General features: G+C 46.6%; 5 protein-coding genes across 10 annotated transcripts; 1 reads left to right on the top strand and 4 right to left on the bottom strand.

Annotated features, from left to right (window-relative positions):
- Positions 1-63489: 63489 nt before the first annotated feature.
- On the bottom strand, positions 63490-64189 carry Btf3l9 (basic transcription factor 3 like 9). The gene has a single exon (NM_001408962.1). The coding sequence runs from the start codon at positions 64093-64095 to the stop codon at positions 63607-63609; it is 489 nt and encodes a 162-aa protein (NP_001395891.1). The 5' UTR covers positions 64096-64189; the 3' UTR covers positions 63490-63606.
- A 1213-nt stretch (positions 64190-65402) lies between these two features.
- Rpl37al3 (ribosomal protein L37A like 3) lies at positions 65403-65869 on the top strand. The gene has a single exon (XM_008764188.4). It carries the CDS (start codon positions 65499-65501, stop codon positions 65742-65744), a length of 246 nt encoding a protein of 81 aa, XP_008762410.1. The 5' UTR covers positions 65403-65498; the 3' UTR covers positions 65745-65869.
- A 3764-nt stretch (positions 65870-69633) lies between these two features.
- On the bottom strand, positions 69634-73088 carry Hmgn2 (high mobility group nucleosomal binding domain 2). Its single transcript, NM_001025624.2, has 6 exons — positions 72918-73088; positions 72078-72122; positions 71874-71903; positions 71533-71583; positions 71065-71160; positions 69634-70468 (listed from the first exon to the last, which is right to left on the bottom strand). Exons 1-6 carry the CDS (start codon positions 72930-72932, stop codon positions 70433-70435), a joined length of 273 nt encoding a protein of 90 aa, NP_001020795.1. The 5' UTR covers positions 72933-73088; the 3' UTR covers positions 69634-70432.
- A 2777-nt stretch (positions 73089-75865) lies between these two features.
- Dhdds (dehydrodolichyl diphosphate synthase subunit) lies at positions 75866-101975 on the bottom strand. 6 transcript variants are annotated; one of them, XM_063287445.1, is made up of 9 exons: positions 101780-101955; positions 101327-101440; positions 99917-100033; positions 97380-97522; positions 95844-95960; positions 94727-94828; positions 87830-87944; positions 84492-84599; positions 75866-76396 (listed from the first exon to the last, which is right to left on the bottom strand). In XM_063287445.1, the coding sequence occupies exons 2-9, from the start codon at positions 101387-101389 to the stop codon at positions 76157-76159; spliced, it is 1005 nt and encodes a 334-aa protein (XP_063143515.1). In that variant the 5' UTR covers positions 101390-101440; positions 101780-101955; the 3' UTR covers positions 75866-76156. The 6 variants fall into 6 exon arrangements, with proteins under 6 accessions (XP_063143515.1, NP_001011978.1, XP_063143519.1 ...); NM_001011978.1 differs by having other exon boundaries at positions 75866-76393; positions 101780-101856; XM_063287446.1 differs by lacking the exon at positions 75866-76396 and adding an exon at positions 83495-83582 and having other exon boundaries at positions 101780-101953.
- Positions 101976-104617: 2642 nt separating this feature from the next.
- On the bottom strand, positions 104618-121611 carry Lin28a (lin-28 homolog A). Its single transcript, NM_001109269.1, is given in 4 exon segments — positions 104618-107651; positions 109603-109787; positions 120848-121044; positions 121506-121611. Coding segments are annotated over 4 exon segments (630 nt in total). The 5' UTR covers positions 121537-121611; the 3' UTR covers positions 104618-107434.
- Between the last annotated feature and the right edge of the window lie 8063 nt (positions 121612-129674).

The raw sequence follows: 129674 nt of genomic DNA on the forward strand, positions 1-129674 counted from the left end.
TGGAAAGGACATTCTCTCACCTGTTAAGCAGCCTACAGGCTCTGCAGTGTGCGACGCTATCACCATGCCGGGGTGGGCCTCAGTGGTGCATTTGTCTTTGAGTCATTCCTGCCCCTATAAGTAATGCCAATAATATTTATAGTTTACCAAGTTAGACTTTGATGGTATCTGTATTTGGGTCCATTGCAGGATCCCTGTCTGGGATGAAGAGGCAAGTGTGCTCTATTTCCCCAAGAAAAGTTGGGTTTTTTGTTTGTTTGCTTGTTTGAGACAGGATTTCTCTGTGTAGCCCTGGCTGTCCTGGAACTCGCTCTGTTAACCAAGCTGGCCTCAAACTCAGGGATCCACCTGCCTCTGCCTCCTGAGTGCTGGGATTAAAGGTGTGTACCACCACTGCCAGGCCCAGGAAAAGTTTATCACACTACATCATTGGCACCCAAGGAGGGACCTGACAGAACCAAAGATGAGTTGGGAAGAAGTGAATGCATTGCCCTGGCTATGGGTAGCAGGGTGTGTGAGGCCGAGAAGCCTGACAGAAGAGCATTGCAGAGGAAATTTCAGTAGTTTTCTATGGTGTGTGGTAGTGTGCCTTTGTCCTGTGACAGCAGTTGCTTGTCTCACTACCCACAGTGACACATGCAACTAAGGGTGAGCATCAGGATTAGTAGTGGCTGTGGGAGGAATCCCCGGACGGCAGTCTTTTGTCTGTGTGCTATGGGATGCCACACCACCTGCTCAATGAGTCAAGACTCTTGGTAAGCAGTGGCTTCCATTGTATGTAATTAGAAGTGCATCTGAGATGCCCGGTGGTGGCAGTGGTGGCGCAAGCCTTTAATTCCAGCACTCAGGTGGCCGAGCAGGTGCATCTCTGAATTCGAAGCCAGCCTGGTCTACAGAGTGAGTTCCAAGACAGCCTAGGCTATATAGTAAAATTGTGTCTCAAAAAACAAGAGAGAGAGAGAGAGAGAGAGAGAGAGAGGGAGGAGGAGGAGGAAGAGGAGGAGGAGGAGGAAGATGACGACGACAACAAAGAGGAAGAGGAAGAAGAAGAGGAGGAGGAGAAAAGAAAATAGGGCTGGAGAGATGGCTCAGTGGTTAGAGCACTGACTGCTCTTCCAGAGGTCCTGAGTTCAATTCCCAGCAACCACATGGTGGCTCACAACCATCTGTGATGAGATCTGACGCCCTCTTCTGGTGTGTCTGAAGACAGTGACAGTGTACCTATATATAATAAGTAGATGGATCTTTAAAAAAGAGCAGACATCTGAGGCCAAAACAGTGACTAAGCAAAGGATCAGTTGCAACAGAGAAGAGAGATGGGTCAGCATCTTCCATGTTGTCCTCTGGTTTGTCAGGTAAACTACATAAAGGAAGATGAGAGAGGTGGTAAAAGCCATAGACGATGGATGTCCCTGAAGTCCAACTCTTAGTAGAAAAGGGGAAACCTATACCAGGATGCTAATGATATAGTGTGATTCAGCATTCAGCTGCCGGAATTAGGGAAGACTAATTAGTGAAAGAATTAGTAAAATTAGAAGGACTAGTGAAAGCAGCACCCTTCCCTGTCACCAAGAGGCTTGTGAGGCTCTGGGACACGAGAGTCAACGGAATCAGTCAGAGTGAGGTGGAGACAGGAAAACCGAGTAATATAACTTTCCATCCTCTTCAGAGCCAAGGCTGTGTATCCGGAGACAGTATGAGGGAAGTCAGTCCCTGATGGACTGGCTTATCAAAGCCATAGGAACCTTTGACTACGTCCCTGTCTGAGGTCCACACACATAACAGGAACTGAAGGACTATTGAGAAGGGGTGGGTGCTATTGCCAGAAGCAGGATAAGAGGAGCTGTGTTTGAACCCCAGTTCACTGAGCCTGAAAAAACAGTATTCACAGAGGAGTTAAAAAAAATTGGCTGAACCAGCAGGAACCGTGAGGCTGGTATGGCCCCTTAATGTCTTTACTGAGCCCTTTGGTTAGGCAAGATCTTTATAAAGTAGAAAAGACTTTGGCAGATCTCAGAGACTTAAACCAGCATGTAAAGAGAATCTGTACATTCGAGAAAGCAACCTAAGGGGGATCAGAAACAGGCAACAGGCGAGGAAGACGTTTGCCTGAGTTACTCGAGACAAATATGGCAAGATTGTGTCGAGCTGGAGTTGTGGAGAAAAAGATTGGTAGAAAGCCAAATGTGTACTAAAGCTGGAAGGCTGTAAAGTCCAGGAGCAGTTCACAGAAGACACACTTGATACATTACTACAAGTGAAGAAGGTCAAACCTGTCCGGGAGTGATAATAATCCCCAGACTAAGGTTGGCACATTTCCCTCCAAGCAAAAGGTTATGTGAGGGGTGGAGGTGGTTTGCCCAGCCAGGAGCTTCCCCAACAGCCAGTTTTGATGAATGGAGAGGCAAAAGCTACAGTTAATCCCACAGTGGTTGCTCACAGCAATGCTAACACAGGGAGCCGGGTGGTACAGCTGGGAGAGCAGGGCCCTAAGTAGGTCTGAGTAAGTTAAGTGAGGCCCACTGGGTTGGGTTTATCAGGAGGCTCCATGGAAGAGCTCCAGGATATGGAAATGTTAACAGCTTAGATAGAATGACTAAGGATTACAGTCAGGAGCTAATTAAGTTAGCGCCTCCTGAGTGAGCTTTGCACCCAACCTTGATCTGTGGAGGAAGCTGCTGATTGAAATGGATGGAACCGGTCCAAGGATGCTCAAGTCCGGATTTCATCTTAGCTGTGAACCTCTGGGGTCACCTGACTCTGCTGAGAGCAGATGGCGACAGACTCAGAGAGTTTCGCCAACGCTTTCTCTGTAGCCCTGCTTCATGTTAAGGAGCGGTGTCTTGGGATTTTGCCTTGTCTGGCCCATCCTCTGGAAATCGATTCGTTATGTAGATGATATTATGCTAACCTCTGAATGTTTTACAGAATTCGAGAGACATTGGAGATACCACCAGGTACCACGGGGCTTCTATCTGCCTCACAGCCCTTCTGGGGCTGGGTTAATTAACTGAAGGGGGATCTAAAAGGGTACTCAGTGGCCATGGAGTTATTGAATCCAAACCCCAGTGCAGTGATGGGCTGCCTTCATGTGAGTGGCGCATGCTTTTAATCCCAGCACTCGGGAGGCAGAAGCAGGCAGGTCCCTGTGAGTTCAAGGCCAGCCTGGTCTACAGAGTAAGTTCTAGGACAGCTAGGGCTACACAGAGAAAACCAAACCAAACCAAACCAGAAACAAACAAACAAACAAACAACAAAACAACAAAACATTCCATCCTTCAGGGGAGCTCTTAAACAGGAAATTAAAAATCCTAAAGAGTCCCCAGCTCCGAAAAAAAGAACAAAAAAAAAAAAAATCCTAAAGAATAGCAGTAAGAACTCCCAGAAACTGACTAGATTCCCTTGCTTTCCTTGGCAGAGTAAACAATAAGAGCTGAGAGTCCCGGGGTTGGGGATTTAGCTCAGTGGTAGAGCGCTTGCCTAGGAAGCGCAAGGCCCTGGGTTCGGTCCCCAGCTCCGAAAAAAAGAACCAAAAAAAAAAAAAAAAAAAAAAAAAGAGCTGAGAGTCCCTATGAGGAAAAAAATTACAGATACAGATACATCATATACAGATACATCGTATACAGATACAGATACATCATATACAGATACAGATACATCATATACAGATACAGATACATCGTATACAGATACAGATACATCATATACAGATACATCGTATACAGATACAGATACATCATATACAGATACATCATATATAAATACATCGTATACAGATACATCATATACAGACACAGATACATCATATACAGATACAGATACATCATACAGATACAGATACATCATATACAGATACAGATACATCAGATACAGATACAGATACATCAGATACAGATACAGATACATCAGATACAGATACATCAGATACAGATACAGATACATCAGATACAGATACATCAGATACAGATACATCAGATACAGATACAGATACATCAGATACAGATACAGATACATCAGATACAGATACAGATACATCAGATACAGATACATCATATATATATACAGATACATCAGATACAGATACATCAGATACAGATATATATATAAATATATCGTATACAGATACATCATACAGATACAGATACATCATACAGATACAGATACATCATATACAGATACATCATATATAAATACATCGTATACAGATACATCATATACAGACACAGATACATCATATACAGATACAGATACATCATACAGATACAGATACATCATATATAAATACATTGTATACAGATACATCATATACAGACACAGATACATCATATACAGATACAGATATATCATATACATATACATCATATATATATACAGATACATCAGATACACATACAGATACATCAGATACACATATGGATACAGATATGGGGCGTGGGGGGAAGCTACAAAGAAAAGGCTGGCTGCTTGGAAGAAGCAGAAGCCCACAGAGCTGCCTGGGAAAGATTTAGACCATTTGAGTCTCCTGGAAAAGACAATATCCAAACTCAACAGCTGCCTGCAGGCTGTGCAGTATACTCCAGGTTTCCCAAATTTTGTGGACCGCCCCCCATGCTGGGGTGAACCTTGGTAGTGCAGTTGTCTTTAAGTCATTTCTGTAATTACTCCCCACCCATCTTCCTATAAGTAACCCCGATAAAACTCATTAGTTCACCAGGTTGGACTTTGGTAGCCTCTGTACTCTGGTCTGTCCTGGGTTCCCTATCAAGAGTGAGTAGCTGAGGGGTTGGGGATTTAGCTCACTGGTAGAGCGCTTGCTTAGCAAGTGCAAGGCCCTGGGTTTGGTCCCCAGCTCTGAAATAAAGAACAAAAAAAAAAAAAAAGAGTGAGTAGCTGAGTGAATTTTGTTTCCCCAGGAAAAACGTCACCACACAACCTTGCCTATATGTTGGTATGTACGCTATGTCTATGCCGTGTGCCTGTAGAGAAGAGGGCATCATATTCCCTGGAACTGGAGTTACAGATGGTTGTGAACTGCCACATGCAAAAGAACGACGTGCTCTTAACTGCTGAGCCATCTCTCCTGTCCCCCAATGCTTTGAACCTTTTCTTTGTTCAGTTGTTTGTGTTTTTCAAGACAGGGTTTCTCTGCGTGGCCCTGGCTGTCCTGGAACTCCCCCCACCCCCGGAAACCAAGCTGCCCTCAAATTCAGAGATCTGCCTGCCTCTGCCAGGATTAATGGTGTGCATCACCACTGTCCAGCTTCCTTGAACTTTTTTTTTTTGTTTTTTTTTTTTTGTTTTTTTTTTTTTTTCCTGAGCTGGGGACCGAACCCAGGGCCTTGTGCTTCCTAGGCAAGCGCTCTACCGCTGAGCTAAATCCCCAACCCCTTCCTTGAACTTTTAATGAATTCATTTCACCTCCTATGTCTCCTTTCTGTGGTAGAGTTGGAGAGCCATGTGTCACCATGGCAAGAGGGAAGCCCAGAGGACAGATGGGCTCTCTATGGGTCTCTTGGTCAAGTCAGTTTGCCATCTGGTCCTGGAGTAGGAATGGCAATCGTTCAAGAGAGAGTCGTAGCCAGTGGATGACAGTCCCCAACCCCAGCACCCATGTAACCACAGCCCTCAGGCACCTTAAGCTTGGTTCTACTGCTCTCTTAAATGCCACTCATTTCAGAACTTGGAAGGCAGAGGCAAATTCTTGGGAGCTCAAGGCTGGCCTAGTCTACTGTTTTAGTTACTTTTCTTCTTCTTCTTCTTCTTTTTTTTTTTTTTTTTTTTTTTTTTTGGAGCTGGGGACTGAACCCAGGGCCTTGCGCTTCCTAGGCAAGCGCTCTACCACTGAGCTAAATCCCCAACCCCTTAGTTACTTTTCTGTTGTGATACAACACCATAAACAAGGCCACTTAGACAAGAATGAGTTTATTTTGGGATTATGGTTCCAAAGGAGTGAGAGTCCATGACTGTTGGCTTACAGGGCATTCTGCTGGGCTCCTCCCAGGGACCTAGTGATGGCTTATGTCATTGTCTGCTGGTGAGAGCCAGGACTGCTTGCCTCCCGCCAACCCCACTGATTCTCTTTCTTTTTCCTTGTCCACAAGTGTTCCCAGTTGGCCAGTTTTTCTTTGTCCCGCCCTTCGTGGCTCTTCTTCTGTCTGTCTGCCTCTATCCTTTCTCCAGGTCCTCATTTTCCTTCCTTTCTCCAAATAAACCTCATTTATGCCAGGTCTGTTGCATGGCATGATTTCTCAGAGGGCCACCTTGGCATGGGCCCACCAGGTAACCCGCCAGCTACCTCATTATAGTTCATGACAGTCACCACCAAGGGAAGGAGGTGTGACAGCAGGCGGGAGGCACAGGCAACTGGAGTTGCTGAGAGCTTAAGTCTCATAGCAGGAATCAAAGAGCAAAGTTAAATGGATGGCAGTTGTTAGGCTCTCGAAACCCACCCCAAGTGACACACTTCCCTCAGATAGGCCACAGCTCCTATGCCTTCCCAAACAGGACCACCAACTGGGAGCTAAGTTAAATGCCAAAGACTCTTCTCCTTCAAACCGTCATGCCTGCATAATAATTTCTAGGCCGACCAGGGAGATCCTGTCTCAAAAGAAGAAAAACGGGTAAAGGGTAATGTCCAACAGGGCCCAACTATGAAATGACAGTGATAACCGGAACCCCATGTCTAACCCATGTTCTGAAATGTCTCATGACCAGCGCTGTCTATCAGTGACTGTGATGCTATAGGGTTAGAACAGGCTGCTCTGGGAAGCCACTTAAGGTGTTTGTTAAATGACTGACTCATGAGTGAGAGGCCATTACTCTGTACCTTGTCAAAGGTCTAACTCTAGCAGTGAGTGCAGGCTGAGGCCTAGGTGTGGGTCTCTCTGTTGTAGCCTGAGCTGCGGTGGGCTGTGGCACTGAGGAGGTCCTTGTGTGGATGAGGCTTGTCCCCAGGGAGCTGCTCGGTTAGTTTTTCCTGGCCTCTGAGTAGCAGAGGGTCTTGGCACAGGTGTCTGCCGGCAGCAGGTGGAACAGCGGGAGGCGGTTACTGTAGCGACTGCATCTTTACCAAGTTATCAGGATCTGTCAGAACCAGGCTGAGCATTTACGTCATAATCAGCAAAGCAGGGGGCTTATGGTCTACCTTTCTGCCTCCCTCCCTCTCCTCCTCCTCCTTCCCTCCTTCCCTCTCCTCCTTCCTCCCTCCCTCTCTCTTCTCCTCCCTATCTCGCTCCCCTCCTCCTCCCTCCCTCTCCTCCTCTCTCCCGCCCTCTCTCTTCCTCCCTCCTTCCCTGTCTCTCATCCTCCCTCCCTCTCCCCCTCCCTCCCTCCCTCCCTCTCTTCTTCTGTCCTTCCCTCTCTCTCCTCCTTCCTCCTTCCCTCTCTCTTCTCCTCCCTCTCTCGCTCCCCCTCCTCCTCCCTCTCCTTCCTCTCCTCTCTCTCCTCTCTCCCTTCTTTCCTTCCTCCCTCTACCTCCCTCTCTACACCGGAAGTAGAATCCAGGCCCTGAGCTTCCTAGGCAAATGCCCCATCATTAAGCCATATCCTAACCCCTGTGGCAGCCCAAGGGACAACTATGTTGTCCTGACTGGAACTGAAAACGTTGCAAGCAAGATCTCATCAGAAATCTCCAACAAGGCCACAAGACATAAATGACAAGAAAATCGAGGTGCAGAGAGGGATAGGCTTGCCCACAGCCAGACAGCGGGCATTGCAGCTGGACTAGAAACTCACCTGTGTGTCTCTCACCTGAAAACCAACATCTGTAACCTCACAGGCACCCCAGTGTTGGGGAGGGAGGATGAGAGCAGCTGGGGGGGGGGGGTCGTGCTTCTCCTGTAGGTCCAGGCACAGGATGGGGTCATTCCCCACTTGTACCCTCTTCCAGGACACTTCAAACAAAACCCAAGCCTTTGCCTGCCAAGCCCCATGGGATGGACGCTGTACCCTCTGCACCTCCCCAGTGCCATTTGTCTTGGCTCTCTGCCTTCCGGCTGCCATTGTCCTCGTGCCTGGTGAGCTCTCTCCTCATGTTGCCCTGCTGTGCCCTCTGTCTGGGACATTTTTCCTCAGCTCTGGGAGTTCAGACTCTCACTTCATCCCTATCTTGAGTCTCCGCTGTAGTGATGCTGCCTCAGAAAGGTCTTTGTTGAGACTGGCACAGCAACTGTAGCCCAAAGGCTGCATCTGCAATCACACCACATGCTCATCTGTCTGCCCTCCTCAGGAGAAGCAAGCTCTGGGAGGGGATGGTGACATTCCTGGATCATCCTTCACCTTAGCCAGAGACAGGGCTCTAAGTTCTAGTCCACACTGAGACTCTTATCTCAAAAATAAGTAGAACCACAAGCCTGATTTTCCAGGACAGCTAGGGCTGTTACAGAGATAAACCCCATTTGGAAAAACCAACCACATAATAAATAAATAAATAAATAAATAAATAAATAAATAAATAAATAAACCAAATCAAACACAAAAGCTGCAGGGGTCAGGCCCAGCCTCTTGTTTCATGCTATATGCACGAGTACATAGGATAATGTCACAGGTCACAAATCTGATTTATGAGTCCAGCGCTGCCCACTTGAACTCCCAGCCCATTTCTTTTTTCTTTTTTTTTTTTTTTTCGGATCTGGGGACCGAACCCAGGGCCTTGCGCTTGCTAGGCAAGCGCTCTACCTTTGAGCTAAAAATCCCCAACCTCATCCCAGCCCATTTCTTAGCTGCATGAGCCTGAGTATTTAAGATACCGTCTTTCAGTATCCCTGTTACCTAGGAATGCACTGGCTCTGTAGAACAGGCAAGCCTCATCGCAGAGATCCACCTGCCTCTGCTTCCTGAGTGCAGAGAGTACAGGTGTAGGCCACCAAGTCTGATGATGGCTTTTACATTTTAAAATAATTTTAAGGGAAGAAGAATGATGATGCATGACAGTTGTATGAAATTCAGATTTGGCCACCCGTAAATAAAGTTTTATTGGAACACAGCCATGCTCCGTTTGTGGATCCTCTGTGCTTCCTTCTCACTACGTTAAGTAGTTGCAACAGAGACCATATGGCCTGCAAAGTCTGAAATATTTACAAGCGGTCTCTTGGGAAACAGTGTGTGGCGCGCTCTAGGAACTTATGTCCTTACAGAGGAGACAGAGAGTCAGACAAGCAGGTCAGGTCAGTTGAGTGTAGTATTTCCCTACAGGCTGCTTCTCTGGAACCCCAACCCTGAGGGGTGGGGGATGTTCCAGCCTCCAGGCTGCCACCAATAGCCCAGTGTGCTCCCCCAAGTCACTGTGACCAGCCAGTAGGATCCATCCCCGGTCCCCTTCCCTTTTCCGAGGATGTGGATTCAGGAGCAGGTTTGGGGGGACTACAGAAGAACTCATCACCCTTTCTGGGTTTGTGGCTGTTGCTTTTGAGACGGTATCTTACTCTCTAACTCTAACCCAGGCTGGTCTAGAACTCACGATGTAGACCAGGGTGGCTTCAAACCAGCAAGAAGAGTCCTGTTGCCTCAGCTTCTCAAGTGATGGAATTTCAGGGAGGAGCTACCACATCCAGTCTGCCACCTTTGTGGCCCCTTCAGGGCGTGTTATGTGTGCGCCTGATCTCTGGGCACTGTCTTTATTCCCCTGCCTGGCAGGGGCAGCTGTGGGTTATGGATTTGTTTCCAAGGAAAGTAAGACTGACATCAGCTGCTGACTTGTCACCACCGGTGTCAGAACTGGAAAATTAGCTTTTGGAGGTACCTTTGGGATCACCTTAGTCAGAGCTTGGAAACTGGTGGCCTGGGGGAGCATCTGCTGAGGGTGGCGGCTAGCTAGCTATATTCAAGCACCGAGGCATGTAATATCTGTAAGACTTTTAAGACATTGCAATGAAACTGGGTAGGCCTTTTACTGTCTCCATGACAAAACTGCCCTTTCTTTGAGCAGGGCAGAGTGCCTCACGCCTTTGATTCCAGCATTCGGGAGGCAGCTGGCTCTCTGTGAGTTTGAGGCCAACCTGGCCTACAGAGTGAGTTCCAGGACAGCCAGGGTTACACACAGAAATCCTGTCTCAGGGAGCTGTGTGTTTTGCATGAACACAGTCCTGGTTTCAACCCCCAGCACTAGAACATTGTCATTTCTAAGATCATCCATTATTTTTTTTTAAATTAATCTACATTTTTTTTACTTTGGGGGGAGGGGCACAAGTGCACACCACTGTGGTCAGAGGACATGTTGTGGGACTTGGCGCTCCCCTTTCACCATGTGGGTTCCAGGGATCAAACTCAGGTTGTCAGGCTTGGTGGCAAGTGCCTTTAACCACTGAGCCATGTCTCAGGCCCCCAAAGAGATCTTTCTGTTGGCCGAAACAATTCGTGTTATTATGGTGACATTGAAAATAATGGAACATACAGCTGAGCACAATGACGATGCGTGCCTGAACCACTCAGGAGACAAGACTCTGTGGGAGCTCCTTCGTGTTTTAAAGGAGCTGGGGGAGGGGTGCACACCTTTAAAACAGCAGTCTGGAGGCACAGGCGGGCAGGTCTCTGAGTTGGATTGAAAATGGCTCGCCTATTGAGTTTCAGGGCAGCAAGACAGCCAGGGAGAGAGCCAAAAAAACAAAACCAAACCAAACAAAACCCAAACAAACCTATAGGTAGACAGACAGACAGACAGTATTATTTTAAAACAGTGGGCCTTTTATGTCTAGTTTATATGTGCAGTGCAAGGGATCAAACCCGTGGCCTCTGGGACTTTACCAGTTGAGAGTCTTCCTCAGTCCTATACACTGTCTTGATTATTGAGATTTTGGTACCTCCTTGATTATTGTGGTTTTGTGCCCAAGACCCAACTTCATGTCAGTCTCGGCATTTCTCCTACAATGGTCACTGCAAAATCCTAGAATGTTTGCCATAATGGTTGCCATGTTACAGATTTTTTTTTTTTTAAAGATTTATATACACGGTCGCTATCCTCAGACACACCAGAAGAGGGCATCTGATCTCATTACAGACAGCTGTGAGCCACCATGTGGTTGCTGGGATTTGAACTCAGGACCTTTGGAAGAGCAGCCAGTGTTCCAGCCCCAAATTTTTATTCTTTTAAGAGTGTGTGTGTATGGGCTGGAGAGATGGCTCAGTGGTTAAGAGCACTGACTGCGGGTTGGGGATTTAGCTCAGTGGTAGAGCGCTTGCTTAGCAACCACAAGGCCCTGGGTTCGGTCCCCAGCTCTGAAAAAAAGAAAAAAAAAAAAAAAAAAAGCACTGACTGCTCTTCCAGAGTCCTGAGTTCAATTCCCAGCAACCACATGGTGGCTCACAACCTTCTGTAATGGGATCTGATGCCCTCTTCTGGTGTCTGAAGACAGCGACAGTGTACTTATATATAATAAATAGGTAATTTAAAAAAAAAAAGTGTGTGTGTGTGTGTGTCTGCGGTTTTGCACTCATGCCTACAGAGGCCAGAAGAGGTCATCAGATCCCCTGCAGCTGAAGTTAAAGAAGGGTGAGCTGGTTTATGTGGCTGCTGGGACCCAAATCTGATCCTGAGGAAGAGCAGCAAGCTCTTACCCACTAAGCCATTTCTCCAGCCCCTCAGTCCTGAGCTAAGACACAAAGTTTTCTTACTTTAGATCCCGGAGCTATTTTTGGAGGAGGATGCTGGAGAATGAACCTGGGGTCTTCTGTGCACTAGCTAAACACTTCACCACTGAACTATATCCCCAATATTCCCCTCCCCTCCCCTTTCTTCCCATCCCCTCCTCTTCCTTCCTTTTTCCTCTCCGCTTTTCTCGTTAGTTTTTCTTCATTTGTTGTTTTTAGACGGGGAGGGGAGTCTCACTACGTAGACTTGACTAGTCTGAAACGTGCTCTGTAGACCCAGCTGCCCTTGAACTTAAGAGGTCTTCCTGCCTCTGTCCCTTGAGTGCCAGGATTAAAGTTCTGCGCCATAATGCCTGGCCCCAGACCCATTCTCTGTGCTTGCTTTGGCTACAGGTGTTGTTAAATAGCTCAAAACACCAGCTTTTTTTTTTTTTTTTTTTTTGTTCTTTTTTTTCCGGACCGAACCCAGGGCCTTGCGCTTCCTAGGTAAGCGCTCTACCACTGAGCTAAATCCCCAGCCCCAAAACACCAGCTTTTAAAAGAAAGCTTTCTAGCCTCTTTCAGATTCTGGCCACCTGGGTCCTTGTCCTGCCTGGTCCCCTCCCTTAGCTGACTGTCACAGATGCTCCATGCCTCTGTCCCCACTCATGTCCCCTACCGTGCTGCTCTGGTGGGTGTTTGGTGATTTTACAAATGGAAGACTCTTAAATCCCAGAGAGGAAAAGGCGGCAATGCACACAGTGGATTTGTGACAAAGCTGGGCACTGAGCCAAGTTTCCCATGGCCCCTCAGTGACACAGACAATTGCCAGTGCCCTCGAATATGATGGGAGCTCAAAAGGGGACTTTCCCAGTGCAGACCAAGCTCACTCGCTTTTTCCTGAACATATCCAACTGCAGTACCATGGTGGGGACATCCTCCCCCACCTGCCATGCCATCCCTGACACCTCTGCCCTCCAGATGGGCGTGGTACAGGGCTACAGAATCTCACAGTAAGTTCAGGGTGGATCTAACTTCTGCCCCAGCTCTTGACAGGCGACCAGAGGAGTCTACCCCCAGCTCCCCTCCTGCGTGGTCCCCATTCCTTGGAACCAGCAACTGCCTGAGAGCTGCCCCCAAATAAACCTGTCTTTTTACTCTCAATTTCAATTAAATTGGCTTATCCCGTCAGTGGAGAAAACCTATTACCTGTCTCAAAACAAAAACAAACCAACAAAAAGGCCATGTGGAAGGAAGCATTTCCTATCTTGTATAAAGAATTTCAGGAGAATAAAATAGTGAGGACAAGTTCATTTTTAGGGAAGAATTATCTAGGGAGTACGACGCGAATGAGAAAAATCACCATTTGGCAACGCCTAATAACATAATGACTCATCAGTGGTCGTTGAAACCAATAGGTGGGAGGCTGATGGAGACTTTTTTTTTTTTTTTTTTAAGATTTATTTATTTATTCTCTGTATGTGAGTACACTGTGGCTGTCTTCAGACATACCAGAAGAGGGCATCAGATCTCATTACAGATGGTTGTGAGCCACCATGTGGTTGCTGGGATTTGAACTCAGGACCTCTGGAAGAGCAGTCAGTGCTCTTAACCTCTGAGCCATCTCTCCAGCCCCTGATGGAGACTTTTTAAGAGATCAATAGGACCTCTGATTAGTCAGCTAAGACATTACGCACTTCCAGATCTGCTGTAATATCAACTCCACAGTGGTGGGGAGTTGGTCGAGATGGCGCAGTGCTCTTAGCTTGCGGGAGGCCCTGGCTTCCATCCCTCCTACTGAATCAAGTGGGCATGGTGCTGTTCACCCACAATCCCAGCACTCAGCAGGCAGAGGCGGGAGGATCAGGAAAACATTTGGCAAGATGTTAATAATTATTGAAGGTGAGAAAGGTCCCTGTCAAATGCTTGTTTTCTTTAATGATAAGGATGTTGATGGTTTCTCTCCCAGCACTGGGTACAGAGCTAAGGGCCTCACGCACTCTAGATGCATTAGTTACCTCTCATTCCCAGGGCTGAAGACCTAACAAAAAGCACCTTAAGGGCGAGCATCTGTTGACTCATGGCTTGTGAGATACTAAAGGGTACTTCTGGAAGAGCTCTGGCCCGTTAGCTGGTTGCACAGAGTCTGCAGTCAGGAAGTGGTGGAGGGAGGAGGGACTGTAGGGAGATGGGGGTAGAGGTCAGGGGAAGTGGTGTGGGGAGGTGGGGTTTTCGGGGGATGGGTAGGGGACGGGTAGCATAGCAAGTGGCATAGGGGGTGGTGTAGGTGGGGGTGAAGGGATGGCCGATGGGGTGTGGTGGGGAGGGGATGATGCTGGTAGCATTTTAGCTTCTCTTTTCCTTGGTATCACTACATCAGACAGGGTCTTCCTCCTAAGTGAAAGGTCTCTGGAAATGCATGCCTAAACACACCCACAGGTTTGTCTCCTAGGAGATGCTAAAGCCAGTTAAATTGACAGTGAAGACTTCTGTGACAGTGGACATGCACAGAGCCACTGACCTGGAGCCCTAGCCAGGTTTTAGTTTTAGACAGGGTTCTGTTGAGATGCTAAGGGCTGACCCCTGAACTCAGTCTGTACCTAGGCTGGCCTTGAGTTTGCAACCCTCCTGTCTCAACACCTGAGGTTGCTGGGATTACAGGAAAAAAAGGTGTTTTTTTTTTGTTTTTGTTTTTTGTTTTTTTTTTTTTTTTTGGTTCTTTTTTTCGGAGCTGGGGACCGAACCCAGGGCCTTGCGCTTCCTAGGCAAGCGCTCTACCACCAAGCTAAATCCCCAACCCCTTTTGTTTGTTTTTAAGATTTATTTATTATATATAAGTACACTGTCTTCAAACACACCAGAAGAGAGGGTGTCAGATCTCATTACAGATGGTTGTGAGCCACCATGTGGTTGCTGGGATTTGAACTCAGGACCTCTGGAAGAGCAGTCAGTGCTCTTTTTTTTTTTTTTTTTTTTTTTAAGATTTATTCATTTATTAAATACAAGTACACTGTAGCTGTCTTCAGATACGCCAGAAGAGGGCATCGGATCTCTTTACAGATGGTTGTGAGCCACCATGTGGTTGCTGGGAATTGAACTCAGGACCTCTGGAAGAGTAGTCGGGTGCTCTTAACCGCTGAGACATCTCTCCAGCCCGAAAAAAAGGTTTTAAAACCAGAAAGTCGGGCTGGAGAGATGGCTCAGCGGTTAAGAGCACTGACTGTTCTTCCAGAGGTCCTGAGTTCAATTCCCAACAACCATATGGTGGGTCACAACCATCTGTAATGGGATCTGATGCCCTCTTCTGGTATGTCTGAAGACAGCTACCGTGTACTTAAATATAATAAATAAATCTTAAAAAAACAAAAAACAAAAAGAAAAAAAAACCCAAAAAACTAGAAAGTCAAAAGTCAGTAAGAAACTGGAATAAGGGCTGAGAAAGGGCTCCATGGTTAAGAGTACAGGCTGCTCCTACGGGGGGAGGGGCGCGAACTGTCTGTCACTCCAGTTCCAGGAGGATTGCCACCTCTGGGCTCCTCAGGCACCTGCACTTGTGTACACATACCCACACACACATAACAAAAAATGAGAAGGGATTTTAAGAATAAAAAAGGAAATTAGAAGCCAGGCAGTGGAGGTGCACACCTTTGATCCCAGCAGAGGCAGGCGGATCTCTGTGAGTTGGAGGCCAGCCTGGTCTACACAGTGAGTTCTAGGACACTAAGGGCTACACAGAGAGACCCTGTCTTAAAAATAAATAAATAAAATAAAGGAAGGTTACAAAAACAAAAGAAAACAAAACCAACACAGACGGATCAAGAAAGAGAAGTTCTGCATTTCTGCAATTGAAGCAAGAGGGCAGGAAGAGTCCCCCTGACCACAAGGCTGAGAAACCCGCAAAGCAGCAAGCTTCTTTGTGGGTTTCTGTTTTGTGTGTATTTTGGGGCTTGGGGAGGGGTGCGTGCGGACAGATCATTGCTGTGCCGCCATAGACGGCTTTGAACTCCAGATCCTCCTGCTGCCATCTCCCAAGTACAAACATTCACCACGATGCCTGGCTCCAGCACAGTCTTTCCTTTCTTCTTCTAAAAATAACTACATTTATTTATTATTTATGTGTGTTCATAGGTGTGTGTGCAGAATGAGTGTGTGTGTGTGTGTGTGTGTAGGAGAGTGGGTGTGTGTCTGTGTAGGTGAGTGGGTGTGTGTGAGTGGGTGTGTCTGTGTGTGTGCATGTGAGTGTGTGAGTGTGTGTGTGTAGGTGAGTGTGTGAGTGTGTGTGCATGTGTGTGTAGGTGAGTGTGTGTAGGTGAGTGTGTGTGTGTGAGTGTGTGTATAGGTGAGTGGGTATGTGTGCATGTGTGAGTGTGTGTGTAGGTGAGTGTGTGAGTGTGTGTGTAGGTGAGTGGGTGTGTTTACGGGTGTGTACGTGGTGGTTCACAACTGTCGGTAACTCATTTCAGAGTACTCGACACCCTTTTCTCACCTTGCACACCTGGCAAGAGCACAACATACATGCATGTGGCAAACACTCATATACACCAAAATAAAAAAGTAAATCTTTAGAGAACGAGTACACAGTTCACGTGTCTAAATAAGGCAGACTTTTTTCTTCTCCTTGTAACCCATGGAAGCTCAAAAGGCACAGACAGGAGGCAAAAGCCGGAACTGAGTGGGGTGGAGTGTGCAGGGCTGACGTATTAGCCAGGGTATCTCGCAGTAGACAGCAGCTCAGAGTCCGAAGTCTTCCTCCAAGTCCCAAGCTGCCAGCGCAGCTCCAGAATGGCCTGCTTGCTCTTCCTCCTCCATATCGCTGACACCCCCCCGCCCCCCCCCCCGCCCGGCTCTGCCAACCCACTTCTCTGCCAGCGGCTTTCCCTGAGTGGGCCTGGGAGGAATCCCTGCAGAACACAGCAGGCTTGTGCTTCCCTCTGCCCCATCCCTCGGTAATCGGCACAATATGCTCGGAACCAAGGCTGGAGGAGGAGAAACCATGAATATTTACATGTAAATATTTTTGCCAGGTTGCACAGAAATAAAGATTGGAAGGAAGTCAGCAGGAAGCTAACAGGAAGAAATCAACGGACGCATGGGATCAGATAAAGTCGGGCCCAGTTTGGGGCTGTGCCATTCTGTCCTGTGTGACCCTAGCAAGAAACCCTCCCTGGAGAACTTTGTCCAGACCCGGGATCCCCATTGCATGAATTACTTAGCATTAAGCACCCTGTTCAGTAGAGTTTACAGGACAATGTGTTCACAGCAATGTGGCTCACATTTGTATTCTCAGCACTTGGGAGACTGAGGCAGGAGGACTCCTAGAAGCTGAGGGCCAGCTTGGGTTACCTTGCCAGTTCCAGACTTGTTTGGGTCATACAGACTCTGCCTCAACGAACTAAGACAAAACCAACTGTTCCAGTGTGGTGGCAAACACTTTCACCGAAACTAGCACTAGGGAAATAGGAGCTGGAGGATCTTTGTGAGTTTGCTGGGGCCAGCCTGGTCTGAAGAGTGAGTTCCAGGCCAGCCAGGGCTACTTGGTGAGACCCTAGCAACCAAACCAGAACCAAGTAAACAAACAAGAAAATGCAGGCTGGAGGAGAACAGATAACAAAGAAAACTCAATCTTGATGAATTTCTTGGTTCCTATCAATATCCTCTCTAAACCTGTTTTTCTGGAAATATCGACTCTCTAAATAATAATAATAATAATAATAATAATAATAATAATGATATTTATTTTGTATTGACACAAATACAGGACAGTATACATTGAGCAAACCATAGGCATGTGACCTCTTTGTTTATCTATGTACGATCTCTTAAGCATGTAAACACAAAAATACTGCCCTTATGTCAGTAAAAGGATGAGGACTTTTACATGACGGTTCTACATGACGGTTCATGGCTTTAATCCCAACACTCAGAAGGAAGAGGCATGCAAATCTGAATTCAAGGCTAGCCTGGTCTACAAAGTGAGAAATTCTGTCTCAAAACAAAATGTGAAAGTCCTCATATTTTTTCTTCTTTTTTTTTTTTTTTTTTGGTTCTTTTTTTCGGAGCTGGGGACTGAACCCAGGGCCTTGCGCTTCCTAGGTAAGCGCTCTACCACTGAGCTAAATCCCCAGCCCCATCTTTTTTCTTCTTTAGGACATTTTTTTCTCTGAGCGCTATGGAGACCGAGATGACCGAGCTGAACTCAGAGCTCTGCCTGCCTCTGCCTCGCCAAGTACTGAGATTAAAGGCTTGTGCCACTATGCCCAGCTTAAATTGGGTTTTTGTAAGGTTAATTTTAAAAAGATTTATGAATTAGAATTACATTTTAAATTTTTTTAAACTTACTTTCACTGTGCCAGGGCCTCAAATTGAGAGAGAGAGAGAGAGAGAGAGAGAGAGAGAGAGAGAGAGACCAGAGACCGGGCAGGATTTATTGGTATGTTCATGCTGAACCCCCGGAAAACAGAAAGAGAAGGGCATATTACATTTCCCTCCAATCCCTGGAACACTTCAGTTAAGTAAGAAAGCATCCAGTGTCAATTGCTGAGGTTGCCCCCCCGCCCCCCAGTCCTCCCTGTAGAGAAACTGCTGGACCCGGAGCCACACACAGGGCCAGAAAGAACACCTACTCTATCGCTCTAGCTCGTTTGTTTTAGGTTTTTGATGTTTGGTTTGTTCCGGGTTTTTTGTGTGTTTGTTCGTTTGTCTTGTTTTTAAATTCTTTGACACAGGGTCTCACTTTGTAGTTAAAAAGCCTGGAACTTGGGGCTGGGGATTTAGCTCAGTGGTAGAGCGCTTACCCAGGAAGCGCAAGGCCCTGGGTTCGGTCCCCAGCTCCGAAAAAAAGAACCAAAAAAAAAAAAAAAAAAAAAAGCCTGGAACTCACTATGCAGCCAGGGCTGGGCTCCAACTCCCGGTGACTTTCCAGCCCCAGGAATAACAGGTATGAGCCACCATGACTTGGCTCCCTAATCTCGTTGAAACTGAAGCTCATAAGCCTCTCTGCTTGGCTGAGCTCTGAGAAGGGCATATCCTGCTGTGCGTGGTGGGAGGGTGCCGCCAAGTGACAAGCCTGGGCAGTGGCTGGAATGTTAAAGGGTGGATGACACACCAAGAGCCCCGACTAACTAGTCTCAGACTGGGTCCTAGGGCTGCCCAGTTTTGTCCTCCCCGACCCCGCGTTCAGACACGTCGTATGACTGGTGCCTAAATCTGAGATAACCCTAGAGCCAACATTGAGTACCCAAACCCACCAAGCCACGTGGTACCCAGCAAACCAGCCCGGTGGCCGCGAGGCTTCCGCGTGGCTCCTGCTCCCATCACCCCGCGCGCTACCCAGGCTCTAGCCCCGCCTCCGAGAGGCAGTCCCAGCGCGAAGCCCCGCCCACACACGTGCGTGCGCGTGCTCCCTGGGCCTCCTGGGACTGTCGGGCGGCACGTAAGGCCCATCCCTGGGAAGCTCGAGTTTGGTCCCTGTCGGAGTGAGGAGGGTAGTGAGGGTCGGGACAGATCCGAACTTGAGCTGGGCGATCCTGGGAAAGGCTGTCGCGTGTCGTGGACGACGTCAGATCAGACGCTTGGAGGGTTTCCAGTTTCCAGTTTCGGGCCCAGAGGACCCTGCACGGTCATTGGCTCCCACGCACGCGCGGAGCTCAGCTCTGCGTCGCCCCCGTGTGGACAGAGGAAGCAGTGCTTGCTTGGCACTGGAGGACTCCTCAGGGCTGCACACGACCCAGGCACGCGCGGCCACCTAGGCGATCTGCTCTCTAGACACCGCCCACTTCCGTCGATGGACCGGAGCACAGGCTGATGTTGTCATGGCGACGGCTGAACAGATGCAGTGCTTTCCAAGGCTACTGTGAATCTTACTCTGGACAGAGAGAGGACTGGAGTATAGTTACCCAGCCTTCTTGCATCGTTCTCGGTCTGTAATCTAAATGGATGAGGATTGATCTCTCCCCAAAGCAGCAAGGCCTTGAACAACAAACGAGCCTTTCCCAAAAGCCTACTTGCCGAGTGAAGGCAAACATCAATGATAATAGAAGTATTCTTATTCCCATTTCCTGAACATGAGCAATATTTGGACCAGCGAGATAGGCCAGTGAATAAAGCGTTTGCTGTACAAACCTTAGGGCCTGAATTTGATCCCCAGAGGCCATGCAGATGTAGAAGGAGAAAAACAGACTCCACAAAATCGTCTTCTGACCCCCATTTTCACACAGATGCATTTCCCATCCCGATAAAAATAAAGGGAACAGAAAATTAAGTAGGTAAAATTCAATGAGAGCTGATTAAGCCGGGACCACAATCAAGGATCTAAGAGATAAGGAACTTTAGATCCAAAGTCGTACTGGGGATGTAGCTCTGAGGTAGACCGCATACCTTGGAACGGAAAAGTCAAATACAATGGTTGGCTAAAGTTTTTTGTTTGTTTGTTTGATTGTTGTTGTTATTTTGAGACAGATTCCTATTTAGCCCAGGTTGGCCTTGCAGGCAGCGCTGACCTTCAACTCCTGATTCTTCTGTTTCTATCCCTCCACCCAAGTGTTCTGCACGGTGTGTGCCACCTTGCCCAGTTTGATTCAGTGCAAGTGGTCAAGCCCAGGGCTTCATGCACGCTGGATAACACTCTGCCAACTGAGCCGCAGTCCCAGGTTATATCCAGTTCTTTCTTTAAGTAAACAATGACATCATCCTGCTTCCCCCTACCCAGGGCACTTCCTCGAATTTCCACGGGTGGAGTTTTCCAGAACTTCCCCACTTGCAGGATCAGATTGTTCTTAGCAGATACATAGTTCTTTCTATTGGTGGTGGTTTGAATGAAAATGGCACCCATGGCCTTGTTGGCTTTTAATCCCAATGCCTGTGTGCTGAGGGAGTGAATGCTGAAGGATGTATAGATAGTTTAGGAAGAACATTCTAAGCAAGAGAATTGTACACATAAAGGTGCAGGAACCAAGCACGATGGTGTATGTCAGTAATCCCAGCTCCTGCATGGCAGAGTCATGAGGCTCTTGGGATTGTGGCTAGCCTGGGCTACGAAAGGAGTTAAAAGGCAGCTTTAACAACGTGAGATCCTGTCTCAAAAAAAAAAAAAAAGTCCAAATTTGACAACTTTAATACCCAGCATATCATCTCTTTGAGCTTGAGGCCGGCCAGCTTGGTCTACAAAGTGACAGCCAAAGCTACACAGAGAAACTCTGCCTCAAAAACATCAAATAGGAGGCTGGAGAGATGGCTCAGTGGTTAGAGCACCGACTGCTCTTCCAGAGGTCCTGAGTTCAAATCCCACCAACCCCATGGCGGCTCACAACCATCTGTAAAGAGATCCAATGCCCTCTTCTGGTGTATCTGAAGACAGCTACAGTGTACTTATATATAATAAATAAATAAATCTTAAAAAAAAAAGAAAGCACATTGTATTCCTTATTAGGCAGCCTTTACCTAACATTCTATGAGGGACGGACACATTCTATTCTTTTTTTTTTTTCTTTTTTTTCGGAGCTGGGGACCGAACCCAGGGCCTTGCGCTTCCTAGGCAAGCGCTCTACCACTGAGCTAAATCGCCAACCCCGACACATTCTATTCTTGATTCTGACTTTATCACATCTTTCTCTCAAATCAGCTAAAACCATCTCCCAAAAACTTGCCTTCTAAAATTATCAAATCAGGAATTCTATAAAGTCATCTAAACAGCATTAATTCAGGAACGTTCATCTTCATGTTGATCTGCAGGAAGATTGCTCAACAGGGTGGGCTGATGCCCAGGAACCATTAGTCTATGTAACAGTGACAGGGAAAGCACATCAGCAGTGAGACGCAATCCTGGGATGAAGACTCTTAGGACCTTGCCTCTCACGCTTACTCATCATGGACAAACCATGCCATCTCCGGAAAACTTACTCATTTGCCTCCAGCTACTCCTAGAAGGCTCCTGACAGTGTTCTTATTTAAACCACCAGAAATACCAATAAAAAGAAATATGTATCTATTGAGAAGAATCTGATCCTCAAATGGCAATTCCAGGCCATCCTAGCTGTTTGTTTCCCAGGTAAAGAGTTTGCTGCTGCTCACAATTCTTTTTAAGCCCCAGATCTCCTGGCCTCTCTGATTTTAGCCTTCCCTGCTGGCTGCATGTTGATGACTCTCTGATTTCTTTAGATTAAATAATAGTGCCTTGCCACGACCTGTGAGGACCTTGTGACAGGCTTACTGTGTCCTTATCAGATTGGAGAATCCTGAGAGTGACAAAGGCCCTGGTAACATTCAGGATGGAAGAAGTGACGTTTGAGCGGAAACCTGTGGAGCAAACAATAACTGGATGGGGCATGCTTATTCTCTTTTCTTTTTCTTTCTATGCATGTGGTTACACGTGTATATGTTTGCACATGCGTGTGGATTCACATGTGTACATGTTTGTGTTGTAAGACCCCATAGTGGCCTTACCTTAGGAGCGCAACCCACAGAGCACAGATTGACAAAGTGACTGCTGCAATAACACGAGGGTATAAGGTTTTTAATCCATGTATACGTGGGGTTGCTTATCCATGCAGGGAGAGGCAATCCCAAACCCAAAAAGCACACAACTTCTATTCGTTACAGAGGGCAGACTTCAGCAACAGGGTTAGCTGGCCTATTCTCATTGGTGGTACACAGGACAAAGGATCTGGTCAGGTATTGGCTGGCCTGTTCAAGGGGCTGTTCTTGGCTCAATTAGTCACTTTCCTCATCCAGCCCTACACCTGGCCTTGGTGAATCACTGGGAAAGGGCTAAGTTGGCAGGTCCCTTAGAGGGGGGGAGGAACTGGGTGGTCGGGCAGGGTCAGGATGACATCTGAATAAGGCTTAGGTCCGTGAGTCAGGAAGTCACAGTATTCTTTGTATGTATGCACATGTATGTGCAGAAGCCAGAGGCTGATGTAGGTGTCACAGTGCTCTGCACTTACGTCTTTTGTTTTGTCTTGTTTTGTTTGTTTTGTGTTGTTTGTTTTGTTTTGTTTTTGTGACATAGTCTCTGTGTAATCTTGGCCAACCTAGAACTCACTATGTACACCAGCCCGGTATCAATCTCAGTGAGATCTGCCTGCCTCAGCCTCCTGAATGTTGGGATTAAAGACATGCTCCTACACACACACACACATACACACAGACACACATACACTCACGCACACACACACTCACACACAGACATGCACACACAGACACATTCACACACTCACACAGTCACATACATATACTCACACACATACTCACACACAGATATACACACACTCACACACACTCACACATACACACATTCACACACAGACACACATACACCCACACACACACTCACACACAGACATGCACACACAGACACATTCACACACTCACACACACATAGAGAGAGACACACACTCACACACACTCACACATACACACACTCACACACATATTCACACACACACAGACACATACACAGATACACACACAGGCAAACACTCACACACACACACACACACACACACACACACACACACACATCACCTGATCCAGCTCCACCTTGTTTTTGAGACAGGGTCTCTCTCTGAACCCAGAACTCGGCAGTTGAGCTAGAATGGTTGGGCAGGGATCCTCCTGTCTGCATCTCTGCTCAGTGCTGGGATCACAAGCATAAAATGCCACACCTGGCTTTTTAAAAATGGTTTATTCTATTTTAAATTATGAGTGTGTGCATGGGTAGTACACATACGTGCAGGTGTCCAAGGAAGCCAGAGACATCAGGTTCGTGGAGCTGACATTCCAGGTACGTTTGAATTGTGGTTGCTGGAAACTCAACCTGAATCTTTCCCAAAACCAGCATTTGCTCTTAACCACGGAGCCGTCTCTCCAGCACTGTGCCTGCCTTTAATGTGGGTCCTGGGGATTGAACTCAGGTCTCGCTTGCTTGCCCAAGTGCTTTGCAGACAGAGCCATGTACCTGGCAGGCCCCATGCACACAGTTGAAAACATTCACAAGTAGCAGTGTTTTCTATGGAGGCAGAAGGCACTTTGCTGCACTTCCCAGAGCCAGTCCTTCCCACTCTGCTAGCTGGCTGCCTTTTCTGTTTGTCTCCATGGTCTCTAAATAAAGATGCTTATTGCCACTTCTTGGTGTTTTGGTTTTGGGTACCATCCTTTGATTCTCTGCTACAAAAGACAGTTTTAACTCTGCTTATCACCTGCCCACTGCACACACAACCCCCATGTCCCATGCCAAAATATTTTTGATGTCTTCATTATCTGTTCATTACAAATGTAGGGCTGGAGAGATGGCTCAGTGGTTAGAGCACTGATGGCTCTTCCAGAGGTCCTGAGTTCAATTCCCAGCAGCCACATGGCTCACAACCATCTGTGGTGAGATCTGATGCCCTCTTCTGGTGTGTCTGGAGACAGCTACAATGTACTTATATAATAAATAAATAAATCTTTAAAAAAACCCAAAAAACAAATGTTATTATATTTCTTTTTTTGTATGTTTCTCTTTTTAATGATTCACAGTTGTTACTCGCTTATTTATTTATAAATGTGTCTATCTCTGGCTGTGCAGGTTCCCTGGGGTGGGTCTTTCTGGAAACCCAGATGTTTATTAAGGTTCAACACCTGTGGCAGAAGGCAATCGAAGCAAGATTGAGGGAAACTCAAACATCACTGCAGGCCTGGCCAAGCCCTCAGCCCTGCGACATTTTACAGAAGCACCCTGCTTTGCATCACTGCTGGCCCACTCACCCTAAGTGGGTCCTCCCCTGCAAGGCTGACATCAGGGATAAGCAAGTTGTTTAAATCTGAGGCCAACTCCAAAGGTGTTGGGGACAGCTGACGGCCTTTGCTTCCCAAACCTCCTGCATCTGGGCAGCAAGTGCTTCCTTCAGAGGATCTGAAAGGTGCATCTCCATGACTACCACATCCCATATTGTGTCAGTTTCACCTTGAGGACACTGACATGGAGTCCTCTGTTCCTATGCAGTCTGGAGGACCTGTCCTTTCTGTATAATGACAGAGCAGCTATCATTCTAAGTAAGGTTCAGATTACTTAGGTCCTGATTATATATAGCCTGTATATTGTCTACAGACGATCTGAGGAACCTTAAAAACAAAAAACAAAAAACAAGAAACAAGAAACAACCCCCCCCACACACACACACAAATTACAACTGGGTCATGTGGCACAGGCCTTTAATCCCAGCACTCAGGAGGCAGACCAGGCAGAACTTTGAGTTTGAGAGGCTAGCCTGGTCTACAGAGTGAGTTCCAAGACTACAAAGCCTACACAAAAAAACCCTGTCTTGAAAAACAAACAAACAAACAAACAAACAAACAAACAAACAAATGACAAAAGCAACTGGAGACTTGCAGGTTTCAGAAATTAGAAGTATTTACTGGGGGCTGGGGATTTAGCTCAGTGGTAGAGCGCTTACCTAGGAAGCGCAAGGCCCTGGGTTCGGTCCCCAGCTCCGAAAAAAAGAACCAAAAAAAAAAAAAAAAGTATTTACTGTTCTTGAAGACTTGGGTTCCCAGCACCTGTATCAAGTTCCTAACAGTAACTCCAGACTCAGGGGATCCGGTGCGGTCTTCTGGCTTCTTCAGACTCTTCGTCTTATGTCACACACCCTCTCTGAACCCCACATACACATAATTAAAGACAAGACAAATTCTTCTTTTCAAAGTTTTATTATTATTATTATCATTATTATTTAAATATAATCAATTTCTTTATTTCATGTACGTGAGTACAGTCGCTGTCTTCAGACACACCAGAAGAGGGCATCAGATCCCATCACAGACGGTTGTGAGCCACCATGTGGTTGCTGGGGTTTGAACTCAGGACCTCTGGAAGAGTAGTCAGTGCTCTTAACCACTGAGCCATCTCTCCAGGCCTGTTTTATTATGCATATGCATGTGTGTGCTTGTTTGTGTGTCTGCCCTGTGAGTGTGCAGAGTCCTGTGGAGGCCAGAGGAGTTGTACGTAGCAGGCCCGAGCATGGCAGATGCGGCTCTGGGACCCTCTGCCTTGCTAAAAAACAAAACAAAACGAAACAAAACAAAACAAAACAAACCCTTGGGTTACATTCCTTTTAAAACTAACCACAAAGGTCTAGTCCCTTATTTGGCCACTTCCTCCTCCAAAGTCTGACCATCAAAGTTCAGATATCGAGGTATTGAAGTCCAGCTATCAAAATCCCCTATTTGGATACCTCACTTAAAGTGCCCAATAAAAACAACCAACTTAGGGGTTGGGGATTTAGCTCAGTGGTAGAGCGCTTGCCTAGCAAGCGCAAGGCCCTGGGTTCGGTCCCCAGCTCCAAAAAAAAAAAAAAAAGAAAAGAAAAAAAAAAAAACCAAAAAAAAAACCCAACCAACTCCTTATAACCCAGTGTCACCTTTTTCCTTTATAAACTGTCATTTGCCTGGGGGCCATGTCTGGTTCTTTCCTTTCCAGAGGCCGTCCTTAGACCCTCAGGGCACAGATCTCTTCCTCTCCCTTGTTCCCTTCCCCTTCTCCCTTGTCCCCTGTCTCCTGTCTGCATCCCTTATTTCCTGCTGTTTGTCCCTTTGGGTCACTTCTGTCTTGGAGCACTTTGTGCCAATTTTAAGGTCCCTTCAGTGTCCCCTGGAGTTGGAGTTACAGGTGGTCCAGAGCAGATGGGGTTGTAAGTTTAAGGCAAGCCTAGGCTGCGCTGCAAGACCTGAGGAGACATTTAAAAAAAAAATAAGCCGGGGCTGGGGATTTAGCTCAGTGGTAGAGCGCTTACCTAGGAAGCGCAAGACCCTGGGTTCGGTCCCCAGCTCCGAAAAAAAAAGAACCAAAAAAAAAAAAAAAAATAAGCCAATTAGAGGTCCTGGTTCAATTCCTAGCACCACTAATAGGTCACTTCACTGACGCTGACACACTAAAATCAGTGCAAGCCAAATCAAGGGTATAAAGGCAGGGCTCTCAAGATGCAGCTCTTAGGCAGGTTCACGGATCTTATGGTCAATGGAATCCTGAGCCCTGGCTAAGGCAAAGAGGTTTCATAGGTTTTAGGTGCCTCGTGGCGGTGGTGACCTGTAAACTGGGAGCTGGGATTGTGCCTGAATGATAAAAGCCTCAATCCCCGGGCAGGCACTCTTAGGTGGGTTGCTAGAAACATGGAAACAAGGAATGGTGACAGGCCAGCCCAGAGTTTTCTCCTTGTGGCAGGACAGCGGGAAGAAGAGTAGCTGGGCAGGAGTTTCTTAGCTTGTGTAGGGGTGACCAGAGGTTTTAATTCATTCATTCATTCATTCATTCATTCATTCATTCATTCATTGTGTTTTTTTTGTCTGTTTGGTTTTGGTTTTTTTGAGACAAGGTTTCTTTGTGTATTCCTGGCTGTCCTGGAACTTGCTCTGTAGACCAGGCTGGCCTTGAGCTCAGAGATCCCCTGCCTCTGCCTCCTTGGTGCTGGAATTAAAGGCATGGGCCACCACTGCCTAGCCCATCTTGGGCTTGAAAGCTATCTTATAAACAGACTAGGTTTATTCCTGCTTATGAGTGAATCTCTGTTGTCAAGGATTGGGCTATGCCCCAGCTGCATAACCTAAATTATACATGGTTCTCCTGTGTTGCCTGTTCCAGGAAATGGTAACCATCCCTTTTTCCCCAAAGGTTGCTATGAACACCTTACTATCACAACCTTGTCACGACCACCTTGTCACTTTCTTGTCATGACCACCTTGCAACATATTTGCCTGCCAAGTCTCCCTTGGGAAATCTCCTCCTTCTGAGCTATAAAAGCCCTAATCTTACTCATGTCTAAAGCTGCTCTCCTGAACCCTGCCTTAGGGAGACAAAGGGCATGTACAGGAATTAAAAAGCTTGCTTTAAGGGCTAGAGAGATGGCTCAATGGCTGACTGCTCTCCCAGAGGTCCTGAGTTCAACTCCCAGCAACCACATGGTGCCTCACAACCATCTGTAATGGGATCTGATGCCCTCTTCTGGTGTGTCTGAAAAGAGCTACAGTAATTTTTTTAAAGGTAGCATTATTTAATTCGAGCATGGTTTGAGCTGGTGGGCTTTTTCATCCCATCAGTGGGATTTACAGTGTCCTTAGGATGGAACTGTAGTCATTCATTGAACTAAGGGCTATCACTCTTCAACGTGGATGTGTGTGCTCCTAAGTTTGTTTGGAAGGACTGGGATTGAACTCAGGGCCTTGGATATACTAGGCAAGTACACTGCCACTGAGCTACATCTTCCATTAAAATGAGTTTTTCATTTTAAAATTTACTTTAATTAATAATTTATTATTTTTATTACATTTATTACATTATTTATTACTATTTATTACATTATTATTTTTATTTATTTTATAACATTTTCCCTCCGCAGTGGTGGAGCTGTGGGAGTGTGTCGGCTTGTTGTCTATTGCTGATGGTGTTTGACTGTTTCTTTAATAAAAAAACCCTGCCTGTTTTACAAATGCAGCATCCTCTCTTATCTCTGGAGCTGGTAACAGCCTGTTCTGTGCCTGGTCAGGTTTGTTCGGAAATGTTTGCTGACCTCCCCAACCCCCAACCCCGGACAGTGAAGCCATGACTGCCAGTGTCCTGGGAGCTAAGCTAGGATACAAGGTTGGAGTGTTAGCCTTCAGTGAACTTGTTCACGTTATCACCACCAGATTTGGGGGAACCCTCCAACCTTCAGTTATTCCTGGACCCAGTTATTCCATCCCAGAGGATAAGACTCCAGTCTTCTCTTGGGGCCCAGAAATGATCCAAAGACCCAATGAGCCTCAGACTTCTTGTTTTATTTTATAATTTTTTTTTTCCTGTTTTGAGACAGGGTCTCACAATGGCTAGCCTGGAACTCAGTATGCAGACCAGGCTGGCTTTGAAGTCACAGAGATCTGACGGCCTCTGCCTCCAGAGTTCTGAGATCAAAGATGTGTGCCAGCATGCCTAGCCTTTTTGAGGCCAGAGGCTCGGATCTCCTTGGAGACAGGGTTGTAGCCAGTTGTGAGCTACCCAGCGTGGGAGCTGGGGACAGAACGTGGGTCCTCCGCAAACCAGTAGGTGTTCTTAGCCACTAAACCATCTCTCCAGCTGTAACTGGCACAGCTTAAAGAAAGCATTGGAGAAACCAGAATTGTTAAGCACTCAGCCTGCCTTCTCGGAAGGAGGGAAGGAAGGAAGGAAGGAAGGTGGCTGGTCACCTGGAATGCTATACCAAATGTGGCCAAACAGCCTGGTGGTCCCTTGCTGTTTGGTTAGGGGACAGCTCCTGCCTGCATTTCCCCACCAAATCCTGATGATTGTTTAGGCCCTAATCCTGGGGTTTGTCTCTCAGAGAATTGAACTCAACCTTATGGAGGAAGCCCTAAGGGCTTTGCCTCCTCCATCAGTAGAATCCATTCTTCCATTTATAACAGGTCCTTCCTCTCTAGCCTTAGTCCCGAGTACTGTTTTCCAGTCAATAGGATTCATTCTTAGGCTAAGAGGCTCCGGCACTTGGCTCTAGTGGGGTATTTTGTAAGGGAATGTTGACGACGTGGTAATAAAATTAAATCATGGGTCAGACTCTCTGAAAGGTTTGATCCAGTCCGACCAAGTTTCCCTTTTCATCTCTTCAAGGTCCCTTCCTCCTACCTCCCACCTCCCACTCCCCACTCCCCTCAACCCCACCCCCCACAGCTGTGATACCTGCAGGGACAACATCCCCCCTCCCCCAACATTCAGTCCTTTATTTAACTTTTCTTTTCTTTCCTTTTCTTTTCTTTTGTAAAGATTTATTTATTTTATATATGTAAACACGCTGTCATTGTCTTCAGACGCACCAGAAGAGGGCATCGGATCCCATTACAGATGGTTGTGAGCCACCATGTGGTTGCTGGGAATTGAACTCAGGACCTCTGGAAGAGCAGTCGGTGCTCTTAACCACTGAGCCATCTCTCCAGCCCTATTTAACTTTTCTAAAGTTAGCATACAAACCATGTGAGAGGAAACTAGGGCCTGTGGTCACTACTGCAGGGGTGGCCAAGGATGTTTGACAGGGACTAGGTGGGACTAGCCACGAAGTTTAGGGCTGGTGGAGAGACCGAGATAATATGTATTCTTTTCCAGGCAGGAGATAGTAAGGCCCAACAATGGTGCTAAGAAGGCGATTTGTGAAGGAACAAACTGTGTGTGTGTGTGTGTGTGTGTGTGTGTGTGTCTTTTGTCCGAGAATTCAGGGAAGCAGGGAGAAGACTGGTAGTGTGATCCCCTCTCAGAGCTAAAGGCCAGTAGAGTGAAAGAGAAGCCAGGTTGGGTCTGATAGTGTGGCCAGTCCCAGAGCTCAGGCTAAGGCCGTAGACTAGGACTACATGCAACAAAACCTCACACATATGAGGCAAATGCTTCACCTGCTCAGCCATCCCCCAGCCCCGGTGTCCTAGTTAGGGTTTTACTGCTGTGAACAGACGCCATGACCAAGGCAACTCTTATAAGGACAACATTTAATTGGGGCTGGCTTACAGGGTCAGAGGTTCAGTCCATTATCATCAAGGCAGGAACATGGCAGCATCCAGGCAGGCCTGGTGCAGGAGGAGCTGAGAGCTCTACACCTTCATCTGAAGGCTGCTAGCAGAAAACTGGCTTCCAGACAGTTAGGATGCCTGGCCACACCAACAAGGCCACACCTCCTAATAGTGTCACACCCTGGGCCAAGTATATGCAAACCATGACTCCTAGCAATGAATTTATATAATTTCCACATACGCATTAGATTTTATTCTAATTTTCCTCCTTCCTTCTTACCCTCCTGCTTATTTGGAGTCACTGTTACCCTCTGAAGGTGATTCTGAGCCTTTTGGGACATTTTGGATCTGGATTGGATTGGTTCCATTTTCCTAGAATCCAGCAGTTTTGCCTGGTTATAGTTGAGCTGCCTGATAAATATATATATATGATAGTATGATAATACCCAAAAGGTAGCACCTTGTAACAGGAACGTAACACACGGTAGAGGATACAGTGTAATGGTTTATTTTGAGTATCAACTAGATTGGACACAGAAATGGCCAGGAGATCAGCAGGGCACATCTCTGAGTGTGTCTGCGAGGATCTGGCCTAATGAATGGCTAACCCCACTGATGGCTTCATAACACAAGGCTGGTGTTAGGACCAGTGATGGGAAGTGTGAGCTGGGAAAAGTAGTCAATGGGGAGATGTCCTTTGGGGTTATGTCTTTCTGTCTGTCCTTGATTCCCTCCTGATTCTGAGAAAGATCTAGATCAGCAAAGCACACCTCTGGGTGTCTGCGAGACCATCCATTTTCAGAGACAATCAGATTTACTCCATTGAATTCAAAGCTTGGTTAGCTTAGGGGAAGTCCTGCAATGGTGGAAGGTGGAGCCTGGTGCTAGCCCTGTGTCCTTGAGGACTGCAGCTTCATCCTCTCTGCTCTCTGGCTGTTCGAGTCGAGCTGTCCTCCTCATCCTGACAGACTGGACTGTCTGATGCCAGGGAGCTAAAGAAGTTCTTCCTTCCTTGTTTATATCCTGAATTTTACCACAGTCGTGCTCAACGTCTGAATAGTATACCATGTTTACTAAAGAAGAGTGGGGCGGTGGTGGTGCACGCCTTTAATCCCAGAACTCAGGAGGCAGAGGCCAGCCCTGTCTAGAGTTCCAGGACAGTCAGGGCACACAGAAAACCCTATCTCGAAAACAAACAAATAAACAAACAAGAACAGAGAGGAAGGCAAGGGGAGGAAGGGGAGGAGAAGGAGGAGGAGAAGGAGGAGGAGGAGGAAGGGGAGGAGGAAGGGGAGGGAGAGGGGAGGGGGAGAAGGTAGAGGAGGAGGGGGAGGAGAGGAGGAAGAGGAAAGGGAGGGAGGGAGAGGGAAGGGGGAGGAGGAGGAAGAGGAGGGAAAGGAGCCAGTATGACAGCCAATGCCTATAATTCTGGAACTTGAGAAACTAAGGCTGTAGAACTACCGCTAGTATGACCAGCCTGGGCTACCTGATGAATTCTAGGCCATCTTAGGCTAGAGAAACAGGTGAAAAGTATGTTTTGTTTATTTTGATACATGGTCTTACTACGCAGCCTTGGCTGATCTAGAACTCACTTTGTAGAGCAGGCTAACCTTTAACTCAGCAATTTCCCTGCCTCTGCCTCGAAAGTGCCAGGATTACAGGTGTGCACCACCATGCCTAATGCTAAAATTTTTATAATAAGCTGGGCATAGTGGACCGTGCCTTTAATCTCAGCACCAGTTAGGCGGAGGCAGGCAGAGAGATCTTTGTGAATTAAAGGCCAGCCTGATCTACAGAGGGAGTCCCAAGTTAGCCATCTCTATTTATAGGATCCTGTCTCGAAAAATATTTTTAATAAAATATGTTTTTAAACTACAGATGATGTCGTAGTGTATGCCTAAAGTCTCTGCTCCTTGGGAGGCTGAGGCAGGAGAATCATCTGAGGCCCAGAGTGTGAGACCAGCATGGACACTAGAGTGAGATTGCTTCAAGAACTTGATTTGAACTTAATACACGGAAAGTATTATCAATATAAAAACTATTAATATTTTTTATCCTTGTTCTTCTACAAACTCTTCGGAACCCAGAATCTATTTTATGCCTTCAGCGTTTCTCAGCTCTATGATACCTTTAGGTTGGTGTGATGGCTAAGACTGTGTGGCTATGGGGCTGGGGGGGGGCAGGACAGGCATGTGTTCAAAGCCACACACAGTGAGATATACTATTATCGTAAATAATAATAACGGTAATAATAATAATAATAATAATAATAATAATAATAATAATGATAGTCAAGACTTCCTTTTTTTAAAATTTTTATTTATATGAGTACACTGTCGCTGTCCTCAGACACACCAGAAGAGGGCATCAGATCTCATTACAGATGGTTGTGAGCCACCATGTGGTCGCTGGGATTTGAACTCAGGGCCTCTGGAAGAGCAGTTGGTGCTCTTAACCACTGAGCCATCTCTCCAGCCCCCTAGTCAAGACTTCCTTAATGGAACTGCTTCCATTTCAAGGACTCAGCAAGCTAAATGCGGCTGGCGAAATATACACACAATTACACACGCACAAATCTAAACTAAGGGGTGGGCCAGGTCTTGGAGGGGAGAGACTCTTCCCATTTTGTTTGTTGTTTTAGTTTTTCAAGACAGGGTTTCTCTATGTAGCCTTGGCTGTCCTGGAACTCACTCTATAGCCCGGGCTGGCCTTAAACTCACAGAGATCTGCCTGCTTCCTCCGCCTTGAATGCTGGGATTAAAGATGTGCACCACCACCACTTGGCGGCTCTTTGTCCTTAACTCCTTGAGAAGTCAGTGAAGCCTGAGGATGTGACCTGTTTGGATAAAAGAAGGAAGAGAACTCGAAATGGTTCCCTCCACTTTCAGCAGCTCTTGGGAACCAAGGCGTGGCACATCATGTAACAAGCAAGAACCCTCTCACGGAGCAGCAGTCCCAGAAGGGACTGACACAATGATGTCATAACGGGATAAGCCTGTCTGTGATGGGCAATGGCAGGAAATGTGGAGGCCATCATAAAAATGCTATGGTTCTGGGCTGGGGATTTAGCTCAGTGGTAGAGCGCTTACCTAGGAAGCGCAAGGCCCTGGATTCGGTCCCCAGCTCCGAAAAAAACCAAAAAAAAAAAAAAAAAAAAAAATGCTATGGTTCTGATGTTTTCTGTTTTCTTTTTTTTAAAACTCCAGGGTCTAATGTGAATATGCCAACGGATTCCCACACCGTCTGTTTTAGTTGCTTTTCTGTTGCTGTATAAAAACGCCGTGACCAAAAGCAACTTATGGGAGTGTTCAGTTGGCCTTACAATTCCAGGGAGAGTCCTACTGAGCATTGCAACCCGCAGCTAAAGCAGGAAGCTCGTAGACCACTTTACTCCTCAAGCCGGAAGCAGAGAGGGCCAAGAGGAAATGGGGTTACAACCTCTCAAAGGCAGGATGAAGTTCTTCCTCCCGCAAAGACCACTCCTCGAAAAGGTCCCATAATCTCCCGGAGCAGCACCACACACTGGAGACCCAGTGTTCAGTTACCTGAGCCCATGGCGATGTTTCTCCTTTAGACAACCACACCCTCTGTTTTATCCTTTAATAGATTCTCCTGGTAAATTACAGGAACAGCACAGAAGACAGACACGATATACTTGTACGTAGAACAACTCGGGAAATCACAAAGATTAAGGCTGTGCTGGCTAGTTTTAAGTCAACTTGACAGAAGTTCGAGTCATCTGAGACGAGGGAAAGCCAGGAAAATGCCTCCATAAGATTGGGCTCCAGGGGGGTTGGGGTTTTAGCTCAGTGGTAGAGCGCAAGGCCCTGGGTTCGGTCCTCAGCTCAAAAAAAAAAAAAAAAAAAAAAAAAAAAAAAAAAGAAAGAAAGAAAGAAAGAAAAAAAGAATTAAGGCTGGAGAGATGGCTCAGTGGTTAAGAGCACCCGACTAGGGGCTGGGGATTTAGCTCAGTGGTAGAGCGCTTACCTAGGAAGCACAAGGCCCTGGGTTCGGTCCCCAGCTCCGAAAAAAAAAAAAAAAAAAGAGCACCTGACTACTCTTCCAGAGGTCCTGAGTTCAATTCCCAGCAACCACATGGTGGCTCACAACCATCTGTAAAGAGATCCGATGCCTTCTTCTGGTGTATCTGAAGACAGCTACAGTGTACTTATATATAATACATGAATAAATTAAAAAAAAAAAAAAGATCGGGCTCCAGGCCGGAGGAGTGGTTCCTTAATTAGTGATTGATGGGGGAGGGCCCAGCCCATTGTGGGTGGTGCTATCCTTGGCCTGGGTCTTGGATTCTACAAGGAAGCCGGCTGAGCAAGCCATGGGCCAGCAAGCCAGTAAGGAGCACCCCCTCCATGGCCTGTGCTTCAGCTCCTGCATTTGGAATTAATACTGCAGGAGGATCGGGAGTTCAAACTCAGCCTGAGCTATATGAGTCCTTTTCAGAAGAGAAAGAAGTGTATTTATTTTTCAAAATTCCAAAATTTCTAAAAATGTTCACAAATTAATCGATATAAAGTTGAATGTGAGACACTTTTGACCTTTGCTTTTATTTAAATTCACACACCCATCAAGCTCTGATTTCTTCTTCTTTTTTTTTTTAAAGGTTTATTTATTTTATGTAAGCACACTGTAGCTGTCTTCAGACACACCAGAAGAAGGCTCCAGATCCCATCACAGATGGTTGTGAGCCACCATGTGGTTGCTGGGGTTTGAACTCAGGACCTCTGGAGAGCAGTCAGTGCTCTTAACCACTGAGCCATCCGTCCAATCCCAAGAGCTGATTTCTGTTCCCACTTTGCTACTCGTAGTCAGAGATACTTTTTTACCCCATGGAATATAACAGGTACGAAAGACAGGAAAAAAAATTTAAGCATGAAATTTTGGGCTGGGCAGAAGGCTTAGTTGTCAGGATGATCTTTTTGTGCTCTGTGTAAAGGTTGTCTTTGAATTATTCTAAGGTTGATTTCTGTACCTCAGAGAGTTGAGTACTGGCCACACTTCGGCATTATTTTTTTTCCTTTTTCTTCTTTTCTTTTTTCTTTTTTTTCGGAGCTGGGGACCGAACCCAGGGTCTTGCGCTTGCTAGGCAAGTGCTCTACCACTGAGCTAAATCCCCAACCCCTCGGCATTATTTTTAAGGATGGATTATGTCTCAGTATTTTGTAGACATTTTCTCTATCACTTTAGTTCTGATAAAGATCTGATGGCCAATAGCCGAAGCAAGAAAGAAAAGGCAGGACTTCTGGGTAGAGATAGGAATTGTGGGAACAGTCAGTCGGGGGAGGATTCGCCAATGAGACATGTAGAGATAATGAGAGAGAATGGGCCACGTGGTCGGGGATTAGAATTAGGTTGGAGCTAGCTGAGGTGCCTGGCTACAGTGCCTAAGCTTACATAAATAGTAGTACTACATCTCGGTGTCGTTATTTGGGAGCTGGTGGGTCTGAGATAGCCCGGCAATAATTAGTGGCTAAGAACACTTGCCATTCTTCTGTGTGGTGGTTCATAAGTGCCTCAACTCTGGCTCCAGGATCTGACACTCTCTTCTGGCCTCGAAGGTACCCATTCACACACACGTGCGCGTGCACACACACACGTGCGCGTGCACACACACACACGCACACGCATATGCACACACACGCACACACACGCGCACACACAGACGCACGCACACACATGCATTCATACACATGCATGCACGCAAGTTTAAAAAAATGCATATATAATAAAATCAGTTTTGTTTTTTTGATTTTTTTTTTTAACAATGACATGTTTCCTGGCAGGGTAGATTCTTAGGCACTTTCCCGGTGAGTGTGGTGTGCTAGCTGGTGCCTTTTGCTGTAACTGTTACATACTTGGCATGGAAAGCACACCGTTGTTATGTTCAAAGGCCGGTCAAACAGGCCTTACCTGCCTCCTGTAAAGGCACTTTGGATTCACGGATCTGTTTTGACATCCTGAAATATATATATATATAATATATATATTATATATGTGTGTGTGTATATGTGTGTGTGTATGTGTGTATATATATGTGTATGTATGTATACATATATATACATATATGACACCGGAAGGGATTTCCGAGTTCCACAGTCCCAGGCTGCTAACGATGAGGTTTCTTCCCGTCCAATAGAGGGCGCTGTGCTGCGACCTTTTTTTTTTTTTTTGTAGGGAGTATGCCTCTGGGCTGCCCGCATTTTGAAGAGTCGTGGTTAAAGAGGATCTCCTTAGTCCCCAGCTCCAAAAAAAAAAAAAAAGAACCCCCCCCCCAAAAAAAAGAGGATCTCCTTACTCTCCCTCTTCTCCTTTGGCTGAAGCTAGAGGCGGCGTCTGGCAGAGCGGTGGCAGCCACTCACTAAGTCAAACTCACTATCGTTTTGGTGGAATAATCCAGAGAGGGGCTGTTTTGAGTAGATCAAAGAAGAGAGACTGCTCCGCGGCTCAGGAAGTAGTGAAGTCCCTCTCCCTGACGTTTTAGAGACTGAGCTTCTGCAGGCAAGAGGAGACCAGACCTCCTCTGACCTCTCTGTCTTCTATCCTAACAATAGTAAGTAGTCTTTGCCTTCATTGAGTTTGGAGACCTCAGCCAGGCCTCCCGGTAGCTGCCCCTCCAGCCTGTACCTTGTCTTAACAGTCAGGGACTGCTTGTGGGAAAACTAATCAGTAACCAGAAATGGCTCCAGGCAATCCCAGTCTTTGTTGCAGAGATCTGGCATTTACTGATTAGGTGATCAGGATGGAGGAACATCATTTGGCCCACCCCCTGAGAGATGGTGCCCACCAGTCTGGAAACAGCCACCAATCATCTAATCTCTCTTAAATCAGCTCCCAGAAAGGCGGCTTTTGACCAGAGTCCTCTACCTTCCCTTGATTTCCTAAGAAAGCCTCATTCTTTGCCTGACACCTTGTTCTCTCCCTCAGTTGGCCTGCCATGATAAAACGGAAGGATTTGAGTGAATTTAGTAACACTTGGGAGTCAAATTTGAAGATTGGGGGTGGGGGAATCTATTGATCTGGAGGTTTGAGCCAGTTTCAACATTCGTGCTACATCTCTGGAGAAAAAGCAGCCCCAGGAGGTGTCTGAATGACATCCCTGCGTTTATAAATGAGAAGAAAAAAGCTGGAGGCCTTTCCAGCAGAGTGCTAGTGGTAGATGCCTCTAGCAGGAGCATGGGTGGGAGAGGCAAAGGATTTTCGGTCCCAGGAAATGCAGTGGGTAAAAAGGCTGCCTTATAAGCAGGCACTGCGAGTCCAGTCCAGTCCCAGAAACCATGTTCAAAAACGATAAATCTGTGCGTTATAATCTCAGCACTGGAGAAACGGGGTCAGGTAGATTTCCGGGGCTTGGTGGGAGCCAGCCCAGACTACTTGGCAAGTTCCACCCGGAAGAGTGACTTAAAAAAAGAGTCGGGGCTGGGGATTTAGCTCAGTGGTAGAGCGCTTACCTAGGAAGCGCAAGGCCCTGGGTTTGGTCCCCAGCTCCGGAAAAAAAGAACCAAAAAAAAAAAACAAAAAACAAAAAAACAAAAAAAAAAACAAAACAAAAAAAAAGAGTCGGAAGGCGCTGGGAAAGTAAGTAACACCTTAGGATATCTTCTGCCCAACACCGTTACAAAACACATGTGGGCTGTATGTGTGTTCATACTCGGGCACAGAGAACCCAGATGATGTTGGGTGCCTGCTCTTTCAGTGTCAACCTTGTCCCCCCTGAGACCGTCTATCACTGAATTTTTTTTTTTTTGACTCTTTTGGCCAAAAGTCCCAGAGATCCACCTGTCTCCTAGTTTTTACCTGGGTGCCGGGGATTTGAACTCAGTTCCTCATACCTTTTATAGGCTCAGTGACAAAGCACTTGCCCAACCGAGGACTGTGTCAGGTCCCCAGCAATGGAAAAATCCCCCTAACGTTTCCATTTTGAGCAGCCAATAGTTTCAGGTAAGAAAAAAACAGTCCACCCCCAAATCACTGAAAATGCCCTGCTACTGTAGCTGTGAGAAATGTGTGGGGAGGAAACAGGAGAAGAGGAGAGATCATTAACTTTCTGTGTGGTGGCCCCTGCTGTCTCAGTGACAATGGTATGGTTCTGGGCAAATGTTCTAGCCTTTGGATAACTGTGTTATATAAGTCTGGCCAAAAACACAGGGGCCTTTTATTGATTGATTGACTGATCGCTTGACACAGGGTTTCTCTCTGTTGTAGCCCCTGGGTATCCTGGAGCTCACTCTGTAGACCAGGCTGGCCTTGAACTCTCAGAGATCTGCCTCTCTCTGCTTCCTAGGTGCTGGGATTCAAGGCAGGCGTGACAACACCAGGCTCATGGAGTCTTGATCAGAGTCTGAGTTGTGAGTCACCCTTGCATAGGTTTGTTTGTCCTTGGGTATGTCTAAACTCAAGTTAGGGGCTATCCTGGGAACGTGGAGCTTAATGAAGCACAGAGTTGTGGAGCAGGCTGGACGTAATGGCGCACACTTTTAATCTTACCGTTTGGGAGGCAGAGGCAGGCAGATCTCTGAGTTTGAGGCCAGCCTGGTCTACAGAAAGCATTCGAGAATAGCCAGGGCTATGTAGGCAGACCCTGTCTCAAAAAACCATCAATAAATCAAACCAAAAAACCAATTAACTCAGAAGGTAAGGCTTGTGGCAGTGATCACAAGCTTGGCCAAATGCTTTCAAGAAAGTTCCTTGGGCTGGAGAGATGGCTCAGCGGTTAAGAGCACCCGACTGCTCTTTCAGAGGCCATGAGTTCAATTCCCAGCAAACACATGGTGGCTCACAACCATCTGTAAAGAGATCCGATGCCCTCTTCTGGTGTGTCTGAAGACAGCTACAGTGTGCTCATATATAATAAATAAATCTTTAAAAAAAAAAAGAAAGTTCCTTAAGTTTTCTGGCATTAATATTAATTAATATTAATATGCAATATTATATGGCTTTTAAATGAGTTAATGTGGTTGATATGCTTAATACAAAGTATTTGGAATAAGACTAGAGATATTCCAGGCTGGAGAGATGGTTCAGTGGTTAAGAGCACTGAATGCTCTTCTAGAGGTCCTGAGTTCAAATCCCATCAACCACATGGTGGCTCACAACCATCTGTAATGAGACCTAATGCCCTCTTCTGGTGTGTCTGAAGACAGCTACAGTGTACTCATATATAATAAATAAATAAATAAATCTTTAAAATAAAAAAAATAGAGATATTCCATTGGGCATATGATTGGAGTCCCAGCTCCTATGAAGGCAGGAGGATGGGCTGAGCCCAAGAGTTCATGACCAGTCAGGGCAACATAGTGAAAACTTATCTCAAAACAAACATGTTTAAGAAAGGGAGTGGGGGTGGAGCTGGAGAGATGGCTCAGAGGTTAAGATAACCACACATTGGCTCACAACCATCCGTATTCCGATTTGGTGCCCTCTTCTGGCCTGCAGACATACATGCAGGCAGAAAGCTGTGTGATGTATACATAATAATTAAATATGTTTAAAAAAAAGAATTCAGTGGTTAAAAGCACTGACTGCTCTAACAGAGGTCCTGAGTTCAAATCCCAGCAACCACATGGTGGCTCACAACCATCTGCAACAGGGATCTGGTGCCCTCTTCTGGTGTGCCTGAAGATGGCAACAGTGTACTCACATAAATAAATAAATAAATAAATAAATAAATAAATAAATAAATAAATTAAAAAAAAGGGGTTCTGGGGGCTGGGGATTTAGCTCAGTGGTAGAGCACTTACCTAGGAAGCGCAAGGCCCTGGGTTCGGTCCCCAGCTCCGAAAAAAAGAACCAAAAAAAAAAAAAAAAAAAAAAAGGGGTTCTGGTTTGGTGTGTGTGGAGGTTGAGCTCAGAGAGGGTGGCACTCTTAGGAGGTGTGGCCTTTCGGAGTAGGTGTGGCTTTGTGGAAGGAAGTGTGTCACTGTGGGTGGGCTTTGAGGCCAGGGCCATGGTGGCAATGTCTCTTCCCGCTGCCTTCGAATCCAGATGTAAAATTCTCAGCAACTTTTCCAGCACCATGTCTGCGCGAATGACGCCGTGCCTGCCACCACGATTTGGGACTCACCACAAAAGGATAGATAGTGGAGCACTTTTCCCAAATACACATGGACCGGACATTGTGAGTGTAGTTCTTATTGATAATTGTTCTTATTGTATATCGTTGCATTGTATTTATTTATTTTTTTTAAATCTTTTTTTTTTTTTTGGTTCTTTTTTTCCAGAGCTGGGGACCGAACCCAGGGCCTTGCGCTTCCTTTAGCTCTACCCCCAACCCCGCATTGTATTTATGATAGAGGAAAAACACCATCTTTTGGTCTTTTGGACTGAGAGGGGGAAATGTAGTGGGATTTTGGTTTCTTTGAAAACCCAGTTATGTCATGTGGCTACGTTTTTTGCTTTAAATCCAGATGTGGGAGATGGGGCGGCTTCAGTTTGGCCACAGCCGCTAACCGTGATTGTCTTCTGCTCCAGGAGGTCATGATGTTGGCCAGCTGCAGATAGTTTAATTCTGGGGACTCTGGAGAGAGTAGGAATGGGGGAGGTCCTGAGGGCCTGTGGCAGCTGCTTTCCCGCTGCTGCTGTTTCCTCCTGTTGCATTTGCTGGCCTGCTATTGCTGAGGAAGATTGGACTTGCCCTTAGGAACCTGACGTCCCTCATCAGCAGGAAGTAATGGGGTCTATGCCCCATCCCCCTCTAACCTCCTTTATCTCCTACCTGGTGTTGGGAGGTCTTAAGGGTGGAATATGGATTGGAAGGGTGGTAGATATAAGAACCCAATAAAGAAGACAGACAGACGAGAGAGAGAGAGAGAGAGAGAGAGAGAGAGAGAGAGAGAGAGAGAAGAGAGAGAGAGAGAGAGAGAGAGAGAGAGAGAGAGAGAGAGAGAGAGAATGAATGAGATTAGCACCTACAGGGGTTGGGGATTTGGCTCAGTGGTAGACTGCTTGCCTAGGAAGCGCAAGGTCCTCCTGGGTTCGGTCCCCAGCTCCGGAAAGAAAAAAAAAAAAGAAAAAAAAAGAGATTAGCACCTACACTTGGGTTTTTTCAGTTTGTTTTTTGAGGAAGGGTTACATATTGAGATACCGGGAACACCAATCTGTAGACCAGGCTGGCCCTCAAACTCAGAAATCCACCTGCCTCTGCCTCCTGAGTGCTGAGTGCTGGGATTAAAGATGAGCCCAAGAATCCCCCATTACTTCTTCCTCAGCATTGGGACTACAGATGCATATGGCTATCTATGTATAGTGTTTTTAACTCTTTCTGCTTTGATTTGTATTATTTTTTTAAGATTTATTTATTATATATAAGTACACTGTCGCTGTCTTCAGACACACCAGAAGAGGGCATCAGATCTCATTACAGATGGTTGTGAGCCACCATGTGGTTGCTGGGAATTGAACTCAGGACCTCTGGAAGAGTAGTCAGTGCTCTTAACCGCTGAGCCATCTCTCCAGCCCAGTTATCACCTTTAAAATATCTAAACCCTAAAATACTTTCTTAGATCCTTCACAACTTAAACTCTTGTTTTCAATCTTTAATAAAATAAACTGTAAGCCTATAACTTTCTAGTCTTTAACCTCATCAGAGACCTGAGACGCATAAGTGTTACACGAATAAACAGAAAGTGCGAGCAAGCAGCTTCCAAAACTATAGAAGTGACAGGGACTGATGGCTGCCTGGACAGTCACCCAAGGTTCCTCTGCATTGTCGGAGTATCCATCCAGCCTACAGGCCCAGGATATCTGACAGACTTCTCATTCTGTGAAGCAGGCTTTTGAAGCAGTGGCCTAACTTGGCAAAGTTAGGCAATCGGCTGACTTCCCAGTGTCCTGCTTGTCCATGTTTGATAGATGATACCATATTCTGTGTATCTCTGAAGCATTTGTAGACTATGTAACTTAACGGTCTGTAGTGTGTCTGACTAGACGAACATTGCTTGCTTCTAGCTATTTATTTTCTGCTTAACTTTGAAAACGTTTTCAGGAGGCTAAATAAAACTTATTTCTGTAATTAACTAAACCAGGACCTAACATGACTACGAGTTTGATTATAGTTGACTAACTACTTATTTGCATTTCTTAATTATCCTGTAATAGTAGCTTTCAAGGACTAGGATTTTATGTCAAACCTTTAAATGAGCTGCACGTGTACGATACCTTGGACAAGAGTTGAGACATATATACAGTATATTAGAGCAAAGACAACCTTACATTTCAATCAATGTACAGAATCCACACCCTCTGTAAAATATTTGAGACTCGTTCTCTTAGTGTAAACCAAGATCATCAGTGACCCAAATGCCCTTTGGATCAGTAGTTCCTTCTTCCGCCTAGTGACTCTTGTCTGAAATGGCTCATGCTTTCTTCTATGGAGCCTCAAGCTAGAGCCCCAGAGCCACTTTCTGACAGGAAGAGAGATCACTCTGTATATTCTTCTCGGACCTGCACTCACCCTTCCAATGACATCCCTTACCACAGGGTCCGCAAACCCCTGGAAGCCTCAGCCTTCTTTTGGAGAACCCACTGCAACCATAAATGTCTTGTTTGTGCCTCTGGCAAAGAGTACCACGTTCCTCAGAGTTAGTGCGCCAACGGTTTTGAGATCTGGCTTGGGAGGTACCCTATTTCTCACAGTTACCACGCTGGACATTTTGAGCTCTGAGGGTTTTAGCTTCACAATTCCTTTGTAAATGTCTAAATTCACTGCAATGAAAGCACCGAGTATTTTCATACCTGAGATCTCTAGCTACACGGCTTGTCCTATTATATTGGCATGATGTTCCTGAGAGCTGATATCCGTCTTGTCTCTTATCCACTCACCTACTGGCGCTGCTCGTGCCTTTAAGGATCGAATCACTCGTTTTACATTCAGTGTCCGTATTCTCAAACAACAGGGTCTCTATCAATACCTGTCTGGTCTCAGGGTCTGCTGTGGATTTGTTTCCCAGCTGGTGCCAGTCTGCAAGAAATCTGTGAAGGCTTCCTCAGGGTCTTGTAAAATCTTAGTGAATGAGGCTCCTCAACCTTGTCCTAAGCTCTTAAAGCCACCAAGCAACATTATTCTTTAACTGCATCATCAAATCGAATCTGTTCTTGTAGGTCAGAATATCACTGCTCACCAAGCCACAGTTGAGTTTTAATGGCATTCATTCCCCTTGCTCTAGTGTGTTGTTGAATATTTGTGTCTTCCTCCCTCCACCATGTTAACCATTGTACCTGCTGACCAGCCTCTAGTACAGCAGTTAGCAAACCTTTCCAGTCTTGGGGAATAACTATTTTGGGTAGCCCAATTACTTAATATTTGTTTAACATAAGGAGAATGCACTTCATAGGGAGTAATAGCCTCTTTAAAATGCCTCCGATCTATCATTTCTATCGGATGCCACATTATTGCATCACGACCACAGTCAGTACCATTAGAGGCCATGTACTGGGAAAATGAATGGTAACTTTGTAATCCTGGGTGGCTTCTAGTCGGGATTTCTTCCCTCTTTTATTCTGTGGGAAACTACTGCTCTCTTGCTTAGTCACTGGGCCATTTGTAGGTGCTATTTTTTTAAATCTATTTTTTTTAGATTTATTCATTTATTATATGTACACTGTAGCTGTCTTCAGACACACCAGAAGAGGGCATCAGATCCCATTACAGATGGTTGTGAGCCACCATGTGGTTGCTGGGAATTGAACTCAGGACCTCTGGAAGAGTAGTCGGCACTCTTAACCTCTGAGCCATCTCTCCAGCCCTTTTAAATCTATTTTATTGGGTTCTTATATCTACCACCCTTCCAGTCCGTATTCCACCCTGATCCCTTACAACCCCCCAACACTAGGTAAGAGAGAAAGGTTAGAGGGGGAAGGGTTTGTAGACCTCTTTAGACTACTTCCTGCTGATTACGGGCATCGGGTTTCTAGGAGTATGCCTAGTCTTCTTTATCAGAATATGCATCAGTCCTGCAACTGCAGGAACCAGCGGTGGCAGTGGGGAGCAGCAGCTGACACAGGTCCTCTCCCTGCTCTCCCCTTCATCTCCTCTCCAGAGTCCCCAGGATTAAACTGGCAACTGACAAAATCACACCTCACCTAGAGCAAGAGACAATCATAGTTAACATCTGTTTACAAACTGAAGCGGTCCCATATCCCACATCTGGGGTTAAAACAAAAACATAGTCACATAACTGGGTTTTAAAAGAAACCAAAATTCTCACTACATCCAAGGTAGACGGTTCCTGAAGAACAACCTCCGAGGCTGCCCTCTGCCCTCTGCCCTCTGCCCTCTGCCCTCTGCCCTCTGCCCTCTGCCCTCCCAACACCCATTGGCTGGTACACAGACATACATTTCAAGTAGCAGTAGTCTCCCAAGCTAAACCTTTATGCTTGAAGGAGGAGGTGGGATCTCCCCCCCCCCCAACCGGCTCCTGCACTTGTGTCCTTGTGAGAGAGTAGGAGTTAAGACTGATTACCTGATAGCCCAACAAACAGGGAGGGGCCGTGACTAGGTAGTAGAGATGATTCGCCTCCAAGATGGCTGGCTTCTTCTTCACACTGCTGACCTGAGACAAAGGCCTGGAAGCTTAAAAAAACTGGTGGACTTTTTCTCCCATTAGTAGCAACCCCACCCCACCCCTAGTCACACATATACACATACAGACACACACAGACAGCTAGACACACACACATACACACACACCACACACACACACACACACACACACACACACACACACCTGTAGGCTGGTGGTGTGAGCAAGAAGATAGATCTCTTATTATGCTGAGGGTCAGCATACAATGTTTGCACTCTAAGTTCCCCACCGTGGTCCTAAGCCTATTTCCCCAGAGCTGCTCACCTCTGCCACATATCTCAGCTGAAGGTCAGGTCCAGCCTCTCACGGAAGTCTCTGATTTGAGGGTCAGGATCCTGGGGAAGGCTCTTCAGCCACAAGGCAGGTCAAGGTGATGTCTCTCCAGATGTGCAGAGTAGAGCAGTGCCCTTATATACTTATATACTGCCTTAAATACTGCCCAGTGGGCACCATGGGAACTTAGGACTGGGTCTGGTTATCTTGAGTGAGTGATGTCACTGAGTGCTGGTTATCTTGGGGGTAGTAGAGATCCTGACTGTGCTATGTTTTTACATGTCTAAGAGAGATTTTTTACTATTACTATTTTCATTACAACTGGTCTGACTAGTTTAAGGTCAGACCAGGACTCCAGTCAGCACACGTATTAGTCATGGTCCTCTAGAGTAGCAGAACTTATATAATGAATCTCCCTCTCCCTCATTCACACACACACACACACACACACACACACACACACACACACACACACATATGTATATATATATATATATATATATATATTAGTATTTATTACAATGACTTATGTGCTGTGGTCTAGCTCACCCAGCAATGGCTGCCTACGTATGATATGGAAGTTCTAACACAGTAGTTGTTCAGCCCACAAGGCTGGATGTCTCAGCTGGTCTCCAGTATATAGCAGAATCCTGAAGAAGTAGGCTTCAACACCAGCGAAGGAATGGGCTTACTAGTGAGGGAAGGAGGAAACAGGCCAAGAGAGAGCTTCCCGCCTCTATGTCCTTATATAGGTTTACAGCAGAAGGTGTGGCCCAGATGAGAAGTGGCTATTTCAACCTCAAAAGGTCTGGATGGAAGGTATGTTTTCCCACCTCAAAGATCTGAATTAGATTCAAGCGGTAATGGTGGGCACTTTTAATCCCATTGCTTGGGAGGCACAGGCAAGCAGATCTCTGTGAGTTCGAGGCCAGCCTGATCTACAGAGTGAGTTCCAGGACAGTCAAGGCTATGCAGAGAAACCCTGTCTCAAGAAGAAAAAAAAAGTCTGGATTAGAAGTGTGGGCTCGGGGTTGGGGATTTAGCTCAGTGGTAGAGCGCTTGCCTAGGAAGCGCAAGGCCCTGGGTTCGGTCCCCAGCTCCAAAAAAAAGAACCAAAAAAAAAAAAAAAAAAAAAAAGAAGTGTGGGCTCTTCCCACTTCAAATGATCCACTTCAGTTAAAAAAAAAAACCCTCACAGGTATGCCCAGACATTTTTGGGTTTTAGTTAATTCCAGATGTATATAGTCAAGCTGGTGACCAAGAGTAGCCTCACTGTGTGTAACTGCAGGTCTACAGTGAGCTCATGAGCAGGCAAATTTGCTTACACAAGAGTCTTGGACCAGCCTGACTCCATCTTAAGATTAAAAGCCATTTTATTACAAGGTCAAAATAAGTTCACTTCTGTTTTCTGTAAAACTTGAGTTTGGGGACTGGAGAGATGGCTCAGTGGTTAAGAGCACCCCGACTGCTCTTCCAGAGGTCCTGAGCTCAATTCCCAGCAACCACATGGTGGCTCACAACCATCTGTAATGGGATCTGATGCCCTCTTCTGGTGTGTCTGAAGACAGCTACAGTGTACTCATATGCATAAAATAAATAAATAAATCTTAAAAAAAACAAAACAAAACAAAAAACCTCAGGTTTGGCCATGTTTTGATCTAGTTTCTAGAATTTGACTTGTTCCCCATCCTATACCATAACCTCCACCGTGATCATATAAGATATTCTGCTAAATAATTTTTGAAGTGTTCTTCCAAGTTGGTATATAACCTAAACCCCTTGAGAATCCCTTAGTCTCCAAGTTTTGGGGCCCCAATTTCTCCTGTGTTTGATGCTATTTTCATAGACTGCACTTTAGGGAGGTTGCCCTGTCTGACAGAAAAATAAAGCTTGCTTGATTTGGCTAAAAGAATTTGGGTGTGGTCTTTACTCTCCTTCAGTGGGATGAACAACTGGAGGCCTCGTGGAAATCAAGATCCCAGTACTTCTGCAGGACCAGAATGCTGCTTCAGGAGCCCCCTTGAGATAGTCCGAGGCTCTTGGGCTTTAGGTTTGATGGATCGTTGCCCTAGAAAGAACCCTGCAAGCACCTGTCTAAGGAGGCCCACAGCTAAACCATAGAAGGTCCTTCCTTCTGTGGTATCTAGTCCTGCTTCTGGAGGGATCCTGTCTCCGGGACAGAGAAGGACCTGAACCAGGCACAGGAACTCCTGTCCAGTGCACTAACGAGATTTTGCACGGCCCACCTAGGTTTTTGGTGCCAGGTTCTTGGTCCCCTGTATTTCGTTCTCTGTTTTGTCTCCTCCTTTGATGCTGAGAACCAAGCCGGAAATTGGTGAAGTCCAGTCAAATGTATGAATACAGGTGATCCCCGCGTGCTCTGTTTTGACTACGTGAATATGCTGTGTTCTGTTTACCGGGTTTCTCTCTGCTAACGTGGTGGGTCACACGAACGGTTTGTGGTCCGTGTTTACTGGTTTCAGTTTTCGCTGTCTGTCTCCTTAAATCTGCTGCCTCGCGCCCCCGCCCCCCATCCCCACCGCCAACTCCCAACCCTGTCGCCCTCTCCACCGTGGCAGGGGCCTGTCCTGCCTCAGCCTGTTTGCTGAGTCTGTGGCTGGGTGCTGGCTGGGATAAAACGTAGCACAGTGGCAAGGAAGAGGATGGGCCACAGAAAGCACTCAAGGAAACTTGAGGGGAGAGGAGGCGCGTGGAGGAGGATGATCCATGCCCCCAAAAGAGGGTGGAGGAGGGGGACGCAGGGGTCAGATCAGCCAGCAGGCACGGTGGCTGTTTGCCGTGGCCACTTCAATAACAGACCTTGAAAATTCTCTCTCTCAGACTTCTCTACTTTCGGCGCGCTTTCCCAGGTCACTAGAGTCGAATTTTAGCTATCATAATACTGTTTCATGCTGTTCTGGTTTATTGAAAAGCTGGCTCTGGGTTATGGCTCCCCCCTTCCCTAGACTCAAACATGCTTATTTAGAAGTTTTCTGTCTGTCCTATGACAGATAAGCCATCTCAATGTGAGACGGAAAAATGAGCAAGAAGCCAGAACAGAAAATATAGAGACTCTTTGGTTTCTTTTGACTTTCTAAAACTTTTGCTAAAATATTAACATCTCAAGATTTATAAAACTGTTACATGAACTTTCTATACCTCAAGATTTATACATTATTTGGGTATGGTTAAAGATTATAAAGTCTATAACAGGGGCTGGAGAGATGGCTCAGCGGTTAAGAGCACCCGATTACTCTTCCAGAGGTCCTGAGTTCAATTCCCAGCAACCACATGGTGGCTCACAACCATCTGTAAAGAGATCTGATGCCCTCTTCTGGTGTATCTGAAGACAGCTACAGTGTACTTGTATATAATAAATGAATAAATTTAAAAAAAAAATAAAGTCTATAACAAAAGGTTAACTTAAAACCTATAGTAAGGGGCTGGAGAGATGGCTCAGTGGTTAAGAGCACTGACTGCCCTTCCAGAGGTCCTGAGTTCAATTCCCAGCAACCAAATGGTGGCTCACAACCATCTGTAATGGGATCTGATGCCCTCTTCTGGTGTGTCTGAAGACAGCTACAGTGTACTTATATATAATAAATGAATAAATCTTTAAGAGAGAGAGAGAGAGAGAGAGAGAGAGAGAGAGAGAGAGAGAGAAACGGAGAGGGAAATAAGAACTTTACAAATGCTGGCCCAACAGGGAACTCTAGAGCAGAGAGCATTTTAAAGTCCGTCTTGACTTGAAACAAAGAAGCTGACGTTGGTGACTGACTTGCACAAGCCCGTTGCTGGCTCTCCAGGACTACAGGATAGGACAAAAGCTTAGATACGCTGATGCCGAGGTTCTGGCTAGTAGCGAGCTATGCAAGCCAGAAGGACTGGCTCCTACTGCTGGATGTAGGTGGGACTGCTGTGTTTTCTGCTCAATTCCACTGGGTATAGTACACCCACCCAGTCTAAACCCACACTTCAATTTCAACTAAGGGCTGACGTTAAAAAGAAAATTCTGATCAATTGAGAACTGAGTTTGAATCCTAATTTTACAAAAAGCTACTAACTTGTTATAAAACTAAAGCCATGAAAGCTAATAGTCATATTATAAATGGCCAAATTATTTAACATGTTCAGAACTCTCTGGCAGTCCTGCTAAGAATAAATGTAACTTCCTGATAGGAGAAAAAATTTGTTTCACCTCTCATATATGTTTTCAAACTTAACCCTAAAACACATAACTAAAAACAAGTAAAATTCATTTAAAATAAGATATACTTAATAGGTGGTCCTCAAAACTTTCCAGAGTTCTGACGAATAGGACATTTAAAGTCCAGCTCTGCCTAGTCATAGTGGGTCAGGTGAAGTAGAAATTTATGGTTTCGTTGGAAAATCAGTTGTGTCAGATGGTGTTTCACTGGGGCAGATCCATGAAGAAGTGTCTTCCAGAAGGAGACAGGGGTGAAAGGATGTTTCGATAAAGCAAGCACGTGAAAGGGCACGTGATGAAGGATTCTTAGCTAAGAACATGCATGTATCGGTTCGCCTTACATTGTGTTTCTGAGCTCCTAGTGAGGTGACGCCATGGAGAGAAACTCGCTGAAGAACTTCTTGGGAGGTTCCCGAGGCTTCTTGCTGTTTCCTTCGGCTGATACAGACTCACTCTCGTGGGGAGCTTTGCAGTGACACTCACTGGCGAGACGAGACCCACGGGAGGACACGTGATATTTGGAGTGGTATAAATAGGACCCAACGGACAGTGATGGGCTGCCTTGCATTAAGTGGCTTTGCAACGCTTGGTTGGCCTTGATTCTTCTTTGCTGATCTTTGCTCTGCTGAGAGAGATATAGGAGAGAACGTCTCCTGCTGTCCCTGCTGGTCCTGGTTGCTCCAGCTGACTCACTCCAATTCAGCAGAGGCCTGGTAGTTTCTGCCAGCCACCGCTGTGGATTCGAGTTTGCTATCCGGACACGACTGAACTGGTCTGCCGGTATATTTGTGAGGTGTGTGTTTGTGAGTGGATCGAGCTGCTGCTGCTGATTCGTGTGAACTGGACTGCTGATTTCCTGACAACACAGATGGGATTTACTCCCCCCCCAAAAAAAACCCCAAAAAAACCCAATTTCTAAACAGGCCCAGTTCCCCCGTATTCTAATAACCTTTCTTTTCTACTACCTGTGGTAGGTGATGGGCTACGAGGGAGGTTAAAGCATTAAAGTAGCATTTTAAAAGTAGGACTTGAGAAAATCACAACCAACAGTTAGTGTTTCCAAGTTTCCCATCCACAGAAACCATCCAGGTAGCAGTAAGTCTGTCATTCTAATTGATCCGAAGGCCATTATACTTCCTGCTATAGTTTATCCTCCTCAGGTCTCTCATGATGTTGACGGCTAACTGTAGCTTTGTCAAGTCTAGCGGCTGCTGCCTGGTCGATGCATCTCACGTTTAAGAACCAGGCCTTAATTTTCTAGAGCTATTAGGTCACCTCCTGAAAAAAGACAAACCTCATACATGGGTCTGCCTCACTAACAGGCTTTGAACTAAAGGATAAACAGTTTTCAGATGTAACTTCTGCTATTAAAGGAACTTGCTTCACAAAGACCCCTCTCAGTAATCAACCATTTATGTATATCTAATGGGAAATAACTGGATAAAAAAGTTTAAAGTTGGGGTTGGGGATTTAGCTCAGTGGTAGAGCGCTTGCCTAGCGAGCGCAAGGCCCTGGGTTCGGTCCCCAGCTCCGAAAAAAAGAAAAAAGAAAAAAAAAGTTTAAAGTTATACCAATCTAAACTACCTTCAATAGCAGACATCTGAGCAGATAAAGGCCTAAATAAACTGTAAAGGTCTAAGAAAATGACTTCCTCAAGATACATACGAGATAAATACAAGTTATTGTTGTACAAAGACATCGAAGGGTCAGAACTCTAACATTGATCGGTGGAATTCTGAGAAGCTGGGAAAGCACTTTTATGTCACAAGCCCAAGATTTTAAATTTTCCTTGGTTGTCCTCTAAATACAGACTTAAAACATACTTCACGCTATAAAACACCGTCCAATCTATATCCAGCCTCTGACAGGAAAAAAAAAAAAAAAAAAGAATGTTTGTTCGGGCTTTTTAACCCAAAGCTGTAGCCTTTTCTTCACTCAGTGGTATGTATCCTTTCTAGCTGCATTTGTTTTGTTTTGTTTGTTGTTGTTTTGTTTTGTTTTGTAGGCAGAGTTTTTCTGTGTAGCCCTGGCTGACCCGGAATTTGTCCTGTAGATCAGCTGGACTCAAACTCAGAGATCAACCTGCCTCTGCCTCCTGAGTGCTGGGATAAAAGGTGTCCACTATTCAACCCCATAAAAACAACAATGCCAACCAATCAGAACTCCCAGGGACTAAACCACTACTGAAAGATTGTACGTGGACTGACCCATAGCTCCAGCTGCATATGTAGCAGAGGATGGAGGGGGAAGCCCTTGGTCCTGCCAAGGTTGGACCCCCAGTGTAGGGGAATATGGGAGGCATAGTAAGGGGGATGTATGGTGGGGGGAATACCCGTATGGGGGAGGGGGAGGGGACAGGATGGGAGCTTATGGACAGGAAACCAGGAAGGGAAACAACATTTGAAATGTAAGTAAAGAAATATATCTAATAAATTTTTTTAAAAGGTGTCCACCATTATTGCCCAGTGATTCCAGCTGTCTCACACATATCTGTTTGCTGCTTTTTTTTTTTTTTACAATATGGATTTCAATACAGATCTGTAGTGTGAATTTTGGTGTTTTTAAAATCCTGTTACATTGTAGGAATATGTTTTTGTTTTTTTTTAAAGATTTATTTATTTATTATATATGAGTACACTGTAGCTGTCTTCAGACACACCAGAAGAGGGCGTCAGATCTCATTACAGATGGTTTGTGAACCACCATGTGGTTGCTGGGATTTGAACTCAGGACCTCTGGAAGAGCAGTCAGTGCTCTTAACTACTGAGCCATCTCTCCCAGGCGTGGGGTAAGAGGCTGCTTCACAGTGGGTGATTAGGATTTGATTCGTGCACTAGCAGGGGTGTGATCTTTGCCAGCTGCAGATAGTAATTCTGGGGAGACTGAACAGGGTATACATGGGAGAGCCCTGAGAGGGTCTGTGGCAGCTGCTGCTCCCCTGCTACTGCTGGTTCCTGCTCTTGTGGTTTGTCAAGTGGTCATGAGCAAAGAGACAAGAAGAAGAAATTGGATATCCTGACAGCAGAGACTGGACTTGTCCCTAGGAAGTCAATGCCGCTAATCAGAAGGAAGGGTCTAAAGAAATCTATGGCCTCTTTTCCCTCAGACTTCTCTCTCACCCAGTGTTGGGATGTTGGAAGGGACTAGGATGGGGTAAGGGTTGGAAGAGCAGGAGATAATAGCCCAATAAAATAGCTGAGCGAATAAATAAATAGCTGAGCGAATACACCAACACAGGCAATGCTAATATATCTTTAAATTTTTATCTCTTTTGTAAACTAAAAACATTTTTATAAGCCTCAAGGAGTTGAGGAAATCATAAAACCTGGATCCAGCTCTGACGGGTCGCATGGGCTCCAGATAAGTAGAGCATAGGTTTCCCCACCTGCCTATTCCTGAGGATGGGATCGCTCTCTCCCCTGGTTGGGGACACCTCCTTTTCCCCAACTACCAGGACTATGGGCCTGGGAACTTAAAGGGAAATGTAAGATTTTTTATGTTAAGTTCATTAACTTGAACTTCAGTCCCCATTCTATGTTTGTCTGTGCTGCTTTCCACTCAGTTAGCAGGACACCACTGAGAAATCAGCTGCAGGCTACAAACTGTTCCAAATGGCTAGGAGCCCTGATGGCTGAAAGTTGAAAACTGATATAAACCAGTCCAGCTGATGTGATTGCTCCCTGTCTCTTTAGCTGAGTCAGCTAACCAGATGCTTCTCATGAATTCCTCATCCCTCCCCCCCCCCCCCCCAATCCACTCTTGGCCTTTGACAGGCATTCCAGCCTTCCTGGGCTCCAACAACGCCGCCGCCGCCGCCGCCCTAATTTCAGCAGGAAGTAATTACAGAAGAGAGAATATCATCCCTTATCCTCAACCAGAGTATGGAACATTAGATCCAAAGGAAACTCGCCAGCAAAGGAGACAAAAATGACTATATATACTGTATCCTGTCACATCTGCCTCCCTCATTATCAGAAAAGTATCTCTTAAAAACCAAATAGATCGGGCTGGAGAGATGGCTCAGCGGTTAAGAGCACCCGACTGCTCTTCCAGAGGTCCTGAGTTCAATTCCCAGCAACCACATGGTGGCTCACAACCATCTGTAATGGGATCTGATGACCTCTTCTGGTGTATCTGAAGACAGCTACAGTGTACTGATATGTAATAAATAAATAAATCTTAAAAAAAAAAAAAACCAAATAGATCAAGATTTACCAGCAAACCAGAGCTTCCAGGGACTAAGCCACTACCTAAAGACTATACATGGACTGACCCTGGACTCTGACCTCATAGGTAGCGATGAATAGCCTAGTAAGAGCACCAGTGGAAGGGGAAGCCCTGGGTCCTGCCAAGTCTGAACCCCCAGTGAACGTGATTGTTAGGGGGAGGGCGGTAATGGGGGGAGGATGGGGAGGGGAACACCCATAAAGAAGGGGAGGGGGAGGGATTAGGGGGATGTTTGCCTGGAAACCGGGAAAGGGGATAGCATTCGAAATGTAAATAAGAAATACTCAAGTTAATAAAAAAAAAAATCTACCAGCAAGTAAATTCATTAGCAGAATCATTTTACAATGTAATAGGGCACTCAGTCTCTTGTATGCAGAACAAATGGACGCCTTCAAGAGAAATGCATTATTTCTACGCTAGCCAATCAAACAGAGACATTCACCATTATACAATATTTGTCTCTTGCCAAATAAAAAAATACTAAGATACTATTCCCACTCTGGCACTACCAGCCCATACAACAGATAGAAATGACCACTCTCTATCAAGGATTTGAAAGGATACAGAAGGCAAGGGATGGACTGGCCTGACTCCATCTTAAAATTAAAAGCCATCTCGGGGCTGGGGATTTAGCTCAGTGGTAGAGCGCTTGCTTGGCAAGCGCAAGGCCCTGGGTTCGGTCCCCAGCTCCAAGAAAAAGAACCAAAAAAAGCCATTTTTTTCCTTTTCTTTTTTTTCGGAGCTGGGGACCGAACCCAGGGCCTTGCGCTTGCCAGGCAAGCGCTCTACCACTGAGCTAAATCCCCAACCCCCCAAAAAGCCATCTTAATACAAAGTCAGAATAAGTTCATTCTTGTTTTCTGTAATACTTGGGTTGGGCCATGTCCTAACCTAGTTTCGAGGATTTGACATGTTCCACCCTCTATACCGTAACCTCTATCCTGATCATATAAGATTATGGGCGATGTGCAAGTAAAGGAGGAGGGACAGGTGGACTGCAGAGCAAGGTACCATAGGTTTCTGCAACTCCTCGAGGAGTCCTGATCTGCCTACAGGGTGTATGATCTTGGGTGGCTCCTGGGACACCAGCCAGAACACAAAGGACCCGAGGCTAGGGTGGTGGCTGTTTCCCCTGTCTTCATGGAAATCTCCCTGGGTGATTGGACCCTCCCCTACAGGCTCATGGGTAGAATGAACTAAATAAGACATGTTGTACACTGATTTGCCCTTGAATACATAAACACGAAGGGCCCAGGGTAACATTTCTAATCCTATTTTGCTTTCAGATGCCATTTTATGATTAAATTACCCTCAGAACAAACTCAGCTACTGGAAAACCCCCAACTTGTTTTCAGGAACCACGTCACTCTAGCAACAACCATAATTCCCCTAAGCAAACAGCCACTTGACCCCTAGCAACGACCAATCAGTTCTTAAGGGCAAAGTACCGAATGTGTCAAAGTACATCGATTAAACTAGCAACCACTGCTCATACTCCAGTCCACCAAGATGAAATCATCACTAGCCAATGGAGATGTGCCAAGCAAATGTCAACCAATCATGTGACTGCTAAGTGGTAAAGTCCCTCGCCCTGCTTCGACCTTGATAAAAGAGTCAAGGCTTGTACCAGCTCAGTACCGAGCTCGAATAGCAACTCTGTTTTTGCGTACCAGTTGTGTTCCTGGTGGTCTCTGGTGGTCTGTGGGAACCCTGTGATCTGGACATAACAAATGTCCCCTAATTGTCTGAAAAACTGTATGTATGCTTACATACTGAACCATCAAGTTAGATCAAGTTGGGTTCTGGAGCCCAAATCTCTGGAATCTTCATGGGCTCCACCTCCACTTTCCCCCATTTCCTGGTCCCTGTGGCCACATAAGATGTTCTGACAAATAATTTTGAAATGTACCGCCAAGTTCCTACATAAACAAAAACCCTTGAGAACCTCTAGCCTTGCAGTTTTGGAGTGAATATAAAGCCCCACCTTCTCCTGTCTTTGAAGCTTTTTTTCACAAACTGCACATTAGGGAGACATCCATGTCTGGCAGAAAATTAAGCTTCCTTAAAGTCAACTAAAAGCATTTGGGTCATTACTCCTGTTTGGTGGGATTAACCAGTAGACTTTTCTAAAACAGTGCGGTTCATGCCTGCAGTCTCAGCACTGGGGGAGCTGAGACAGGAGGATCGCGCAACAAAGAGCCTGCCTGAGCTGCAGAGTAAAACCCTGCAACGAACGCCTTCTTCAGAACCCTGGAGCTGGGCAGTGCTGATGCGCACCTCTAATTGCAGCACTCAGGAGGCAGAGGCAGGAGGATCTCTCTGAGTTTAAGGCCATCCAGGTTTACAGAGAGCCAGTTCTAGGACAGCCAGGGCTACATAGAGAAATCCTGCCTTTGGGGAAAAAAAAATCTTGGAGACCTTGGAGGTGATGGCGCCCACCACCACCAGGGTTAAGGGCCCAGGTGTGTCTGTCTGTGCCTTTTCTAACTGAAGCACGGGAAGTGGATCCTGGCTGCCACAGGTACCAGGTAGGTTACTGTCCCACCACTGAGCCTCTCACTCTCGCCCTGGGGATTTACTTTTCTCCACGTGTGAAGGCAGAGGGGTGAAGTGGGGCTGATGGCAGCAGATGGAAAGGTCGCCGAGGACCTTAGCAGACCTCCTAGGGCTTGTGCAGGATTTGCAGTGGGTGTGGTGACAACAAGGTTGCATCCAAAATAAGGGTTTGAACACTAAGCCAATGACTGCAAGGACGATTGTTCAGGGATTTCAGGAGAGGGAATATTTACATTTGGGGGCAATGATGGAGAAAGCTTAAGCAGAAGCTACTGTGACTTAATTCTTTTCAAACCTTGCTTTTAATGATGGTTCTTAAACGCTTTAACCCCCCCTTGTAGCCCACTACCCACCATAGATAGTGGAAAAGAAAGGATACGGAGGAAGTGGACCTGTTTAGAAAGGTTCTTTGGAACAACTCCGGTCTGTGTTGGTGGCAACTCGATCCATTCGCAAACACTTCTCAGATACACCAGGAGTCCAGTTTGGTATAGTTGGGTTAGCAACAGCAGTGACACAACCTAGCAGAGACAGCCAGGCGGCCTCAGCCTTGGTAGAGTCAGCAGGAGGGACTTGGAGGGACACCAGGAGAGGGACACCTCCTAAACCTTCTTGGACAGCAAAAGCAGTTGGGGACTAAGTATTCAAACACTTGATAATATTGCATACATTTTAATTTACCACACTATTTTAATGTTAATTTTAATATAAATATTCGTGGTAAATTAATACAGCATGTATTTTTCTTTATCCTAGCTAGCTAGCTCCCACAGAACAAGATTTACTTTTTCCAAGCTTCATCTCAATACTTGGGCATTCAATTGATCTATCTTAGTCCCTTAAACTGATCTGGCTAGCTTCCAACCAGAATTCCCATAATACTTGCATTCAGGCTTCAACTGAGCTCTCATGAACTCTCCTTCCCCTGGCTGGCAGAAGCCCCGCCCTATTCTCTCATTTGCTCAGCCATTGGGTGACCAGTTTTTATTGACAAAGCAGAGACTAAATAGTAAGAATTGTTTATGCACACTTGAGACAGGGGATTCTTGCTATAAGCATTACAGTGCCGTAGAACACTAAGCATCCTTGTGTCTTTACTACTGACCCACACTCCAAGACTGAATAGATTATTTTGCAGGTTAGATTTAAGATTATGTAAATATTTTTACCAATTCATTTGTTTCTTCTGTTGATTTTTTTGAGACAGAGTTTCTCTGTGTAGCTCTGGCTGTCCTAGAACTCAGGGTGTAGATCAGGCTGGCCAAAAACTCAGAGATCTACCTTCCTTGGCTTTCTGAGCACTGGAATTAAAGACATGAGCCACCTTGCCTGGTTTATTTTTGATGTTTTTGAGAGGAACTATCACCAGGTTGCCCAGGCTAGTCCTAAACACATTATATAAGCCCAGACTGGCTAGCCTGCAACTTTCAATCCTATTGTTTCAGACTCCCATGTGTCTGAAGTTATATGTCTGTATTAACAGGCCTAGTGACTTCTTTGTTTTGGGAGATAGGGGTCTCACTATATACCCCAGGATGACCCCAGCCCTCTAGCAATAGGGTTACAGGTAGTATGCCGCATTGTGCACACTCCTTAAAAATGGAGTAAGGCAGAGTAACATAAACGCATGTCCAGAATCTGGTAGCAAATCTTTATCAGTCAGGTTCTCTAGAGTCACAGAACATATGAAATCTCTCTTCCCCCTCTTGTCAGGTTCTTTAGAGTCATAGAACTTAGGAAATTTCTGTCTCTCTCTTATTTACCATCTATCTATCTATCTATCTATCTATCTATCTATCTATCTATCTATTAATATATGGACTTTATTAGGATGTCTTAAAGGTTGCAGTCCAACTAATGCAACAGTGGTTAGCTGGGCATGTCCAAGAATCCAGTGGTTCCTCAGTCCACAAGCCAGAATGTCTCAGTTGGTCTTCTGTATATCGGAATCCTAAAGGGGTAGGCTCCAATGTCTGAAGTGGAAGTTCCTGGTTATGTCAGGTGATACAGCCTCGCATGGTGTTTTGCTGAAGTGGGAAGATGCATGATGTTTGGAGAGAGTATAAACAGGACTCAATGGAGAATATGAATGACCTCAAAGCCCACCTCTACAGTAACACACTTCCTCCCACAAGGCCACACCCATAAGACCACACCTCCTAATAGTGCCAATCCCTAAGAGCCAAGCATTCAAAGACAGGAGTCTATTGGGTCCAAACCTATTCAAACCACTACAACCACCAAGAAAAGCCATCACAAGATCCACAGGGAAGAAGTACTTGTTCAAGGCCTCATAAGAAATACTTGTAATAGTCACAATGGGGTCTTACCCCGACACAATGGGTAATGTGGCATAACGGCAGGGTCAAAGTCACACTATGCCTGAAAATGGTATTTAATGCTGAGAAAAATCATACACAGACAATTAGAATTGAGAACTCTGAGGGTGTGAGTTTAAGCTGAGAGTCTGGTTGAGCGTCTAGCTTGTCTTAACGACTTAGACCTCAGTTCCTGCTCCACTTCTGTGTCAACCTTCTCTCTACCCCACATCTCACATACAGCAATTCCCCTGCCTCACCCTACTGGAATTACTCTCTGTTACTATGTCCAGCTTGTTCCCCAACCCCTGACCTAGAGATAGGTGATTCCAAGCCTGGTGCGGAGTGCACTGTAATCCCAGCCCTTTGAATGCTGAGGCAGGGGCATTGCTGTGAAACTGACGCTAGCCTAAGGATTTAGGATTCCCAAAAGCTAACCCTTCTTCCTAATAGTGGGGAAATGAATGGAAGCACAACATGAAAATTGCGAGCTCATAGGATGTTGTTAAGGCCGTGTTGGACAATGCATAGAAGTTGATCCAGTCTTTCCAGAATGTGGGATCTGTGAATTGAACTCCAGTTAGTCTTGGTGGTAAGCAGCTTTACCTACTGACTATTACTGTCCTCCTCTTCCTAGACAAGGTCTCATTGGCCCAGGTTGGCAAACTCACTATGTAGTAATGGCCTTGAACTCTTTTTTTTTTTTCTTTTTTTCGGAGCTGGGGACCTAACCCAGGGCCTTGTGCTCGCTAGGCAAGCGCTCTACCGCTGAGCTAAATCCCCAACCCCAGCCTTGAACTCTTGATCTACCTACCTCCCTTGCCTGAATGCAGTCATTACAGGGGTGTGCACCATACTTGACTTATGTGGTGCTGGAAACTGAACCCAGGGTTTCCTGCACTTTAAGCAAGTATTCTAGTAACCGAACTACATCTCCAACCTAAAAATGTATTCTCATATAAATGCATGAGAAAATTAAAACATCATCATTATAACCCCATGACTGATTCAGCCATTAAGCCTCAAGCTGCACGATGCCGATAGCCAGGTGTAATAAAAGCATGCAGTAGGAGGTTGTCGTGCCACACAGTCCAAATCCATTCATATTTTAGATCCATCCCTAACTGGAGAGTGTGTTAGAGGACCAAGGGACGCACTCAGTAAAACATACATTGTAGCGGACTGTGGAGACAATTGCCTTTAATCCCAGGACTCAGGAAGCAGAGGCAGGAGGATCTCTCTGAGTTTGCAGCCAGTCTGGTCTACAGAGTTTCAAGACAACCAGGAGGCTACACAGAGAAATTCTGTCTCAAGAAACAAAAAATCTAAACACTGGTGAATAAAAGCTGGACTTGGAACTAATAGGTTAGAGGGACTGATGTGGGGCGGCGGGCTGTGAAAGGTACCCTAATTCCTGGTCGAGACAGGTCGAATCCCCGGGAGACCCTTAAAGGGATGGCAGGTGCATTCCCGGTCTCCTAGGAGATCAGGACCCTCTCATGTAGCTATAACCCCCACAGTCCCCTGTAGACAGATCAGTCACATAGGGCAATGCCCCAGCACCTCTTCCACAGGTGAGGATGTGACCACGGGTCAGGTAGGCTCAGGACAAATCAGTCATAGAAACAGGACCACGCCCCCGAATATGTAGATGAGGTCTTTCCAAGCTCTCAGGTCAAACCAATAGGAAGTACCTGCTGTCAGACACTGACTCATCCAAAAAAACTGTATCTAAGAGTCATGTTCAGGATTAAAAGGGTGCAGGAATGATTCCATCGTCTGAGAGCTTCTGTCATAAGAGCTGTAACACCGTGGCTTGGGGAAGAGATCTGCTCTCCTGAAATCATCACTGCCAGAAGCTCCCTGCACCCCTTGCTGGCTAGTCAGTCTTCTACTGGCTCGGCCCAGCCTGAGCGACAGCGACCGAAGTGGCGGAAAGGAGCAGAACCAGCAGCTGAAGCAGCAGAAACAGTCTCTCCTCCCGGCCTGAGTTCTCTCCCCTGAACCCACGCACTGAGCCGGGCCAGAGATCGCTGTGGAGAGCCCCACCCCCACCCCGGCACCACAGTCCCACAGAGTGAAGTACGCATTTCCCTGAAATAAAAAGATTTTATTTATTTATGGAAATATATATATTCCAAGAGAGGGTTTCTCTTTGTAGCCCCGGCTGTCCTGGAACTTGTTTGTAGCCTAGGCTGGCCTTAAACTCAGAGATCATCCTGCCTGATCATCTTTTTTTCGGAGCTGGGGACTGAACCCAGGGCCTTGCGCTTCCTAGGTAAGCGCTCTACCACTGAGCTAAATCCCCAGCCCCAAGATATTTTTTTTTTAAAGATTTATTCATTTATTATATATAAGTACACTGTAGCTGTCTTCAGACACACCAGAAGAGGGCATCGGATCTCTTTACAGATGGTTGTGAGCCACCATGTGGTTGCTGGGAATTGAACTCATGACCTCTGGAAGAGCAGTCAGTGCCCTTAACCGCTGAGCCATCTCCCCAGCCCCAGCCCCAAGATATTTTTAAATTAAAGATTAATTTAAAAAAAATGTAAGGACTTGGGTACTTAACATCATTGTGAAATTAGTGTTAGTGGTGGCTTTTGGTGCGTTTGAGACTAAATCTCATTCTTTAATCCTGGCTTTCCTAGAACATTGGCCTTTGAACCCACATAGTTCCACCTCCCTCTGCTTCCTGGGCACTGGAATTGCATATTTTTTGATATAATGGCATTGCAACATTTCTTTAAAAACAGAGGTGAAATGGCTTACCAAATTATGCTTTAGGATGAGAGGTGGACAGTGGCATTCATTAAGTAAGGTCACCTTTACTTACCCGGTTCATGGTGGCACACACTTTTGGTCCCAGCACTGGTGAGGCAGAGGCAGAAACATCTCCGAATTCAAGGCCAGCCTGGTCTATACAGTGAGTTCTAGGACTACACAGAAAAACCCTGTTTCAAAAAACCAAAGCAAAATAAAGTCAAAAAAATAAGGCAAGCCTGGAGGTGACCAGACCACTGCTGGCGTCATGGGAAGGACTTTCTTACTTTCTTGTAATCTCTGTAACAAAATCGAGTTTTCCCCTCAAAGTGAGACCCTGTGACTTGTGCATCCACTGGAATGTGCTTCAGTGAGGAAGGAGCACTTTGGGGCTATCAGGGGTTGAAGTGTAGGTTTTTGGTTTTGTGTGTGTGTGTGCAGGTGTGTGTATGTATCTGTGTGTGTCCATGTGTGTGTATGTGTCCGTGTGTGCGTCTGTGGAAATCGAATATAGAGCTCTGTTGAGTGATAGCTGCTGGTATTCTACTGCCCCATGAAGAGAGGGCAGGAAGGTGGTTTGTGAAGTGCCTTTGCCTTGGTTCAGGATTTGGCTTGGCCATGCATTTGCGCACCTGTATGGACTGGTAGTGTGAAACACCAGCCTACGGAAAATGAGGCCACAGATAAAAATATGTCGCCGGATGACAACACAGGGAGAAACACAAGAACTGAGCATCCCAGGAGAATCGTAGTGAGGCATCTCTGACAGCCTTGGAAGAAATCTAGAACAGTATTGTGGAGGGAACGCTTGAACTCACATAAACACTACCACCGACCAAAGGCCTCTACTAAATGTGCTGTAAGGCACAGGTAAACCTTTATGACCCCAAATGAGGCCATTGTTTCTTAGGAAAGGAATTAGCAACCAAAGCGTAAATAGGTTGCATCCTCACCAGAATAAGTTTTTGCTTTTAGGCAGGGCTTTTAGGCAGGGTCTCAACTCTGCGCTCCTGTAGGCATGGAAATCACAGACACACATGTGCCTCTGCCTCCCCGAGTGCTGGGATTGAAGGCACATTTCACTACACCCTGCTAAAACACAAACTTTTTTGTGTAGTGCTGGGCCCGAACCCAGAACTTTATTTTTTTTAGATTGGCTTTTTTATTTATTTACATGTCAAATGTTGTCCCTCAGCTACTACCCCACCCCACATCCCCTCCCCTTTGCCTCTATGAGGGTGCTCCGACACCCACTCACACACCAGCACCTCTCTGCCCTAGCATTCCCCTACACTGGGGCATCAAGCGTCCACAGGACCCAGGGCCTTCCCTCCCACTGATGCCAGATAAGGCCATCCTTTGCTGGAGCCATGGGTTCCTCCATGTATGCTCTTTGGTTGGTGGTTTAGTCCCTGGGAGCTCTGAGGGGTCTGGTTAGCTGATATTGTTCTTCCCATGGGGGTGCAATCCCCTTCAGTTCCTCCATTCCTTCCCCTTAGCTCTTCCATTGGAGTCCCCAGGGTCAGTCAGATGATTCGCTGTGAGTATCTGCATCTGTATTGGTCAGGTGCTGGCAGAGTCTCTCGGGTAACAGCCATGCCACGCTCCTATCAGCAAGTGCTTCTTCGCATCAGCAGTAGTGTTGGGTTTGGTGTCTGCAGATGGGATGGATCCCTAGGTGGGGCGGTCTCTGGATGGCCTTTCCTTTAGTCTCTGCTCCATTTCTTTTTTTTTTTTTTTTTTTTGTCCCTGCATTTCCTTTAGACAGGAACAAATTTTAGAGACGGGTGGGTGGTCCCACCCCTCAACTGGGGGGCTGTGCCTGTCTACTGGAGGTGGTCTCTACAGGTTCTATCTCCCCTTTGTTGGGTATTTTGGCTAATGACATCCCCACTGGGTTCTGGGAGCCTCTTGCTTCACTGGCATCTGGGACTTTCTAGTGGATACCCCAGTTCCCCATCCCTCGATGCTACGTGTTTCTATTCAGTCTCCTCACTCTCTGTACGTCTCTCCTGTTCCTTCTCATACGTGATCCTGCCCCTCCTTCCTCTACTTCCTGTGACTGATTCGTTCCCCCTTTTATGTAGGATTGAAGCATCCACACTTTGCTCTTCCTTCCTTCTGCTGGTTGTATCACGGGTATTCTGAGCTTTTGGCTAACATCCACTTATCAGTGAGTACATACCATGTGTGTCCTTTTGTCTGGGTTACCTCACTCAGGATGATATATTCTTTTTTTTTTTTTTTAACTAGGCAAAGAATTTTATTAACCTTTTCCAAACTTTATTCCCAGGCATCTTCAGCTTAATTTGCTGCAAAGAATGAATTAAGCTTAAGCGAAACTGAAAAGAGCTGCAGTGTCCGGGGCTTGAGCTTAAAAATATTAGAGATCTAGATTTTTTGTTTGTTTGTTTCTTTTTTTCGGAGCTGTGGACCGAACCCAGGGCCTTGCGCTTCCTAGGTAAGCGCTCTACCACTGAGCTAAATCCCCAGCCCCAGAGATCTAGATTTTATCAGATCCATAATAAACAAAAAATTTTTAAAAAGCAGTCATGATATAAAACAGCAGCTCCTTTTGTAACTTCTGCCAAGTGTCACCTTCTTCAGAAGTTGCTTCGATTCAGTTTGCCTCGTTCTTAGAAGCTTCATCAAAATTCTCCACCAGATCTAGAACTTCATCATCATCATCCTCTCCAGCAGCAAGTGGTGCTTTTCCATCCACAGATTGCTTGGGCAGAGCTTCAGCCAGTCTCCTCAGACTGGTCAGACTGTCTGCACCAAGCTGGTTGAGGATGCTGGGAAGCATTTCTGTCAGCTGCTTTGTTTCGGCGTGGCCTGTAATGGTGAAGGTGCTTGCTGCCAAAGACGCCTGAACTTTAGGGTTGTTAAAATGGACCACTGTTCCTTGGTTTGTAAACATGTTCACCTCTTCAATACCAGAGATATTGTTTACCCCTAACTTCTTTAAGGAGAACTGCAGTTTTTTATCGTCTGCTGTGGCTGTTCTGTGAACCACCTTCTTCTTTCTACGAGCAGTTTCTTTCCCACCAATGCGCACTTGTGCCTGCAGTTTGGCGAGTTTTTCCTGGTTCATGATCGTTTCTTTCATCTTGTCGGAGTGGAAATGGGGCCGCTCGGGGGACTAAGGTTCATGCTCAGGGGGTCTCGGGCAGACCAGCTGAGATAAGGCGCACACACGGGGGGACGCAAGATGGCAGCTGGGGATGATATATTCTAGCTCCATCCATTTACCTGTGAATTTCATGAAGTCATTGTTTTTAATAGCTGAGTAGTACTCCATTGTGTAAATGTACCACATTTTCTGAATCCACTCTTCCATTGAGGGACATCTGGGTTGTTTCCAGCTTCTGGCTATTATATTAAGCTGCTATAAACATAGTGGAACGTATGTCCTTGTTATATGTTGGAGCATCTTTGGGTATATGCCCAGTAGTGGTTGGTATCTGGGTCTTTAGGTAGAACTATTTCCAATTTCCTGAGAAACCGCCAGACTTTCATTTTCCAAAGTGAACCCAGAACTTTAAATGTAACAGACAAGAGTCAACCACTGTGTAAGCCACATCCCCGGCAATAAAACTTGCTCTTCCAAGGACACTTTCAGCTGTGTACAGTAGCTGACATCTGTCACCAGGTACCAGAGAGACCTCATTCTATAACAAGCCAGCTGAGTATGGTGCACACACCCATATGAAGCACTCTGGAAGTAGAGGCAGGAAGAGTGCAAGGCCATATTGGGCTCTATGAATTACCCTGTTTCAAAATACCAAACCAAACCCACCAGGCAGACATGGTGCCTCCTGCTGGAATCCCATTGGCCGGCTGAGGCAGACTTGCTGCAAATTGAAGCCACTCTGGACTATATAGTGAGTTCTAGGGTACGGAGCGAGCTGTTACCCTAGTTCAAGAACTGCTGAAAACCCCAAAATCAAATAGTATGCAAAGGCAAAGAGCATTTGTACTGCAGAAATTACCAGCCTGCAGGGGTCAACCATTCATCAAAATGGCGACGGCCTGTTTCGTGTAATAATTAAAAAAAAACCAAACAAACAATCCACACTATTGCCGGCTATGCACCAGCCCGCATTCTCAGTCTGTTCCCAACCTGATACATTGCTGGAGATCGAGACCACATGTTTTCCCTTACCAAGGCCTCTCCCTCCAATGCTGGCTCTGTCTCTCCAGAGCTCTGAGCTAGCACTCTTGGTCCCCTGGGGTACCCCTGGGTGTGCTCTCGGCAGCCCTCTCCACTTGCTATCTTTCCCCTGGAGCTCAGTCCTTGCCCAATCTTCCTGTCCCAAAGCCTGGCTGAATTCTGCCTTGGCTAAGTTCTTTCCTTCTGGTCCACCTGAGTTGTTGAGGAATGTTGCAATCTTAGTTTAGAATTGACAGATAACACAATCGCTGGGCATGGAATTCATCATCCTAAATTCATCAACTATGCTATGTTAGACATCTCCCGGCTCTTCAAGCTTGGGCTACGGTCCCGGTGACATGGCTAAAAGCACCAAGAAGGTCGGAATCATCAGGAAATACGGGACCTGCTATGGTGCCCCCCTCCAGAAAACGGTGCAGAAAATTGAAATCAGCCAGCACGCCAAGTACACTTGCTCCTTCTGTGGCAAGACCAAGATGAAAAGACGAGCCGTTGGCATCTGGCACTGTGGTTCCTGCAGGAAAGCAGAGGCCGGGACCTACAACACCCCCTCTCCAGTCACAGTGAAGTCTGCCGTCAGATGACTGAAGGAAGACAGACCAGTAGAAGCCTACGTTTGAGACTTGCTTGGCCTGCAATAAACGGGTTAATTTATGAGGAAAAAAAAAACCCTTCCAGTGGCAGATCCTAGTGGATTCCACCACCAGTGATCTAACAGTCCCTGGCCTACACCTTGTCTGCCCTGCTGTCACCTCTCCCTCCAAAAAAAGTATCTTCCTCCTGCTTTCCCTCTTCCTCTCTCAGACTCAAAAGGCCAGTGATTGGCTTCTTGTCGTCTTTACTATTCGATTAATTACAGGAAGATTCCACTACACGGGCCCCTCGTAGGCCCCCTTTTATGCTGTGCTGGGGGAATTTTCCAGAAGGGTTAGGTAATATGATTGGTAGGGGACAAAGCAGTGACTTTAGTTCAAGTTTGATTGGCTGCTATGCTAGTTTCATTAGATTTGGTGAGCGAGCGCTGAAGAGTTTTGGAGAGCAGCTCAGGTCTGCCTTTTATTTCCCCCAGCGAAGGCATCCTAGGAGTTGACTCAGCTCCAGGCTTACAAGTCAGGGCTCCCTAAGCAAAGGCCCATTGTCAGTGGCCATTACTCCTCCTTCAGAGGAGCCCCGTATGCTTCCCGGGGACTTGGAAATTTGATTGCCAAGGTTTTTGGGCCTCTCAGAGCCATCTGGTAAAAAAAATAAGACCAAAAGCAAACAACCCACAGAATGAGGAACTTGTAAATCCTTTCAGGATCTCAAGCTGAGAATACAAAGCTCTTCCATCTCTAGTGTAGAACAGACTTGGGCAGACGGTTTATTTATAAAGCTACACAGGGCCAGAGGCAGCGAGAGCTCCGTGAGTTTGAGGTCAGCCTGGTCTACACAAAAGCAAGTTTGGGACAGCCAGGGCTGGTACACAGAGAAATGCTGTGTTGAAAAAAAAAAAAAAAAAAAAAACCAACCAACCAACCAAATGCTACACAGGGGCGGTGGCTCAGTTAGTACAGTTACTGCCATGCGAGCATTTGGGTCCCTAGCACCGACAAAATGGGTAAGGCCAGGCGCTCCTGTAATCTTAATGGAGGCTGACGGGGCTTACTAACAGCTCATCTGGTCACTGTCCTAGACAATCAGCAGGATCTGGATTCAGTGAGAACCTTAGCTCCAAAAATAAAACAGCCAACCAACCAGAGCTTCCACGGACTAAGCCACTACCCAAAGACTATACATGGTCTGACCCTGGGTTCCAACCTCATAGGTAGCAATGAATGGCCTAGTAAGGGTACCAGTGGAAGGGGAAGCCCTTGGTCCTGCCAAGACTGAACACCCAGTGATCGGGATTGTTGGGGGGAGGGTGGTAATGGGAGGATGGGGAGGTGAACACCCATATAGAAGGGGAATGGGAGGGGTTAAGGGTATGTTTGCCTGGAAACCGGGAAAGGTAATAACAATTGAAATGTAAATAAGAAATACCCAGTTTAATAAAGATGGAGAAAAAAAAAAAAAAAAACCCAGAGCGATCGAGGAGACATCCAACCTTCTGATCTTTCCGTGCTTGGCCCCCAGCATGTACTCAAATACATACAAAGATATACAAAACGGCTTATAAAAAAATACTAGATATCCTGTGTCTTAGTCACTAGCGAAATTCCAATCAAAGCCACAAATGCAGTTCACTAGGATACCGAGAAGAGAAATGGGAACGGCTTGAGGGGGCTGTGAAGACATGGCACCTTCACGGTCACTAGTGGAAGCACTAAATGGTGCTGCCACTTTAAGAACCTGGACGGTCTTCAGAAAGTTGAGTCACCATGCAATGCAGAAACTCCATTCCTGGAACCATGCCCAATTGAAGCGAACTAACACAACACTTAGAACCGACACAATAAGTTAAACAGCCCAAAGTGGAAACCCAAGTTTCATTTAATACATGAGTAGACACAATGTGGCTTACGTTTATACCATAGAACATCCTCAGAAGGGATTAATGGCCTTGAACACAACGATACATTTCAAAGACACTTAAAATTACATTATAAAAAAAAAACGTTCTGAATACTTCAGGTAGCTGATTAGCTTAGGGAAAGGGGTATGGGGTACTAACCACCAATGAGCATGTGGCTTTATAGAGTAGGAAAGGAATTATCAAAGCATTCTGGAATTAGAGTAGTCGTCACCACACGACCTGCATACCACACACAGGTCGTTTGTTGGACTAAATCAGCTGAGGCCAGGTCTGGAGGCCACAGGATATGGGGTTTAAAGCTGTACACCAACAGACCCTTTTGTCTTGTGATTCTGTCAACCATTCCTAAAGCTGCTACCCCCTAATACAGTTCATGTTGTGCTGACCCATAACCATCAAAGTATTTCTTGCTACTTTGTAACAGTAATTTTGCTCCTGTTGTGAACCATAAATATCTACATTTCCTGAGTCTTAGGTAACCCTGGCAACTCAGTTTTCTGGAAATGAGGTTTTTTGAGGAAAAACAAACAAACAAAAAACCCTGAAATCCTGCCCCAGCAAATTGGTTTATTTCCTGAAGAGGCAGACAATGTCAATAAATAACACGGTATATAGACATCCTTTGTTAAGAGCTGAGACTAGACAGGGTGGTAGTGTGGCAGTTTTTTTTCCCCAGCAGTCTGGAAGCAGAGGCAGGGAGAGGTAAGTCAGGACATGAGGACAGCCTGGTCTCCTGAGGGGATTATAACATAGCCGGGGCTGTGCAAAGAAACAGTCTGGGGGGTAAGGGTGGGGAGCTCAGACTGGTTACAGCAGGTTTTGAGTTGTAAGAGTCCACTGCTAAAAATTTTTTGTCTACATGTCTGTGCACCGTGTGTCTGGTGCACAGGACGGTCAGAAGAGGGTATTAAGTGGAACTTAAAAGTACCAGGGGTTAGCAGGTCAAACAAGTCTACATACATCCTCTGTAAGTCACTAAGCACCCTTAACCACTGAGCCATCTATCAATGCCCCAGAAGGCTCTGCTTTTTGGTGCTGAAATGGTTCTGATGTGGCCAAATTTGGTCGACTCCTATAGTTTAGGATGATCTTGAACTTGATCTTGGAGTCACAGTGTAAAACTACAGCCAGGCGGCCCATGGTTAGATCCAGGGCTGAGAGCAGGTGCTGAACAGGCCAATGTACAGGAATAAGGATCAAAATTGAAGCTCAACACACTTATCCCATTATTTGGCAATAGTGACCAGCAACTGGGACAACTACCAACTATGAGACGTAGTGGCAATGTCTACTTTGTAACTGCCCCAAAGATCAGCACAGCCCATGGTAGAATGGCATGCAGGCCATGGTTAATCAATATTCACAATCGGAATAATGGTAAAGAACCCAACTATAGCTTCAAGTTTTGCTCAAACACCAACCTGCTAACCATAAGCGCACAAAGATGGGAATCAATGCCCTAAGAGTACAGGTCTAACTTTTTCTCCAAGATTTGAGTACACTCTTACTCTCTTCAGACACCAGAAGAGGGCATCAGATCCCATTACAGATGGTTGTGAGCCACCATGTGGTTGCTGGGAATTGAACCTGGGACCTCTGGAAGAGCAGTCAATGCTTTTAACTGCTGAGCAAGTCGTTGAACATTGACAAACACACCTGTACTCACTGCCTCAGACAGCACGCCCATCTCAGCACTACAAAAGCTAAATTGCCAGTTGGACCTTGCCATAGGAGCACTGCCCCAAGAGAAGCCAAGGGCACTCTAGTCTTGTTAGAGGCATCTCTAGGTATCAGTACCAAATTTCACCTGCCAATCTTTGCATATCCCTGAAGAACCATTCCCGACACCTACTCACCACCCTCCACTTACCACCGTGTGACCAGATCCAAGAACGACCATCAAGAGACCTGGAAGCCAGGTTCCCAGATGTTGGGAAAAGATAAGAGGCAACACCCCAAGCTTAACTGTAACCAGCTTTATTAAAGATACTTTTCATAAACAATCATGGTATTTCAGGCAGGACATGGGCAGACAGTCAACAATATACAAGAACTTTCAAATTCCCTTCTTGTATAGACTACCAAAATCAGAAATCCACTATAAAACCCAATGAAGTCTTCATTCAATGCTTTGAAAGGGGAAGTAGCTTAGAGTGAGGGTTGACATTTCACATTAAGGAAGTTGTTTAACAACTTTCCACAAGCCGACCCTGACTGTCAGGAACTGAACATGGCAGAATCAATCTGAAGATCCACAATCTTTTATAAAAGGAACCAGTGATCTTCCGAGAACACGCGAAGTCACTGCAAAGTCCACGTCGCCCAATAGACTAGAAAACCAATTTTGGGGGTGAGGCTCCCAACAGGTCTCTGGTTTTAAGGGAATTAAGTCTATGTTGATGGTACAGGGGGAGGGAACAGGATATAGAAATGAATTTAGAGTTTCCTCAGACCACAAGGCCTTTTTTTGGCCTTGGTGGCCACCTACGCAAGACCAGGATGTCTCTCCTGGAAGCCAAGAGGAACCTTTTGAAATTATCAAGGAAAGAGATTTTCTGTCCTCAATTCAGCTTGGGTGATACTTTGTTGGTGACACATGATCCTTCCCCCCACAACAATGAAGTGTTCCGTGTGCTAACAATATAGTTTAAAAAAAAAAAAAGTAAAACAAAATTCTGCATTTTTATAAAACTTGATAAAAAATAGTATTTCAAACTGTACAGTCACCAGAAGTACACAGTTATCAAAAACGCACACACGTCACTTGGCATCTCCAGCACCGTCCGCTTTCTGTGCCTAAATGAGAAACAGGCATAGTCAGCAGGTATATTCAAACGTCTCAGCTCCAACAATTATATGGAATTATCTTGTTTCCAGGCCTTTGGTGCTTAGAGACACTACGACTACACCTCAAGAATGGTCCACTGGTCAGCCTTACCACCCCACCCCTCCCCAACTAGACCAAAGGTCACTTCTAGACTTAAAACTATGGTACCAGCGTGAGTGGTGAATCAGGGCAAGCCAACAGTGAGTGCCTTTTAGGTTACGGTAAGACTTTTAGAACTGAGGGTTTTAGACAGGAGGAAAACCATATCAAACGCAGAATGACACATACACAGGAATAATGAACAGTTTGGCTACCACTAGGTACAGGCAGGCACCCCCAGCAAGAAACAGAAGAGCCGGGCTGGAGAAATGGCTCAGCGGTTAAGAGCACTGACTGCTCTTCCCAAGGTCCTGAGTTCAATTCCCAGCAACCACATGGTGGCTCACAACCATCTATAATGAGATCTGATGCCCTCTTCTGGTGTGTCTGAAGACAGCTACAGTATACTGATATAAATAAGTAAATAAATAAATAAAATATTAAAGAAACAGAAGAGCCACTGTACCTGGTCTGTTTTGGCATCTCCGTTTTCTGCAGGATTATTCGCATCCTTACCAGCATCCGCTTTCCCCTTCTTCCCCTTGGGTACCTTCTCTCCCTTCTAAAGCCAAAGAAGGAGGGACACAAGTCTCTCAGCCTGTGTTACTGTCATATGGCCTACAAGGTTCTGCTAAAAGTAGGCTTGCCTACTGAAGATACAGCCCCCCTCCACTAAGCTAGATTACAACTTGTAGTCCTCCAAAGAGTCATTCAAATTAAAGAACAGCTAAAAATGCTGTTAAGTCAACCCTAGTTTTCTTTAACTTTTGCCAAAGACACTAACATGACAAATTATCACAAACAAGGTTCTCAAAATAACCTCCGCCTTCCACCGAAGAGTCATCATTATGTTGAATTAGGTTAAGGCAGGGAAGGACAGCTCTCTGTGAAACTCCCAACCAAGTATTAGCAGCAGCGTCTCAGTCCGGCTTACCTTTGCAGGGGCCTTTTTAGGCTTGGGCTCTGGCTTTGGAGGAGCAGGTTTCTTATTTCGGTAGGCAGAGGGGAAGAGGAAAGCCATTAGTACCAGAGAAACAAACAACTCACCAAACCACACTTTGGAAAACTACTTCTCAGGATTGTCTTCCTCTTATAACGGAACAGTGATATATTCACTGTAGTCAGAGGCATCAGAACTTAAGACAACAGTGCAACATCATGAACAGCTTCTTCAAAATCAGCCACAATCTATAATTCAACGGAATCAAAGAGACCCCCCCCCCCAAGATTCCCAACCTCAGGTAAGGATGAGGAAAGTGAAGCACACACACTTACAGCAGACAACCTTGCAGATCTTCTCTGTGGCTATTAACAAAAGAAAGTAAGAAAAGTAAGTAAAAGGTTCTCCAGCAGTCTGCTTCACATTAAAGGAAGCCAATGAAATAATTCTTGGTCAATTTTCTAGACCAAGGCTGTGGTCAATTACTCCCTTTACCACACAAGGCTTCGTGCTACATGCGCTTAACGGGTAAGACTCACCTCGTCCTTCACCTTGGCTTTGTCTCCTTTAGCATCCCCTTCAGCCTACAAAGAGATAAAAGACCAAAATCTGTAACCTCGGGGGTCAATCTCAGTCACCGGGCACTTAACAAAAATCGTCAGACACCATTCTAAAAACGTATCCACTCAATTTTCATGTAAGAATTCTTAGCAGGGATAGGGCTCAAGTGCAGTCCGAGGCGCACACGGAAGACAGGGCAGGCTGGCGGCAAAGCGCGGGAGAAGCTGGAGCCTGGCCGGGAAGGCGCCGAAGCCACCAGAGCCAGGCAGTAACAACAGCTGCAGATTGTGCAAACAAACCTCTCCGGAGGCGGAGCCCAGCGCCGTTGCTATGGCAGCCGTCGAGGGCGGGAGCTCGGGAAACCCGTGGGCGGGGGCGCGCGTCCCGTGCGGCCGGAACGTGGGCGGCGGGGGGCGGAGCTACGTCGCGGTCCCGCCCCTCGCGCCCGCAATTTTGGCGGCAGCGCGCTCCCCCGCCCGCCCAGCCGAGCGCCGCCTTCCCGCCCTTTCGGGTTTGAATCGCCCGCTCGCTCGCCCGCGGGAGGAGGGGAGGGGGCTGTTGGTGGGGGAGGGGGCCGCGGGTGGCCAAAGGGAGCGGGATAAACATCTGCCAACATGGCTCCTCCTGCTGCTGCCGCCGTCGCCACCGATCCTCCAATATGGCTTCTGGCGCCCGCGGGCAGCGCGCCGCGCATGATTCGCCCGCAGCCCGACTCGGGCTGGAACCTCACGCCGCGCCCGATCTAGCGCCGACTCCTCAGCTCGAAGCCAGCAGCGGCAGCGGCGGCTCCAGGGCTCCCGCGCGCTCGCGCCACGTACCTTTCTTTTGGGCATGGCGGCGGCAGGGGACGTCGGCGCTGAGCACGGGTTTACAGCGGCGCACGGGTTTGGTCCGTCCGGGGGTCGTCCTCGCTGCTTCTTCACACTGCTCGGGCTCCGGGGGGTTTATAAAGTTTTTATAGCGCTGGGAGCCCCGGACCGGTTAGAACCGGATTTCACCTCCCGCCGCCGCTCATTGGCCCAGTTGGGGTCACGTGGGCGGGGTTTAAACTCACCTCCTCTGGAGTGAGGAGGGGGTGTAGGGGGAGGGCGCTCGAGAAGGCGGCGCGCCTTGGGGGAGGGGGCGCGGTGGGGGAGGCGCGCCTCGGAGTCGGAGGTAATATATGAGGGGCGCGCGAAGGCGGCAGGCTCTGGGTTCCGCTCCCGCCCAGACCTGGCTTTTGCAAACTACCAAGTTCCTTCCACCTTATGCAACCCTTCTACCCACTTCTCCAAGCTGCGCGACACTGGGCACATCTCGGCCGCTTTCCTTCCTGCTCCCGCTGGGGGCCCCAGTAGAGGGGTTTGCGAGGCCTGGCCGCGCCGCCCAGCTCCAATAAGGCAGCGGGAGGTGCGCCGCTTGAGGCGCGGGCGGCAGCCCCGGGGACCACGGGCTCTAGTGTGCTGCGAGCCGAGAGGCTAGCTTGGCGCAGTCGGACGTGCATCCTTTTGAGTTGCCACCTTGGGGAATCCTTCCGTGTTCCTCATCTAAAAAGCAGTCTACTGGATATGGAGGTGTGGGCTGGAAGTGGAGACTTTCCACACCGGGATGCCTCTCGGGTACTGCCGGGCAGGTAGGAGCTGTCCTTTCAGCACCTACGGCTGAGCCGCCTCCCCAACGTTAAACAGCCCCCCAACATCTGCCCCGTGGCTTCCCTAAATCCCTGCTTGTCTGGCCCTCTGGCCCCTGTCACAGAATGGTGGAGAAAAGCCGCCAACGCAGCCCGGGAGCACGCCCCTCCCACTAAGCCCTCTGGGTCTGGGATCCAGCTAGCCCAGCTGCCCCCACTCAACGGAGGCCACGGAACCTGTGCTGTACAGATGCCACAGCTGGCGAAATCCCTCCTAACACACTACCACGCTGGCTTGCTCTCGGTTGCGTGAGGAAAAGGCGGTTGAAGGAAAGCGCAGGAAGATTAGGAAACAAGTAGACGAACAGGTGTGATGGCAGGGGCCCTTCCAGTGTACCCCAGCCCAAAGCTCGGCCTTCTAGAGCTAGCCAAGCGCACCCGAGGGAAGGTGCCAATGGCAGCAGTAAAGCAAAACGTTCTTTCGTTGCAGTTACCAAACAAATCTTATATCTCAAAAAAATTTTTTTAAAAATTCTTTGATACCCACAACACAACCGACTAATATCTGCAATAGGATGTTTGGTGCTCAGGTGGAAGACACAAATTAGGTCCCACCTTATTTTTGAGGCAAGGGTTAAAGCTAGTTTGCAATAACCATACCAGCAGAAAGCAAACATCTGCGAATTCAAATCAAGCATTTTGCAGGACAACAGTGGATCTGCCTCTCCTTTCCACTCCCACAGTGCCTCCTGAGGCAGCCATCCTCCACCCCACCCTGTGCACCTTTCCCAGAATACAGGTCCCCAGGCTGGAAGATACCAGCCCCATTAATCACCGCTACTGTACTCCAGTCTTAAGAGAAAGTCAGCCAGGACTCAACAGCCATGCTTGCTGGGCAGATTCCGTTTGCTGCCTCCAGCCTCTCATTCCCGCCTTAATTGTAGGGCTCTGTATTATAGCCACATAATTCATGCCTCCCTAATTAAAGCTGTCAACAGCCTCATTGTAAAGCTGGAAAATGTACAGCACCTGCTCTAGGGGATCTCTGTGCCAGGGATTTGTTTTGGGGAGTGCCAGGTGAATAGGGGGCCTTGCCAAAGGGTGCACTGATTGGCTCTTGGCTGCAGTGTCAGGTTTTTTTTTTTTTTTTTGATTCTGATAGGGAGAAGATGGCCAAAAGGTCACCAGTGCCAGGCATCTGGGCATAAAAATGGGTATGGACAACAAGGCATAGGAAACAATGCATAGAAAGTTAGAAATTTAAAGTGTATGTTTTGGGGAGGGAGGTGCTGGCGAGAGGGCTTACAGATAGCATGAGACCAGAGTGGTTTTGATTGGTGTTTCTGGCTGGCACTTACAGCTCTGGGACATGGGAAGCAGAATAGCTCAGCAGACCTTTCTTCAAAGGTAGTCCTCCCTCCACAGCCCCATGGGGAGGCTGGGAAAGGATACCACCTTGCCTCGAAGGCTGAGAGAGCCTAGAATAAGTTCTGCCATGCAGAGAGCAAATTGTCTCAGGGCCTACTTGGGGAGTCAGGTCAAAGAGCTGTGAGGAACTTGAAGACTGGGAGTGGGAATCAGTTTGAGACGGTGAGGGAAGGAGACAGTCAACTGTGAAATGCTTGGTTTTGTTCAGTCCTGATGTGTTAAATACAAAATGGCCTGTGTTGGATTAGACTCTAGGACCTCTACAGCCCTTCTGCCACTGTCTGTAGTCATGGAGGGGGTTGGGTCTCACAGGGGAGTGGAGCCTGGCCCTGTGCCCTGCATGGGGGAGTAAAGCTTGTGTGGGCTGAGTCAACAATAGGTAATTGGATTGTAATCACCCGCCTGCCTTCCACGAGCCTTTCAGTGAGCAATCAGCACTGGGAGTGGGAGGGGGTGAAGGAGACTCAAAAGCAAATCCCAGGTGGAAAGCCAAGGGGAGGAGCAGCAGATGGGCACATTTTCTTCCTGTCCTCCCCACCCCTTTCTTCCCTGCCCAATAATGTTGGCTGCCTATCAGTTAAAATTTACCAGTAGATCCAAATCTTTTGTGGGAGTCACACGGGGAGAGCTTAGGATGGGTAAAGGCCTAGGCTTTGCGAAGATCTCTTCGGCTCGTTGAAGGATATGCTGGTGGAAAAGGAACATGCATCCACAACCAGGGACAGTAGATAGCTAAGAGTTAGGGTCTCCTGTTCCCCCGAATGTATTAGTGGCTGGACTTGGATTTAGTGTACACAGTAGAGATTGTATCTCAAACTTCAAGAGTAACTCTCACAGGTTGCCCAAAGGTATCTATAGGCAGCAGAACTTGCCTTTGGGGTTCCCTGCAGAACAGGGAGCCCAATTCATCAAAAACAGGGAGGTGCCTTTCCCAAAGAAAGAAAAGAAAGGGAAAGGAAGATGGGGGGGGGGGGCGAGGGCAGAGGACAGGGCAAAGTGCCTGGTAGTCAGACTCCTCACTTAGGCAGATGCAGTGCCCCAAAGTGCCAGCCAGTCAGCCCGCTTGAGGTTCAAGGCCTGCAGGAAGCCTCGCACTCGCTCTTCCCGTTTGGCGGAGAGTTTGTGCAAGCGTGTCCGTCGGAGTTGGGCATCCCCATTGGCCTGGAGCCCCTCTCGAAGCAGCTGCTCTGTCACTGCCGCCTGGTCCCTCTCCAGCTGGTGCCTCTTCCGTTCCTCAGCATACATGTCTCGGGCCTTCTGCTAGAGAAAAGCAGGGTTTGAGGTAGGGATACAATTTTAGGTGGGGGATAGGACACAGAATGGCCAAGTATACAAACTCTGGAGAGTTTCTACCAGTGTGGAAAGGCTTGGGAGAGCTAAGCAGTGGACCTGCATTACATAGGCAATTCAGGAACAGTTCATCTTGGTTGTTTTGTGTGGAAGGAAGTGTCTGCATTTCTTAACATTATTTTCAAGCTTACACTTGGAAACAGGTAAGCATCTGTTTCTGACTCTTCCACCACCTAGCTCTGTGGCTTTGGGAAGATCCTCTCCTAGCCTTTTAAAATTTTATTTGTAAAGTGGGGGTTGTGCCTACCTTGAGGAGAGGTTTAAAGGATTAGGGATAATAAATGCAAAATCCACTTCTAGCAGGCAGAGAGGCAGTGACTTTATATGTTATTACTGTCTACTGTCTGAGACAAAATACTCACTGGGTCTTCTTATGGTTCCTAGGTCAATGTAAGGTGTCACTCTCCAACTTTCTAGTCTATTTTCAAGGTCTAGAACTAGACTTGTCTCCTATAATGAGGAAGGCTTGATTCTGAGCAAATGGCCCTTCTAGGAACGCCGAGAAGTAAATTCTACTCTGTTAAGCCACTTACTGCGCCCAGACTAGGTATTAGTCTCTAGTCGGCTCTTTCTCTTAGGAAAGAATCCCTTGACAGCTCCATAAGACCATCAGGGCCCCTGGGATCAATTCTGGCAGGTGGTGACAATCAGTCTCTGGCAATACCTCCTAGACCTTGCATATGTCTTTAGATAAATAGGAAGCCCTTTTTGAGAGAGAAGAGACTCCTTCTTCCTCTCTGGCACTTGGAGTACCCTGTACAGGAAGCATTTAATCACTTGAGCATGTGATCATAAAAGGGTAGTAAGGACACTTGTGGCAAGAAAGGGGGAATCCCTTAGAGCAAAAGGGGCTGCTCATCTCATGGGCTCTTGCCCTGCCAATCTTGTGGCCTACAGAGCTCCTCCTGTTCAACAGAACCCATGGGTGAGCAACCTGGTGGAGTGATTTTGAGACAGAGTTCCACTGTGTTGTTCAGACTTCTGTCTTCCAAGCAGCTGGGACAAGCATGCACTGCATTGACCAGTGAGCATTGGGGTCTTCCTATAGGATAACCATAAGTTTCACATCCTGACATCCTTCACCATCTCCAGCCTTGTGTTGTGGTATTTTGTGTTTAAGTCTTGTCCTGATCAGCCTGTAAGCTCTGACTGCCTCATCTTCACTCTGCTCTGGTGTTGTTGCCGAGGGGTTTTCTGGGTAGCTCTGCCCATCCTAAAACTAGCTGACCTCAAACTCAGAGAGCTGCCTGCCTCCTCAGTACTGGGATTAAAGGTGTTTGCCACCATGGCCCAGATCCTGTCTTTATTCTTTAGGACATCCTACATATTCACAAACACTTCAACCATTGTCTCATGGACTCTCCAATCAGAGCTGCTGGGGAACTCTTACTCTTAGCACTCAGGAGGCAGGTGGATCTCAATGAATATGAGGCCAGGCCGGTCTATTTAGTGAGTTCCAGGACAGCCCAGTCTCAAACAAAACAAAACAAAACAAAACAAATATAGCCCAGACACCACACACAATTACTTGTACGTGTGTGTGTGGGGTGTGGGGGTGGGTAGCTCAAGTTGGATCCCAGAAACAAAAGGTGGCAGTGTGCTGACCCAGGGAACTTCCCCTGTAGTGAGAAATCCTGCCTGAAAACAGAAAGGCAGAGGAAGGACTGGCAAGATGCCTGATATGAACTCAATCCCTGGACTCCATGAAAAGGTGGGAAGGAGAGCTCGTGATGGTAGTCTACACTTTTAATCTCAGCACTCAGGAAGCAGAGCAGGCAGATCTCTGTGAGTTCAAGGCTAGCCTGGAACACAGAAAGTAGCAGGCTAGCCTGACCTACATTATGAGTTTAGTGGAGCCAGGAGTTCATAGTGAGACTCTGTTTCAAAATGATTAATAAAGCAAAACAAACAATAAAGAACATGGAAGGAGAAAAATCAACTCAGGGTTGTCCTGTGACCTCCACAAGCACATTGTGGCACACCACACATCTATCTATATCACACACTATCACACACTATCACACACTATCACACACAAACACACACACACACACACACACACACACACACACACACACACACACACACACACACAGTGGAGAAAGACCAAAGAAAGGTACCTGACGTGCACACACACACAAAAAGGTGCATGAATTTTCTTAGATTAGAATGAATTTGATTGAAGCTCCAAAATTTGAGAAATTCTAGTCCAAAAGACTCACCTTCCTATGGCTATGCTTCATCTTTCTTTTATAAAAAGATTGGCCAGGGGTACAGTAGTGCACATGCCTTTGATGCCAGCGCTTAGGAGTCAGAGGCAGGTGGATCTCTGTAAGTTTGAGCCCAGCCTTGTCTACAGAGTGAGTTCCAGGGACACACAGAGAAACCCTGTCTCAAAGCCTCTCTCTCCCTACTGGAGCAGAGACTCTCCTTGGAGCAGGAGTCACAGGTGGCCATTAGCCACAGGGAATGCTGGGAACCAAGTGTCATCCCTGGATGACCAGGTCACTCTCTGAACAGCTGAGTCATTTCTCCTTTTTCCTTCCTTTTTCAAATAAACTTTTTATTTGTAGGAAAAAAACAATAAATTGCCCATAGCACATACAAGAAATTTTATTTACTTTAAGAATAATTGGGGGGGGGGGCTGGGGATTTAGCTCAGTGGTAGAGCGCTTACCTAGGAAGTGCAAGGCCCTGGGTTCAGTCCCCAGCTCCGAAAAAAAGCAAGGCCCTGGGTTCGGTCCCCAGCTCCGGAAAAAAAGAACCAAAAAAAAAAGAATAATCCTGAGAGGGGTTGGGGATTTGGCTCAGTGGTAGAGCGCTTCCCTAGGAGGCGCAAGGTCCTGGGTTCGGTCCCCAGCCCCCCCCCCCCAAAAAAGAATAATCCTGAGAGAGTATATACTCTATTTTATAGACCAGATATTGAGATTTGGTAACACAACAAATATCTCTAGTCAAATATTTACATTAGATACTGCATATCCTACACAAAACTTTTCAGTTGGTTGAAATAAACTACCAGCCATAAATTTTCTTTTTGGATCATAACATAATTTTTAAAAATTACTGTTTATTTAAAGACAGGATCTTGCTATGTGGCCCTGGTTAGCCTGGACTTTCTAGTAGAATCAGGTTAGCCTTAAACCTATGATGATCCTCCTATCTGTAGTGCCTGTGTTGTAATTACAGCCATCAGTTTCTATGCCAGGCTCCAAGGTTTGTTGTCTCTTAAAAATTTATTTTAGATTTATTAATGAGTATGAATGTTTTGCTTATATATACATATATGTATACACACATAGGTAGATACATATACATATGTATATATACACACACATAGGTAGATACATACATATACACACATGTATATATATACACACAGATACATATACATATGTATATATACACACATGTAGATACATATTTACATGTACATAAGTATATATACACACACATTCTTATACACACATATATATATATACATATTTACATGTACATATGTATACATATACACACACATAGATACTTATACACACATGTATATATACACACATACGTAGATACATATACACACATACATATGTATATATACATACACATACGTAGATATGTATATATACATACACACATATATATATACACACACATACATAGATACGTATACACACACACACACACACACACACACACACACAGACATATATATATATACATATACACACCTGTGGAGGTCAGAAAAATGGCAGGATAGTTGTGAGCCACCATGTAGATGCCTGAAGGTGAACCTAAGTACTTTTCTTTTTGTCTTTGTACATGTATGTTCCCTTGCATGCAGGTCCATGTGACTGTGCAGATGAGCACGTATGTGCAAGCCACAGGTGAACCTCAGACGGTCTTGCTCAGGTACTGTTTACTTTTTTCTTTTTGACGACAGGGTCTGGGCGGTGACTGAGTGTCAGGATGAAAGGCGCGCACCTGCGCACTGCTCTGCGTGCCTCTGAAGACAGGGTCTCACCGTAGCCCGATACTTACCAATAAGACTACAGTGGATGACCAGATAATCCCAGATTCTTTTTGTCTCCACCTCCCTAGCACTGAGATTCCAACCACATGTCACTATACCCAGATTATTTTTTTCTTTTTTTTCAGATTATTTTTAAGGTTTACTTTTAATTATGTTTCTCTGTGTGGGTATGAGCAGGTTAAAGTACAGGTGTCCGTGGAGACCAGAAGCATCAGACCTCCCTGAAGCTGAAGTTGCACACAGTTGTTGGTCACCAGGGTAGGTGCTGGGTAGTAAACTCAGGGGCTCTGGAAGAACTGTATGTGTTCTTAACCACTGAGCACCTCAGTCCTATCCTTGGATTTTTATAGGGCCCTGGATCAAATGCACATGCTTGCTCTATAAGTGCTTTTGGGGTTGTTTTTTGAGATAGAGTGCTCTGTGTAGCCTAGGTGCCTTCACACACATGGCACTCCTCCTGCCTCTGCTGCCTGGGTCCTAGGATGGCGGATATGTGCCGCCATGCGCACTGAGCAGCAGTCCTGAAGGTCAGTGTCCCTCATGAGCGTATGTAACACCCTGTATAAGCAGCAATCAGGGAAACATTCTTTGAGACAGGGTCTCACACAAGCAGTAGATACACACACACACACACACACACACACACACACACACACACACACACATCCGGCCACAGTGTGCTATGCAGTTGGAAAGACTATAGTCACAGATCCTCCTGCTCTACCTGCGAAGTCCTGGGGTGCAGACGCTCAAAGCAGCACACCCGCAAACAGCACTGCGCCCTTGTTCTTCCACACCCAGAAGAAACAAAGAACGAGACGAGGCAAAGCCTTGGGTCTCTGGCACTTGGCGGGTGCCTGGGCTTCCAAACATTTCTGAGGAGGTTGTAATAAGAGCATTGCATTGAATGTAAGAGGCATCAGGGTCAATCCTACATCTCCCTGTGTAGCCCAAGCGTTCACTTCCACTCAGACAGCCTCTGTCTCGCACTGCAGGGATTAAAGTGGGCACCGCCACACCACAGAAAGTGTACAGATGAGAAAGAAAGAGGTTTTGAAGACTTACTTATTTTATGTCTGAGTGTTTGCATACATGTATGTATGCTCGTATGTGCACCATACCTGGTGACCTCATAGGTTGAAGAGGGCACTGGACTCCCAGGAACTAGCATTAAGGATGGTTGTGAACCACCATGTTGAGTGCTCTGCAACAATGACACGTGTCCTAAGCTACTAAACCATTTCTCCAGTCCCCGGGGAGAGGAGGGGAGGGGAGGTGGGGAGAGGAGGGGAGGGGAGGGGAGGGGAATGGCTCTGTGATTAGGAGCACAAACTATTCTTCAGCTCCACTCCCAGCACACACAGTTGACAGATGCTTCCCGCTCCCAAGGATGACACCTCTGGCCTCCGTAGCTAACTGCGCTCACACACGCACATGCAGTCACACATGCACACACACACACATTGCACATTATTAAAATAATAAAAGTAAATTAAAACAACAAAAAACAGGCAAAGGGCTTGAGAAGCAGCTAGCCTAGTATACATAAAGTCCTGGTTCTACTGTGCACCCTAGACATGCTTAGTCTCCCAGCTCTGCCTCTGGCCCCTTAAGTGAGAAAAAAATTTTTTTTTCTTTTTCTTTTTTCTTCTTCTTTTTTCTTTTTTTCGGAGCTGGGGACCGAACCCAGGGCCTTGTGCTTGCATACCACTGAGCTAAATCCCCAACCCTGAGAAAAAAATTTTAACCGAATGCCTTTTATCAGCTTCTGTCCATTCTTTAAGTCCTCTGCTTGTGTTATTTCCAGGTACCAAGCTGTGACTGCTTAAGAGGCCTAGCGCCGCCCAGCTGTCCCGCCTTCCCCTAGTATTCTCAGTACCTAAGCTGTCTAACCTCCAGGCCCTCAGCTTCCACTATCATCGGCCGAGTTCTTCGAGTTCTTTACTCATTTCTCCTTCCACCTGCTCGCTTGCTTACTGTCTGCCATTTAGCTAAAAATGCAGACTCCATGAGGGCAGGCATTTGTCTGGCAGGGTGACTGCTGACTCTCCTGTGCCTATTCACATTGGGGACTCAATAGACACTTACGGAGGAGCTAGAGCCTGAGGCAACTCCTCTACAAACCACAGACAAGGCTCCAAGAAGCTTGAGATAATAAAGGCTTCAAATTATAGGTCTCCACACAAGAGTATCTGCACACAAAGGCTCACACACAGGCCATTCACTCGCACTCCACACACTCTCTACTGTGTTAATTGCCCTCTTTTTTTTTTTTTTTTTTTTTTGCCTATAGTTGACTTAAAACAGTATAAACAGGAAGGAAAGGGAAGGGTATGCTGTCGAAATTAGCTACTGGCACAGCAGGAGACAAAAGAGGAAGGTCTTAGAAAACTGTACGAGAAGTCTCAAAGCCAGGTATCTGGGAGCATCTAGATCAACATAAAGAGTTCTAGTCTACATCCCTGCCCGATGAAGGGTTTGAAGATGGCGGCTACTATCCCCATCGACAACATCATCAATTAGAAAGTGACTGTTCCAATCATCACTATTAATATACTCTTGCTATACTGCAAGTGTCAAGTTACACTTCCAAAAGGTTTTCCCTCAAAAAAATAAAAAAATGTTTTAGTTTCAGAGGCAGCTGCAGTTGCATGGGGAAAAAAATCTGATGGTAGACCCTCCCTGACAGCAGGTAGCAGACACTTTGCTGTTTCTCTTTTCACTTGCTCTAAGCTGCCTTGTTCAAAGTTCTCATATTTTGAGACTCAACGATAAAACCCTCATAAGTCAAGTCACCAATGCTAGGAGTGTGGATAGACTCAGGGATCCTCGAACCCTGACGTCGTCTATGGCACAGAGTCTAAATACCATCTCTGCAATTCACCGGCCACCTTCTATGGCTTCCATTAGGTTCCCAAAAGGGCGCAAATGCCAGCAGTCAGACTCCTGACTTACATCATTCCTCCTTCCTGCACATTATCTCTCCAGACTTAGGAAACATCTATGATTTCAAACTTCCGGTCCCCAGCTCTGTGGCCTTGGCACAGTTAGTTCCTGTCCCTGTTGTGCTATCTGAAAACAGAAGGACACAAGGCTGACACATCTAGAGAGAGTTAAACAGATAAATACAGACAGAACCAGCACGGCAGCTCCGTGTGGTCGGATGCAGACAAGAGCTAGGGAGACCATCGACAGCACAAAGACAACCCTGCCACTCAGGAAGCTTCTGGAAATGCTCTGGGCTCTGCAGCCTTCTACTGTCACACAAACATTTATCTGAGACAGGGTCTCAAAATTCACTGGCTTTGGATTTAAGATTCTCCTACCTCAGCAGGAGAAAATTAGAGGTGGGAGTTGACCGCTGTGACTTTGACTAGGCTCTCTGGGCTTTCTCCTGTGTCTGTCTTCAGGACACCTTACTCTAATATCATATTGGCCCCTCAACAATGTATCTTTTTTGTCGGCCCCCCCCCCTTTGAGACCAGGCAATGGCTGGCCTTAAGCTCATCTACCTGTGTCCTGAGTGCTAGGAATAAACGAGTCAGCACCACGTCCCAGTCACTCCCTCTATTCACTCTTGTACATAGAGAAACTAAGACCTACCTGACTGAGGTCTTGGGAGCAGAAATGAGGAACTTTACAGCATCCAGTGTCTGACACACAGTAAAGACCAGTGTGTGGCAGTCGTATGACCATCACTGTTTGTCAACAAATGTTTGATGGGCTAGAGAGATGGCTCGGTGAGTAAAGGCACTTGTCACCAAGCCTGACAACCTGAGTTCAATTCCTGAGACCCACAGGAAGGAGAGAACCAACTTTCAAAGGCTGTCCTCCACACATGCAGTAATTATGGCACATCCATGCACAGAAATCCATAAATAAATACAATAAAAATTGTTTGAAAAGGAGTATGTAGCAAGGTCTAGTGCAAGGCGGGCCTGTAAATACCAACCATTCCATCCCATCCTGCCCGACTCATACCTGAAGTGCACTATGGTTCATCTGAAACTGCAGGATTGCCTCACAAAGGTTCCAAAATGTGTATTCTGGCCACAGGACAGGCTGGAACACGAGGCAGGAGTGGGAGGTCTGGTGAAAATGAGCAGGACAGCATGAGTTAGTCACAGCTGTGAAGATACACAACCGCTCAGGACTCTGAGGGGAGAGCAGCTGGGGCGGGAAAGCCCTAGAACGAGATGGCACACATTCCCAGAGCCCTGATGTGTCTGCAGCCAGCCCCGTTTCCCTCACTCTTGGAAGAAGGGTCACAAGGCAACTGGGTCCCCTGCCTGTGGCATAGCAGAGCTAAACTAGACAAATGTCTCTGCCATGTCTTTCTTCTGTTTTGTCAGAGAAAATCTCACTGTGCAGTGCTGGCTGGTACAGAATTAGCCATGTAGCCCCTGCTGGCTTGAAATTCACATTGACCTGCCTGCCTCCTGAGATTGTGGCCCAAGAGGCATGTGCCGCCACCACGCCCAGCTACACCATGTCTCTGAGAGCCAATTTTAGGACTATGAAATGACATCTAGATTATGTTATTGGCTCCTGGCCTTTGGAGGTCATCTGAGAGACACAGTCTGATAAAGCCAGCCAGAACAAATGGTAGCTGCTCCCGTTATTTTAAGTAGCAGCAGTGTGACACTGTTTTAAGCCCATGAGTTCTGGAGCCAAACTGCCTCTGTCTACCATTACCACAGAACTGGCTGAGTTTTTTCACCTCTCTGGGCCTCAGCTTCAAGTCTAAAGGCGGACAGCACAAAGTCTTTATACAACTCTGAAGATGAAATGTGTGTGAGCAAAAGCCCAGAACAGGGTGAACTCAAACGCCCCTGACCCGACCCCAACACTCTTGATAGCCACTGCTTACCGTCTGCTGTGTGGAACAACCAATGCCCCAGGAAAAACCTGCTCACTGTTGTAGACCAACGTCGCCTTCCCACAGCTTCTATCAATATACCGAGTACTTCCTCCAGAACGAATAAAAGTGGCTTTTTATTCTGAGACGGGGTCTCACTATGTAGCCCTGGCTGGCCTGGATTTGCTCTATACAACAGGCAGTCCTCAAGTTCACACTAAGAGCCTGCCTCTGCCTCCAAACGCTGGGCGATACTAAGGCAGGAGGTGCCATGGCTAAAAGTGGCATCTGCAGGCGGCTGGCTGAAGAGCTGTCGCTTCTCGTTCCTAAGGCTGCAGGGACTTTCCTGAGTCTGGGCAGCTGGAGGTAGGAGTCATCTCACAGTTATCAGGGTCATACTTCCAGCACAAAGGAAGAACTCAGATCTTTTCTGAGGGCACAGTCAGCTTTCTCAAATCACTGTCCTCTGCTAAGAGTTTCTGACTGTCTGTCTATCTGTCTGGTTTTTGGGGACAGGGTTTCTCTGTCCTTCTTGTAGAAGGGGCTGTCCTTAAATTTACAGATCCAACTACCTCTGCCACCGCCACACACAGATGCTAAGTCTCATTTGAAAGACACAGGGTCCTTGCATCTGTTGGGTGACCCTTTTGGTAAATTCTCTACTTCACCAGTATGTTTTATCTTTATCTCTCTTTCCCAGTTTAGAAAATCCTTCCTTTCCTCATCTTCTTCTTCTTTTTTTTTTTTTTTGGTTCTTTTTTTTCGGAGCTGGGGACCGAACCCAGGGCCTTGCGCTTCCTAGGTAAGCGCTCTACCACTGAGCTAAATCCCCAGCCCCCCCTTTTTTTTTTTAAAGATTTATTCATTTATTATATATAAGTACACTGTAGCTGTCTTCAGATACACCAGAAGAGGGCACCGGATCTCTTTACAGATGGTTGTGAGCCACCATGTGGGTTGCTGGGAATTGAACTCATGACCTCTGGAAGAGCAGTCCGGTGCTCTTAACCGCTGAGCCATCTCTCTAGCCCATTTCCTCATCTTCTTTCTCCCGCCCTTTTTGTCCTCCTTGCAAAGTGCCAGGGATCAAATCAGGGCTTTGTGCAAGCTCAGCGAGCAGTGCGACACACCTAGCCCACCGCCACTGTTTAACTCTGCTCAATGCAAACTTTTCAGTGTGATCTGAGCAGAAGAAACATTGGATATACACTACATTTCCTTCCAGACACCCAAACGTTAAGTCAAAGCATTTGCAGTAGCTAGCTGCCAGTTCACGTGTGTTGTCTCAGAGGGTGTCACTTGTGAAGATCAGAGGTCACTCTTGGATTCTGCTCCTCAGAAGACAGGCTCGATTTCTGGGACTGGGGCTTGCAGATCAGGCATTGCTGGCCGATCAGAGCTCTGGCGATCCTTCTGACTTCACTCTCCAAGCATTGGGATTCTAAGTGTGTCCTATCACAGCAGGCTTTTTATGTGGATGCCAGGAATCAAATGCAGGTTGTCTTGTGTATGCACTGGTCCTTACCTACCTATCAAGTACCAACTTCCCAGAGCCTCAATTTTAACACTGATCCATTAAAACTTCTGGACTCTGAAATCTCCAAGCCGAGTCTCTCTCAACCTCTCCTTTTCCTTTCTTCCCTTCTTTCTTTTTCTTTTCTTTTTTTTTTTTTTTTGGTTCTTTTTTTCGGAGCTGGGGACCGAACCCAGGGCCTTGCGCTCTTTTTCTTTTCTTTTCCTTCCTTCCTTTCTTTCTTTTTTTTGAGACAGGGTTTCTCAGTGTAGTCCTGGCTGTCCTGGAACTCTCTCAGTATAGCAGGCTGGCTTCACACTCAAGAGCTCTCCGCCTGCCTCTGCCTCCTGAGTACTGGGATTAAAGGTGCACTCCCATGGCCTGGCTGAGAACAAGATCTTTAAACAAACAGTACTAGTTGGATGTGCGTGTTTAGGGGAAAGCTAAGCAAAAGGCAACAGCAAACCTGAGAATCTGGATGCAGGAGAAATCTCTCACAGAGCCTGCCTGCACAGATGGGACGGTATTCTGGAGAGGAGATGACTAGCCGAAAGGGTGTTGGTCTGATACCCAGCTTAACCATCATCCCAAGGGCCCATTTCTTGAAAAGGGGGCATATGTAAGTATTCATTAGGGTGGGATGGCTTTGGTTCTCTTTAGGACAGAAGCTCTGCATTCGGAGAGCAAGACGCACATTATACACCCAGGGTCAGGTGAAGGAAGAAAAGCAAGGTTACTAGGTACAACCTGGTTACTAGGTACAAGCTGGTTACTAGGTACAACCTGGTTACTAGGCACAACCTGGAGGTATTGATGGTTCTACATGGCAGCCCTCTGCCCCACATGATACAATGGTGGAGATTGGGAACAAATCACTCTCACTGGGGATTCTGATTCAGTTCCAGGGTTCAGCCCAACCCCAAAATAACATGCTCCAAAATGACCTACCTGCCAGAGCAAGAAGTCACTGAGCCGCACTTCCCCGGAAGTCCGAATCAAGATGTCGGGCTGAGGAGAGTGGTTGCTATAGAGGCACTGATCAAGCAGAGACTCGGAAACATCACTAGTGGGCGGGAGACAGAAGCACAGTCTCTGTGGTACTTGCTCGGTGAACGTCCATGCACAGCCTCCTCGTTGGTGATCAGCCACCATCAAATACGTTTGCCGGTATATCCCCCAACCCAAGACTGACTTTAAATCTGCAAACCACATGCAATGCTCCTTCTTCCCGCAGGGCCTTGGACATGCCGGGCAAGTACTCTCACACATACTGCAGCATCCGAGGCATGGTAAGCTCAGATGACACGCGCAGTTTGCCCAATCTCATTTGCCTGAAGGTAGAGCCAGCTGTGTCACCAGACTGTCCCTCTTCATTTGACTTGTTCTGCACTATGCCCTAGCAGTGTGATGAAACACTCTGCAACTGGGTTTCTTTTGTTTTATTAAAGAAAATTTAAAAATGGGGATGTGCTTAGCGGCAGTGTATGCACCTAAAGGCATAAGGCCCTGAGCTTAATCCCCAGAACTGCAGAAAGACAACTAAATCTGAAAACAACAAAAACACAACAACAACAACAAAAAAAAGAGTCTAAATTAAATATACTGGTTTGGAAAGATTTCCAAGACTTACTGTTACATGAAAAAAGCAAATTTAAGAAAACATATTATGACAAAATATACACCAGTCTATAGTCACACAATATTTATGTGAAGGGAATATGATAATCATTGTATTATAAAAACTTATTGTGGGGCTGGGGATTTAGCTCAGTGGTAGAGCGCTTACCTAGGAAGCGCAAGGCCCTGGGTTCGGTCCCCAGCTCCGAAAAAAAGAACCAAAAAAAAAAAAAAAAAACTTATTGTATATGCTTATATGTATGTACACACACACACACACACTCACACACACACACAGTCACACACTGTTGAGAAAGTCACTCAACAGTTTTCAACAGTGAGTTGGTTGAGGAGGAGGAAGGACTTTTGTCTATTTAGTGATTTATGTTGGAGGCTGGACTCCAGGCCTCATGCACACAATGGCCCACTGAGTCTAAATCCCAGGAATTTATAAAAAGAACTGGGGGTGGCGAAAAGACGGCTCAGTGTGCTAAGCTGTCTGCCATACAAGCCAGGTGAGCTGAGGTGCATTCCCTAAGTCATGTAAAAGTGCAACGAGAGAACCAACTCCACAGGGCTGTCCTGACACCCACAAGTGTACTATGGCAGACCTGCTCCCCACAACAACAAAATGAAAAACGAAGCAGGAAACGACTACTTCTCTTACGCTGGGTAAGAGCTCCCAAGGAGAAGGACACTCAAGAGACAAGTGAGGGAGCCTGGTGGTGATGGCACTTTTGAAATAAAGCTTCCCATAGATAGAAGAGGGTACGTTCAAGGTTGTATCTGCCGGCTCCAGGGAAGGATTTGCCTATCCTAACATGAATACCGAACAGGACCGGGAATCTCCAATTTATGAGTTGTATCTTATGAAGAGTGACAAAAATAAAATTTTCTTGTGGAGAACAAGTCACAGGGTCATGAAAGCAGAAAGGGGATGGAGAGAGAGGCCAGTAGATAAGAGCACTGGCTGCTCTTGCAGAGGATCCAGGTTCAATTCCAGCACCCACAAGGTGGCTCACTGTAACTCCAGTCCTAGGGATTCAATGTTTCCCTTCTGGCCTCCAAGGACACTACATGCATATATATGGTGCACAAACATACATGAAGGAAAAATTCATATACAAAAATAGGAGGGGTTGGGGATTTAGCTCAGTGGTAGAGCGCTTGCCTAGGAAGCACAAGGCCCTGGGTTCGGTCCCCAGCTCCGAAAAAAAAAAAAAAAAGAACCAAAAAAAAAAAAAAAGGAAAAAATATTTTAAAAAGCGAGAATGAAAGCATGAATACCTGGAGTCAGTGTTCAAACCAGATTCTAGAGTCTGGAGGCTGAGGATCAGGAGTTCAAGGCTAGCCTGGGCTACACAGGAAAACACAATCTCAAAAAATCCACAGAATAAGGTTTAAAAACAAAGAGAAGAAAAATAAACATACTTATTAGCTGGGGTGCTTTGGGCATGTACCTTTATTTTTTATTTTCCTTTTTTCAAACTGCAGAAGAAGATGTATTTTCTGTATAATCATACAGCAAAGAATATTTGCTTATGACTGGGCAAGAGAAGGGTTCAGGGTTCAGACTGCCCAGGCCATCCCACACTCCTGTCTTCACTGCGTGGTCCTAATGCCCTGAGGAAAGGATTTAGGACAACACAGCCCACATGATAGGCCCATCTATCCTACCTACCACACGGTTACACTGAGTCAAACCAAGTCAAACGACACGTCCGGGGGCATCATGGAACTAGGAAATGCCCAAACACATAAGGGATAACACGGTCATCGAAGCAAACACAGGATGACAGCAACACTATCAACAGTGACACTCTCTCCTCTCACTGCCTGGTCTTCTTGACTATGGATGTCCATTTAGAGTTATAAGTTTCTCAGGGCTTTCTGCTACCTGCTTCAGGCTGTGGGGAAGGATGTAGGTAGAAAAGGAGGAAACTCAGGGGAAAGAGAAAACTGACAAAAGGAAAATCAAAGATCTACTGAGTATGGCTAGGAAAACTCGAACACTAACTAAACAGTACTGGCTGCCTTCACGAAGACTGTTCAGAAATGACTTAGACAACAGAAACAATTGAGAAACCATGAGGTCTGGGAGGGTAGAGCATGTGCCTGGCATGTTTCCGGTTCTGGATTTGACCCCTCCACGAGGAAGAAGAACATCAAAAGGAAAAGAAAAGTAAGTCTTGACGGTCCTGGTAATGATAATCTGAGTGGGCATCACTAGGTTCAATGCCAAAGGAAGGGATCCCAACTGCAGACAAGCGAGGCTTACGGATTTCACCATCTGTGCTAATGAGAAAGTAGAGGCAGCTTAAATACAGAATAAAGAAAGGTATTTAGGGGGCTGGGGATTTAGCTCAGTGGTAGAGCGCTTGCCTAGGAAGTGCAAGGCCCTGGGTTCAGTCCCCAGCTCCGAAAAAAAGAAAAAAAACAAAAAAAAACAAAAACAAAAAAAAACAAAACAAAACCTAGAGTCTTCTGTATACTGGGGAAATACTCCACTACTCATCTACCCAGTACCCCAGTACCCCCAATCCCTTAAAAAAAAAAAACAAAACAAAACATTAAGGCCAGAGGAGGAGGTTAGCTGCACTAAAACTGCAATTGCCGATGGCTCTGAGCCATCACATAGGTTTTGGGAACCAGACTCATGTTCTCTGCCATGGCAGCACGTGCTCTTAGCCTCTGAGCCATCCCCCCAGGCCTCCGCGCCCTATTTATGGACAGGGCCTTGCCCTGTAGCTCAGGCTGGGACGACACTCACAGCAATTTTCCTCCTGAGTGCTAAGACTACAGACGTGCAGTACCTCACCTGGGCACTTGCTCACTTTTCCCTTTAAGTTGTATTTATTTTACGTGCATGGGTGTTGTGCCTACATGTATGTATGTGTATGTGTGCCACGTCACACCTGAGGAAGCCACAAGAAGGGACTGGACCCTCTGGACCCAGAGCTGCAGTGGTAGTGAGCCGCTATGTGGGCGCTCAGAATGAAATGGGCGCTCAGAATGAAATCAGAGTCCTCTGCAAGAGCAGCTAGTGCTCCCAACTGCCGAGACGTCCCTCCAGCCCTGCCAGCTGCTTTTGCTCGATTCCTCTGTCCACTTCAGCCGTCCCATGTGGCAGTCAATATACCAAACTGAAAGGACACAGGCAAGTTGGCCAACTATGTAAATCTAGGTAATGTGCTATTTCCCATTTCTGTAGTCTCATCTTTAAAGTGAAGAGAAGGGCTAGGAAGATGGCTCGGTATATGACTGCGCTTGCAGATGAATGGAGGCCGGATCTCCAGACGCCAGTGAAAACCGGATGCAGTAAGTCAAGTGTTTGTAATCCCAAAGTGCCTGTATGGGGAGAGGCAGACGCAGGAGAACCTCCAGAAGTTGGAGGGCCAGCTAGCTCGGCTTACACAGCAGCAGAGAAACTGTTTCGAATGAGGCGGAAGGGTGAGATGCCACACCCAAAGGCTACCCTCTGACCTTCAGTTGTACACTGTGGCACGCACAAACCTGCACCCACACACATAAACTAAACAAATGAATAAATGAAGACACAGCCGACACGTATGTTAGAGGTGAGGGAGTATAAGCATCCGAGAGCTGAGAATTGCTCTAACGACCCCAACAGCAACACTCTCTAGGCTGAAGGAAGATTAAGAATTTGAGGTTAGCGCCCATCTCACTACACATGCATTAAAACTGAACAGTACAGTAAACGTGCATGGCCCTGTGGTAATTTAGTCAATGGTCACAATTATTATTTGTCAAACAGAAGACAAGAGTAGAGGAGGCCATGCAGTCTATTCAAAGGAACTCACTGACAGTTTTTTAACCAGCCTCGAGGATCAACCTTATTTCTTCTCTAATTCCAGGCTTCCAAACAACCTGTTAGTTTTATTTCTAGAGAAACAAAAGGCCTTATCCTAAAGAAAGAGAGAAGAAGTGGATGTGTGTCAAGAGAAAAGAAGTCTAGGAACCTGGCTGAAGCAATTCTAATGACCCTGCTATTACTGTAACACAGAGTACAGCCTAGGTCCCAACCACCTCAGTCAGCACTGAGAACCAAGCAGCAGGGGGTGCTGTTGGATCACCTGGTGATTCTATCTACCACGGTGACAAGGGAGCCCCACAAAATCAGGTTATAAATGGCAGTCAGGAAGCTGGATAGGAAACACTTTCCAGAAAGGGAGCGAGATGTAAGGTCAACAGACTTGAAGCATAGGTGAGGTTAAAGCATGCTACATTAGGAGTCAGATCAGAGTTCCCAGGAGCTAATTCATGTTAAATCTCCTTGCTAAATTAGAGGATTCTTACTAGCATAACTATTCTCCATCATTAGTTCAATTATTATTTCATATACAGGACTACTCAAACATTAATTATAAAGCGTAATATAACGAACAACTATGAAATTACTCCCAAGCTAATTACCATTAACTTGCATCTACATATATATGTTCACATGTTTCCTGTCTTTCCCTAGGGCTAGGCAATACTAGAAAGTGAACCCAAGGCCTTGCATATGCTAGGCTCACACATACCCCACCTTACACATTCCCCTTCTACCTTAACCACTTGACGGCCTCCTATCCCCATGCACTTTGCCAGCACCGTAATTTCCCCTAATAGCCAACTGACAATCTATGACTTAATTTACCTCTCTAGAGCATCAACACTACGGTGACAACACTGCCCACCCCCTCCACCACTGGTACCAACAAATTCCCTCTTTTATGTCTGTAACACAGACTGTCTGCTTCTCTTGTAAGGGCCAATCTGTCCAATGCTCACAAGGACAGTCTCTCAGAGCTCATCCTTGGCCATCTATTCATAGGAGTCCCTCCAGGTCCCTCATGCCTGCCTCCGTCCAGCACCCTACAGATGGCCTTCCTCCTGGAGCCTCCAGTCCTGACCCCCTGGATTACTGATCCAACATCTTATTCAGACAAGCCCTGAGGCAGACCTCCCTCTTCCTTAAACAGGATCCCGTCTAGGGCTCTGTAGAACATCGGAGGACACCAACGTCCACCATTGAAATCCATGGGTAGAACATTCTGCATCTACGGGTACATTCCACAACCCCCACCACTACCAACACCACACACACACACACACACACACACACACACACAAGTTTTAAAGATCAAAAGTATTTTCTTTCTCGGTGTTAGTCATTGAGGGGTGGGGCTGTCTTCTGCTTGACTGGCCTTTCTCACACTTCCTAAGCTAGTGCTCCGTAGCTGAGCTGCATCCTCGCTATGCCAACTGCACGTGCTGGTGTTGTTTTGAGACAGAGGGTTCCACTATGTTGCTTAAGCTGTTCCCAAACTTATGAGTAGCCTACGTAGGTGGGATGACAGGTTTGTGCCCCCATGCCCAGCTCGATTTCCTGCATATCAAGATCTCATGTAATAAAAATGAAAGACAAGGGCTCTGGATTGCTGTAGATAGGGGTCCTACTTCTATCTTACTAGCAGACTGACCTTGGACGTGTTAGTCTCGGTTTCCACATTTATAAAATGCAAACAAGACGAAACTCTCACATGAGGTTAGAAACAGTAAAACAGGTAATGCACTGCACTGTCCCAATCATGTCTGCTACCATTATCTTACTACTGCGACCATTAGCTTATTAATAAGACCAAAGATTATATTAGTAACAGCATTAGAAGGGTCAAATAGACAGATGGCTTCAAAAATTCCTCCATTCTCTAAGCCTTAATTATTAGGATTTCACTATGTTGGTAATGATTAAAAATTCTCCTTACTTTCTCGCTCCCCCCTCAACCCATCCATCACAATACTTTAATCCTGTGCTATGAAACTGTAATTTGAAAATCCTAAAGATTCTCTTCTACAACAAACATAAAAGTAATTACTGGGGGCTGGGGATTTAGCTCAGTGGTAGAGCGCTTACCTAGGAAGCACAAGGCCCTGGGTTCGGTCCCCAGCTCCGAAAAAAAGAACCAAAAAAAAAAAAAAAAAAAGTAATTACTGAAAAAAATGTACAAGGAGGGAAGCCCCTCTCATTGGACAGGATGGTCTGTGGTTTCTCAGTGTGTGGTGTACTCAGATGAGCCACCCTCCTTTTTGGGGGAAGTCCCTTAAGTATTTCCCAAGTACACCCCTAATTTGAATTCTGGCCAAGTTCATGGCTCAAAAAGGTTTAAATACTAGTTCTTCCTGTCTTCCATACCAGTTACCAGGAGAGACACCCCCAGATACCTGGGTTCCAGCAGACCTTGTTCCACACCCCAGGCCATCTCTCTCACGGCATTGGTGATCTCGTGACGTGACGTGTATGCAAAGCAGACGTTGAGGAAACACCTGAGGATGGCAGAGCAGAATAACTCACCAAAGACAGACAGGGTCTGATGGCCGGAGTCTGAATCCGGAGCAGCCATTCCCTGGAAGGCCATAGGCACTTTACCTTTGAAGGTAAGAACGTGGGCGGGTTCATGATTCCTAATAGTTCTTGGAATAAGCATACTTTTCATCTAATTAGATCAAAAGTAAATGACCTTTATAGCCTTCCTCCCCGCCTCCACTCCCCCGCCACCACTACTGCCAACCAGTCGACAGAGGAAGGCAGCCCTCTGATAGCAGCCTGAGCATAAGGTGGAAGACAGCAGACCAGATGTAAGGTCAAATCAATGTCCAACACTACTGTTTCAAAGCCACACACAGTGGAGTGTGCATTACTCAACTTTGTCCTCTAAATTGGTCTGTGGGCTAAAGAGTGGGACAGAAAAGATTCTTGAAAGGTATGTAGACAGGCTTAGGGCTGTTGGATTTATTTTATTTTTTTTTTTTAATTTTCTTTGCTTAGGTCGGTTTGTGTTCTCCAGGCACACAGACGTGGTTCAAGCCAAACTTGCCATGTGAAACGACCTTGGGCAAGTCTTATCTGAGCTCAGTGCAGTACTGCATACCTCAGAGTGTTTGCACAGAACAGTGCCTGGCACAGGAGACAGGGCTGTGGTTGGAGATATGCCTGTTTAAGGGTACGTACTACCACACCAGCCTAAGCCTGATGGCTATCTATCCTGATGCTTGTCAGGTTAAAGTGCGCGCGCGAGTGTGTGTGTGTGTGTGTGTGTGTTGTGTGTGCACGCGTATGCGTGTGAGTGCACATACATTTATAGTTTCCACACACATTGAGGTGGGAGGGCAAGTGAAGAGGGACTGAGTTTGTGTGTGAATGAATGGAAAGGCACCTGGTCTCCTCTCAGGTCGAAGTCTAAGCATCACAAACTACTCTGTCAGGAACCTTGCACTGAGTACAGACCTTGGACATATCCAGTACTGGGTGCCTCTCCTAAGGAGCACCCTGAGAACTTACTTGTTGTAGTTCTTGGTAGCCTGGACAGCCTGTGCAATCTTCTTCTGGAGGTCCAAGGGCAGCAGGTGCAGATCGCCCAGGACTCGGATGCACACCCCATGCTTCTTCAGCTTCTCCCTGACGGGGAGAAAGGAGGCAGCACTGTGCTGGGGCGCCTGACAAGCAGGATGCACACACTGGCAGGTGTAAGACCTAACCACAGCCCTGTCTCCTGTGCCAGGCACTGTTCTGTGCAAACACTCTGAGGTATGCAGTACCGCACTGAGCTCAGATAAGACCTGCCCAAGGTCGTTTCACATGGCAAGTTTGGCTTGAACCAGATCTGTCTGTCTGGAGAACGCAAACTCTCGGCCACACAATACTACATCAGGTATCCTTGGGGAAGAGTTGTACTTTACATATCTGTGATTTCTATCCCAATTGAGCGAGTCAGTGACTTGCTCCAGAACAGGAACTGTATTACTGGTGACATTTATTATATTCTTGTGCAACGAGAGAATGGTGACAGCAGAGAGTATGTATGTGTAGAGTTAGATGGTGATGAAATACTTTAGTCCAATCAACGAATTCCCTCACTACTCTGTCCTCAGAGGTGCATACCATAAATTCTCCCCACAGACCAGGAGACTGAGGTCCAGAAAGATTAAAATGTTGAGAAATCAGAATAGATGAATAAAGGGCCAGGTCTGAGCCTGGGGGTCTGATTCTAGAGCCCGTCCACACCATCACTCACAGTGCAACCATGCAGCAGCTCCCAGGAGGTGAGCATACAGTTCCCACGAAGTCTCTCACTGGGAGTGCCACGGGAAGCTGCTGTTTTACTGAGAGGCAGGGGCTTATTGCTGTGTGGTAGGGATCTCTGGCAGGCCCCAAAGGACAGGATCCGAATTAAAGTCCATACCCATGGCCCATCTGCCTATATCACCTTCAAGTACATTTTGTCAAAGTCTGTGAGACAAGAATCATTTACCTATTTTGGGGGATTATAAAAGTTCAATGTATAGTTTAATCAAAGCCAAATTTGAGTAAGACCTAGATCTCAATCCAAGGATGCCCACCTTTGCTAATGCTGCATACACTCCTGGCTTCTTTGAGCTCAGTGTTACTTGTCCCTCAGTCTTCCCCACCCGGAAGCCCCTTGACAAGCCAGTCTGCCGTAATATCCTGACAGGTGCACAGGAATGCTCCTTCTTCAACACCACACGTGAGAGGTATTGAAGTTATTTAAGTTATATTAGTTCACAGAGGAACTACCAGAGCCATGGAGGCGCAAAGACTGGGTTCCTGACCTGGCTCTTTCACCAACTTCCTGTGGCCCCTACAAGGCCTTTTCTTCTCTTTAAGAGGTTTAACGTCCCAACATGAAATACAGGTAGACTAGCGGTTTGTGTTTCTCCTGCATATGAATGTGGAGGCCAGTGGATAACCTTGGACACAAGCCTCCTTGACAGTTTCAGATAAAGAGCTCAGGGCTGGGGTAAGGGGAGGTAGACAGGGATGGTGGAACAGGACATCTCCATCTGGACAGCAGCTTACTGTTCTTCCATCAAGCAGCTGAACTTCTGTCGGGCTAGATCCAGGAGCCCGTCAACCTCACTCTTGGAACGTTTGAAGTTCTCAATGCTGAACGCATAGACAGTCACTTCTAGGATGCCCAGGTTCAAACACCAGCGCAGAGTCTGAGGGGGGAAGGTAAAGAAGGAGCTAGGACATGGGACAAACAGGGAAAGGTAACGGATGTTTCAGCTCCGAGCAAACCTCTTTCTCCTCTCCAGACTTAAGTAAAGTTAGGGCCACTTCAGCACTTATGTTAGAATAATGAGCCAAGTAGGAAGAAAGTTATCACCATTCAAGAATCTTAAAAACCTGAGGCTGGGTGTGGTGGCTCAGGTCTATCCTCTGAGAAGCTAAGGCACAGGATCAGGGCTAGCTTAGACTACACAGTAAGATCCTTTCTCAAAAAAAAAAAAAAAAAAATCACAAAACCAAACCAATCTAGGTATGTTAATGAACACTTTCTTTTGTAAGATTTATTTATTATATATAAGTACACTGTTACTCACACCAGACACACCAGAAGAGGGCATCAGATCCCATTACAGATGGTTGTGAGCCACCATGTGGTTGCTTGGATTTGAACTCAGGACCTCTGAAAGAGCAGTCAGTGCTCTTAACCACTGAGTCATCTCTCCAGCCTGTTAATGAACAATTATAATCTGTGCCTTTGGGAGGCAGATGGCAGGAAGATCATTAGTTTAAGGTCAGTCTGGCCTATATATGTTGAACTTGAGGCCAGCATGGGCTATAAAAAACAATTATCTTAAAAAAAAAAAAAGAAAGAAACAAAGGAAAAAGAAAAAAATTTAAAAAATGTGATTTTTACTTTATCCCAAAGAACTTTTCAGCAAGAACATAAAGTCCTAGGTTTTTACCCAGTGACCCCATCCTGGACTTGTAATGAACAGTAGGGCAGGCAATCATTAACCTCTCTGGGACTAAGCTCCTTTATCTGCAGGCAGGGATTACATATCCATCCTGACAGGATGGCTAGGAGAGAATGTGTGAGGCACTGCTAACAGGAACATAATGTCTTTACAATGGCAGACGAGAGGCTGAGACGTCGGACCAGAAGCAACAGTAGGACCACTGCACACCACTTTACAGTCTGCAAAAGGGTTGCTTGTGTTTCCCTTTCCAGACAAGTGTTTAGAAGTGGACTGTTGCTTTCATGCTATGTTAAACATGACATCCTAGTCACCTCTGAAAGCTTAACCGTGTCTAGAGTAACTTCTGGGAGCACTGGCAGAACAGACACCCAGCACTAGAGAGGTGGAGGCAGGGTAACCCTGAGGTCAAGTCCAGCTAGGATACATAGGGAGATGCTGTCTTTGTTGTTGCTGGTTTTTGTTTTGGCTTCATGTGTTTTTTTTTAAGGCAGGGTTTCTGTGTAATTCTGGCTGTCCTGGAACTCCTGTAGACCAGGCTGGCCTTAACTCAGGAGATCCACCTGCCTCTGCTGGGATTAAAGGCAGGTGCGCCACCACCTGGCCCAGCTAAATTTCCTAAAACACAAAGCAAGCAAACAAACAAACAAACCACTGTTGGGAAAGTCACTCAGTTGTTTAAGTATTTATCTAGTGTGAAAAAGACCTGCGTTAAAACCATGTACAGAGGCACCACGTCTGTAATCCTAGCATTCCCAAGTAGAGGCAAGAAGATTGATGGTCAGGATTACTTTTGATTACATGGAGTCTGAGGCTAGCCTGGCTATAAAAATAACCAACACTAAGAGGCAGAGGAAGGCAGATCTCCTAAGTTTGGGGCAGCCTGATCTACACAGTTCCAAACCAGCCAGGGTTATACAGTGAAACCTTCTATCCAAAATAAACACACCTGGCAGTGGTCCCACATGCCTTTAATCCCAGCACTCAGGAGGCAAAGACAGGCAGATCTCTCTGTGAGTTCAAGGCCAGCCTGGTCCACAGAGACTGTTCCAGGTCAGCCAGGGCTACTGAGAAACTCTGTCTCGAAAAACCCTAAACAAAGAAACAGTCAAGCAGCCTTTGCTGTCATTAGAATATAGATAGAAAGGCAAAAAATAAAATGAAATAAACAAAGCCTTGACAAGCAGGAAGTCAGAGAATGATATACATGCATGATCATGGAAGTTGATTTTGACATCTGTGGATGTGTTCATGCACAGCACAGAATGTGTATGAAGACAGTTGTCAGCAGTGGGTCCTTCCTTCTACCACATGTGGTCCAGCTATTGAACTCAGGTCAGACTCAGCCGCTGGCGCCCTTCCTGCTGACCCAGCAACTTTCTAAATGCTAAGACATTTAGGGCAGCCTGGATGATAAAGACGAATGCCAGCAAAGCACAGACGCTTGGTAACCCTAACATTCTGTGATGAGGACAGTTTTGTCAAGGCCAGGACGAGACCCTTGAGTAGCAAGCAACAAACAAAACAAGAATAAAAACCCCTCAATCCACAGAAGACTCCAAGTGTCGATGTTTAGCTGTCATCTAGGTCTTCGAATCACTCCCTTCAGACTCGGTCACCTGCACCCACCTCAGCAAGCTTATTGAAGCCCTGTGTGTGGCCCTCCTGTCGCTCCACCTGGCACTTCTTGGCATAGCGACGGTTGCCATCCATTATGAATGCAATGTGTTTGGGCACTGGGCCAACCTGGAGAAGAGGACAACCAATGAACCAACTTCATTCTCTTTGAGGTAAAAGAGGAACACGGCATCCTTACCTAATGGGTTTGAATAGTCAGATAAAATCACGGGGCTGGCTAGATGACCCAGTGGTCAGTGCTTCTTGCCAAACCTGATAGCCTGGGTTTGATCCCCAGGTCCTGGGCACAGGCTGGAGAAGGAAAACTACTCTTGTACGCTGTTTGTGACCTCCACATGTGTGCTGAGGCATGTATTTGCCTCCATGTAACATACATAGAGACAGACAAGACATACAGACGCACTAAATAATTGTCATTACAGTATGCCAGGATAAAATATGAGGAAGAACTTGATATACTTTCGCTCTCACTTGTACAAAGTGAGCCGTTCACTGAACCTTCTCCAACCTTGCGATATTCTTTCCCCACCATTAATCTCTCCTAGCATCCCTTTCTCTCCCCCCATCCCCTCACACATCAATCGGTCACCTTACGCTTTAACTTCCATTTTTTTTCAGGTACTTATGACCCATCTGTATTTCTTTTATTTTTAAATCTGTTCAATTGACTTAACTCATTTATTGACTCATTATTGTGGTCTTTAATTTTTTTAACTACATTTATTTATTTAGCATGAGTGTATATGTGTGTGTATGTGTTCGACTGTGGAGGTCAGAAGGACAATTTCTAAGAGTCAGTTCTCTCTTAAAAAGACCGTCATCCCAATCCCTTAAATTGGAATGGTATGGTTTAGGAAATGATTTACAAATAATTATAGTCTTGGACAGAGAAGAAACAAAATAAGGAGCTTAGACTCAGGGATTTCTGTCTTTCCTCTCCTCTTCTTTTTCTCTTTTTGAAAGAGACCAGACCTCTCTTTAGGCAGGAAATAGAAGGTGGGACATCAGGAGGAGAAAGAATTCTAGGAGAGAAGGGATAGGAGTGATTCGCTGGGAAGACATGATGAACAGGATTGATTTAATGATATTAAGAGATGCTGGGGTTGGGGATTTAGCTCAGTGGTAGAGCGCTTATCTAGGAAGCGCAAGGCCCTGGGTTCGGTCCCCAGCTCAAAAAAAAAAAAAAAAAAAAAAGAGAGATGCTGATTGGCCCTAAAAAAAGTAAGTTATTCAGTACAATAAATACTGTAAGTGCAGCCCACCAAACTACATTATAATTTCAAGATTCTCTCGTTCCTTTGCTAACTTCCGCTTCATAGGGATTGTTGAAATTTAATAATAAACTTTAACAGGATTACTCAACTATCCAAAGGGTCAGCTTTTCCTCTGGGTACTGCTCACCTTTATGATATTGGCACAGAACCGTTCCCAAAGTGACAGCTCTCCTTCTTTGATCCATGACATAGTTCTTGCTATGTCAGAAATCACACAAGAACAAAAAAACAGCCAGATAACCTTGAATAAATGAAAAGAGAGAGAAGTCATCCGTGCTTGCAATAAATAAAACTGACTGAAGAGACCCTGCTGGACTGTGACAAGGAGCACGCGTCTGAATCCGAGGCTGTTCTAATCCTTCACCGCTCATGCCTCCTCTACAAGGCAACGGAAGACCTTTGGGACAAGGTGGTTCCCATTTCCTTATCCTTCTTATGTGCACTGATTTCTTCCGAATATCCTGCCACATCATGGTGCCTACGTCTTGGTCAATCTCAACTTCCTTCTCTATTGCCCCGCAATCCATTTCTCACTGTGGGCTAACCAATCGCTACCCTCCTTGACTGTCGCATCTGTTACCTCAAGGGTCAAGAATCACTCTCCCGGCTGGACTTTAGTGTCTTCGTGGCTAACTCTACAGCCAGCTTCCCCTTCTCTGGGTCTCTGTGTTCACTGAGCACCTAAGACGCCAGAGAAGGCGTTTTTCTACCAGTCCTGGGCGACTCCCGACCTGGCGCTGGAAGAACACGTCACCACTGCGCGCTTGGACACGCCTCCTCCGCCCGTGGTGGGCGGGGCCGCGCCATGCGCCTACGGACTCGGGAGTGCGAGTTCCAGAGAGTTGGCTATTGGTGGCCGCTCTCGTGGGGCGTGGAGAGAGCTCCTGGGAGGCCGAGGTCACGTGAGGCGATAATGAGCCGGGTAGGGTCTCCTGCGGCAATCCCTGCGGGTTAGGCGAGAGAGTAGAGCCTAGCGGCCTGCAATTCGGTCGGCCCACTCGGGTGTTGTGGAAATTTGTTACGAAGAGAGGATTGGGTTGCTCCACCTCAAAATTGAGTTTCTCGGGGTTGGGGATTTAGCTCATAGCAAGCGCAAGGCCCTGGGTTCGGTCCCCAACTCCGAAAAAAAAAAATTGAGTTTCTCTATGGAAGATCTCAGTGCTTGTATTTTGAGAGACACCGTAACATCGTACGATAATCCTGTTTCAGTCTCCCATCTTTCTGGGGATATGGACATAAACCATGGTAGAGTGAACCATGTTTCTTTAAAATGCTCTGCTATAATTTTTGTCTTTTTTTTCTTTTTTAAAGATTTATTTTAGTTGTCTGAGTACACTGTTGCTGTTTTCAGACACACCAGAAGAGGGCATCAGATCCAATTACAGATGGTTGTGAACCACCTTGTGGTTGCTAGGAATTGAACCCAGAACCTCTGGAAGAGCGTAATTTTGTCTTAAAATCGTTTTTTTAGCTGAAACTGGTGGCACTTTGTCACCGAACTCAGCACTTAGAAGGCTGACGCCATGAGGATTAATGTCTTTTCTGCTATGTAGTAAATTTAACATCAACCTTATCAACGGGATACTGTCTCTTCAAAAAATTCTAATGTGTTTTTACTTGTCACATTTTAATGCTGTTAATTCACCGGAAAGGTTTCTTGCTCTGGTCACTTTTCAGGGATGATTTAAAGCATCCCGACTTTATAATTCGCTGATTCCTAAGACCCACGTTAAAGAACTTAAAAGGACAAGCCAGAGCTTTACTCCTAGGTCTTCCAAAGTCACAGCCCATAGTGCTGGGGAATAAAGTCCCAGTGGTAGAGTGCTTGTGTAGCATGCGGGAAGCCCTGGGTTCAGTTTCCAGCCCAGCATTAAAAAAGCATGTTGTCAGTAAAGGCTGGAGAATCGGCAGTTTAGGCCACCTAGGACACGTGAGGCTAGCATGGCCTACACAGGCAAACTCAGCCTAAGAACTCAACAGAAATAGAAACAATCTTTTTTTTCTTTCTTTCTTTCTTTTTTTTTCAGAGCTGGGGACTGAACCCAGGGCCTTGCTCCTTGCTAGGCAAGCGCTCTACCACTGAGCTAAATCCCCAACCCCAGAAATAGAAACAATCTTAAACATACAAAATGCCTCCTGCGTGAGCTTTTTGGGGCCGTGTAAGAAATCAAAAGCATTAGATGTATAGCAAGTCTTGAAGGACTTTTAGATACCGAACACAAAAAATTGGGCTTAGACTGGACTTGAGGAGACCTAGCTCTTCAAAATTATTATCCAATGCCTTTTTTTTTTCTTTTCTTTTTTTAGGAGCTGGGGACCGAACCCAGGGCCTTGCACTTGCTAGGCAAGCACTCTACCACTGAGCTAAATCCCCAACCCCTCCATTGCCTTTTATTGTATTTAATGATACAGGTCAGAAGCTGTTCCGCTTTCTCAAAAAAAAAAAAAAAAAAAAAAAAAAAAAAGCCAAAAACTGAACTCTCAGGATCTGATGCAACTGCAATTTCTTTCAAATCATACTTCTATCTGTAATAGAATTTCACAATCCCAACGAACTTGTTTTTCATTTTCCCTCTGGCCTCAGGAACACAGGGTAAGATGTCACCTTTACCCGAGGAAAGCACAGAACATGATTCAGCAAAGCCATGGGGATGAGTGCCCCAGCCATCAGCTCTCACACTTGTATTTCCTTTGTGAGCTGTGAAGCTTCTGCCAGCGGTACCATTTCCCAGGAAGGCTCTTAGCTCACTGAAGCCTAGTAGATAGCACCGCTGGGTTTTTAACTTTTGGTGCAATTAGTGAAAGGGTCACAAACCCCCTGCTCTGGTAACAGTTTGAGGATTTATTTAATCCACTTCCTGTTAATACTTTATGAAAGGGAAAACCTAGTCAAGTTTTCCCTTTCGTAAAGTATCCCCCCCACCTTCCCTTTGAAAATCTTCCTGTACACTAGAGGATGTTCAAGTTAGCAAACTGTATCACAAAATATTGGTTTATAGTCAGAGAATCTCCTTTGGCCTCAATTTCCCCAGTTCTGTATGGTACTTTCCTTTTTGGGGTGTTGCAAGGGGTTAATTAGGATTTGTAAAGGGCTTTGAGGAGGAAAGGACAAAGTATTATTAGGGTCTCATGCCCTAAGCCCTGGCCCCAGCCTTTCATCCCAGCCAGTGGCACAGGCACCCCCATTCTTATGCATGCCAGGCCTCTAATCCCCTCTTGAATGTGGCAGCTTCCAAGGAAGGGACAAGAGGCCTTAACTAGAAACAAAAATCCAGTGTAATGAGGTGCTACAAGGGCTGAACTTTCAAGATTCATCCCTAACAAAGTGGGAAGGGGAAAACTTAATGGTCCTGTGACTTCCCAATCCGAGGTGGGGATTATGTGAAGAGAAAAGCATTTTAAGTATCTGATGAGAGAACAGTACCAATTTTGGAGTACCAATAAGTCTTTATTTTTCCCAGGGAAGAGAAGGGAAGGTAAAGTCAGCATGTGTTACAAAATGATTATACGATAGGAATATAAGTACCCGGGGACAGCAAAACTCAACCATGAAATAAAACACCCCAGGGGTGGGGTCACCAAAGCCCCAGGGGGCTTAGTCTCCTGCAGTTCAGGAAAGATATCAGGGAAAGGACAGGCAAGTACACACTTTCCCACCCTCCCCATAAATTCAAGATTTCTCACAAAGCTTTGGTTTCTAGCAGTAAACATGGAGATACATTCGTCCGTCTCCTAGTAACAATCTTGTGGCCACTTTGACATAAGTTTCTTGCACCGGCATTAAGTTCCTGAGTGTCTCAACTTTACGTACATTCATAGTCCCTTCCTGAACTTTGAATTCCACCTTCTACATGGAAGGCCCCACAACTGCTTCTCTCTACCTAAGGGTGACAGATTACGTTGGTTGGATCTGTCCAAAGGTAAATCACACCATGAAATGGTCTTGCCAGGGAGAAGGGGCTCACCTGCAGTCCCTGCACAGAGGAGTCTGAGGCCGGAGGATAGCCAGGAACCTGAGACCCGGTCTCAAAAGCACCAACCAAAACTCCTCACTGAGTTAGGGAACAAGGGGGAGAGAGTATGAAGTTCATGGCTTCTTCAGAACTTTTACATAGGTCTTTCAAAAGCTGTAGAGAAGCTCAAAGAAGTAACTGAGCCTGAGTTTTCTTATGAGGGAGAAGAGGGGCTGGTTGTAAGGTCATTGTGGTCCAGAGTGGGAGACAGAAGGATCACAGGAGGGAAAGCCATTGGTTCCCAGATGCTCACTTTGGGAAGAGGACCCCACATTTCGGTTTCAGATGGTGTAGTCTGGTGCAGAACTTTCTGTCAAAGATGCTTTGCCTATTTTTCTCTCAATACGACAAAAGTTTTGTAAACAATAAAACCCCAAAAGAACATGAAGACCAACACATTTATATTTACACAACTAGACCACCTAGCAGTCACCAACTCAGACAGTAAAGTCCTACAAAGGCCAGACGAATACAATTAACTAGGGGTGGGGGCAGCATTTGGGGGAAACAAGAAACCAGGATCAGACACACACACACCTCCCAATGTGTTCTATTGCATTTGTCCCGTTTCAACACAGTGAGGTAGGTTTGTGGTGATCTCTAAGTACGTAAACGAAACTTTACCCCCCCCCCCTCGTTAGCTATCAACCATCACACTACAGCAGGGCAGGACACTTGCCACAGAGGCCCACACTCGTTGAGTCTCTCTGGAAGCCAAGATTGTGAAAGGCTAAGGATTTGAGTCCTTGCCTCATGTTCCCATACCTGGACAGCACAATGTGGGAATAAGATATTGGTCTTAAATTGCATCCTTACCAGGATAACTCAGTGGCAGGGTACTTCCTAGCATAAATGAAGCCCATGGTTCAATCCCCAGTATAAAAAAAGCAATCAAACAATAAAAAAACACCTCTTCCTCATAAATTTGCATTGAAAAAAAATCAACATACACACACACAAACACACCCTGCTGTGCATGGCAGGCTTAGATTAATCTGGCAAAAGGATGAATTTGGTATGGAAAGTTACTCTTGCGCCTTTCACTGGCCCAGCTTTTTTTTTTTTTTTTTTTTTTTTTTTGGTTCTTTTTTTTCCAGAGCTGGGGACCTAACCCAGGGCCTTGCGCTTCCTAGGCAAGCGCTCTACCACTGAGCTAAATCCCCAATCCCTGGCCCGGCTTTTTAATGTCTCTGTACCACCCTTTCCGGTTTAGACTGATTTCCTATGTTTTGCCAAAACCAGATCAAGTCTCGGGGCAGCTCAATCAAAACCTGTGAGACATTTTTCAAGGACGCTATGGCAGAAAAGGCAGCTGTAATCGGCAAAAATGAGGTAGTTCAACAGGCTGTGCACTCCAAATGGTTGGTCTCCATGGTGATCAAAACAAAGTTAAGTATTCCTGCTGTGCAGACCTGGAGCTGCTACGGACTTATCCCTGAGATTGCTCATGTACCTGAGAACACAGTGCAGGAATGAGGGCCTTAAGATTAAAATATACAAAAATACAAACCCAATATTTATATTAAGGAAAAAAAAACGCACAAGATACGTCATTCGCACATAGATAGTGCAGTTGGCATCCTGGAGAAAGTGGGACCCAAGGTGCAGTTACCCAAGGGAGCAAATAAATTAAAATCCCATTGGCCCAGAAAGGGCTGGGAGTGAGGTGGGAGCAGCAGGTCTGCAGTTGTCCCCCCAACCACCCTCTTTGCCTGTGATCACAACCCGTTGCTAGGGACTCTTCCCAGCACAGCATGGCAGGACTGGGTTATGAGGAAGCGCCCTGTGGAAATAACCTGAGAGTCTCTTCTACAGAACATAGAAGCTGGAGGGTTAGGTTCATTAATCTTGGTTTGACACTTGTTTCACATCCTGTCTAGCAAGGGAACTGTCACACAGCCTTCTACAGAAGGGCTTCTCCCCTGTAACAGCCACTCAGCAGAGCCCATTAGAGCCTCAGATAAAGCATGCAGATTCTAGGGTGGTTCCCCACAAAAGCTTTCACTTGCTTCTAGATGGAGCGTGGTAGGAGTTCCTTTGCCTCACCCTTTCCTTCCCTCCAAGGAAAGACAGGGTGACACTGGGAACCCCGGCCTGAGATGTCATATGACAGTGCAAGCTACCCACGCAACCCACCCGATTCCCACTTTCTCCACTCTGCGGATTGATGCCTCCTCCCTGAAACTCCCCATTAGCCAAAGAATAACCCCTACTCCTGGGCCTCAATTCTGGGCTTCTGGGAGCAGGGTAGGGCTGTGGATCTCTTCTTCCTCCTCCCGGAAGTAGACAGGTTTTCCCTGAGAACTGGGGCCCTGCTGGGCCTTCAGTGGACATGAGGCCACCATATGGCTGATGCTTTGGCAAAAGTGGCACTTCTTGGGCTGGGGTGGCAGCTTGCATTCCTTGGCATGGTGGTCTAGCCCACCACAGTTGTAGCACCTGGCATGAGACAAAATGGTAAAAATGGTACTGGTGAGAGAGAGACATGGGAAACATTTGAAGCCTCCTTAAAGGCTGACATTTCCCCCTGTGCTTATCACTATAATCATCCCCTCCCTGGTAAACTATTTCCTGCTCTTGAGTATAAAGCTTTTCCCTTTCCTGATCTATATAGCATAGTTTTCAAAACAGAACCCCAAACGTTTGATTTACCAAAGGAAGATTCTGGAGCCAGTCACTGTAGGGAAAGCCTGCTAGCTCAGAGGCAGAGGAAGCACCCAGCTGATCTTTCTACTCTAGCTGTGCTCAAGAAAAAAGCTCCTTCAACCCTTTTCTCTTCCCTGGGTATTCTTAAAGGTTTATTTATTTTATATATGTGAGTACATTGTTGCTGACTTCAGACACACCAGAAGAGGGCATCACATCTCATTACAGATGGTTGTGAGCCACCATGGGGTTGCTGGGATTTGAACTCAGGACCTCTGGAAGAGCAGTCAGTGCTCTTAATTGCTGAGCCATCTCCACACACTCCCTCCCTCCCTCCCTCCCTCCTCTTCCCCTCCCCCCTCCCTCTCCCTCTCTACCTCCCTGTCCCTTCTCTTAAGCTCACTCCCTGTCCACAGTCCACAGGTTCCTAGCTTGGCTTTAAGGCCCATCCTCACTGTTTAGCTCTTGTTTACATAGTAAACAGGAAGCTCTTGGGGTTAGTTAAAGGCGCTTGCTAGGGCTGAACCTCAACACAAGAAACAGCTTTCTCCAGTTCACAACCTCAGGGTTCCCAATGTGATCCAAATATCCTGCAACATTGTAGATGATCCTCCAGTTAACAACTTGAAAAGCTGAAGGGAACACAAATAGATCACAGCTGTGAAGTACAGCTTGCGGGCGGGCGAGATGAGACTGCCTCAGTCTTCTGTGAGGGAAGTGCTCTTAACTCCTGAGCCATCCCTTCAGCCCTGTTTACCTGTTTATTCATTCATTTTTTTTCTTCTTTTTTTCGGAGCTGGGGATTGAACCCAGGGCCTTCAAGCGCTCTACCGCTGAGCTAAATCCCCAACCCCTATTCATTCATTTTTAAGTCAAGGTTTCACTCTTTGCTCCTGCCTGACCTTGAACTGGCGGAGGTTCATCGTTTGCCTGTCTCCTGAGTCCTAGCATCATAAGCTTGTACCACCTAACCTGGCTAAAGAATGATCTTTTTGTTTTGTTTTGCCTTTTTGTTTTTTTGACACAGGGTTTCTCTGGATAGCCTTGGCTGTCTTGTTACTCCCTCTGTAGACCTCAAACTCAAGAATCCTGCCTCTGGGGGCTGGAGAGATGGCTCAGCGGTTAAGAGCACTGACTGCTCTTCCAGAGGTCCTGAGTTCAATTCCCAGCAACCACATGGTGGCTCACAACCATCTGTAATTAGATCTGATGCCCTCTTCTGGTGTGTCTGAAGACAGCTACAGTGTACTCATAATAAATAAATAAATCTTTAAAAAAAAAAAAAAAAAAAAAAGAATCCTGCCTCTGCCTCCTGAGTGCTGGGATTAAAGGCATGTGTGACCATGTCAGGCTAAGAAAAAAATTTTAAAGCCAAATTATATTATCTCTTCAGAGGCTAAGAGGTTCTAAGCCTCATAGCAAACTGCAGAGGGTAGCCAATTGAAGCTCCAGTCCTGTGGATCCCCAACATACCATCTCACCTCATCACACACAGATCTGCATTATAACCTTTGCTTCTTTTTTTTTTTTCTTTTCTATTTTTCGGAGCTGGGGACCGAACCCAGGGCCTTGCGATTGCTAGGCAAGTGCTCTACCACTGAGCTAAATCCCCAACCCCATAACCTTTGCTTCTAATGTCCTTGTGACCAGTGCCACACTTCACAATGGTTAGTCTCACAGCTTACGTTACCTTTGGCAATGGGATCTCAGTGGCAGTCGAGTGGCGCTCCCCTCCTGGCCGTACCTGTCTCCTTTGGATCTTCGTTTCTGCATGCTCTTCCCCTTTGGCCGTCGCTCACTCCCAATACAGAACACGCCACCAGGGCCAGTGACGCGGATGGACTCTAGACCCTTGGCAGACTTCTTAAAGGTGAACTCCACTGCCTCACCCTCCTTGAGGCTTCGGAAACCTTCCATGTGCAGCTTGCTCTACCAGATGGAAAGGCGAGATTTTACTATTTGCCTTCATTACTGAGCCAAAAAACAGAACTGCAAACCTATGACGTGTCCCTGTGAGACAGGAAGAAAAGTGACAGAACTCCTATCTCACAGATGAGAGACCCCAACGCCATCCGAGCCCAGTGTGGCAGCACACGCCTGTCACCCCAGAGTGAGGCCAGAGTGGACCACACGAGGAGACCTATCTCAAACGACAAAACAGAACCCCTCTCCACCATAAGTGAACCGTCCCTTCTTAGGAAATACACATGAAAAGATTTAGAAACATACTGAACGCTGTATTTACAGTCACTAAGATGATAAAACTGGCCATGTTTGGTGGTACAACCCTTTCATCCCAGTACTTGGGAGACAAAGGCAGATGGATCTCTTAGAGTGAGGCCAGTCTGACATTTACACACACACACACACACACACACACACACACACACACACACACACACACAGATGCATTTCAGGCCAACATAGTGAGAACCCTCCTGAACCAGCCACTCCAAAAAACAAATAAAACCGAACAGAAATAAAAAAAATACAATAACCAGGGCAAAATCTGGGGAAGAACTGAGAAATTTTGTCTATTCCTATAATCTTTTAAGTTTGAAATCATAAAGACAGTGTTTCTGAAAATTGAAGTCAGTTTCATGATAAGGATTAAAATGGAAGAGATTCCAGGAATCCTCTGGTGTATCTGAAGACAGTTATACAGTGTACTCATATGCATAAAATAAGTAATTTTTTAAAAGATTTATTTTATGTGAGTACACTGTATATTGAGGGCATCAGATCTCAATACAGATGGTTGTGAGCCACCATGTGGTTCCTGGGACTTGAACTCAGGACCTCTAGGAAGAGCAGTTAGTGTTCGTAACCACTGAACCATCTCTCCAGCCCCAATAGACAATTCTTAAAAGAAAAAAAAAGGGGGGGGGGGTTGGGGATTTAGCTCAGTGGTAGAGCGCTTGCCTAGGAAGCACAAGGCCCTGGGTTCGGTCCCCAGCTCTGAATATAAGAACCAAAAAAAAAAAAAAAGAAAGAAAGAAAAAAATGTCAGACAGACAAACCTACAAAGAGCTACTGCCCACTTGGAGGAAAAGTGCACAAATAAGCCTCTGCCCACCCTGCAATCCCAGCATTCAGGGAGCCTGGACAGAAAGCACCAGCTGGGGCTGCAGGCCAGCCTGGGCTACATAGTAGCCTCAAGGCCAGAACACTTAGAATGGCAGATCTACTTTAAAAGTTATATTAAAGGGCTGGCAGGATGGCGCAGTGGGTACTCAGTTGCTGCCAAGGCTGAAAACTCAAGTTTAGCTTCTGGGATGCACATGAGGGAAGGACAGACTCCCCCTAGCTGTCCTCTGATTTCCACATGCACACTGCGGCATGTGCCCCTCCCCCCAAATTTAAAAAGCATGAAAAAAAAAATCAACAAATTTATTTATTTATTTATTTATTGGTTCTTTTTTTCGAAGCTGGGGACTGAACCCAGGGCCTTGCGCTTCCTAGGCAAGCGCTCTGCCACTGAGCCAAATCCCCAACCCCAACAAATTTATTTTTTATGCCACACTTTGGTACCTCTTTTTTGGCACATTTTTGGGATGAATTAATGAAGTATGGGTTTGGATTTGTGCCCTCTTTTTTTGCTTGTTTTTAGAGACAGGGTTTCTCTGTAATCTTAGCTGTCCTCACTCTGCAGACCACGCTGACCTAAACTCTCAAACAGAGACCCACCTGGCTCTGCCTCCCAAGTGCTGGGATTAAAGGTTTTGACACCACTGCCCTGTAGGTTTTGAGTTTTGGGTTTTTGAGACAGGGTTTTACTATGCTACTGCCTGACCTTAAATTCATGATTCTCCTGCCTCAGCCCCCAAGGTATTGCAATTACACCTGTATTCCAGGGTTATGAGGTAGGTTTGCTTATTCTTTGCCCCCCACCCTCTTTTTCTTCCTTTCTTTGGCCAGCTGCTCTGTTACCCAAGCTGCTCCAGAGAGTCTCCTGCCTCAGCCCCTTGGGCAGCAGGGACCAGGTAGGTACACGTGCCCAACAAGGAAACAGATGATATAGTATTTGATTTGGAATGTGAATAAGGATTTAGAGCACTTTTTATACACTGGTTTCCTGGAAACATCACAAGTTGCACCGAAACTGTATAAACAGTTTGCAAAAAGCCTCGCCCCCTTTAAAAAGCAGGGGATGCAGGGTTGGAGATGGCTCGGTATCGGAAGAATGCTGACTGCTCAGTCCTGAGTTCAATTCCCAGCAACCACATGGTGGCTCACAACCATCTGTAATGGGATCCAACGTCCTCTTCTGCTGTGTCGCAAGACAGTGACTATATACTCATATAAGTAAAGTAAATAAGCATTTTTTAAAAAATTGACTTAAAAATAAAAAAATGACAACAACAACAAACAAAAACAAACCAGGGGATGCTAGTCATCAGAGGACCCAAGAATCACAGCTATCTCTTAACACACACCAGAGCCATTGTTCATTAGTATAGGCAACAGCACCTCCCAGCCCTTAGAGTAAGGGAATCAGAGGCAGGGTGCCTGCCTAACATACAATGGTTCTTTCTCACTTCCCCCAAAAGACAAAGAAAACATCTGGGTGTGGTGGTGCATGCCTTTGATCCCAGCAGAGATCTACAACCAGGCTAGCCTGGTCTCCGTAGTTCCAGGCCAGACATGGTTATACAGAGACACCACACACACACACACACACACACACACACACACACGCACGCACGCACGCACGCACGCACGCACGCACGCACGCACCAGGACTGTCTGAGAGCATCAGCATGTGTCCCTACTATATTCTAGTTGGCAAAATACTTCACACTAGGACTCTTGTACCATCCTAACTTTTGTTATTAAAGTAATTCCATTGATAGTACACAAAACAAAGCTTCCACATTCAGCTGCTAGGCTCATTAAAATGTAAGCTCTCCAATTAGAGTTTGAGGTTCCTCAGAAAAATGGGTAAGTGGTGGTTTTCTCCTTATTCCTTGACTGGCCTACCACTCACTATGTCGAGACCAGGTGGCCTCAAGTCAGAGACCTGCTCATTTAACCTTGCTTATGTAGACCAGGTTGGCCTTGAACGGCAGCTCTTCCACCGTTAGTCTCCCGAATGCTGGAATAGCAGATGTAGGCCCATAGTAGGCATCTTAGTGCAAGCATTACCTTTTGCTAGATCCAGAATCTGACAGGCCTGGTCTCACTACACGCAAACACTTCATGATTATTTATAACTGTTCAAGAAGTATTGTCGGGGCTGGGGATTTAGCTCAGTGGTAGAGCGCTTACCTAGGAAGCGCAAGGCACTGGGTTCGGTCCCTAGCTCCGAAAAAAAAGAACCAAAAAAAAAAAAAAAAAAAAAAAAAGAAGTATTGTCATAGAAATATTGCAAGGTTGTGTTCTTTCCCTTTTTATGAAGGGTGCTTGGGAATCGAACCCAGGGCCACACACTGCTAAGAATACTTTAACCAGACCATCCCTCACTTCCAATGTTTTAGACACAGGAATATCTAAGGCATGGTGACCTCCAGCCTCAAATTGATGTGGGCAAGGGTGTAAAACCTTAAATCAGGAGTTAAATTAATGTTTGAAAGGACCCATCTCTTAGGGGCTGGGGATTTAGCTCAGTGGTAGAGCGCTTACCTAGGAAGCGCAAGGCCCTGGGTTCAGTCCCCAGCTCCGGGGGGGGGGGGGGGGGGGGGGAGAAAGGACCCATCTCTCAGCCCCACCGCACAGAAACTACCCAAAAACCTCCTAAAAGAGGCGCTGGCTGGAGAGGAGCTGGAGCAGCCAAGCCAACTCTCTCTCCCCAGGCGATTCCCGCCTGAGCAAGAGCCCTCCCAGGTCCAGCTGTGATGCAGAAGACAAGCGATTAAGAAGTGGGTCTATGAGCCTGTTCCCTCCTCACTCATTTGTAAAATGGAGTATAGACTGATTTTACGGTTGTGCTGTGGGGTTTTATGCATTAAGAGTAGTTAACACTTCACCAGCCATGTATAAATCCTCGGGGAGTGCCAATTACCTACCTTTCAGGCTAGATGGAAACAGGTTAACAGTAAGAGCCCAGTGCACAGACAGACGGTCAGAGAACTCTCTTTTTATTACTAACCATTCTTAGGAACTCAAAAAACAGCCCTCTATGAGGTCCAATTTACGGAGAGCACCTCCTCCCTACTCCACCCACTCCTACACTAGTGAGCCCAAAGGGACAGTCTGAGTAGGTAAGGTGAAGAGATTGACTGACCCCCTCCGTGCCCCCACCACTGAAGACATGCTTAAGACCGCCTCTGCAAGGACCTTAACGGGAGAGGCTAGGCAGGATTTAAACTGGTGGTCTCCAGGGGTGGCTGCCCATCCCCTCCCCCACTCCTTTCTAAAACATAGTTCGAATTCTTCTCTTATCAGATAGGTAATCAGTGTGCAGCCCCACCAAGCCCGACTCCCAGGGCCAGAATCTAAAAGGAGCCTGAAATTCTTCTACCACCCCCAGTCCACCCCTAACCACACACAAAGCAGGGCCCCGCCCCTCTTCCCATCCCCTCCAAAAAGAAAAGGCCTGGGGGGAGGGGCATGGCCCGAGCTCCCCCAATAGAGCCCAGCCCCGGGGAACAAAGGGTTGACACTGGTTGGTTCTGGTGGTCAGATTCCTGGAGTTCCAGGGCACAGATCCCCCTAGGATGGCTCACCCCCACCCTCCCCCCACATTCAAACACGACCAGTTCCTTCCTTCCTTCCAACTAGGGTTGGGATGAGAGGACAGGACTCTGAACCTCTTCCCCAGTCAGACTCCGGAGAAGGGGAAGTTTGCTGGTCAACTAGCAGCCATCTTCCTTCCCAACTGTCCTACCCGTACCTCCAGGATGGACTAGAGAGGAGGCCTCCCCTATGGCGCCTTCAGCCAAGTCCTTCCCGCAGCAGATAAATATTTCAACGGGAGGAGGGGCAGGAATCCCATTTTCCTTTTCCAACCTGTTGAAGTTAGGTGTGCAGCCTGCTTGGGCCACTGCAGGGGGTAAGATGACACTCAGGACAGTTACAGCATTTCCTCCCCGGAGCCCCACTGTTCTCTTCAGTTACAAGCACTTCCTGGCTTCTGCTTCTTTCTTTTACTGAATCCACACCCGCCCCCACATCGAACCCCCCAGCCCAACATCAATGTGCACCGAAGAATCAGCCAAAGTTCCCATTCTTGGGCTCATTTGCCAAAGCTACAGTTAGAAATATCTGGTCTCTTCCAGTTCCCACACACCTTTCATTTCACCAACTTCTCTTTATGGGAGAGTTTCCCTGCACCTCAACTAGTTAATCAGGACAAAGACCAGGACTCTTCCCTCTTCCCTAGCACACAGAGAGCCACCATTCCAGTTCTGACTGACCCCATATAGCCTCTGACCAATTCTGGGTTTAGGAACCAAAATGCCTATCAGATGTTTTACTTTAGACCGAGCAGGGAGCTAAATACTCAAACCCATGCAGCATCCCAACCAGAAGGTTCACAAATGCCTTGAAGGTTAATGATGCTCTGCTTAAGAAGAGAAATCTGATCAGACGCCCTAATGAAGTGAGACCAGCCAAGTATATATTTGGGAGAGCCAGGGAGTGTCCCGGACAGGAGCTTGAGATAAAAATAAGGACCTTGAAGGCAGTAATGGAGAAAGGACAAGTGTTGGGCCCACAGCCATGAGCCTGGTTTTGTTAGCCAGTAAGATAGACTAACAGGGCAAGTCGGATATCATTTTTTTCTAGATATACTCTTTTTTTTTTTAAAGATTTATTTATTTATTATATATAAGTACACTGTAGCTGTCTTCAGATACACCAGAAGAGGGCATCAGATCTCTTTACAGATGGTTGTGAGCCACCATGTGGTTGCTGGGAATTGAACTCATGACCTCTGGAAGAACAGTCGGGCGCTCTTAACCGCTGAGCCACCTCTCCAGCCCTAGATATACTCTTAAAACCCCTAAATAATACCTTTTCATTTCAAAGATTCAACACTCGGATCATAGTGTAGTGACAGATACCGTGGCATTAAAGCATCATCGGGAGCTTCAACTGCTAGAGGCTTAGCGGTTGGTATCATAAATGTCCCCAGCCTAAGGTTAACCACCATTCACCTCTGCTGAGCGGCCCAGGCCAAATGCTCCTCCACAGATCTCCACCAGATGGTGCCTCAGCATTCGAGGCTCAGAAGCCTGGGCACTTGGCTTTCGCAATGACACCTCCTCGGCTCCTCATGGTGGTTGGTTTTCTGGGTCCTTCCCACCCTTATGTTGGCATTGCCAAGGACAAGGGTGTTTTCATCCCTTCCTCCCCAACCCTAGGCCATGAGCAAGGAGTGCAGGATGCCAATGGGAGGGAAAAGCTTCCTGGAGTTCATTTCAGAACCATAGAGAAAGCCATCACATTGATTTAGAAGTCAGCAACGTGAAATCACGCTTAAAATAGACACAATTCCGAGTGTTTCCTACTCTGACTCCTCCCAGGCTTGGACTAGACAGGTGACAGCTTCTCAAAATAAATAAATAAATAAATAAATAAATAAATAAATAAATACATACATACATACAAATTAAAGAGTCGATAGATGAAGTTTAACTTCTGATTAGGAACGTTTGAGCCAAGGGTGTGCCCTCTACCCTGGACCAAGTCACTGAAAACCACTGATAGAACAGGACGAGCAGCAATGTCACTCACAAGGCAGAAGCTTACCCTGTGGGAAGCGCTGCTTGGAATGGTGGGAAAGCCTTTTACCCAGGAAAAGCATGTCTCCTCAGAAGAGAGCGCCAAATATTTCATAATGACAAAGTTCCATGTGGACTCCTTCATATTAACTTTATATTAAAAAAATAAATAAAACGCCCAAACACATTCCTAAGCCACCTCTTCCCAATGACATAGGCATGACAGGGTTTGATTCCAAGATGAAGCCAAAGTTCTGGGGTTCAGAGAACCCCACGAATACAAATATGCAGGGGCACACTGCATGGTGCCAGGACCATATCCTAATCAGTTCAGAAGAAGCTGTGTCATTCACGCATGGCCCTACTTTGTCTCCTCCGGTCAAAGACACAATGGAGTCTTCTGCTGATCCTCCAAGTTCCATAAGACCTTAGCACAAATACAAAGTATAAACTACCCAGACATCCATGCTCTTCTCTTGAAAGGACATTCACATTGCCAGCAGAGGCATCAAAAAGGAGGTGCAATGTTATACACCAGGAAGGCAAGATCCCACCCATGGCCCTCAACCCAAGCCCCATCCAGGCCCTCAGAGGGTGGCGTTTATCATCCCTCAGGCATTTTCTGAAGGCCCAAACCACTGGGGCTCACGGTGCTGATTTTGCTTAAATTTCTGGGTCAATATTGAATTTTTTGATTCTAGACCCAGCTTAGTTCCTTTGCCAAATATATACCTATTAAAAAAACCAATAAAAACTACCAGGGCCAGAAGATGGTTGTGCACACGTGTGATCTGAGCACTGGGTCTATGCAGGTATATCATCAAGTCTATGCAGGTATGGCATCACCATGTGCTACCAAAGAGCCTGCCCTAAGAACAGCAACGTTCTGAGGAGCTGCTGAAAACCACTACAACTTTATTTCCTAGTTTCTACAAATCTTGGTGGCTTAGATTTTGAACCACAGGTAACTGGAGTTAAACCCAAAGTTAAAAGTGCTCAGGGGGGTTGGGGATTTAGCTCAGTGGTAGAGCGCTTGCCTAGCAAGCGCAAGGCCCTAGGTTCGGTCCTCAGCTCCAAAAAAAAAAAAAAAAGAAAAAAAAAAAAAAAGTCAGGGACTTCTAGCCATATTCACAAATATCTTGCTAACCCTTTCTTTCCTAGTGAGAAGTGATTCTGCTTCCCAAGGGACATTGGCAAGACATGGAGACATTTTGGTTCTCACTACTAATCAATTCCAGATTTCAAGATCTAAAGACCTTTGGCTGAATAAAATGGGTATTAAGAGAAGCCTGTTTCGGGGCTGGGGATTTAGCTCAGTGGTAGAGCGCTTACCTAGGAAGCGCAAGGCCCTGGGTTCGGTCCCCAGCTCCGGAAGAAAAAAAAAAAAAAAAACCAAAAAAAAAAAAAAAAAAAAAAAGTGTGGGTCAGGATGCTCTCCTTTGGGTTGGGGATTTAGCTCAGTGGTTAGAGCGCTTGCCTAGGAAGCGCAAGGCCCTGGGTTCGGTCCCCAACTCCAAAAAAAAAAGAACCAAAAAAGGGGCTGGGGATTTAGCTCAGTGGTAGAGCGCTTACCTAGGAAGCGCAAGGCCCTGGGTTCGGTCCCCAGCTCCGGAAAAAAAAAAAAAGAACCCAAAAAAAAAAAAAAAAAAAAGAGAAGCCTGTTTCATAGCCCCTCATCCCCAGCCTACTCCTTACTGGGAACAGAATGAAGTGTGTACAGGTCAGGCACTGGTGACACCAAAGTAAAAGGGTGTCACTCAACTATCTGTCACCTTGGCTATTTATACAATGACTTGCAGACTACACTTGCACTACAGTGTAAGGTGCTGTCTCAAAATATTAAAAAGAGAGGATATGAATCAGCACAAGGAGAGTGGTTTCTGTATTACCTCCATGTTGCAAAGGTCTTTCTTGACCCCTCCCTCTCCCTGGCATGGCAAAATCTTGAGACAATATCCTCCCCCCACCCCAATGCAATCCTACCCCATCACTAGGGTCCAGGAGCTGAAGAAGTTCCACTCGAGATTTCTTACGCTCTCTACGCTCCCCCCTTCCAAAGTAAACAAGTTTTTGAGATTAACCTGTATCTACCACATTCCTCCTGAAGAGATACCTCAGCTCAACAACCGAGTTTACTGCTACGGTGTGGGCCAGGCAAGTTATGGTAAAACACCAGTCACAGTGTTTAGAGAGCAGAGAGGTAACTGAGTTCTTGAAATATGGCTGCCAGCCAAGAACCTTGGTATAGGCCTTTAATCCCAACATCCAGAAGGCAGAAAGAAGCAGGCAGCTCTCTCGAGTTAAAGGCCAGCCTGGGTGACAGGGCAAATTCCAAGCCAGCCACAGTTACACAGTGAGACCCCCTTCTCAAAAAGAAAAAAAAAAAAAAAGAAAAAAAAAAAAAGAAAAACCAAACACAAAATCCACAAATGTGGGCTGGTTTCCGAGCTAGTCTGTACCGAAGACTGCTGCTTTCTTCCAGAGATATCCTGTAACTTTCCAGTGGCTATGAATCCTAAGGGAGGCACAGCTTCTCCATTTGTCCCAACACCAGTGAACCTCCGATCAGAAGGGACATTCTCCCCAGTTCCTCCCCACTTAACCTCCGCAAGGAGTCAAGAAAGTCTGGAACCTCCTTCATACCCAGCCTCCCAAAATTGAAGAAATACCCCAGCTCATCTCTAGACCAGGAAATATTTTAATCTCTGTGATCAGATAAATGAACCAATGGGGGGGTGGGGGGGAGGCTTGCCACCCGCTGAGGAGGGCCGGTCAGAGCCGGTTCCTGTAATAAAGTGATTTAATAGATCTAAAGAGGCCAATTCCCAGTCTCACAATTACTTCCTGTGGGTTATCATTCACATATGCAAATAAGATTGGGGGGTACAAAGCCACCATCCAGAAACCAGCAGTCTGGTGGTAGTGATTGGGGTGGGGGTTGCAGAAAAGTTAAGGGCACTGCTACAGGTCCGGGAAGAAAGCACATATTCCAAAGGCCCAGTGACCCTAGGACACCAACAGCAAAGAGCTGGTCCTCAAATCCCTTCAACCCAAATCTATTTAGTTTGCACTCAACCTCCTGACTAAAGGGCCGAGTTCAGCCTACCCAGCAGCCCCTAAACAGTCCACCCAGCATCTCCTTCTCCACCCCTCCCCCTCAAGAACGCCATCCCTCAGGCTCCAACTCTTAATCCCCACATCCTCCTTTCCCCTCCCCCACAGCTCCTAAAGCTAACCTCCCTGAAGTAACCCCTCCCTGCCCGGCCCGGGTGTCAAGCTCCTGGGCCAGGGATTAGCAATTACTTCTTTCCTGGTCCAGCCTTAACCCACCAAATGTGGAAAGGGCCGGAGCAGGAACTCCCTTTCCACCGCGGAATGGCAGCACTGGAACCACCCGTAGGGTATTAAGAAAGAGAATGGCCAGGAAGAGGGAAACCTGAAGGCTCTACTCCCTTCCTTGTTTAGGGTTAGGAATGTTAGGGACAGCAATCAATGGCTGTCTGGGGCCATAAATGCCAAGCTGAGGAGAATAGGGCCAGAGGCCAGTCCTCTCTCCACCGCCTTCCCCCTCGACACTGAATTTCACTCCCTACCGCGTTGCCCTTCTTTAACTGAGAACTTGGGATTGCCACAGCCAGGAATGAAGGCCTAGGCTCTTAAGGTCTTCTTCCTTCCTGGCAGGATCCGGTGGACAGCCAGAGGTGCCTGCCAGTCCTGATCTGCAACCAGACCTCTAGGGGAGCTTTTTAGCTTACACATTGATCCTTCCGGGATCTGCCAAACCTACACTGGCCACAGGACCTGGCTTTTGGGTGGCCACCTGACTGAGGTCCGTATTCAAACGGGAAGAGCCTGACGTCGCAGGTTCATGCCCGTAGGTAGGTGGCAAATTGCTCACTCTCCCTGTAAACTAGATTCAGAAATTCAGAACTCAGGGCGCTAGCACCCGGCTCAGGCCCTGCATGTGCTTCCCTGGTCAGCCTGCTCGCCCTCCCCCACCGGCAAGCACAATACAACCTTAGTTTCTGCCACATGGGGTCACCTCCCTGCCCCCTGCTCCCTTCCCAGGGGAAAGAGGTAATAGACACGTGGTAAGCCGGAGGGGTTCCCGGAAGGGGGCGGGGAGGGGGTGCTGGTAGTAGTGCCTCCTCCTTGCACCACCGCACTTACTACAAACTCAAAATTGGGGTGCCCCGGAAAAGACAGGGACGCACAATAAGGGTCCTTTATCTCCTCCAATCGGACAGGAGGGGCCACCAGCCAAGCCCATACATAGGAACTCCCAGTCTTTTTTTTTTCCTAGCAAAGTTCCAGAATCAGTCTCACCTGGTGCACAAAGACGTCCACCGGGGGGTCGAGCGCGACCCCGGCACGGGCGGTCATAGACAGGAAGCCGAACCCCATGCGCACGTTGAACCACTTACAGATGCCGGCCCCGTGCAGCAGCTGCGGCTCGTCTGCCGCTCGGGCCGCGTCAGCCGGCGCCTCTTCTGGCGCCTTCTCCGCTGCCTTGGCGCAGCCACCTGGAGATAGGGAGGGCCAGGTGATCAGCTGGGGACCAAGGAATCGCAGGCCCTCTCAGGGACCCGTCTGGGAGATCTCGGTGGTCAGCCCGCGGATAGACACCCAGGAGGAAGCAGCTACCAAGCGGCTGGTAAGAAGAAACCTGTCCTAGCTGCCTCCCCAAGCTTACACCGAGGATGCTAACGCCCCGAAAGTTTTGCTTGTCTTCCCACAACAAGTTGCCCGTGCACACGCGGCGGGACAGGCCCCTCCTCTTCTCTCCCTCCGCCCCTACGGGCTCCGCGTACAAGCCACTGGAACACCAGGGTTCCCCTAGTCCAGAGATGGCCCCAAGAAGCAGGAGGCCACGGGGACTTGGGGTCCCGCGGGCAAGTCCGTGGGACACTTTCCCACCTCCCTTCTATTTAGCTACTGGGCGCCCTGCACCCTAAGGTGTGCCCGCTGAATCGCAAGCTCGAACCTGCAAACTGCTGGTTGGACACCGAGCCCATGGTCGTCGGCTGAGCCCGTGGCCCCGGGCCCCAGGTCGGGCGGCTGCTGGCCCCAGAGAAGTCCGGAGGCAAAGGGGTGGTTCGGAGAAGAGGCTGCTACATCTTCCCCTGCACAATAGCGGTGGGAGGGCCCACGGCTTTTCAAAGGCTCCCAAATTCTAAAAGACAATGACCCAACCCCCCACGGGCAGCCCCCTCCCCTCCCCTCTCTCCTTACCCCTCCCTTTCCCTCTGGCTCTGGCTTCGGCCCTCCCCCACTGCTCTGGTCTCTGACACCTCTGGGGTGTCCCTTCCCAGAACCTTGAGATTTGACACCCCCTCCACATACACACATCTGGAGATGGGGATCTTTTGCCCCAGAAGTCTTCAGTACCCCAGAATTTGGGATCCTGCACTTTGAGGACTCAATGCGGGTATCTAAAGCGGACACAGGTGGGGGACCGAGGGGGGGGTAATTTTATAACCACGTGACCACACACACACACACACACACATATATACACACACACACACACACACACACACACACACACCAACCCCACCCCCCGGGCAGATAATTATACATTCCAGAGAGTTGGGGGAGGGAGGTGTGAGCCTGGTGGCGCTGTCCAATCAGAAACACAAACCACCTGTCAAGGGAAAAATGGATGAGCCCTCCCCCTCCCCCTCCCCCAGCCCCTCAGCGCCCCTCCCCCTCTTTCCCCTCAGGCCTCGGAGCTGACCCGGCTGCTTGGCGCTGACCTGCTCTCACCCCCCACCTCCGTGTGCTTAGATAGACCTGGAGCTCTGGACACTAGGAAGCCGGGATAGGGGTGCAGGGAAGCGGCTGGAGCCCCCACAGAGCTGATCTGTCTTAACCCAGGTGCTGCCTCTCAAACTCGGCCTGTTTCTGGCTGCAACTGGATGTCTCCATCTCCAAATTTCAACATCACTTTCTCTGGGTTTGTCCCATTCAGAAACAAACTCCTAATTGATTCTGTGTGAAGAGTCCTTTGCTCCCTCCTAAGCCTACACCTAAAGTTGGTTCAAGGTAGAGCTTCCTGGGAGAGCATGTGGAAACCTGAAGAGTGCCCTCTTTGCTAGCTGCATTCTCATCGGGCCCCTGCCTGCCGAGTCCCGTCCTGTCCCATCCGTTGGTGGCAGAGAATAGATTGGTGGGTGGAGGCACTTCCTCCAGGACCCGGGACATTCTGATTCCCAGTCCCTCCTGTTCTCAGTCACCATCCTAAATTGCTCTACCCTCCGGGGTAGACTGGTGTGCAAAGAGTGAATAGGGAAGCTTCTCATTTGAAGAGGTAAACTCCCTACTAGAAGATAAAGAGGGTGGACCAGAGGGGTGGCCACTGCCCTGGTCAGAGATGGACAATGGCCCGGGGCTCAGTGCACGGCCCTGGCCCTGCCCCTTCACTTCCGGTGCTCAGTTCAAACTGGACAATGCCAGCTCCGGTCAGTTCCCCTCCCCCACAGCTACAACCCATTTAAAGGGACAGAGCCTGCTTTCAGAGGCATCAGCTTATCCTGAATTCAGTCTTCTCCACAAGTGTGTAGAATCTCTTGTGGTCCACACGCTGCAGTTGTGCATGTGTAAGTGCACGTTCATGAGCAAATGCCTATCTAAGAAAGAGGAAAAAAGATGATGGCTAGGGAAACGGACGATGGGTAGACGGACCATGAGGAATATTTTCCTCCTCTTTTCTACGAACCGCTTTGATGAGCGTAAAAATTCCGAGATAGAGCTTTGGAGGATGGAAAGGATGACAGTAAGTAGCCTTGTGCTACTTAGTCGAAAAACTAAAGTATCACTAACAGTGTCCTATTCTCAGCTAGGGACTGTTAGGTCTTTTTGGAGTCGTCTGAGTGTGTCAACCAGAGTCATTTCACTTACAGAACCCGGTCCCGTTAAGTAACGCCTTTACTGTTCCTTATACAGTTGCTCTTGAAGTTCATAAGTTGGTGGTTGAGGTCTTCTGAAGGGAAGAAGAAAGACGAGGTGAGCATTCAGGCTTCTCTTGGTCAGACTCTAGCTTGGTTGGATTTCCCCGGCAGGCACGACCACTTGCTCTGTCCAGGGTGCTGAGGGCGCCCGTGGCTCTGTCCCTGGTGCTGAAAAGTTGGTGCTTTTCTCCGCCTTGAGACCTTCCTGCATTCTTAGGTCCAAGTTCTTCCAAAAAAGCCTGATTCTCCCCCCCCCCCAGGTCCCCTGACACACATGAGACAAATAGACGCTTTATTTTTGCTTTTGATTAAGATAAGGTGTTTGCTGCATGGCATGCTGGTACGGTCCTTCTGCCTCCGTCTCCTCAGAATTGAATTACAGGTGCCTGTCACATTGCTTGCCTTAATCTGTCTTTCATCTTACTTTATTTGTACTTATTTGTATGTGTTTTGTATGTCATATGTGTACAGCTGCCCCCAGAAGCCAGAAAAAGGTGTTGGGTCCCCTGGAACTGAACTGACATAAGGTTGTAAGCCATCAAATTGGGGTTCTAGGAACCAAATTTAGGTCCTCTGGAAGCAGAGTCAGGGTTCTTAACCACTGAGCAATGTCTGCAGCCCTGAATATTTCTTGAATACTAAGGAAGATATTTGATAGAAGTAAATGTTTGTCAGAACATTGAAGGCATTACAAGCTTCAGGGGAAAAAAATTCAGGCCTACTCATTTGGTCATGAAGAAAGATAATATCTTTGAATATCATAAAACCAGAGTAGAAGAGAAAGTGATTTATTGACTAGTAATTTAAAATTAGTTCTATTATTGACGAGTGAGTTTTTGTTGGTGTTTTGAAGCGGGGTTCCATGTAGCCCAGGCTGACTTCAGATCACTATATAGCCCAGAATAACTTTGAAGTCCTTTTTTTTTTTTTTTTTTTTTTTTGGTTTTTTTTTTTTTTTCGGAGCTGGGGACTGAACCCAGGGCCTTGCGCTTCCTAGGCAAGCGCTCTACCACTGAGCTAAATCCCCAACCCAACTTTGAAGTTCTAATTCTCCACCTCCATCCCTCACGTGCTGAGATTGAGCGTCCACCAACTTTGCGCTTTCATAAGAGAACAGGTTCAGTTGTGTTGCCTGTGTTTCTTACGGCTCTGCGATCCGGGCAACACAGTTAAACATTATATCATTCAGTTTCCTCCCCTGTCCATTGAGACAATGAGAACACTTGGTGCTCAGAGCCCTTGTGAGAAGGAAGGATGGGACTAGGTAGTCCAGGGAGATCTTTTCAGAATACTGCCTGGCATGCATCCTTTAACCAGTAAGGCATTGCTCTTACAATGGAGTAGGAATGCAGCCCAGTTGGGTAGAGTGTCTACTGAGCATGCACAAGACCTTTTGAACTAAGGCTTGGGTTAATACACCAGACCTCATAGCTGGCTGCTCTTCCAGAAGACTGGAGTTCAATTCCCAGCACCCACATGGCGATTCACAATCATTTGTAACTCCAGTCTCAGGGCATCTAACACCCTCCTGGCATCTGCTGGCATCGGGCACACAGAGGGATGTACATGTAGGCAAAACACCCGTTCACATAAAATCCTAACTCTGATAAACCATGCTCATGACTATGTATTACAGAGGAGTTACAATATTATTTTATCTCACAGGACTGTGATGCACCTGTAATGTGACTTGTCTTATAGACGTAACTACAGATGTGATACATCTGCAATACAAGTTAAAAATGCATGTTTTGTTTTGTTTCCCAAACTTCCCACTATCTAAAGCCAAGTGGCTGGGCTGTAGAAATCAACCAAGAAGAGTTTCCTAAATGGATTATTATTATTATTATTATTATTATTATTATTATTATTTGTTAGTAAGTTAGCTGACTTTTTTTTTTTTTTGGTTCTTTTTTTCGGAGCTGGGGACCGAACCCAGGGCCTTGCGCTTCCTAGGATTAGCTGACTTTTTAAGATGAAGCCCCTCATGCTAGAGAGATGGCTCAGCGGTTAAGAGCACTGGCTGCTCTTCCAGAGGTCGTGAGTTCAAATCCCAGCAACCACATGGTGGCTCACAACCATCAGTAATAAGATCAGATACCCTCTTCTGGTGTGTCTGAAGACAGTGTACTCATACACGTGAAATAAGTAAATCTTTAAAGAAGAAGAAGAAGAAGAAGAAGAAGAAGAAGAAGAAGAAGAAGAAGAAGAAGAAGAAGAAGAAGAAGAAGAAGAAGAAGAAAGAAGAAGTCACTCTCTTTAGCCCATGCTGGAATGAAACTCTTTCAGTAACCCAGGCTGGCCTCAAACTCATGTCAATCCTCCTGCCTCCGTATCCTGGGTGCTGGGATTACATGTATGAGCCACCACACCTATTGAAATACTCCTAATTCTCATTTTCCTCAGCTAGGTTTTTAAATTCTCTTACGGGGAAAGCTCTGCGTGTGAAGCCCCAGCCATCTGCAAACATGAATGGTAGTCTCTCCTAGAGAAAACAGTCCCCCCAGTGTGTCCCTTGAGAGATCTGTCCCACTGTCTTCCAGTAGTAGTGCACACCTGGACCTGAGACAGGGAGGCAGAAGGGTTTGGAGTTCAAGGACAGCCTGGTTTACATGAGAACTGTGTCTCTGGAGAACAGAACAAAACAGGAAAAGATGGCAGCTCCTTAGACACGGTGATAACCGCCCTGGGCACTGCGCTTTAACGGAGGACTCCATTAGTGAAGGCTGGAGATGTCCGTCAGGGCCTGCTGAGCATGTGCAGAGCCCTAAGCCTGGTCCCTAGCACCACAGAAGCCAGGTATGGTGGTCAATGAGTTGTGAAACAGTTTCTTCCAAGTTCCAAACATTCCGTCCAGCAGGGGAGCTCCTTAAACAGGAAAGTAAACAAAAGAAATACATCAAGAACTCCCTGAAACTGACCAGATCCACTAGGCCTCTCCCTGACCCAGTAAACCATTTTGCTGAGCTCCACGGAAGACTCTCTCTCTCTCTCTTTTTTTTCTCTTTTCTTTTCTTTTTTTCAGAGCTGGGGACGGAACCCAGGGCCTTGTGCTTGCTAGGCAAGCGCTCTACGACTGAGCTAAATCCCCAACCCCTCACAGAAGACTCTTAAGACCAGCCCAACTGCCTGAAAGAAGCAGAAATTAGCCGAGCTGCCTGAAAGGTTTAGACCAACCGATGCGCCTGGAAAGGACCCTCTCCAGCCCATTGAGCTGCCTGCAGGTTGTACAGTGTGCTCCAGGTTCCCAACCTCTGTGAGCTGTCACCCATGCTGGGGTGGACCTTGGGGACACAGGTCTTTGAGTCATTTCTGCACCCGTAAGTAACCCCTCACCCACGCTCCTGTATATACCCTCAATAAAACTCATTGGTTCTTCAAGTTGGCCCTTGGTAACATCTGTACTTTGATCTGTTGTGGGCTCCCTATCTGGTCTGGGGTGAGTAGAGAGGAGTGTGTTGTGTCTCCCCTGGAAAAGTTTTGTCACACAAGAGCAGGCTGTAATTCCAGCGCCAGAGATCTGAAGGCAGGAAGATCAGAAGTTCAAAGTCGTCGTTTGCCCTGCTGGAGAACACTCAGTAACAGTATCCGAAGGGCAATATGTCACTCAACGTTTGCTATGCAATAGGGCAGTGGTCTGCGTTTCACCCAGAAAGGGGTGCGTAAGGTGGCTCAACAAGAAACCTGCCACCGAGCCCAGTGACCCACATGGGAGAAGGGGAGACCTAAGTTCCAAAAGTTACCTTCTGATGTTTATATTATTATTACCCATACTAACATGTGTGTGCACTCTAAAAAGAAAAAAATGTTATTAAGAACAGAGGTGTGGGGGTTGGGGATTTAGCTCAGTGGTAGAGTGCTTGCCTAGCGAGCGTAAGGCCCTGGGTTCGGTCCCCAGCTCCAGAAAAAAAAAAAAAAAAAAAAAAGAACAGAGGTGTGGTGGTGTACACCTTCAATCCCAGCACCTGGGAGGTAGAGGCAGGTCTCTGAGTCTGAGTCTCAGGACAGACAGGACTGTAGACAGTAACCTTGTCTCAATCCTTTCCCCATACCCCCCAAAAATGAGGTTGGGCAGTAGTGGCACATGCATTTAATCCCATCACTCAGGAGGCAGTGGCAGGCAGATTTCTGTGAGTTTAAGGCCAGTCTGGACTACATAGTGAGTTACAGGGTAATCAGGGCTATACAGTGAGATGCTGTTCCAAAAGTAAAAACAATAAAATAAAGAAGGGGTCATCAAGAATGTTTAGCAGGTAAATCACTTGCTATCAAGCTTGATGATCTGATCTCAAACATGGAGACCCACATGGCGGGAAAAGAGAGCTGACACCTGTGTAACCATCACACAGGTGCATGGCTGAACACATACATACATACATACACATGCACACACATATACACGTACACATACACATACACCCTACTTCAGAATTTCTGCTCTGGAAGACACATTCATCACCCATGAATCCAACTCTTTTTTTTTTTTTTTTCCAGAGCTGGGGACTGAACCCAGGGCCTTGTGCTTGCTAGGCAAGCGCTCTAGCACTGAGCTAAATCCCCAACCCCTGAATCCAACTCTCAATTTAGGCTTAAAGCCTGCACATGGTAGCAGGCCTTTAATCGCAGCATTCAGGGAACAGAGGCAGGTGAATCTCTGCGAGTTCAAGGTTGACCTGATCTACATAGTGAGAGACGTCTCAACAATAAATAAATAAATAAGCAAGCAAACAAACACTTGAGATCATTCTTGAGATCACAGAGATGAACAGACTAGAAGCACGGGTGCCGTACAGTCTCCAGCAACCCATGCTTATTGTTTGTCTTTATGTGCATTGCATGTGTGTATGTGTTTGAGTGTGTATGTATGTGTGTATGTATGTGTGTGTGTATGTATGCATGTGTGTGTGTAAAGGAGAGAGAGAGAGAGACCCCATTCCTGACTACAATGAGAAGCAATCTGTTCTCGCCCCATGCTGTCGTCTCACCCACTGCAGGGATCAGTGCTTCCCACATCCATCAGGGCTGAGCACCTCTCACCTCGCAGGCCTGTTGAATTGGCAGGAGGACTAGCCAAGGGAGCCCCCTTCCTTCTTTCATCTGCTCCCCATGCTGGCCCTGCTTCACAGAGCAAGACGCCAGGCGCTTGCTTTCACCAATAATGGCTTCATCAGATTGAAAGGAGACAAAAGTGACCTCAATGGAATAGACTTCCTGACCCCAGCTGACCTCTGACCCTCACCCTGACAGCCTCTAAATCTTTTCTTTCTGACACATCCCCTCCAAGAGAAAATGATGAGCACATGATAGCCCTCTGCCCAATGCTGGTCCCTCTCCAGGTCTCCTCTAAGGTAGAACTTGTAGTACCCGGCTGGGATGTGCCTGCTAGCTGCTGATGGCCTCGTGGCTCTCACCATGACTCTGTCATTTTCTAAGTCCTGTTTGTGCCTTAGACTTTTGACCCATTCTCTCCTGACACAGCAGCTACTGTTTACACGTGAGACCGTGTCACATGCTCTGTGCTCACTATCCGTTCCGGTCCTCAAGCATCCAGATGTGATCCCCATTGTACCAGAGGCGGCACAGGACGCTGTAGGTAAGCAGTGTGCCTCAACTTACAGATCGCAAAGGAAGATATTCTTCTGCATCCGAACGGATCAAGTAATTAATACACAGCATTAAACGATCAATTGGTAGGGGAAGAATCATAATAAAAGAGAGTACCCTGACCAAGCCACTCTCCCTTCCCTTAGGCTGCCTCTCTTTGAGTCTCCTAGGAGGACACTTCCGTGTCTCTAAATAATATACAGAGATGTCTGGTCCTTGATTTATTGGTTTCAGCCCTTTGCTATCGATTTCCTGTTATGATGGATGAGAACTTGCCCCCTACAGGGCCCTTTCCCCTTCCTCCCAAGTACAGATAAATCACCTTTTCCAGTTAAATTGGTAACCGATGTTTACTTTGTCATGACTATGCAAATGTCCCACCGTGCACCGCCAAGACGTTTTTCTCCTTCTGTGGCTTCCTTTTCTCTTGGACTTTGTAGCCACCTTTCCCACCAATGTCTGCCCATTCGCCTTCAAAGGACCAACTGTTTTCTTTTCGTTAAATCCTTACTTCTCGGGCTGGAGAGATGGCTCAGTGGTTAAGAGCACCGACTGCTCTTCCCAAGGTCCTGAGTTCAAATCCCAGCAACCACATGGTG

This window comes from Rattus norvegicus, chromosome 5 (genome assembly GCF_036323735.1).
Source record: "Rattus norvegicus strain BN/NHsdMcwi chromosome 5, GRCr8, whole genome shotgun sequence".
In the NCBI taxonomy this organism is placed as follows: domain Eukaryota; kingdom Metazoa; phylum Chordata; class Mammalia; order Rodentia; family Muridae; genus Rattus; species Rattus norvegicus.

Bases quoted from the DNA above. Each gene is read 5' to 3' on its own strand.
- Btf3l9 (NM_001408962.1), bottom strand. From the start codon at position 64,095: ATGAAAGAAACGATCATGAACCAGGAAAAACTCGCCAAACTGCAGGCA.
- Hmgn2 (NM_001025624.2), bottom strand. The intron at 71,904-72,077 runs GTGAGTCTTACC...TTTTGTTAATAG, and splicing joins AAGCCAAGGTGAAGGACGAG to CCACAGAGAAGATCTGCAAG. The intron at 70,469-71,064 runs GTACAGTGGCTC...TTTCTCATTTAG, and splicing joins GAGATGCCAAAACAGACCAG to GCACAGAAAGCGGACGGTGC.
- Rpl37al3 (XM_008764188.4), top strand. From the start codon at position 65,499: ATGGCTAAAAGCACCAAGAAGGTCGGAATCATCAGGAAATACGGGACC.
- Dhdds (XM_063287445.1), bottom strand. From the start codon at position 101,389: ATGTCATGGATCAAAGAAGGAGAGCTGTCACTTTGGGAACGGTTCTGT. The intron at 97,523-99,916 runs GTGGGTGCAGGT...TTCCCCCCTCAG, and splicing joins GCTTCAATAAGCTTGCTGAG to ACTCTGCGCTGGTGTTTGAA. The intron at 87,945-94,726 runs GTATCTGGGGGT...CCCGCCCACTAG, and splicing joins CAAGGTCTGCTGGAACCCAG to TGATGTTTCCGAGTCTCTGC.